A 144179-nucleotide genomic window follows, 5' to 3' on the forward strand; every position below is an offset into this window, starting at 1 on the left:
CGCTATGTCATCCAGATGTTACACCCCTTCCTCAGGGTGAATTTTGCAGCAGCCTTGGACTGTTATGCCAGAGTTTCAACCATTTGCCACTAAAGATGAAATTTAAAATCTGAAAGGGGAATTTACTACTTACATGAACATGCCTAACCCTGACAACATGAAACTGGATATGTTAGTTTTTTGGAACAGTCATCAACACACTTCCCACTTCAGCAAAGTGGCACAGCAAGCTTTGAGTGCATCCTCTCAATCTACTGACACAGAGTGCATATTTTCAAAGTTGGACTACCTCCAAGACAGCAAGAGACTCAATGTGAATGAGGATACTTCAAAAAAAAAAAAAATTGTGAGCATATGCAAACCACAATTTCAGGAAAAACTACTAGCTCTGAGACAAAAAATACCTTGGTACAAAAAAAAAGTTTCAATTATACTGTAGTAAAATGTGTAGATTATGGAAGTTTTTTGGGAGTTCTTTTTCCCCCCAATGTTTCTAATTTTTTTTTAAACTTGATTTCATCCCGGTTTTAATGTTTGGAAAATAAAATAAAAAAATTCTGGGAATGTGTGTGTTTAACAAATAAAAACTGAAAACATGGAACTAAATACACCGCACTGTTGCTTGCAGTAACAAAATCAAGGTTACTGAAGTTCCTTATCTATGATTCCATTACTCTATGGTAAAATAGTCACAAATCAGTAATTGATGTGGGAAAGAGTATGGGAAGCAAATTGACATTGGCTCTTCTGTGAACTGCTAACTTTGCTTAAAAGGTAACATTTGACTTGCACTTGGATGCCTGACCCAAGGCACTCTAGTGCTTTATAGAATTCATCTCAAGAGAGTTGAAATATCTGCTGTATCTTTGGAAAACAGAGATCTAACTGAGGTGGTCCACATTTTAATACAGCTGGGTCAGAAACAGTCTCCCTACATGGGGAGTGAAGTGGGTAGCTAAACCACAGCCAAATTTTCTATGTATTGTGTATAAGTATCATATCTGCTGCCTAATATTTGTTGTAAAGCACAATAATAGAGATCTGATGGGCAAACTCAACGACATAATATACCAGGGCCAAGTTCGGAATTGATGGAAACAGGTACAGCCACTGCACTGTCTTCGATGGAGTTGCACCCACTTACACTAGATCCAAATTTGACCAATTGCCTTAATGTTCTTGGACATGGACTACATATCCTGGCCCCAAAATGGTGCAGGCTCTATGTCTGACAGTATGGATCCTCACTGGCACACAATGCTTACCTTCCAAGATATTAAATTGAAACGAGAAACCTTATCTGTTACCTTATCTTCCTCCTCCTGAAAATTAACAAAGTGCTAGACAATAATAGTTGTGCAGTAGCTTTGGAGAAAAGACAGTTGAACCCACAAGATGACCTCAAAGGAAAATGAGGCTGCTCAGCACACTGTAGGATTACGCCCAAGTTGAAGAAAACAGTGAAGAGACATCTCCTCTCCCAGCTTCAGTATCAAAGCATGCATGCAGCAACTGTTCGGTCTTGCTTTGGAAGATTTTCATTCACCGATAAGTTATATCTCAGACATTTGAAAACATCTGTGTCACTCTTATCGCTGTTGACAGTTACATGCAGTTTAAAGTATTATAGAATCAAATAATGTATTTAAATACTGGTCTGATTCAGACATATTCAGCAGGATATTTGCTGTAGTATTGCACCGTTGGTTTTTAAGTAACTACATTATATTCAGCACAAAATTCTACATTATACCATAGAATCTCTCACTTCCATTAATCTAAGATAAAACTTCAGGAAATTTTTTTGTAAAAAATTGTTTATTCAAGTGTTTTATAAACTACTAGGCAAACAGTCACGAAAGCCTTTGTGCCATGAGTGTAAACTTATTTTAAAAAATTGTGTTAAAAACTAATACAGGAATTCCCATTAAGGTTTTAAAAAAGTTTGTTCACACATTGAAAGAAAATACATTAGCAACGTCTTCCAGCAGAATCCATCTTTAAAAAAGTAAAACTCTAGGTGCAGAACTGTTCTACAGTGTATCTTCTACAGTTTATTTTAAAATCACATGATTGCATATCATCATCTCTACTGTCTTTTAGAACTTGATCAAGAGTTTTTCTTAAACAGATGATATTCAATGATGTGTTACACACTGCCACAGGTACTACAATTATTATGAGTGCACACGCTGCATTTTACTTACAAAGCAAGATCTTTCCATATGCTGTGTCATACCATTCCTAGCCAATGCAGTCAATTCAGTTATTTACCTTTAAAATCATGTAAGTTTTCCAAGGAAAAATGCTAAAAATCCATAGCCCAAATTCTGCACTCACTCACACACTTGCTAGTCCATGGAATATAACCAAGTTTTGCTTACATGAGTGTGACAGTAATATTTGGTCCATGACTGTAAACATTCACAAAAGCCTACGGCAAACAGTGATGGATAGGTAGTCTATGTGCAATACAATTACTTCCATTAACATAGGGGGATGTTAAAGAGCATATCTTGGAGGCAAAATGAAAGGCTTGTTTGCATTTCTGTAAAGAAGTGTTCCTCGCTAGCTAAAGTTTACTCAATTAAAAGTAACTAGTTCCTATCCCAGAATGGAGTACAGCATCATTGTCTGGCTTCCTTTTGTTCTGACTCAGATAGAGGAGTATTCAGTTCATCAGCAGGTCCACAACAATATTTCATATGGCATTTTAAGAATCTGATCTAGTCTCCCCCTGACATACTACTGATGCTAATGAAGAGCTACTCATGCATATGAAGGAGAGAATAAATCCCAAGAGCCATACACGGACCTTGATCTGCGCACACAACTCTTACTGATGGTAACCAGAGATGTGTATCTACACTAAGGATTGTCTACAGCTTTAAGTGTCTAATTTCAATCTAGATGTTCTTTCTACATTACCACATATACCATACACATTTGAGAAGAATGATGGGTGAAAAATACCACACACTATTTAGAATACCATTTTCCCCATACCGTTTCGCTGCAAATCGTTCTATTTACACAGGAAGTCTGTGTTTAAAGGGCCTGGTCCTATGAGGAAACAAACATCCAACTCCCTAGCTACAGAGGAAGTTGAGGATGTTCAGTACATCACAGGATCACGTCCTAAATTGTTTCAAAGCAAGTAATCATGGATTTGTTTGTAATCTGACACAAGAACAGTTTCCCAGAATCTCTTCACTCTCTTGTCTTCCTTCTCTGTCCCAATTTCTGGGCCAGATCATGTCCCCATTGAAGTCAATGTGTATTTTGCCATCGACTTAATGGCAACAGGACCAGGCTCTGTCAAGCCACCACTGCAGTCTTCAAATATGTCTTGCTTGTCAAGAAAAAGATGATATTTATTGCCATCCACTCTGGGGTAGACTTGTCTGCAGTGAAAACGGTGTTCCTGGTGCAGAGGGATAGCTAGCAAAACCATCAGGCTGAGCTGGATAGTTCTCTAGAGCTGAAGCTGAATGTGCCTTCAAGAAAGAGAAAGCAAGCAGGTTAGGAAGGAACTTTAAAAAAAAAAAAAAAAAAAGCCATGCGGAGAACTATTTCTGTTCATGCTACAGGACTCTTAACAAGAGAAGTTTCAGAATAGCGTGTTGGGTGTGCTGCGGAGGAGGGAGACAGGGGCAGGAAGTATGACAGGGGTAGGAAGTATATCTAAGTGTAGGCGGTTCTTTAATTACATAGCAATTTCCCCCTGAAACAGAGAATCATAGAAATGAAGAGCAGAAAAGGACTTCAGGAGGTCATCTAGTTCAGCCCCCAGCACTCAGGCAGGTCCAAATAAACCTGACAGGTGTTTAAATAAACTGTTCTTAAAAACCTCCAATGATGGGGATTCTACAACGTCCCTTGGAAGCCTATTCCGGAGCTTAACAAAGCATATCATTAGAAAGTTTTTCCTAATCTAAATCTTCCTTGCTGCAGATTAAGCCATTGCTGTTCTACCTTCAGAGGACATGGAGAACAATTGAACCCCATCCTCTTTATAACAACTCTTAACATAATTTGAAGACTTTTCAGGTTCCTCTCTCAGTCTTCTTTTCTCAAGACTTAATATACAGATATTTTTCTTTTTTAGCCTTTCCTCAGAGGTCAGGTCCTTTTACCACTTTTCTTGATCTCTCCTAGATTCTCTTCAGTTTGTCCCTATCTTTCCTGCAGTGTGATACTCAGAACTGGACACAGTAGTCCAGCTAAGGCCTCATCAGTGCCAAATACAGTGGGACAATTGCCTCCTGTGTCTGACATAAGATATTCCTGTTAATAAACCCTAGAATGATATTAGTCCTTTTTGCAACTGAATCACATTGTTGATTTGTATTTAGTTTGGGATCCACTGTAATCCATAGATGCTTTTGTGCAGCACTACTGCCTGGCCAGTTATTTCCCATTTTGGAGTTGTGCATCTGACTTTTTTCTTCCTAAGTGTAGTACTTTGCACTTGTCTTTATCTTCTTGTTGATTTCAAGTCAATTTGTCAAGATTATTTTGAATTCTAATGTTGTCTTCCAAAGTCCTTGCCACCTCTACCGCAAATTTTATAAGCACACTCTCCACTCCATTATCCAAGTCATTAATGAAAATATTGAATAGTGCCAGATGCAGGACAGACCCCTGTGGGCCTGCCCCCCAGATATTTCTTCCAAATGTGACAGCAAACCATTGAGAACTACTTCTCTGAGTACAGTCTTTTACCCAGTTTTGCACCCACCTTACAGTAATTTCATCTAGACTGCATTTCCCTAGTTTGGTTATAAGAATGTCATGTGAGACTGTATGAAAAGCTTTAGTAAAATTAAGATACTATGTGTACCGCTTCCCCCATCCACTAGGCCAATAACCCTGTCAAAGAAGGAAATTAGGTTGGTTTGGAATAATATGTTCTTGACAAATTCATGCTGACTATTCCTTACAACCTATTATCCTCTAGGTGCTTAAAAAATGATTGTTTAATAATTTGTTCCAGTATCTTTCTATGTATCCAAGTTAAGCTGACTGGTCTATAATTTCCCCAGGTCCTCTTTGTTGTATATCTATGCTACAGCCACTACAGAACGCTAGGAAAGCGGTCTGATTCACAGAGACGGTAAAGAGGGGTGGTTTTCCAGATGGCTTCATTTGAGACTGAGGTTTTAAGAAGAGTTTCACTAATTTTCTAACATTAAGCCTTCCTTCACAACCTTATTGTATTTTTTACTAAGATCTATATTTAAATTATAATTTCAGTGATCAAAGCATGCAAACAAGAACAATGTCTTCCATTAGTACAATATATATGGGTATAATTTTAAAATCCTGTAGGTAATTTTTTGTTCCCTTATCATTTTCCAGCTGTAGATCTTAAAGACTTTACAAAGAAAATGGTTTCTCTGTCTGTAAAAACCAATGAAGCACAGATTAAGTGATTTGCCTAAAATCACAAAATTAGCAAAAAGAAAAGGAGTACTTGTGGCACCTTAGAGACTAACCAATTTATTTGAGCATGAGCTTTCGTGAGCTACAGCTCACTTCATCGGATGCATGCCGTGGAAACTGTAGCAGACTTTATATATACACAGAGAATATGAAAAAATACCTCCTCCCACCCCACTGTCCAGCTGGTAATAGCTTATCTAAAGTGATCATCAGGTGGGCCATTTCCAGCACAAATCCAGGTTTTCTCACCCTCTACCCCCCGACACAAATTCACTCTCCTGCTGGTGATAGCCCACCTGATGATCACTTTAGATAAGCTATTACCAGCTGGACAGTGGGGTGGGAGGAGGTATTTTTTCATATTCTCTGTGTATATATAAAGTCTGCTACAGTTTCCACGGCATGCATCCGATGAAGTGAGCTGTAGCTCACGAAAGCTCATGCTCAAATAAATTGGTTAGTCTCTAAGGTGCCACAAGTCCTCCTTTTCTTTTTGCGAATACAGACTAACACGGCTGTTACTCTGAAACCTGTCACAAAATTAGCGTGAACCCAGGTCTCCCAAGCATGTGGTCAGTGCACTATTAAGATACTACAAATTTTACACGTCAGATCTGTCCCCTTCTTTCCTCCTCCCCACTTTTACAATGCCACCCATAAGAAAGGTTTTAACATATCTATAGCCTTTAGAGAAAGTCAGCTGAAGCGCCACTGATGACAGTCCAGTCCCCCAAGAGCAACAGCTATCTTCAGACAACCGAATGTTGGATTATCAGAGTGTACTGCATCAGCCTCGTAGCCAATTCTTTAACGTAAGCTATGCTTTCTAAAAGCAAAGATTTGATATTGAACAATTAATGCTCAGTGGGGCCTTAAGGCAGTGCAATATCAAGAAATATGCAGCTTACCTGTAGTAGCGCTGATTGCGCTGCTGCACTATGCTGCAATTCCTGCAGGGAAGACTGTGCAGCACTTTGCGAAAATCCAGGTATACCAGGAAGAGATAAGAGTCCAGGGAAAACTGTATTTCCTGGGGTTTGCAGCCCAGAAGTCAGGCTGAAATAACCAAGACATGGCAGTTATTAGGAACACTTTCAACAATATTTTATCCTAGATTTCTTATCTCGCTAACAGCACCAGGGTTTCTAAACTTCAATTAACTAAGTTTCCCAAACAGCACACCTAAGCTGCATCCACACAATGTTTGCATGTATAAGCCAGGACACTGGTACATACATGCAACTTGAGCATGCAAGCCAGTATCTCGTGTGCAGTTACTGCTTGTGCATGAATATTCTGTAGGTGAAAATGTAGTGTTGGATATTTTTCTTGACACAGAAAAGGCTAGGATATTGTCTGCTATTACCTGAGTATGTAAATTGATACATATTTTAGACCCATTCTTGCAAAATCCTAGCATGTTGTAGGAGGTGCCAAGTACCCTCAACATAGAGCTGAAGACACTCATCACCTTGCAGGATTGGACCTTATAGAAACTGGAATCCTGGACACTAGTTGCAAAATATAGACTGGCCTCCTCATTTAAATTCTAAAGACAGATGGAAATCTACTGCTGAAGTAACCATTTAAAATATTAAAAGTACTTTGTAATTATGCCTGGAAATACCATCTATGTCTAAAGTAAATCAATGTTTTGCTGAGAAAGAAATGGTTTTGACCTCCTTCAGAAACAGAAACATACCCAGCCTGTGCAACAAGTGCAGAGTTGAAGTTTGAGCTAAAGGCCGAGGCAAACCCTGGCAGGACCGGAGCCGGAGATGGGGCTGTGGCAGCTGCCGGCAGCGGTGCAACTGCTGCTACTGCAGAAGATGCCTGGAGGCCAGGGAAAGAAGGGAGAGCTGGAGTGACAGTGGGTGTGTTAGAGACAGGGAAACCAGGGAAGGATGGGTTTGATGATCCCAGAGGCCCCTGGGTGACAGAAAATAGGGAGGGGACGGCACTGGACAAGTTAAGCGGAAAGGGTGAAGCAGAGACTGTTGCTGAAGCAGTGAGTCCTGAGAGAACAGCGGCTGTAGAATTCACATGAGAAGCAGACACAGATGAAGCAGTTGTAGATGGAGTGGCTAACAAAGACCCTGGGACAGTGACCGGTGGTGTAAGTGCTGGGTTACCAGTAAAAGCAAAGTTACTGGTCAGAGACGTGAAGGGAGGAAGTCCATTAAATACTGGGGCAACTGGAGCAGAGGAAGCATGTGGGGCAAGGGAAATAGAGGCAAGAGAAGTGGAGCTGTTTAAGGGAGCACTCAAAGAGGAGAGACCTGATAATGCTGGATTAAGGGAACTAGGTAAACTGACTGGCACTGAAGTTGCAGAGGTATATGCACGCCCAAGCGCTGACAATCCTAGCGTGCCATGAGATGGGCCAGCCGAATGAGAAGGGCCTTTGAAGGCTGAGAGAGTAGGGCTCATGGGTTCAGTTTTGACCAGAACTGGAATACCTGTGGCAACTGGGGCTGATGAAATCTGCTGCTCAGGATTAGTAGGGCTTGCACCATGCAAAAGCGCAACGGAGGCGCCACAGCTGACTGGTATAATAGATTGTGAAGTGGTTAATGGTGACTGCGTTGGCAATGTTGGGGGAGTGGGGCTAGGATTGGCTACAGAGGGAGATGGAAGACCCGGGAAAATGGCCAGGCCTGGCGTGGAAGAACGTTGTGGTGTAGGTGTGACAGACGGAGTATAACATTTGTTTACAGAGGAGGCAGGAGGCTCAGAGCTTTGATTAGCAAGAGCAGATAAAGAGGCAAGCTCACTCGTCACAGCAGAAGGTAAAGCATTGATTAATGAGGTATCATTTGATGTCAGAAATCCCTTTAACACAGACAGAATTGGATTAGGCAAGCTAAGTGGGCCAGAGATGCTAGTGGCAGGAGAGCTAGCAATTGCAGAGGGAATGGGACTAGATATCCCTTGAGGAGTGGGGGTCAAGGACAAAGGGAGGCCAGCAAAAACTGATGACAATGGAGTAGGATTATTAACTGAAGCAATTGAAGAGGTTGCAGAAAAAGGGAGGCCAGCAAATGGTGCAGAAGCAGATGCAAAAGCTTCATTAGAGGCAGGTGTGGCACATGGTGTAGAAGAACCTTGTGGAGCTGGCGTAGCAGCAGGGATAGAAGCCAGTCCAGAGAAAACTGCAGGAATAGGGATGGAGGTTGCACTATGAACAGATGTGACAGGAACACCAGGCAATGAAAGGGATTTGATGACAGATGGAGTCGGGGTTGATGGCTGAGATGTATGGATGGAAGAGGAGACCTGCCCTGGGAAAACAGGAAGCACAGGGGTAGACATGCTCATCCCAGAGATGACTGCAGTGGCAGGTGCTAATGGATGGCTTATCGCCTTGACAGGGGATGGGGTAGGAACTGGAGTAGCAGCAGGTGTTGAAGGATTAGAACCATGAGGAGTAAAGAGCTGATTCGCTTGTGCAGAAAAAGCTGCAAAGAAACAAAACTGGTAAGAATACTTGAAACCGACAGAAATGTTTCAGTTCAACACAAATGCATCTTATATAATTATAAAATATGATACACAAGCAGTAACATACATGTTTGTATATACACAATCTACATGGAAGGCTATGAAGATAAAATATAGAGGTATCTACATAGAAGTGATATATGCCATGCAGTATGCAGAAAGTAGACTACATGTATCTATGTGTCTCCCTTCAATAATTATCTATTACACGCACGAGCAATTATGTCTAACCCATTCTATGGCATTTACAACTTCTTCATGAGCTAGTGCAAGAGAGTTTAAATCTTCAAATTTGTTCTCTCTATGTAAGACAGGTAAACAGAAATTTCTGCCCCTAACATCTAGCAGCACCCATAATAGCATTCAGCACTGGTACAATTTCTGCTCTCCACATGAGCTCTATATGAGGGTCTACACTAATTCTAGAACAGGTAGAATGCCAGGATTTTACAGAAGTTTGTTGGAATCCAGTCCACAACTGCAGAGTACATAATTTTAGAAGAAGTTTGGTTATTTTATTTTATTGGTAGGTAGGCTTAATTCTTTCACTGTTTTTGATTCTGTATATCACAATCTGGACAGTAGAGGAAGCACACTATGAGATTCATGTGTGCTACAGGTGTACTAGCTAACCCTGAAACCTGCCCATAAAAACAAAGTCTTTAAAAACAGTTTGTTCCAACTGAGGATCAAATGTCCCATCTTCAAGTACCAATGCACTACAGTTAAAACCACAAAGTTCAGCTTATATCAACCCTACAAAGTGAACAAAGAGGGATGCTCTCTGGAGGAAAGCAGGAAGGCACACTACCAGATTAAATGAGAGAGAGGACACTAAGTCTAGGTCTGAAAGTTGGTGTCTCAGAGCTTATTATGGGTCTTGAAACTCTTACTAAATGTGAGTAGCCCCTTCACCTTCAATGTGGGCATTTCCATGAGTAAGAACTGTTTGACCTCAACACCCCAAAATTTGTGCTAAACTGTGTTTTAACTAATTTGGAGTGCTATGTAAATACTACATAAGGATTGAGCCCTTTAATTCTAGTCACTTCCATAGCATTTTTATAACACCTTGCTCTCCCTATAAATGCTATTGTGTTCTTTGTTCCCATTACTTTTAATTTAATTCCCTTGCTCCATTGTGGGTGAGAAATAAGGCATGTTGTAATCACTTTTATATTTTGTTTAGAAATTAACATTTTCTGTTTAACCATGAACAGAACACTGATCTAGGAGGCAAAACTTACGGCTTCTTTAACTCCATGTTATACCCTAAATTTACCTGTGCCCCCTTTATAACCTTAAGTGCTCCACCAGTGAAAACTCAGCCTTAAGATCTTAGGATACTGTTTAAACTGATATATGCAAATACTCTTAATATTTTGAAACTTAAACATCTTAGATATTTGCAAACAAAATGCAAAAAGTTTCACTTCTGTCCTCTTCTACAAAAAAACAGGATCTGTGCTCCACGTTCTGGACTCTCTTTCTACAACCTCCTCCTGAACTCCAAATTGAAGAATTAACTAGGCCTGTCAAGCGATCAAAAAAATTAATCGTATTTTATCACACTGTTAAACGATAATAGAATACCATTTATTTAAATATTTTGGATGTTTTCTACATTTTCAAATATATTAATTTCAATTACAGCACAGAATACAAAGTGTACAGTGCTCACTTTATATTTATTATACGTAATTGCACTGTAAAAAACAAAAGAAACAGTATTTTTCAATTCACCTAATACAAGTACTGTAGTGCAATCTCTTTATCATGAAAGTTGAACTTACAAATGTAGAATTATGTTACAAAAAACTGCATTCAAAAATAAAATAATGTAAAAGTTTAGAGCCTGCAAGTCCACTCAGTCCTACTTCTTGTTCAGCCAATCACTCAGACAAAAAAGTTTGTTTACATTTGCAGGAGATAATGCTGCCCGCTTCTTGTTTACAATGTCAGCTGAAAGTGAGAACAGGTGTTCTCCCAGCACTGTTGTAGCTGGCATCACAAGATATTTACGTGCCAGATGCGCTAAAGATTCATATGTCCCTTCATGCATTCTAGGGGACATGTGTCCGTGCTAATGATCGGTTCTGCTCACTTACAATCAGAAGCAGTGCGGACTGACACATGTTCACTTTCATTATCTGAGTCAGATGCCACCAGCAGAAGGTAGATTTTCTTTTTTGGTGGTTTGGGTTCTGTAGTTTCCACACTGGAGTGTTGCTCTTTTAAGAGTTCTGAAAGCATGCTCCACACCTCATCTCTCTCTGATTTTGGAAGGTACTTCAGATTCTTAAACCTTGGGTCCAGTGCTGTATCTATCTTTAGAAATCTCATGTTGGTACCTTCTTTGCATTTTGTGAGATCTGCAGTGAAAGTGTTCTTAAAATGAACATCATGTGCTGGTCATCATCTGAAACTACTATAACATGAAATATATGGCAGAATGCGAGTAAAACGGAGCAGAGGACATATAATTCTCCCCCAAGGAGTTCGGTCACAAATTTAATTAATGCATTATTTTTTTAATGAGCGTCATCAGCATGGAAGCATGTCCTCCGGAATGGTGGTCGAAGCATGAAGGGGCATACGAACGTTTAACATATCTGGCAAGTAAATACCTTGCAGTGCTGGCTACACAAGTGCCATGCAAATGCCTGTTCTCACTTTCCGGTGACACTGTAAATAAGAAGAGGGCAGCGTTATCTCCTGTAAATGTAAACAGACTTGTCTGTCTTAGCGATTGGCTGAACAAGAAGTAGGACTGAGCGGACTTGTAGGCTCTGAAGTTTTACATTGTTTTGTTTTTGAATGGTTATGTAACCCAAAAAAAAAAATCTACATATGTAAATTGCACTTTCACAACAACGAGATTGCACTACAGTACTTGTATGAGGTGAACTGAAAAGTACTATTTCTTTTGTTTATCATTTTTACAGTGCAAATATTTATAATAAAGAATAATATACACTTTAATTTCAATTACAACACAGAATACAATCTATATGAAAATGTAAAAAACATCCACAATAATTAATAAATTTCAATTGGTATTCTACTGTTTAACAGTGTAATTAATCGTGATTAATTTTTTTAATTGCAATTAATTTGTCTGAGTTAATCGCGTGAGTTAACTGCGATTAATCAACAGCCCTAGAATTAACTAATAACCACAGTTCTTGGCTCTGACCCATCAAAGTTGGTATCAGAGAAATCTAGATTCAAGAGAGCCAAGGACTGTTATTGGTACTCTGCTTTTTGATGAGGATGTTGTCCTTTTAATTGTATTGATTTACCTGTGTATCTATCATAAGCATATAACAAAGCGTATCTTTAAGTAGCAAAATTCCTGAGCAACTACACCTGGGTACAGGGGATGGAGACAAAACAGAGAGAAAACATTCTCCCATAATTTTTAATGTTAGCTCCTTTAACATGGCCATTTTACTTTGTTTTGGTTACTTGCTTATGTGCATAACAGAAGACAAAAAATTCAGCTTGAAAAAAGTTCAGGTTATTTTGTTTTTAGCTTCTGACACATAATAGGAATGGCACAAGTAGCAACTATGAAACCTTCCCCACATACTGGATTTAAACAAATTACAATCTGTGCACATATTGTGCTATCAGCAAAATGTGGCGGTTGTGCATTCAAATCTCCCACTGTGACTTACATACACAAAAATGCTACTTGATCAGGCCCCAAATTAGGCAAAAAGCAATTTTTTCAGCAACTGAAAAACAGTGGCTAGTAATGAATTTCAGTGCACTACATTTCTAAGAGTATTTTGTCTTCGTTGTTTGCTATATTATCTGGACGAATATGCACACAATTAAAAATACAAAGTACGAATGTTCATTCAGATTAAGTTAAAAATCTTGAGGTTTAAAAATAATTTATAATTTTCTGAAAGGAATGTTAAATTACATCAAAATACAGCAGATTTTCCCTGAAGAGCTGCTGCACTTTACCTTGATTTTGGGAAGGTTTTGCCTGATTGGAAAGGTCTTCGTTTTCTATGTAGAGAACAACAGTTATTTAAGGGCAGAACAACTTCAGAAATAAGTTATCCATTCTCACATTTAAAAAAATGCGTTTATGCCAGCATTTATACAGAAACACATGCTTTACCTGATCCCACTTGATTAGGAGTATATGGTGGAGGAGCTGGTAAGCTTGGTGCTAGGACACTGGCCATTGGAACTAGACCGGCGTTGTTGTAAGCACCTAAAAAAATGCAAAGACCACACATATGCGTCAAACAAAAGTCAATAAATACAAACAAATGGTTTAAGAGTGGACTAGTCTGTATCATTCTGTTACAAGGATACTTTCAAGGCTCTAAAATGTTCCCTTATTAGTTAAAGCAAAGCTACTTAACCCTACAGGCTGCATAGGATGAGAGGCATGTATTCCAATGTAAGTTTTAGTTAGGGCAGCTCTCTGATGGCTCATAAAAACAGTGTCAACGGGAGACTGAGATAAATGGATTTCTTGCTCTCTGAAGCAATCTGGAAGAGCAAAATTCTTGCCCCTTTCCATTCCATGCTATCTTGGGAAAATAGATGGGAGAAAGGAAGTGATAATGGTAGCATGACAAATGGGAATGAGGATATGGAGGTAGATATTACCATATCTGAGGTAGAAGCAAAACTCAAACAGCTTAATGGGACTAAATCGGGGGGGCCCATATAATCTTCATCCAAGAATATTAAAGGAATTGACACATGAAATTGCAAGCCCATTAGAAAGAATTTTTAATGAATCTGTAAACTCAGGGGTTGTATTGTATGACTGGAGAATTGCTAACATAGTTCCTATTTTTAAGAAAGGAAAAAAATGTGATCCGGGTAACTACAGGCCTGTTAGTTTGACATTTGTAGCGTGCAAGGTCTTGGAAAAAATTTTGAAGGAGAAAGTAGTTAAGGACATTGAGGTCAATGGTAAATGGGACAAAATACAACTTGGTTTTACAAAAGGTAGATTGTGCCAAACCAACCTGATCTCCTTCTTTGAGAAAGTAACAGATTTTTTAGACAAAGGAAACACAGTGGATCTAATTTACCTCAATTTCAGTAAGGCGTTTGAAACGGTGCCACACTGGGAATTATTAGTTAAATTGGAAAAGATGGGGATCAATATGAAAATTGATAGGTGGATAAGGAATTGGTTAAAGGGGAGACTACAGCGGGTCATACTGAAAGGTGAACTGTCAGGCTGGAGGGAGGTTTACCAGTGGAGTTCCTCAGGAATCGGTTTTGGGACCAATCTTATTTAATCTTTTTATCACTGACCTCAGCACAAAAAGTGGGAGTGTCCTAATAAAGTCTGCGGATGATACAAAGCTGGGAAGTATTGCCAATTTAGAGAAGGACCGGGATATCATACAGTAGGATCCGGATGACCTCGTCAACTGGAGTAAAAGGATGAAATTTAATAGTGAGAAGTGTAAGGTCATGCATTTAGGGATTAATAACAAGAATTTTAGTTATAAGCTGGGGACGCATCAATTAGAAGTAATGGAGGAGGAGAAGGACCTTGGAGTATTGGTTGACCACAGGATGACTATGAGCCACCAATGTGATATGGCCGTGAAAAAAGCTAATGTGGTCTTGAGATGCGTCAGGTGAGGTATTTCCAGTAGGGATAAGGAGGTGTTAGTACCGTTATACAAGGCACTGGGGAGACCTCATCTGGAATACTGTGTGCAGTTCTGGTCTCCCATGTTTATGGAGGATGAATTCAAACTGCAACAGGTACAGAGAAGGGCTACTAGGATGATCCGAGGAATAGAAAACCTTGTCTTATGAAAGGAGACTCAAGGAGCTTGGCTTGTTTAGCCTAACCAAAAGAAGGTTATGGGGAGATAGGATTGCTCTCTATAAATATATCAGAGGGATAAATACCAGAGATGGAGAGGAATTATTTAAGTTCAGTACCAATGTGGACACAAGAACAAATGGATATAAACTGGCCATCGGGAAGTTTAGACTTGAAATTAGACAAAGGTTTCTAACCATCAGAGGAGTGAAGTTCTGGAACAGCGTCCCATGGGAAGCAGTGGGGACAAAAGACCTATCTGACTTCAAGATTAAACTTGATAAGTTTATGGAGGAGAAGGTATGATGGGATAACATGATTTTGGCAATTAATTGATCTTTAACTATTCATGGTAAATTGGACCAATGGCCTGTGATGGAATGTTAGATGGGGTGGGATCTGAGTTACTACAGAGAATTCTTTCCTGGGTATCTGGCTGGTGAATCTTGCCCACACGCTCAGGGTTCAGCTGATCACCATATTTGGGGTCGGGAAGGAATTTTCCTCCAGGGCAGATTGGAAGAGGTCCTGGGGGTTTTTTGCCTTCCTGTGCAGCATGGGGCATGAGTCACTTGCTGAAGGATTCTCTGCACCTTGAAGTCTTTAAACCATGATTTGAGGACTTCAATAGCTCAGACATAGGTGAGAGGTTTATTGCAGGAGTGGGTGGGTGAGATTCGGTGGCCTGCATTGTGCAGGAGGTCAGACCAGATGATCATAATGGTCCCTTCTGACCTTAATATCTATGAATCTATGATACTAAATGTGTTGGATCATATTAAAGAAGTTCTGTATTAAAATCACAAATGAGTTTGATTCCCCAGAGTTTAAATTCCAGGGTATTACTAATTAAGAGGTCTCTTGGTTTTTGGTACTGTTTCTCTCCCTCTATGTGTGAAACTTGCAAGCTGCTAATTGTGTTAGTACATTCTAAGACAGAGTCTGTTCTCAAAGCAATTCACAGAGAGAGAGACTCAAAGCAATACTCTAACAACAGAAACAGCACCCAGAGACTCCCCACCCTTTTGTTGTATTAACCATGTGATTAAAATAGAGATAGAGGATGTATGTGGATGGATGCTTGGTGTGGATAATAACTGAATGATCAGGGAGGTGCCAGTCTAAGAATCCAGTGTCCATGGGCTGAAGAAGGCGTCAAGTGGAAATAACCAGAGGACCCCACCCGGAGGGCAGACTGGAATCCACCCAACAGCCTCAAGAATGGGAGAACCAAAGAACAAGATAACATCTTGGAGCCGTCAGGAATGTGCTATCTGCTGATTGATTCAGCAACAGCATGATGAAGCAATTCCCATAGACTGGCATAGGAAGAAATTCCTATAAAAATAGACTCTAAAAAGTGAGAACTTTGGGGTCTGATTCTGCAAACCAACTTCCAGGAGCATCAGATGAGCACCTGACAAGGCCCTGCTCCCTCCTCATGTCCAGGCCACCTGGCCAGTGGCTTGGCATCAGCAACTCTAAGGCTGGTAACTATGATAACAACCTTGCAGAACCTGTGTGTGTGGGTGTGTATGTGTGTGTGTTTGTATGAATGAATGTGTGAATAAATATGAGATTGAATGGAATGTTATAGCTATAACTAACTGCTTACTATGATTCTTTCTGTATTCACAATAAATGTGGTATTTTGCCTTTTCCCCTTTAATAAGATCCTGCTGGTTTTTATTTTATTGGTACAACAAATGCATATGTGGGTCACAGTATTTTTTGTTGTTGTTCCCATCCTAACAACTCCCACCCTAAGGCTGTTACAACCCTTGTTTTTGGCAAGGAGATTTACAAGAGAAAGAGTCCTTTCATGGTAAATGTCATACTTTGGAACTGTCGTCCTTCAGCATCTCTTTAAATGATAAGGTACTAAACTGGAATAGCAGGTGATCTTGATAGATTAGGTTTAGTAAATGTTTCCTATCATAAAAATAGCATCCTTATCTTCCTATAAGGTGTAGTAACTGGCACACACTGTTGTACTGTTTTAGTGCTGAGTTACTGTAGTGAAGAGGGACATCAGAGCTTATATGAAAAGATGTACCTACACCCCCACAAAGGGTGTTAAAAGCATATATGCAAATTCACATATATAAGATACAGACAGCACTATCAAAATCACTCAAAACATGGAAAGGAACTTATGAACATCAAGTAACTTCCGATATGCACACTTTTAATTCAAGTTTTCGAGGTTCCGTCATGCTACAGTATTAAAATTCCTTGCATGAAGGTTTATGGCAAAGATCTAAGGAGCAGTTTACATTCACTGAGGGGACAAACACTCCCCACCGATATATACCGAAACACCTTACACGTAAGTTTTGCTCATGACTTAAAAACAGTCAAGTGAAGGAAGGCTCAGTTCACTTTATTTACTAACTAATTACAATGCAGTTTCTTAATGCAGTGTAGCATTTGATGAAAGGAGCTTAAAGCAACTGAAATAAACTCACTTATGTTGACGATGTGGTCTTTGCCTTTAAGGATACATCTACACAGCCTGGGGCAGTGAGCCTCTGAGCTCAGGGTGACAGACTCAGGCTCACAGGGCTCATGCTACCATGCTACAAATAGCTTGTAGATGTCATGGCTTTGGCTGGAGCTCATGCTCCGAAGCCTAGAGAGGGAAGTGGGCTTCAGAGCCCAAGTTCCAGCTCAAGCAGCAACTTCAAAGTGGTCTACACAGCTATATTTAGTGGGGTAGCATGAGCCCAAGTCTGTTGACATGGGCTTGAAGGCTCCCTGCTGTAGGCTGCCACTGGCTTTGCAGACATACCCTAAAAGGGATAGCATATCTTTTTCATGGCCAGATTCAAAGAACACATCCAGCTTCCCAACAACAAACTCTGTATTGGCTTTTATGATACAGAAGTCAAATATTTATATTCAATTGAGTTCTAAGAACTCTGTAGCTATCGTCCTCATCTATTCTGGAATGCATGTCACCTCCAGTAATAAGAGATTCTACAATCAGAAAGGCGTTGACAGTTCTTTGAATGATGCAGAATCCGGAAAAGAAGCCCACACACTCATGGTATTGCCTCTACAGTGATAACAGGAGAAGTTAGAGCTAGGACCCAGAATACGCACAGGGAGCACAGCCAACTAAAAAGGTAACTATGGCCAGAAACGTATCACCACACTAGAACCTTTTTTAAAAAAAAATAAATAAATAGATCAAATAATAGGATCAAGCTAAAGCACAAAGAAGCCTTACTTGGTGCAATAGTTGCATGTGGCCGGCATGGTGGGATGGGGTACGGAACAGGCTTGTGTGGGTTGTATGTTGCTGGAGCCTATATTAAAAAAAAGTGAAAAAGCATTAAGTAATATGTTTCTCTGCCAAAAATTTTAGTATTTAGATGCTTAGATACTGTACAAATCATTGTTATTTATCCTGGGAAAGAGAATTTGCTGTATCAAATCATGTTGCTGATTCATTATGTTTGCTTCCCTGTCTCTAAAGCTGCCAATACTTGAATGCTTCTAAAGAAGGTGAAATACTTGTTGTAATAACATAATTGTGTAATATAGCAATAGGACAGGGGAAAAAAAGGAAAGTCTTTCCTGATCCATGAAGCTTTCATGCCCTGAAGCATTGGATTGTTTTCCTTCTCTTAATTTGCATAACCACAAATGCAATCTATGGCCATAAAATTATCCAGTCCTTAAAATAAAAAAAAAAAATATACAGCCACTAGATTGGGAAACACCTGGAAACAGAAGTACTAGTCATACATTTCTGCAACACTTCTCAACTCACATTGAAAACGTCAGATTCAGTTCTTTGCTGTCCATTTGTTCAAAAAAACAAAAAAAAACAACAAAAAACTTTTATTTTTAATCAGAAATTTAGTTGTGTTGCCATAGAATAAATTTCCTCAGTAAGCACCTTATTTCAGGAGTTGTGTATTAGATTTTGATGTGGAAAAGCCTCACAGATCATGAAACAAAGCCAGAAATGGCTGTTAAAACTTCTAGATCAGGTCATGATGAACAACGGGAACTGGCTTGGTTCCTCTTACTAGCCCAGTTGATATTTTTTCCTAGAATGCATGCATATTGTATCAAATGGAAGCCCCTGCAGAATTTCTCTCTTTATAGTGAATAAAAATATAGAAATACTGGGACACTGAATAGCATTCTTATTACAGTTAAGAAGCTTAAGTAAAGCCATCAATGCTTAATGACAAGAAAGTAGAGATGGGGCTTCTTCATACCCCCTTCAAGTCTCTCTATTTTCTAGTGATGTGACAGCATTTCATAAGACTTATGTATGTTTGTTTGTTTGTTTTTAAAGACGTACTGGTTTGGATGGTCCAAGTATACGGGCTGCAATTCCCTTCCCTTCATTAGTACATTCTTCAGTCTCCTTTTTGATAGGTGTTCCCTAAGACATTAAAAAACATCAGTTATTAAGCATTTATTTAGAAATAAATAGGAGAAAGCGGAGATAAAGGTTTTCACCTTACTCTTATTCTGAATAATATTCAAATTCACAGCTACTTTGATAGTCTCAGTCACACATTCCAAAATACAGAACTGTGTTCTGGATTTGTTGCATCATAATTAAGAAAGTTTCAGTTAGGCTGCATTATAACACTGGACTTTTGTACATAGAAGCATATTAAATCGTCACAGTTTTTGCTATACCTTGAATTCTGCATTCAATTCTGGGGTCCTTGCCACCAGAAAGATAAGCTACAAGGAGTTCACAGACTGCATTTAGCATAGGACATTTAAAACTGAATCAAGACTAGTAAACCTATTGCAGAGATCAATCCCATATTATGTCAAAAAGTTAATCACTCTACTAATAAGCCTTTTACACCTTTAGTTTCCATGATTCTGTATAGCATGTTTGTGGTACAAGATAAAAAATTTTCTATTTCTTGTATAAAAGAAATCTGAGTTCTTTTTAATTGTTCAGTATGAATGGTTACTGGGCAAATTATGACAAAAAGTTATTGTTTTTAATTCCACTCAGACCAAGATGTCCTCCTTTCGTTTGAATGAACAGCAGTTCAGGTATACTACAGTACATCCTAAATCAAAAGCACTTTGAAGAACTTAAGTAGACTTCACATACTGGGAAAATTCCATTTATCCGGCTTGGTTTCCCCTTGGGATAAGGGTTTCCAGGAATCATGCCACAGGAAGATATCATAGCATGAGGGGCTTTACAGCCTCCTTTGGAAGCCTGCATCATAACCAAAGAAAGTAGAATTAAAACGCTACAAATTCAGATAGTATTACATTATTTAGTGTCTGAAATTCAGCACTTTTACAAGGATATGAATTGTAATATGCAGCCTTCATTAATAATGAATATACCTACATGGACATCCAGATTCAAAGCTCTCCATAGCTTTGCTTACCCTGTGTATTAGTTCTTCTTTCCATCTACTCCTCCCCAATTCACTGTATGCCATATGCTCTATCCAGGCTCACCTTGTTTTGATGGCTCCTTTGGGCCCAATTCTACTCCTACTGAAGTCAATGGCAGTACTCAGAATGACTTTAAAGAAAGTAGGACTGTGACCCTAGTAATCTCCCACATTACCATGGCTTTTTTCCTACACAACCCTTATGTGTGAAAAAGTCTTCCTCTTCTCCAACAACCACCAGTGATTTGCTCTCCTCCTTCACAGACTCACTTCCTTCAGATTGTCAACAAATAGTTTGCATTAGCTATTAATTATATGGGCCCTGATCCTGCAGTGACCATATGGAGGGAAATAACACAATATCAGTGAACATCTTCTAATACCTGCTCAAGAATTCTCCTGCACCTTTTCTTCTCTGACATGTTAATCCTGAACAGGTCCTCAATAAGGCGGTAATTCTGAGCATCAACAATGTTGCTGCAAAGAAAATGGTTGAACAGTTACTGTCATTTCTTATACCTATCACACACTCATGATCAGGACCTAACAGCTGCAAGCCCATGCAATTGCACAGGCACAGTGGGGCGTGTGTGTAAAAAAGCAAAAATGGCTGAGAAGTGAAAATTGGATGGTAACAGATCACAAAACACAGTGATGGATCAACCTGGTGATATTCTGAACAAAAAGAGCTCTCGACCATGCTTATAGCTCAGGGGAGGGCAAACTTTGGCCTGAGGGCCACATCGGATTTCCAAAATTGTATGGAGGAGCGGTTAGAGGAGGCTGTCTCCCGCAAAAACAGCCAGGCGTGGCCCAGCCCCTCCCTCCTATCCGCTTCTCACCCCTGCCGGCTCCCCCGGGACTCCTGCCCCATCCAATGCCCCTGTCCCCCGACGGCCGCCCCGGGACTCCTACCCCATCCACCACCCCCTACTGCCTGCCCTCTCACCACCCCCGGACCCTCTACCCCTGACTGCCCCCTGCCGCCCCATCCAACACCCCCCTCTCATTCCTGACTTGCCCCCAGGGACCCCTGCCCCATGCAACCACCCCTTCTCTCTATCCCCTGACCGCCCTCGGAACCCCTGCCCCTGACTGCCCCCTGCGCCCCATCCAACCCCCCTCTCCTTCCTGACTGCCCTCCGGGACCCCTGCCCCATCCAACCCCTCTGACCGCCCTGCCCCCTATCGACACCCCCGGCCCCTGACCACCACCCCGAACTCCCCTGCCCTCTATCCACCCCCCCTGCCACCCAGTGCACCAGGTCAGGCCACAGCTCTGCAACTGTGCTGCCCGGCCGCCCAGAGCATTGCACCGGTGGCACGGTACTCTGAGACTGCGGGGGAGGGGCTGGGGACTAGCCCCCAGGCCAGGATCTCAGGGGCTGAGCAGGAGGGTCCCCTGGGCCGGATGCGGCCCGCAGGCCGTGGTTTGCCCACCTCTCTTGTAGCTGCTTCCACGACTTTACATTGACTACCTAGACATTTTAGGCTTCACAGTGATACACAGAGTGACATTCCTGGAATATTATATGCTAATCATTTTTGAATAGTGCATTATTTGTTCAAACAATTCTCAATAATATACTCAAGAAAATATAATTAATTAGTCTGTGCACAAACTATTATTAAACCTGTGTAGTACCTGATTTCTCCCTCTTACAGGTCAAGAAATGAACTCAACCTTACATATGCCACCAGTGCTTGTATCTTGAATAGGGTCTCTCAATTATTTGTAAATTAATACGATACACAGGAAAATACAAACTGGAACTTCGGAGTGGCCAAAACAGCCATGTTGAAAGGATGAGTAAACCCTGAGTTTATTGTCATAGTTCACATTAGCAGCTCTCACTCCAACTGACGAACAATTCATGTCACAGCAGCAAGGCTGCAGCTACCAGGCTTGGCACAGGCTCCTGCTCTCCACCATCTGGCGGCCTGGCAACACATTCCTCCAGGATCAAAGAAGCAGCAGCTCTTGGCAGTTACCTCCATGCTGTGGAGTGGTGGTGAAACACTCCAAATGTCACAAAATTTAAATAAAGAAATATAGCAAACAACTAACATTTCAAAGTGCAGCAGGCACTCCAATACCGGGGGTCACCGTTTTGCCTAACAGCCCTGGTAGCACCAGCCACACTGCTGTCACAGACGTTCCAGACTAGCAGCAGGGAGAGCTAATAGCAACGAACAACTACGATGATAGTTACTTTCCATTAAAATAGATTTCTTGATAGAGGAAAATGTGGTGTAAATGGGATCATCAGGGTACTGATCAAAGCTATCAGCCACACATAAGCACAATGGTGTAAAATAAAAGTGGATCAAGTTTAACTTTTTTCTGTTTTGTTAGTTTGTACAACAGCCATAACATGAACTTAGTACATTTTTTTATGGTGTTAATATTCCCTGTTTTAACAGCTGCTCATATCAAGAATTTACATATTATTAAGAAATGCTCAAATAGGCTTTAACACTATGAACCACAGTATAAGAGTCCCCAAATGTAGAGTAAAGACACCTGAATCCATAGGGTCTGTACCCTACATGGCTCTCTATACATCCAAAGTCTCCTACTTCTCTTTTGTTGACCATGTCCTGCAGCAGTGTGCTCTCCACCCACCTTTCACCCTGGCCCTCTAGGTCATTAGGCCCCTGCCCATCCCAACAAGCCACCTGAATAGGCTGAATACCATCCAGCTGGTCTGTCTCCGAACGGCACCCAGAAAACATCTGTACACATACTTCATACCATCCACTTCCTCGCCCTTATGTCCTGCCCCAACACCAAGTTCCAGGACCTGCTGACACCTGAGGAGGGTGAGGAACCTCGGTGGACCAGCCTGTACCCCACTCCGGTATCACGGGTTGCTGAGGATATTAGTTGATGGCTCCTCCATGGAGCCATAAGTACAGGCATGTATTTGGCATTATTTGACGAACTCCCAACACCTGTTCTTTTTGTGGTGAGAGGAAGACTCTGGCACGCATTTAACATAGAGTACATCAGGCTGTAGTCCCTCTTCCGGCTCCTCCAGAACCTCTTACTTCACTTTCCCTCTCACTTGTTTATCCTAGCACATCCTAGCCGCAGCGCCACAAAAAGTCACGAGACCTCCTCATCAACCTCCTCTTGGTACTGGCCAAGATGGCCAACCATCATACTAGGAGGAAGAAACTGGATGACAGGTGCTCTGCTACTGTGGGACCTATTTCTGGTTCCTTGTCCAATCATGTCCCCAGGCAGAGTTCCTCTGGATGGTGTCCACTGACTCCTCAGACACCTTTGAGGGGCAGAGTTCCTCTGGATGGTGTCCACTGACTCCTCAGACACCTTTGAGGAGCATAGGGAATTGTTGGGGGATTCTCTGCTTGGGTTCCTCCTCTGGATCCTTAACTTTGAACCTTTAAGTTTCACTCCTGTCTCTTTCTTAACCCCCATTTGTTGTCCTTAGTATTTAATTGTGGCCTGGGTTCAATGACCCCTTTCCTTTGGTTGAGGGAGCAAGCCTTTGGCTTTGAGTGGGCTTAGGCCTACCGTCTCCCAGCAACCACAGTAAGTACATGCCCAAGAAGTCCCTCCCCACTCTACACTGCTGTTTTTAGCAGTGTAGTATCCTGCTGCCAGAGTCTTTGCCGCAGCAGGAAACACTCAGGCAGCGGGGAGGCAGTGGGAAAAGGCTTTGGCAGGGGGAGCTGCTGGGGCATTTCCCTGCTGCTGCCCCCCTGCCAGAGCCTTTCACTGAAGCTTGTAGCTACACAGCGCCCTACATGCTGCTGCTAGTGAGATGCTGGGTAGACATAGCCTAAAAGGCTTTTGAATATATCATTATGTTTGCACAATTGTCAGTTTTCACTTGGGTAGCAGGGGCATTGCAGTTCAAGAGAGATGAACTTAGGAAGTTTTGGCAACACCTATCTCCATTATTACAAGCTACAGCTATTACTTTTTCCATTCATGAACACCAAATCATTTAAAAGCAAGTACATGTTTTGCCTTAATTGTCCAAAGTGGTTCCTCTGAAACTTTCCTTTGTCAACATATTCAGACATGAGTAAAAACAGTAACATCTCAATAGGTAAACACAACACATAAAAGAGATACTTACGAAGCTAAGAGTTCTAGAGCAACAAGCTTGTCTTTACTAAAGGTGAAGCAGTTAAGGATATTAACCACTTTTGATGCTGGAACAGCTACCATTTTCTGACAACAAAAGAAGGGAAAATAAAAAATAAGACAGTATACTTATTTTTAGTACCGTATGTAACTTTAAAATCTTCATTATCAGGAATTTCAACAAACAATTAATCATCTTACACTCTCTGGGGAACAGTATTCTTAAGTGCTAAATGCTGAATACATAACAGAACCCCAATTCTGGCAAACTGTATGCTACTGCAGAACGTTTACATTAATTAGTCATAATTACCAAGAACCAAATTATTCCCTGGGATATATGGTACAGAAAGAGTAAAATCAAGATACTCCCGATAGAAGCAGAGAGTAAGAGAAGCTACATAGCATGATGCCATCAGAAGAAAAAGAGGCGAAGAAGAAAGCACACAGATTATAAACTATGCCCATGCGATGGGAATATAGATGTGGTTATGGAAATTAAGGGCAGAGGAAACAGGCGGAGACAAGGATTGCTCCATGAAAACATACATGTTGTAAAGCCTTCATTGCCTTTAGTTGTGGTTCAGCCCAAGAAAAGTATCTCAGTAATTCAACAATCTGAAACAGAAAAACCTACAGTTCACCTCTTATATATACACATATGTTTTGCTGACAATGTTAAATATCTTTGCGGCCACTCTAGTCATTGAGTGTGGTGGCATTTTGCTAAGCACTGTGTGCATATATAGGTGATAGCTGATCAGGAATTATTACACAACAGTATCAGTCATTAGCCAGGATGGGCAGGGATGGTGTCCCAAGCCTCTGTTTGCCAGAAGCTAGGAATGGATGACAGGGAATGGATCATTTGATGATTACCTGTTCTGTTCATTCCCTCTGGGGCACCTGGCATTGGCCAGTGTCTGAAGACAGGATACCTGGCTAGATGGACCTTTGGTCTGACCCAGTATGGAGGTTCTTATCCAGTGTATTTTTTGTTTTATCTAATTCCTTAAAATCCCATCGGGTAGCAAGGTAGATTTTTAGGTAATTATTTAAAATAAACATATTTTATAGTCTTCTTTTCATATACACAAATACCTGATCAAATATCACACATGCTAGAGTATTATACACTTTTAAAAAAGAAGCCTTAGAGAAGATTATAATCATTTAGTTTAAAACAATAGCATCCAAATTTATACACACACACACACACACATATATACACACATACATACACACACACACACACAAAAACCCATAACATTATTTTACCTAGCACCAAAGTAACAGTCTTTATTTTCTAAGCTTATAAGTAAAGACAGGTTCAAAATATTCCATCATCATTAAGGTTCCGATTTCCATGATAATTAACTGTAGATATTTCCCTCTCACACGCTAAGAGCAAAAATCTGATCTCTATTAATTGGTAAAAATCTGGACCCCATTATTATGTTACTCCAGATTAAAACTGGCGTAACAAAGAATTTATCACAAATCTCCTAAATTAGTAGAAAGACAACTAGTGAAATCTGACCTGGCTGTGCATAGTAGGAGGAATTGTCTTTGTACATGAATGTATAGAGTGAATCCTGAATTTTAATTTTTCCATAAATACATAGCCATATGTTGAATATTGTTACCTGTTCACTAGAGAAGTATCCATGCACATATTCTATAGCTTTTAATTTGTATTCAGTCAACACAGCCTAAAAGACAAAGAAAGGCATTTAGTTGACAAAAGAACAATTAAAACATACCAGCTTCAGAACAAATGTATTCAAGAGAAAAACATATCTAATCTCACAAAAGTTTGCATCAATTACACTGAAATATTTCTACACCACAGAATATTCCTTGAACAATTATGTGAATATTTTCAAGTGGAGGGAGATTTAAAATAAATAAATAAATAAGATGAACTTCTTAATAAAAAGAAACTAACAAAGTAAAAGAGTTTACCATATCTCTGTTTAGGTTCAGACTGGAAGAATACCATAATGCTACTCCTTTCAAGCTTTAGATACACTGGCTTTAATATTGTCTCTCTAATGGCTCTTGAAACCAAGAGATGGCTGTTAATTACTTCAAACTGCAGCTTATATATATTCCTATTTAAGGCACTTAGTTGTATATCTTGCTTTAGTTACTTTTATGAAAAATCTAGACACACTCATTCTGGGCATTTCTTGGGGACAGGCTGCTAGAAATATAAAGGTGATGATAACTAAAATTATAGTCATGAAAGTTAGCTCTAGAAAATGAAGTGATTCTCCTGTCACACATGTTTAATACACACTTGTACAAAACATATGGAAGCAGAGTGGCACAGTGGTTAGGGAACTGGACTGGTACTTAGGAGATTGGTTCTATTCCACCTTCTGCCACTGATCTGCTGTAAGACCTTGGACAAATCACTTCATCCTTCTGTGCCTCTGTTTGGCCATCTATAAAAGGGGGATGATACTTACCTCCTTTATAAAATACTTTGAGATTCGCAGGTGAAAAATCACTACATAAGAGCAGTTATAATAATTAGGCCAGGTCTTGGGGTCACGTATGAGCAAAGGGTGCTCTAACTACTCCAAAGGTCCAAAACTAAAAACATATTCAGTGATCATCATTGCATGAGGGTGTCGCAACCTTAGGTAGACAATCCTGGGGCAAGTTATGCTATCTTTAGGGCCCGCACAAAGAAACTGCACTAGACTGACCCATTATTTCTATATTAGATATTTTTTGATACGATGATATCTGTTAGATGTCCAAGCTTACGGCCCGTAACAAGATCTTCAAACTAGAGGCAATATTATTTCAGTGCATTCCTACCTAGCAAACATAACTATTCTGTTGTGAAACTCAACAATCAAGTTGTTAAATCTAACTTAACCATAACAAAAATAATCACTCTGGTTTTATCCCCTCTAGAAGTCAAGGAAAAGGTAGAAAGGAAAAGAACTCTCTCTTTGTGTACAGTATGTAGCCTCCTTCCTCCCCCCCCCCCCCCCCCCACCAGCTCAGGCCTCTAGGGACTACAACATTAGTAAATGCTCTCTCTGTACCATACCACTCTAGTATGATCAAGCTATTTATAAACAAAATTCATCTCTACCCATAAAGTTGGGACTAAATAACGGCATTCTTACTGAACTCCTAAATTCCTATTCCTCTGCTTCCATTTAAAAAGTTATTTCCAGAAATCAAGACATCATCATAACATGTGGTATGTTTAGAGGAAGTGAAATGGGCTGCAGACCTTAGAATGATACCAGTATCTCTTTTTTGCTTGTTTGTTTGTTTGTTTTTAAAAGATTCTGGGAGATTCTTATTTACTGTGTCCAAATATCCAGGAAGATCGCATAAAATTTTAAGATATTACACATCTATACACTTCTGAAAAACCTTGTTTCAGAATTTTATTCAAAATACACAGTTCTGAACTTGCTCCCAGTACTTTGTTTTTATTTACAATAGAACCCACAATGTCCTAGGAGCTGTACAACCAGTCAAAAAAGGTCTGTGCTTGAAGGAGTTTAGTCTCGGGACAGAAACAGACTGGCAAGGAAAGAGAGGTCAGGGGAAAGGTCAGGAGTCACTGTAAGTAGCTCCGCAGAAGTGGTTCTTTCAAAGGGACCTAAATGAGGAGTTTAAAAGCCTTGTGGATGGTCATATGGATAGCGGGCTGTACGGAAGAAGGCAGAGAAATGGTTGTGTAATAAGACAAATGGGTCAACAAGGCTGAGAGCACTAGACGAGTGGAGATTGGCAACATGAAACTTGACAGAGAAGAAAAGTTATGTAGAGATTTACAGGAGGTGACAAGAAGCTTAATTTTAATGCAATAGCAGATGGGGGACCAGTGGAGGGATTCAAAGGAAAGAGTTATCTGATCAAATACATGTGTTCCAGAGTGCAGTGATGAGATTCTGAACCAAAAGGTTTGGCTGCAGGGATGGAAATTAATAGAACGGAATTTGAAGGTTCTGAGAAGGGGCGATCAACAGGTTATCTCAAGTGCTTATATACAAATGCACAAAGCCTTGGAAACAAGCAGGGAGAACTGGAGGTCCTGGTGATGTCAAGGAACTATGACGTGATCGGAATAACAGAGACTTGGTGGGATAACTCATATGACTGGAGTACTGTCATGGATGGTTATAAACTGTTCAGGAAGGACAGGCAGGGCAGAAAAGGTGGGGGAGTAGCACTGTATGTAAGGGAGCAGTATGACTGCTCAGAGCTCCGGTACGAAACTGCAGAAAAACCTGAGTGTCTCTGGATTAAGTTTAGAAGTGTGTGCAACAAGAGTGATGTAGTGGTGGGAGTCTGCTATAGACCACCGGACCAGGGGGATGAGGTGGATGAGGCTTTCTTCCGGCAGCTCACGGAAGCTACTAGATCGCATGCCCTGATTCTCATGGGTGACTTTACTTTTCCTGATATCTGCTGGGAGAGCAATACAGCGGTGCATAGACAATCCAGGAAGTTTTTGGAAAGCGTAGGGGACAATTTCCTGGCGCAAGTGCTAGAGGAGCCAACTGGGGGGGTGCTTTTCTTGACCTGCTGCTCACAAACCGGGTAGAATTAGTGGGGGAAGCAAAAGTGGATGGGAATCTGGGAGGCAGTGACCATGAGTTGGTTGAGTTCAGGATCCTGACGCAGGGAACAAAGGTAAGCAGCAGGATACAGACCCTGGACTTCAGGAAAGCAGACTTCGACTCCCTCAGGGAACGGATGGCCAGGATCCCCTGGGGGACTAACTTGAAGGGGAAAGGAGTCCAGGAGAGCTGGCTGTATTTCAAGGAATCCCTGTTGAGGTTACAGGGACAAACCATCCCGATGAGTCGAAAGAATAGTAAATATGGCAGGCGACCAACTTGGCTTAATGGTGAAATCCTAGCGGATCTTAAACATAAAAAAGAAGCTTACAAGAAGTGGAAGGTTGGACATATGACCAGGGAAAAGTATAAAAATATTGCTCGGGTATGTAGGAATGTTATCAGGAGGGCCAAATCGCACCTGGAGCTGCAGCTAGCCAGAGATGTCAAGAGTAACAAGAAGGGTTTCTTCAGGTATGTTGGCAACAAGAAGAAAGCCAAGGAATGTGTGGGCCCCTTACTGAATGAGGGAGGCAACCTAGTGACAGAGGATGTGGAAAAAGCTAATGTACTCAATGCTTTTTTTGCCTCTGTTTTCACTAACAAGGTCAGCTCCCAGACTGCTGCGCTGGGCATCACAAAATGCGGAAGAGATGGCCAGCCCTCTGTGGAGATAGAGGCGGTTAGGGACTATTTAGAAAAGCTGGACGTGCACAAGTCCATGGGGCCGGACGAGTTGCATCCGAGAGTGCTGAAGGAATTGGCGGCTGTGATTGCAGAGCCACTGGCCATTATCTTTGAAAACTCGTGGCGAACCGGGGAAGTCCCGGATGACTGGAAAAAGGCTAATGTAGTGCCAATCTTTAAAAAAGGGAAGAAGGAAGATCCTGGGAACTACAGGCCAGTCAGCCTCACCTCAGTCCCTGGAAAAATCATGGAGCAGGTCCTCAAAGAATCAATCCTGAAGCACTTGCATGAGAGGAAAGTGATCAGGAACAGCCAGCATGGATTCACCAAGGGAAGGTCATGCCTGACTAATCTAATCGCCTTTTATGATGAGATTACTGGTTCTGTGGATGAAGGGAAAGCAGTGGATGTATTGTTTCTTGACTTTAGCAAAGCTTTTGACACGGTCTCCCATAGTATTCTTGTCAGCAAGTTAAGGAAGTATGGGCTGGATGAATGCACTATAAGGTGGGTAGAAAGCTGGCTAAATTGTCGGGCTCAACGGGTAGTGATCAATGGCTCCATGTCTAGTTGGCAGCCGGTATCAAGTGGAGTGCCCCAAGGGTCGGTCCTGGGGCCGGTTTTATTCAATATCTTCATAAATGATCTGGAGGATGGTGTGGATTGCAATCTCAGCAAATTTGCGGATGATACTAAACTGGGAGGAGTGGTAGATACGCTGGAGGGGAGGGATAGGATACAGAAGGACCTAGACCAATTGGAAGATTGGGCCAAAAGGAATCTGATGAGGTTCAATAAGGATAAGTGCAGGGTCCTGCACTTAGGACGGAAGAACCCAATGCACAGCTACAGACTAGGGACCGAATGGCTAGGCAGCAGTTCTGCAGAAAAGGACCTAGGGGTGACAGTGGACGAGAAGCTGGATATGAGTCAGCAGTGTGCCCTTGTTGCCAAGAAGGCCAATGGCATTTTGGGATGTATAAGTAGGGGCATAGCGAGCAGATCGAGGGACGTGATCGTTCCCCTCTATTCGACATTGGTGAGGCCTCATCTGGAGTACTGTGTCCAGTTTTGGGCCCCACACTTCAAGAAGGATGTGGATAAATTGGAGAGAGTCCAGCGAAGGGCAACAAAAATGATTAGGGGACTGGAACACATGAGTTATGAGGAGAGGCTGAGGGAGCTGGGATTGTTTAGCCTGCAGAAGAGAAGAATGAGGGGGGATTTGATAGCTGCTTTCAACTCCCTGAAAGGGGGTTCCAAAGAGGATGGCTCTAGACTGTTCTCAATGGTAGCAGATGACAGAACGAGGAGTAATGGTCTCAAGTTGCAGTGGGGGAGGTTTAGATTGGATATTAGGAAAAACTTTTTCACTAAGAGGGTGGTGAAACACTGGAATGCGTTACCTAGGGAGGTGGTAGAATCTCCTTCCTTAGAGGTTTTTAAGGTCAGGCTTGACAAAGCCCTGGCTGGGATGATTTAACTGGGAATTGGTCCTGCTTTGAGCAGGGGGTTGGACTAGATGACCTTCTGGGGTCCCTTCCAACCCTGATATTCTATGATTCTATGATTCTATGAGAAGGCAGCAGCAGGAGGATTCGGATATGGCCTTAATATGCAAGAGAGCAAAAGAAGTCAAACAGTCACAAGATTATAGGCCTGAGAAATGGCGGGCATGTTGCTGATAGTCATGAAGAACTTCTGTTTTGGGCATATTCAATTGGAGACGACAAAACATCCAAGGAGAGATATATGACTGGAGAGAAGGAGTTAGTGGCAAAGCTATATCTACAAGTCATCAGCATAAAGATAATGTCTTGTGTCATGTGAGCCAATGACTAAGATCGCTTCTTTAAAAGGACTGAACAGTTTTATAAGGAACAATACATTAGTTTGTGTTTTCAGAGATTGCAGGTAAATGCTCAGGTATGTCTATACTACAAATTACTTCGGTATAATTTACATCACTCAGTGGTGTGAATAATCCACATCCCTGCCCGATATAAGTTATACCGACCTTAGCACTGGTGTGGACAGCGCTATGTCGGCAGGAGAACTTCTTCTGCCTACGTAGCTACTGCCTTTCACGGAAGCAGGAGTTATTAAGATGACCAGCTCAGAGTGTCTTCACCAGAAATGCTGCAACGGCGCAGCTGCACCACTGCAGCTGCTGTAGTGTAGACAGAGCCTCAGACACATAGCACAGTTGCTCGAGTTCTTTTCCAGTTAGAAATAAGATACTCAAGATATAGCTCAAGCATTAGATTGTTTCCTTAATTGGACCCCAGCACTTGGAAGCTGGCATTCTAAAGCCACAACTCTTTGGGGAAAAGAAAAAAAATATCAGTGATATTGTTTCAGCTTTAGACTAGCAGTCAATGCTGCACATTGGTAACTCCCCTTGAAAACAAAAGAAACTGAAAGGATATATTCAGGGAAAGAATTAAGTGATATTCATGCCAAAATAGCTTGCTGTTCAATTACAGATCACATTTTAAATTATTTATTTCCAGTTTCATAATAAAAGGATACAAGAATTATTTGTCACTGTGGTACAGACCTGGTCTTAAAATTTTTACACAAGTGGTTCTAGTCAGTCAATGGGCCTACTCATCAATAATTTACTAGAAAGGGACTTGGATTGTAGGTACAGTACTAACAAGAAAAAGTGGTAACCTTTCCTTCAGTCACATGTTTAGAGCGAAGTTGTTAACAGTCTGAGTAACAACAGCATGATAAAACTTGCATTTAAGGTATTTTAAGTTAGACCAAAAAGCAGTTGGTATCTCTAAAATATAACTCAGAAATCTGAACTTTATTTAATGGAAGGCTATGAAATTAATTCTGACAGAAAATTTTACGCTATTGTTACAAGTAGTAGAAGACACCTAAAACACTACAGGAAGCTGAGGTTTCCTTTAGTTCCATCCAGATAGAAAGAATAGTAAATATGGCAGGCGACCAGCTTGGCTTCACAGTGAAATCTTTGCTGATCTTAAACACAAAAAAGAGGCTTTCAAGAAGTGGAAGATTGGACAAATGACCAGGGATGAGTATATAAATATTGCTCGGGCATGTAGGAATGGAATCAGGAAGGCTAAATCACACCTGGAGTTGCAGCTAGCGAGGAATGTTAAGAGTAACAAGAAGGGTTTCTTCAGGTATGTTGGCAATAAGAAGAAAGCCAAGGAAAGTATGGGCCCCTTACTAAATGAGGGAGGCAACCTAGTGACAGAGGCTGTGGAAAAAGCTAGTGTACTCAATGCTTTTTTTTGCCTCTGTCTTCACGAACAAGGTCAGCTCCCAGACTACTGCACTGGGCAACACAGCATGGGGAGGAGGTGGCCAGCCCTCTGTGAAGGAAGAAGTGGTTCGGGACTATTTAGAAAAGCTGGATGTGTACAAGTCCATGGGGCCGGATGCGTTGCATCCGAGAGTGCTAAAGGAATTGGCGGATGTGGTTGCAGAGCCATTGGCCATTATCTTTGAAATCTCATGGCGATTGGGAGAAGTCCCGGAAGACTGGAAAAAGGCTAATGTAGTGCAAATCTTTAAAAAAGGGAAGAAGGAGGATCCTGGGAACTATAGGCTGGTCAGCCTCACCTCAGTCCCCGGAAAAATCATGGAGCATGTCCTCAAGGAATCAATTCTGAAGCACTTAGAGGAGAGGAAAGTGATCAGGAACAGTCAGCATGGATTCACCAAGGGAAAGTCATGCCTGACTAATCTAATTGCCTTCTATGATGAGATAACTAGTTCTGTGGATGAAGGGAAAGCAGTGGACGTGTTATTCCTCGACTTTAGCAAAGCTTTTGACACGGTCTCCCACAGTATTCTTGTCAGCAAGTTAAAGAAGTATGGGCTGGATGGATGCACTACAAGGTGGGTAGAAAGTTGGCTAGATTGTCGGGCTCAACGGGTAGTGATCAATGGCTCCATGTCTAGTTGGCAGCCGGTATCTAGCGGAGTGCCCCAAGGGTCGGTCCTGGGGCCAGTTTTGTTCAATATCTTTGTTAATGATCTGGAGGATGGTGTAGATTGCACCATCTGCAAGTTTGCAGATGACACTAAACTGGGAGGAGTGGCAGATACGCTGGAGGGTAGGGATAGGATACAGAGGGACCTAGACAAATTGGAGGATTGGGCCAAAAGAAATCTGCTGAGGTTCAACAAGGACAAGTGCAGAGTCCTGCACTCAGGATGGAAGAATCCAATGCACAGCTACAGACTAGGGACTGAATGGCTAGGCAGCAGTTCTGCAGAGAAGGACCTAGGGGTGACAGTGGACGAGAAGCTGGGTATGAGTCAACAGTGTGCCCTTGTTGCCAAGAAGGCCAATGACATTTTGGGGTGTATAAGTAGGGGCATTGCCAGCAGATCGAGGGACGTGATCGTTTCCCCTCTATTCGACATTGGTGAGGCCTCATCTGGAGTACTGTGTCCAGTTTTGGGCCCCACACTACAAGAAGGATGTGGATAAATTGGAGAGAGTCCAGCGAAGGGCAACAAAAATGATTAGGGGACTGGAACACATGAGTTATGAGGAGAGGCTGAGGGAACTGGGATTGTTTAGTCTACGGAAGAGAAGAACGAGGGGGGATTTGATAGCTGCTTTTAACTACCTGAAAGGTGGATCCAAAGAGGATGGATCTAGACTATTCTCAGTGATAGCAGATGTCAGGACAAGGAGTAATGGTCTCAAGTTGCAGTGGGGGAGGTTTAGGTTGGATATTAGGAAAAACTTTTTCACTAGGAGGGTGGTGAAACACTGGAATGCGTTACCTACGGAGGTGGTGGAATCCCTTTCCTTAGAAGCTTTTAAGGTCAGGCTTGACAAAGCCCTAGCTGGGATGATTTAGTTGGGATTGGTCCTGCTCTGGGCAGGGGGTTGGACTAGATGGCCTCCAGAGATCCCTTCCAACTCTGTTATTCTATGATTCTATGAGTTGCCATAAACCTTTTACATAATGAAAAGCAGAGAGAACATATTTTAAAAATAACAAAATAAAATTGCAAAAATTGACATGGGAATTCAGGGAGAGACACAGTATCTGAAACTACTTTCAATACATTTTTAAAGTTGACTAGATTTCAAGTTCACCCTGAATACTTAGTTTCTCTCTCATATACATATATACCACTTCACTATTTTTACAGTGCCTTCAATACTAGGATCTGAAATCACTTACAAATCATGAGTTAAGACTCACAAACATATCTAATGTTGGGAAGTGTTAATCCCATTTTACAGACTGGGAAATGGAGGCAAACAAGTTAAGCAATTCATTCATCATCACTGTCATTAGCTCTGCAGAACATTCCAGTAGAACATTTCAGGCTAGCGGTTTGTCAGACAAGAGAACGTTTAACCTACTTTTAAAGATTAGAGACCCAAATTTAATTTAACCAACCAGTAAGTTATTTTTAAAATTGCACTTTTTATGAATTTCTTCTTTTATCATTGATCAAAAGTATTTGCTGGGGAAGATTTAGCCTCATATCCATAATAAGTATTTAATGTCACTAGCACTCAGTAAAATTTTATTTTCAAAGTATTACATCCTCTAAAAGAATTATGGTTTCAAGATTAACAAAAATTTTTTAAAAAAATGCCAGTTTAGGCAGGGCCTTTGACTAATGGGATAACAAATTAATTCAATGTGTGATTAACTTTTAGGGGTGTTCTTTTAAGATACTGAATTAATTTTACTTGAAATCAAAAATTTTATTTAAACGTGGATGTTGCTGCCACTTTACAAACAACTCAATTCTAAACGGAACACCTATGATGTAAAAATGTATGTTAAAGAGAAAGTGTGGGAAACAGATCAAAATAAGATGTATTACAAATAAAGACAAATACATGTCAGTGTTAGTCAAATTCCACATGAAATAGTAGCAGTATTTAACTTTCCAACTATCTTCTATCCCATGAATTTTTAGCATAATACAACTTTATAAACATATTTCCTAAATCTGGTCAAGGAAGAAAATGATGCAAATTTAAAATATACCTAAGATAAATGGGTCATTTTGGTGTTCCTTAAATCTTCATCACATCTGGGATGAGAATACAAGCTTTAGAACTGGCTAGTCCATTTAAACAACTTAAAGTTAGCCAGTATCAAACATAAATGTTTTGATAGCGCATGATCCAGTTTAATATTAAAATGCCTGCCAGTTTTCTGAGCAAATGAAAAGTGTTCGAAAACTTGTTCATACATGATCAAAAGTCAGGGAGGGATTACGCATACTTTTTTTAAAAAGTACAAAATGCAAAATATAGCATTAATTTTGAAACCTTTATAATATGTTGAACTTCCCTAACACCTTTCATCTAAGAATCTCACGGTATTTTACAGACATGAACGAACTAAGTCTCATAGCATGCCTCGTTCCATGTAAAGACTGAGGAAACCTGAGGCTTCAAGAGACTGAGGGACTTGTCTACACTTACCGGGGAATCCACACATGGCAATCGATGCATCGGCGGTCGATTTAGCATGTCTAGTGAAGACCCGCTAAATTGACTGCAGATTGCTCTCCCGTCAACTCCTGTACCCCACCCGAACGAGAAGGGCAAGGGGAGTCGATGTGAGAGCATCTTCCATCGTGAGAGCATCTTCTGTCAACATAGCATAGTGTGGACCCCACGGTAAGTAGATCTAAGTACATCAACTTTAGCTATATGAATAACGTAGCTGAAATTTTGTAACTTAGATCGATCTCCCCCCGTAGCGTAGACAAGGCCTAAGTAACTAGATAGAGACTGCACAGGAACTCTAGAACAGCAAGAAAATTAAAGCAGGTCTGCTGTCTTTCACTCTCATGCCTTAACTATACAATGTAATATATGCTACTTACAAGTCCAGAACAAAATAATTTAGAACAGTGATTTTTAACCTGTGGTCCTCTGAGCTTGGGGGTCCGCTGACTATATCTAAGAGGTCCATGAAAAGTTGTCAACATGCATCCAATGAAGTGAGCTGTAGCTCAGGAAAGCTTATGCTCAAATAAATTGGTCAGTCTCTAAGGTGCCACAAGTCCTCCTTTTCTTTTTGCGGATACAGACTAAGGCTGGCGGCTACTCTGAAACTTACAACAGTGGTTTTCAACATGTGGTCCACAGACCCCTGGAGGTCTGCAGACTAAGATTTCCACCTCATTTGAAAATTTTTACAGGTCTGCAAATGAAGAAAGGTTGAAACCCACTTTTTAAAAAATCTATTATACATTTATATTTTTAACCTTTTATGAACTATTCAAGTTTCAACACAATCTCATGAGATGTAATCTCTCTGTCATGAGGAATGCAGATGGAAGCAAACATGCCGCACAAGATGAATCTCGACTAAATTTGGTTTACATTCAGCAAAAACTAGTAAGTCTTATCACCGTATCATTCTGCTCTTTGAAGAGCGGGCAATAATTTGACTTTTACTGCCTTTCAGAAGTAACAACAATTAAGGCAAACAGTGGTTAACTAACTGTACTCCAGCAAGGAGTTTTGCATTTACACAATTAAACCAAAAACGTAAAAAGATAAGTTACCTTTCTAATTTCATCAAGCACGGTCTCAAATGATTTCTTATCCATCTTTACTTGTTCATCCAATGCAGATTTTTATTTAAAGAAAAAATACATCCAGGCCAGACTCTTTACTGCAGAAGTGTCTTTTTTATTGTAGAAGCACGGGAAAGAGACACTTTACAGAGCTGAAAAAAATCCTTTGACACGCTCAATAAGAAAAAGGGTCAGGGCAGGGGATGCGACACTTTTGGGCAGGGGTGCGGATTTCAGTCACAATATAAATGCTTGGTCCAATGCACTGTTCAGCAGGAGACGGGGATTAACGCTCCCTGCCTCGGAACTGGCACACTGAAGGGGGGAAAAGAGTTACATGGTTTTGTGAGGACGGGGAGAGAAAGGGGACGAAGAAGAAACAGGGGGAGCAGGGGGCCGTAGAAAGGGGGGTGGGACGCGGGGCAGCGCCTGGCTCAGGTGCCGCCGGGGACACGGGGCGATAGGGCTGTGCAACTGCCTCAGCCTCTTGCCGCTCCCGTCAGCGCGCGGCCCTCAGGCCCGGCAGCCCCCGGGCTCCGCCGCTGCCCATCGCCCGCAAAGCTCCCCGGCTCTTTGTTACCAGCAGCAACAAAAGCCACGGCACTGCCGCGATGGGCGGGGGAGGCCGCCGGGGAAACGGCCCCGGCTCAGAACCTGGCACGGCCAACCCTCAGCCCGGGGCCGCCGCCGCCGCCGCCAGTGAGCTGTAGAGCGCCCTGCCCAAGCAATAACCACCAGCGACGAGGTTCCTCCTCGCCACTGGGGTCCACAAGATCCATGAATCGCACCCTGATGACATCATCAACCTGCGTCCATTGTGTCTCTCCGACGACCCCTCATGCGGCAGAAACCCCAACAGAAGTTGACTGAGCAGAATGCCTGAATCCGAGCGGAATGGTCTCTCGTCTCTCTCCTGCAGCGATCAGAACCCCAGCTACTGTGCTCCTAGCATCCTGCCGAAAGGACTGCTATCGAGTGTTTAAAAATTCCTGGATACCGGACATTGTTGTCCTGCGCTCAGGCACTCAAGCGGACAACCCCAAAGGCGAGCAACAGGGTATAAAAAATTGCGAGGGAGGCCTGACCGCACCGTCTCCGCGTCCGAAGTCACGTGACTGACACACGCCCAGGCGCCGCCTGTTGTCACGTGACAAAGCTGCAGTCCTCCAGGCAGGAACCGTGGCTCTGCCTGGAGCCTGCCATGGCATGCCCGGCTCGCGTACGCTGAGGGGGTGGGGCCTCGGCCTGACGTGCGCCGGCTCGGGGGCGGGCGAGGGCGAGCCCCGGCGGTGACGCTGTCCGGGCTGCATGAAGCGGCGCGGCAGGCCCGGCCTGGCGGTTGCCATGGGCAGCGCGGTAGCAGCGCTGCTGGTTTTCTCTTGCGCGCTCTCGGGATCCCAGGTGGGTCTGGGCAGGGGGCGCGGGCCGGGGCTCCGCTAGGCGCCGTGGAGAGCGCGGGGGGATCCGCCTACAAGCCCCGTGCCTGCTGGCTCCGTAGCGCCCCGCCGTGTCCTTCATCCCCACCCTGGGCCTGTCCCCGGCCCCACGCCCGGATCCAGGTGTCCAGGTACCTCGCTCGGGCAGGGGGAGGTGACTGCTGGAGGAAGGGGGAGCCGGCCCCTTCCTCTCTGTCTCTTCCCAAGCCAAACCCTCTCCCTCTCCCAAAGAGCTGAACTTGGGTCTCTGCTCCCAGATCCTTATTTCTGGTGCCTAGTTAACTTAGTCAAAGGGCAGCATTATTTAAAAATGTATCAGGGTAAGAGTCAGTTTTTAGAAATGTCATCAAATGAACATGATAAAAATGTAAAGTACTAATTACTGTACTAGTTATTCAGGTAAGAAGCTGGGTGTTGACTGGCTCTTTGTGACAAAATAAGCCTCAGGTCCCCTAGCAGGCATGTCCCTGCAACAGTCAGCCTGTTCTGAAGGAACTGGGGCACCCCACTCTCTGGTCCCAAAGCTTTGTTCCTGTGCAGTGTGCTGTCCCATAGCACCCCATCCCCCTTCCATAGTATAAATCAGGGGTCTCAAACACGCGGCAGCCCACAGAGTTATTTGCTGCGGCCCGCCAAGCTTCCTGTGCCCCCCCACCCGAGTTATTTCCTGCAGCCACCAAGCTCCCCTCCCCCGCCGCCTCCCCTCCCCCCCCCCACCCCCAGCGTGCTGCGTCCCCTCTCCTCTGCCTACCTGTAGGTGCTTCCCGCCACCAAACAGCTGTTTGGCGGCGCTTAGCGCTTTCCAGAAGAGAGGGGAGAAGAGGTGGGGCAGGGGCATGGATTTGGGGAAGGGGTTGGAATAGGGGCAGGGAGGGGGAAGAGTTGGGTTGGGGGCTTTGGGGAAGGGATTGGAATGGGGGTGGGGAAGGGGGCAGGGGATGTCAGTGATGTGGCCCTCGGGCCAATGTACTAGTCCTCATGTGGCCCTTGTGGTGATTCGAGTTTGAGATTCCAGCTGTAAATGGTGATGGAATAAGGAAGTGGGTTTGACTGGTTGTGCATGACAAATTGTTTCTCAGGTCACCCAAAATGACACATTGCCACAACTATCTGACTGTTTGGAAGGAACTATGCCATGCTGCCACTCACTAACCTGAAGCTTTGTTCTTGGATAGCATGCTGCCACTTGTTATGCCCCCACCCCATTTCCATATTGTAAATGGTGCTTGAATAGGGAACTGGATTTTGACTGGCTATAAGTGATAAAATAAATCTTTGGTCACCCTAAGTGACATGTCCTCACAACCATTAAGCTGTTCTAAGGTAGCTGAGACATGGAACTGCCTTACTTGAAACTTTTATGTTGCAAAAAATTGTGGCCCATTTCCCCCCCCCCCCACAATCTCTTGTGAAATGGGCCGCAATTTTTGCAGAGTTTCAAGAAAGATAGGTCTATGGGTCAGCTACATCAGAACAGCTTAATAGTTGTGGGGACATGTCACCAAAGACATATTTTATCACATACAGCCAGTCAAAGTCCAGTTCCCTGTTCAAGCATCATTTACAATGTGGAAGGAGGATAGAGGCATAAGAGATGGGTGTAGTTAGAGTTTGCTGTCAAAGTGAGGGGATGTATCTAGTGGGGTCCTGCTGGGGTCTAGCCTGGGTCTGGTACTAGTCAATAGTTTCAGTAATGACATAGCTAATGGAGTGAAGAGTATGCTTATACAATTTGCAGATGACACCAAAGTGGGAGGGGTTGCAAAGTTTTGGAGGAAAGAATAGAATTCAAAATGACCTTGACAAAGTCAAGAATTGGTTGGAAATCAGCAATATGAAATTCAATAAAGACAAGTTCAAAGTGTCACAGTTCATGGCAACTGCATTTGTATTCATCCTCCATGGTCCTATGAGGGAACCCACTCTAGGCTCCCGGTTCCTCAGATGTCACTTAGCTTGAGCAGAGACCCATATTTCTTTCCCTCCTAACCAGGGGTGCACAGCTCCCTAGCTACACTGTGAGATTTCCAGCAAGCCAAACTGCCTAATGAGGCCAGCATCTACACTTCACTTTCTCTTTGAAGGATATGAACAGTGTAATTGCCTTCATTTGCAAGTTACCATATAGCCCTTTATAAGCAAGCACATTTATTCTTAAGGTGAAAGTATCATAGAGAAAACATATTAAAACAACAAAAGAACCTACATGCATACTAATAAGCATACTATAGATCACCCTCAACTCCACCAAGGGCTCTGGTAGGAGACAGTCCTTCAAACTCCACAAAAGGGTTTTTCTGTGGTTACCAGTTCATAACAACTGCAGCTCAGAACCAGAATTGCTAGGAAAGGTCACTCTTTCCTTGATTAGATTCTGGGAACATGTAAGTAGTAGACAGTGAGCCCCTATGAAGAGCATAACTTCTAAAGTCTGTTTTTTTTTTGCAAAACCAGAGGGGGGAAATTTGCATTCCCCTACCCATAGCGATCCTCAGGAAAATCACTTGACACCACCCTAATTGTCCTCTTGTCTGGCCCGTTGTTCAGTATACTTCTCTGAAGTTATTAACACTTCCTGGGGTTTACATCCTATTTCTCCATTAGAGAAGTGAAGACAATCCTCGTCCACAATAATACATAACCGTTGCATTTAATGCAATGGGCTTGAAATATACTTAACCTTAATTCAGGAAGGTTTCCTAAGGATATTGCAGGAAATTGCCATATATGTCACACAAAGTATTATACATAGGAAGGAAAAATCAAACAGATAACTACAAACTGAGGAATAACTGGCTAGGTGGTAGTACTGCTGAAAATGATCTGGGGCTTTTAGTGGATCACAGATTGAATATGAGTCAGGCTACATTTTAGTCACGGGTATTTTTAGTAAAAGTCACAGGAACTAAACAAATATTCACGGCCTGTGAGCTGTCCATGACTTGACTAAAACTTGAGGGGGTGCTGCAGGTACTTGGGGGGGGCGGGGGAGGGCATTGCAGGTACTGGGGGGGCTTGTGGGGCTGGGGCAGGCTCCCTACCCAGCTCCTGAGCTCCATGTGCTGCCTCCACTCCGCCCCAAGCCCTGGTTCTACAGCTCCTATTGGCTGGGAACCGCGGCCAATGGGAGCTGCAGGGGTGGTGCCTGCTGTTAGAGGCAGCTCATGGAGCTAGGAGCTGAGGGAGGGGAGCCCCCCTCCAGGTGAACACCACCCCGCACCCCAGCCCTGAGCCCCACCACACCCAACTCCTGCTGCTGGGGGGCTGAGGTGGGAAGACTGCTCCAGCAGTAGCCGGTGCGCCTGGCTGCCCGAGCTGATCAGTCCAGAGGAGAAAAGCAAAAATGATAAAAAGTTTAGAAAACATGACCTAAAAGGAGAGATGGGCAAGTTTATTCTTGAGAAAAGAAGATTGAGGGGTCATGACAACAGTTTTGAAATATGTTAAAGGTTGTTATAAAGAGGACAGTGATCAATTGTTCGGCATGTCCACTTAGGTTAGGACAAGAAGTCATTGGCTTAATCTGCTACAAGGAAGATTTAGGTTAGGCATTAGTAAAAACTTTCTAACTGTCAAGATAGATAAACACTGGATTAGGCTTCCAGGGGAGGTTGCAGAATCCCCATCATTGGATGTTTTTAAGAACAGATTACCTAGACCATCCCTGCCAGGTGTGTGTTTATACTTGAGAATCTATGAAATCCTGTTACTGGCCGTTCTGCACACACACTTTTATCAAAGTTTCCCCTCCATGTGGATGTTTGGTGCAATAGGTGGTGGTGTCAGGATTACAGACCATAAAGCAGCAGACAGCACCAGATTATGCAGCAATTCTATGCAGAAGTTTATGAAGAAACTTCCCTTCTGTGCAAAACAGGGTCTGACCATACAGATCCTTAGGAATGCTTAAATATAGGTGTCACCAATAATCAGCACTAACAGCAGCAACCATTGCTCAATTAATAAAAATATTATAATAAATAGCAACATCTATACTTATTTTACAGTTTCAGAGTAAACATGAACAAATGCAATGGATTACGTCAGTTGAGTAGACATCATTTCATTAATGGTGAACCATGCATCTTATTCATTATTGTTAAGTCAGATCACAGAAAGATTCAAAAATTTTACCCTGGGGTATTTCCAGCATAGATTTCTATGTATGTTAGCAAGTAAGTTGAAAGACAACAGACGCATTTTGGTGGATGTGCTTCAGAGTAGTTACTTGTCTTTTTCAAATACCATTCATTGAATATTCAGACAAAAATGCAGTTCCCCTACTACAGAAAAATACGCCAACTGCCCTCTCTGTACTACCTTTTTATGTAACTTGAATATCGTATTAATATTTACAAGTGTTTCAGATATTGATTAGTTCAATAGAAGTCATCAATATTATTTGTATAAGCAGTAAAGTTAATGAAAATAAAGGTGGTGTCATCATATGTACAAAGTTGTTGGAATGACACACAACACTGGGGACCATTTTGTTTGTTTCTACAAATTTGGTCAAACTGAGGGCTGGCATTTCTATGATGGAATTTTGGAATTAAAAAGGAAAGGAGGTAGAGATATTCTACTTACAGATAGATTCTTGAAATTCCATTAAAATGTACCAGTGTACATTTGTATTATCTGAGTCTCACAGCCACACAAGACACAAACTGGTTCAACTAACACAGCTACAACTACATTACATATTCGTTTAAGTAGAATGTGAACACTCTAGTGTTCACTGTTGTCTGTATTTTAGAAGCCATCAGAAACCATTCAGAACAGCAGAATGCATTGATAGGCCTTTTATGTTTGCATGTAGCTCATAAACATGATTATTGGAAGGCAACTGTGCCCTTGAAGTGTCTTTTCTTTATTTTTTCTTGTGTAATGAGCAAAACACACAACTGTAATTGGCACAACTGTTTTTATGTATGTACCAGAATTTTAAAAAAATTGATACATTTTTCATCTAAAAACAAATCAAAGTTCCAATGGACTTCTTCATTTGTAACTATCATATAATTTCTATGACAACATTACAGACTGATTTGCAGCAAATTCATTGAATATTGGTTCTGTTGATTTTTACATGCAATATTGCGTATTGTATGTTAACTAACACAGAAAAAACACACACAAAAATTGGGCCAATATATCTGTCAGACCAGAAATAAAGGTTCACCTCTGGAAGGGGCAAATCCTCATTCTTCATAATGAAATAATGGTTGCAGGGACTTGTCACTTGGGATAACTCAATACGTATTTTGTCCCATACAGCCAGTCAAAAGCCAGCTCCTTAATCACTATGTACAATACAGAACTGGGGTTGGGGTGTGAAAAGTAGCAGTATATTCCTGAAGAACAAATCCTTGGGTTGGCAAGTGGCATAGAATCCTAGAACCACTGGGTTAAAAGGGACCACAAGGGTCATCTAGTCTAACACCTGGCATGTCTCAGCTACTTCAGAACAGTCTGACAGTTGTGGGGATATGTCACTTGGAGTGACCCAGATTGAATTATCTCACGTATAGTCTGTCAAAACCCAGATCCTTATTTAAGCCCTCTACAGTATGGAATGGGTGGGGAAGCATATAGCCCAAGAACAGACTTTGTGGTCGGCAAGGGGCATATTCCAGCCCCTTCAGAACATCCTGACAATCGCTGGGCCATGTCACCTGAAACGACCTGATGTTACACCAATAAAATAAAAACCAGCAGGATCTTATTAAAGAGGAAAAGGCAAAATACCACATTTATTGTGAATACAGAAAGAATCATAGTAAGCCGTTAGTTATAGCTATAACATTCCATTCAATCTCATATTTATTCACACATTCATTCATACAAACACACACACACAGGTTCTGCAAGGTTGTTATCATAGTTACCAGCCTTAGAGTTGCTCATGCCAAGCCACTGGCCAGGTGGCCTGGACATGAGGAGGGAGCAGGGCCTTGTCAGATGCTCATCTGATGCTCCTGGAAGTTGGTTTGCAGAATCAGACCCCAAAGTTCTCACTTTCTAGAGTCCATTTTTATAGGAATTTCTTCCTATGCCAGTCTATGGGAATTGCTTCATCATGCTGTTGCTGAATCAATCAGCAGATAGCACATTCCTGAGGGCTCCGTGCTGCCAGATGTTATCTTGTTCTTTGGTTCTCCCATTCTTGAGGCTGTTGGGTGGATTCCAGTCTGCCCTCCGGGGGTCCTCTGCTTATTTCCACTTGATGCCTTCCTCAGCTGATGGACACTGGATTCTTAGGCTGGCACCTCGCTGATCATTCAGTTATTATCCACACCAAGCATCCATCCACATACATCCTCTATCTCTATTTTAATCACAATTGTTAATACAACAAAATGGCGGGGAGTCTCTGGGTGCTGTTTCTGTTGTTACAGAGTATTGCTTTGAGTCTCTCTCTGTGAATTGCTTTGAGAACAGACTCTGTCTTAGAATGTATTAACGCAATTAGCAGCTTGCAGGTTTCACACACAGAGGGAGAGAAACAGTACCAAAAACCAAGAGACCTCATAATTAGTAATACCCTGGAATTTAAACTATGGGGAATCAAACTCATCTGTGATTTTAATACAGAACTTCTTTAATATGATCCAACACTGAGACGCATTTTGTCATATACAGGCAGTCAAATCCCTGCTCCTTATTCAAGCAGTGTGGAATGGGAGTAACATGTGGCAGCACATTGTGTAACAACAAAGCTTCAGGTTGGCGAGTGGGATGTCCCAGCTTCTTCAGAAGACTCTGATGATCACAGGGCCATGTCACTTGGGATAACCCGAGACACGTGTTGTCTTGTACAGCCAATCAAAATCCGATTCCCTATTCAATTTTCATATACAAAATGGAAGTGGGTTGGGGGTGTGGCATGTGGCAGCACATTACGCATAACCAAATCTTCAGATCGGTGAGTGGCATGGCCAATCTTCTTCAGAACAGCCTGATAGTCATAGGGAGGTGTGTCTCGGGTCACCTTAAATGACATTTTGTCATGTACATTTAGTCAAATCCCAATTTCCTTATTCAATCACCATTTATAAAATGGAAGTGGAGAGGAGGTATGACATTTTGTAGCATACTATGCAACAACAAAGTTTCGGGTCAGTGAGCTGGATTCCCAGCTCCTTAAGAACAGTCTGATGGTCACAGGGATGTGTCACTTCGGATGTCCCAAGACTCATTTATTCGCATACAGTCTGTCAAAACCCACCTGCTTATTCAAACTCTGTGTATGATATGGAAGTGTGGTAGGGGTGTGACATGTGGCCAGTATATTGCACAGAAACAAAACTTGGCTTGGGGAGTGTCTTGTCTCAGCTCCTTCAGAACAGTCATGTGGTTCAGAACAGAACATGTCACAGGGACATGTCACTTGGAGTGATCAAGACTTACTTTGTCACATGCTTGCAGTCAAAACCCAGCTCTCTGATTATTCACTTAATAAATAATTAAGGAATTAGTAATTCAAATTAATTAATTCACATTAATCTGATGACATTTCAAAAAATTTTTATCTTACATTTATATATTTTGTAAATAATTTTGGCCTTTGAATAAGGAGCTGGATACCATGAATGTGGAGCTGGTACCACAAATAAGGAACTGAGAATAACAAACCAAACTTCAGCCTTGTGTCTCTCCCTGACTCTCTTCCCTTGATTAAGAAAAAGAGTACCAGCTATATGACAGTAAAGGATGAGGAGTTAGAAAACATTTTCTCTCTCTATGTTCCCTCTACTATATTTTCTACCATGTGTCTGCAAGTCTAACTTTTATTGGGAGAATGCAATTCTATGGCTGCTTAATTTGGTAGAGTCCAGAGGGCCCTGATTGAAATGAATGGGACAAGTCACCCCATCAGAGCTATTGTTTCAGGCTCTCTCCAGATGCTGGTAGATGATGCAGATAGTTTATGCGTGGCTCACATTTGAGTTTTTATCCATGACTGTAAGGGCTAGAACATACATTTTATATAAAGTCAGATTTTGGCACACAGTTCTGTGGCGAGATAAATTCTGTAGCAAATCCCGTTGTCATGGAATCATGGAGCGTCCAGGGCCCTGCATATTTCTTGCTCTTTTTCTTGTCTTTACGCTTCTTGCCCTCTTGGTCTGTCTGTGGTCACAGGATTCTGGCTTTTATCCTCTTTTTTTCACTTCCCTGCTCATTCCTTCTCTCCCTCTGTTTCAGCCTATTCCTCTCTTTCCTCTTTGCCACATTCATTCTCTCTGTACTTTGTTTTCCCTCTTCTGTCCCCTCCTTAAACTAAGTCCCCCCCTCCCCCCTTTGCTCATTTGCCCTGCATAATCCGGCATTTTACCTTTGGAGAGAGGAGATGAGGTAAAGCATAGATGCCTTCCCAGTTCTGCCAGGATCAGTAGCCAGCTGCATATTGTGGCCAGGAGGCTGAGTTCCTTGCAGGGCTGCTAATCAAGTGTTTCTTTAAGAGTTTTGGCTCTCCTTGTGCGTAAGGAAAGGCTGAAGATCTCTATTGGAGGCTTCTGGCACGGTGGCAAAATGTGTTAGACCTGGTTGGATGTGGTCTTTGAAACGCACGTGTGCTCATCCTGTCTACTGTCACCCCCTTCATCTCCAGTGCCCACCTCTGTGTGTATGAATCCTTCCGTCTATGGTAACATTCTGGTTTTATGTGTAGAAGAGAGTGAGCATGATGTTGCCCTTCAGCAAAGACCATCAAGTGCATAAGGAGCCTACAATTAGAATAAGCCACTAGAGATCTTCTTTAGTTTAAGTTGTAGAGAGCTGTAGGGAGCTGAAGAACTAGGATTCCAGTCCTGGCTGTAGCAGGATAGAGTCATGATGAACTCTGTGGTTGTGGCAGCAGGAGTCTTGATATCCATTGGCTGCTTTGTGATGGAGCTGTCAACTACCTATTAACACACACAGGTGTTACGCACTAAAGGTCCCTTGATAATGGAAACTGCTTTGGGAAATTAAATCTAGCCACCATCCAGTTCACACAACCTCTTTAAACACAGGTGGTATGACTTGTTTCCATATTATCCAATTCAAAACTATATCATTGCTCAGGGTGCTTGGGGTGAATTGTCTTGAACATGATTCTGATCAACATGGTTTAGCCAGCACATCAGATACAGCTACTGGAAGGCTATTGTGGACACACCATCCAGAATTGTTACAAGAGCTTAGCAGTTTTAAAAAGTTTTTTAAAAGAGCTCAGCACATTTTGAGTGCCAAAAACTACACACCTGGGAAACAATTGTGTAATTTTGCGTCAGTAATTCTACAGCATCCCTGCACTCTATTTAGAGACAATCTCTTCTACAGCATCCTTGCACTCCATTTAGAGACAATCCCATGTCAGAATAATATTTGTTATTGAGTACACTTGATTTAATGTTTCAAGTGTGCTGATTCATTTGGCTCTAACAAAGAAGATTTACAAAGGCCCAAATAGCAGCTAGCTGGCGAACTTCCGTTGACTTTCAGTCCAAATTGGACACCCAACCACCATTTGTGTCTTTGAAAATCTCACCCTAATAATAACTAATAAAAAGGTGAAGAGTTATAGAAAGTGGAATCTCATGGAATTTAACTATTAATGGTTATTTACTTTTACATTTTTAAGGTATTAAGAGCAATTGCTTTTTACTCCCCTTGGAGGATAGAGCAACAGCTTTACAAGCTGGATGTAGGCTGGCCTAAACGTCCAGAATATTTCACTGGGCAAACATTTTGTGTTGCTGTTGACCCTCTTCATGATCTGGTCTATGTTGCACAAGTAAGTAATAGCACTGGAATTTTGTCCTTATTAGCATTATATTGTTTTTCTCCTCTGGAATTCCCATTTGCATTTATATTAAGATGATTATAACTGTTTATTGTATTAAATTCTAGATGTAAATTTGACTAGGTTATTAATAGTATACATTTCTTTAAAGTAGTTCTGGATATGAAGGGTCTTCCTGTGCATATTGGGCTTGTTGCTTTTATGTTTTTTACAGGCTTCAAATTTTAAAAAAATAGTTTTGAAATGGCAAGTGTCACAAGGAAAGATACAAATCAGTTAGCCTACAGCGTGGAAGCCTGCTAGGAGAATGGAGGCAACTGTAGATGTCACTTCTGCTGCTGTTCTTCACATCCCTGCCTCAACTAAGTAAACCTCAAAAGAAGGATGACCCAGTGGGCTGTGGGAGACCTGGGTTCAATTCCTGCACTGCCACAAACATCCTGTGTGAATTTGGGCAAGATACTTACAGGGATGTAAAAGATTAACCTGTAAGCATAGTCTTACCGGTTAAGCACCTTCACCATTAATCCGGCTGTCCCCAGCAGCTCCGCACCGGCCAGCCCAGTGGGCCCAGCTGCGCCACCTGGAGTGGCCCGAGCAGCACCGCCCACCCAGAGCAGGCCCAGATGCGGTGCCTGCCCGGAGCAGGGCCACCTGCCCGGAGTGGGCCCAGCTGAAGCACCCAGACGGAGCAGGGCCACCCGGACGGAGCAGGCCCAGCCACGCCGGCCAGATGGGCCCCAGCCACTTAAACGGTTAGCTGTTTAAACAACATTTTTTTAAAATGTTTAAACAACATTTTTTTAAATTGTTTAAACAGTTCACTTTTTTAATGGTATTTACATCCCTAGATACTTAGTCTCTCTCTGCCTCTCTTCCCTATCTGTAAAATGGGGATAATAATACTCACAGGAGTGTTGTGAGGATTAATAAATCAGAAACTGTGAGGTGCTCAGGTACTCCAGTGTTCGGGGGTGTCACAGGTCAGGGTAACTGCACCTGCATTCACGTCCATGTTCCATCAAAGGCACCCCTTCTAGGCTCCCAGCTCCTCAGCTGTTAACTCTCTTGGGGAGAGACCTAATCTCTGCCTCCTGACCAGGGGGCTTTCCAAGTTGCACAGTACCCTGGCTACACTCTGATATTCCCAGAAAGCCAGACTGCCTAAACAGGGCAAGCTTTCTCTCAAGGCAATTATGCACAACATAATTACCAGCAGTTGAAAGTTACCACAGAGCCCTTTATAAGCAAGCACATTTAATCTTTTGGTGAAAGTGCTACAGAGAAAACATATTAAAACAACAAAAGCACCTACATACAAACTAATAAGCTTATCAGAGATTACCTTCCAACTCCAGCCAGGGCTCTGGTAGGAGCCAGTCCTTCAAACCCCATTTCAGAAGCATTTAGAAATACATCCATGTCATTCCCAAAAGCCAGGAAGAAATTTGGAGTTGATGCCACTCACCAGGACAGGTACCTAGTGCCTGGCTCCACTTACCAGACTATGGTAAGTTACCAGACTATGGTGCAGTTTCTCTTTTTTGAGCTGATGTTATTGAACCTGGTCCTGCTGGCACAGTCTCTCCATCTTGACAATACTACTTCTTCTCCACGTGTTTGTTCTGACACTGGCACAGCTGGATTTCCAGAGGCATCCGATGAAGTGAGCTGTAGCTCACGAAAGCTCATGCTCAAATAAATTGGCTAGTCTCTAAGGTGCCACAAGTACTCCTTTTCTTTTTGCGGATACAGACTAACACGGCTGCTACTCTGAAACTAGTCTGAGCTAGTATATGCAAGCATCCCCACGAGGTGGTACCTCCTTGGGGGATTACAACTTGGCTGATTTTCCACTGTTTTTAGTTCCTGTAAGAACTGTGGTGGCCTTTCCCCCTGGAGTGGAACACAATAAAACATTCATTTAAACAGTGGACCCCGAAGATACACATGGGGTTGCAGTATTTGTCACATCTCTCTCATACAGAAGTTACATATAGTCCTGGCCCACAATAATAGACACATAAGACTTTCAGGGATATTGCAGGAAATTACCATATCTGTCACAGTGGCCACATCACTACCTAGGATGGATAGACAGAAAATCAGCCATCCCAAGCAACTGTTATAATAGAATTTTACTAACTGTACTAGTCTTGCCTACATGTTGGTATCTAGATTCTGGTTGAGACTCTCTGTTTTCAGCAATGCAAACAAAAGTGGTGAGATTTTTATTTATAAAACACAGCCATGGCACCTGAAATCCTGGACAATTAAGTACAATTAAAAATGTGTGTCCATCTTGGGAGACCTAGAGCATGATGTTTTTTTCAGAGATTGCGTGCAATCACAATTCAAAATGAAGACAATGAGAGCAGCAGTGGCTCAGCGCCTCTGAAAATCAGGCTTTAAGTGTCCCAAGATTAATGAACATTGTTGCAAACTTAACCTTTCTGTGTTTTTCCCCAGCTGTAAAATGGGGTTAGTACTTGCCCACATCACACAGGTTGTTGTGAGCATTATTAATTAATGTCTGTAAAGGTTTTTGACATGAAAATTATGAACATTTAAACAGAATTGTCAAAAGTGAGATTATTTGCTTGATAAGATCCTTTTTTCAATTGACTATTTTTGTACACCTTCAGAGAGGGGCTAATGTACCAAAGGTACTAGTGTTTTCAGATGAAGGATATTTCCTGCATGCATGGAATTCCACACTTGAAATGCCTCATGGTATCTTTGCAGTCAGCACCCCTACAGATACCTCAATATGGATCACAGATGTTGGAACTGGTATGTATAATGGGAACATGTTAAAAATATTGTGCCACAGAGAAAATAGGTTTTTTGCAGGTATCCCTTTGAACAGTAATTTTAATTGTTTGAATAAGATACCAAAAGAACATTAAGCCAGATTCATGCTCCCTGAGTCCTAACTGTGCACTGATCCAGTTCCCCAGTACAAGGTAGAGCAGTTTGAAGGCTCATGAGTTGTGCCATGTGCTCATTTGCCAGAGCTGATAATCTTGGCCAACATTTCCAGATCTTAGTCGAGAAACAGGGCCAGAAAAGCATGCATTTAAATGCATAATTTGTGTCCTCTATCCCATCCTGACAGCTCCAGTACTTTGCACATGTCCATTTGATGCCTTGTTAATCTGAAATCCTTCTCTTACTACAGAGTTTTCTTAGTTCAGTTTCATTCTTAAAGTGACAGTGGATTTTTATCTTGTTGTTACTGTGTTGATGTCAAAGAGCCATAGTTTTGCTGAGAAATGTCTATGCCTTTCCTTAATACAGGGGAGTATGGGCACACAGTTAAACAGTACAGTCCTTCTGGTAAACTTATTCAGGTCCTGGGCACTCAAGGTAAAGCTGGCTCAGGTTTAAATCCGCTGCAGTTTGATCAGCCAGCAGAAATATTTGTGGAACAAACAGGGGAGATCTACATTGTGGATGGAGATGGAGGGATGAACAACAGATTATTCAAACTGTCCACAGGTATGTGAAAAGAGAACGTACACAGGAGTTGACATCTGAAAATTTAGAGGCCTAATAATAGTTTTAAACATCAACATTGCTAACTGTGGGCCTGATCTTATGCCCATTAGAGTTAATTGACAGACTCCCCATTGATTTTGATGAGCTTTGAATCAGAGCCTATTTCACTGCTGATCATTTTAGCAAAAACACCCAGCTAATCAGCTAACTCCTTGATTGTCATGTTTTTAATACCTGTCACTGCTATTTTAACCCTTGCCTGTTTTCTCATTGTTTTTGTAAAGATTAAGGCCCTAGCTTCTGAGTAGTCCCAGTGACTTCAAGTAAAAAGAACAGGAGTACTTGTGGCACCTTAGAGGCTAACAAATTTATTAGAGCATAAGATTTCGTGGGCTACAGCCCACTTCATCAGATGCATAAAATGGAACATATAGTAAGAAGATATATATATATATATATATACATATAGAGAAGGTGGAAGTTGCCATACAAACTGTAAGAGGCTAATTAATTAAGATGAGCTACTATCAGCAGGAGAAAAAAAATTTGTAGTGATAATCAAGATGGCCCATTTAGACAAGGTGTGAGGATACTTAACATGGGGAAATAGATTCAATATGTGCAATATTTAATCTATTTCCCCATGTTAAGTATCCTCACACCTTCTTGTCAACTGTCTAAATGGGCCATCTTAATTATCACTACAAAATTTTTTTTCTCCTGCTGATAGTAGCTCATCTTAATTAATTAGCCTCTTACAGTTTGTATGGCAACTTCCACCTTCTCTATATGTATATATATATCTTCTTACTATATGTTCCATTCTATGCATCCGATGAAGTGAGCTGTAGCCCACCAAAGCTTATGCTGTAATAAATTTGTTAGTCTCTAACATGCCACAAGTACTCCTGTTCTTTTTGCGGAAACAAACCAACACGGCTGCTACTCTGAAACCAGTGACTTCACTGTGAATATTCATGTGCTTGAAATTAAGCATGTGTAAATGTTTGCAGAATTGGGACTGTATGAATTGGGGCTGTCACCAGTACAATTTATGAATTCTGATTGATACTGTGAAGGTGTATTTTGACAAACTGCTATATCATGAGTGTCTATATGTATTGGATTCACCATTGCTGAAGGGGCCTGTAGCAGGTACATACCAGATAGACACAGTAGGAGGTGCTTAGGACACAATGACTCTATTCAGGTGCAAACATCTGGGAACACTGGGTGAGCTGGGAACACTGGATGAGCTGCATCCTTAGAAAATCAGGCTAACTGACTCCTCTGAAGCGACAGGAGAAAGGCAGGGGCGGTGGACACAGAAACAAAACAGTGCTGGCCACAGTGTTTAAATAGGGGAACCCACAGGACTATAGGGCTGAGAGAAAGAGGAAGCATGGAACAGGAGACAGCAAGGTCACAAAAGCTGGGTAAGAGGGAGAGATCACCCAGCAGGTAGCAGCCTGCATGAGGCAGGGGACACCCTGCCCGCCTAGATATCATGGTCCATAAGGACTCCCAAGGGAAGGATGAGATGGTAAAGGGCATGCATTGTAACTTTTATTGTTTTGAATGATCTATACTATCCTGTGCTTGCTTTACATGATTAAGTGTAAAGGAGCATTAATGTGTTAAGTGTGCAAAGTGTCTGAGTGTGTATCGACTGCTTCACAACTGCTGCATGTCCTTGAAAGAGTTAAACTGTGCACCAGAAGTTTCACACTTTGGTGTGGAGTTCTGGGAGAGGGATGTGTTTGAGTAACTGGTGTATCTCAGAGGGCAGCGCTGGTCCTGGGCAGGTGGGCTGAGGAGCTCCATTTCCAAGAAGGATAGCAGACTGAGAGTCAGTGCCCAGGAAATGTGCCAGAGAGGCTAACGGAGGAAACAGTGCTGCAGCCTACTGGGGCTTCAGAAGCTTAACACCCTCCTCCCCTCTCCCTGGGACCCAGAGGAGCAGAGGCTTGGATTCCCCCTCAGAGCAGTCCAACTGGTGGCCAGGAGGGGGTGCTTGCTAGGATCTGTGTCAGAGGTCTACAATGAGCTTTAACCCTGTAGTTTCTCATGTAGGTCATACTTCTGTTATTCATGCATCTTGAAAATGTCTTTTTATTTTTAAAGAAACCAACACATCGTCATGACCATGAACTTATTTTTTGGCAAAATTAGACTTTTGTATATTGCCAGTTATAGTCTTCCATTTTGTATTATTGTGAGCAGTAGATAGATAAATCTTAGCAATATATTTTATTATAGTTTATTTTGGGTGAAAAATTTCTTTGCCTCTCTAGCATGACCAGGAGAGAGATTTTTCCCTTTTCTGTCTCTGCTTGATATTGCAGCTTTCTTTTTAACATACACAGACACCAAATGGATTAATAATGAAAAACAAATATATCCTGCATGGAAAAATTAGTGAGACACAAATGTAAATAGAATTGTCTCCTTATGAATAGTAAAGTTTGAAATTAGGAATAACAAGTCTAATCCTGTTCCCATTGAAGTCATTGGGACTATCCCCTGGACTTCAAGAAGAGGAAGATTGTGTTTTAAATCCCTTTAAAGTCCTGTCTTATAAAAATGACTTGTATTTCTGTTGCTAAGAATCATTTAAAAGGAAATAAGGTCAAACATATTTCACTCATTCATACTACATAATACACGTGAAAACTACTTTTTCATTATTTATTATGATTTCTACTGTTAGATTTCAAGGAAATATGGCTGCGTGGGGAAAATGGTACAGGTGTTGGTCAGTTCAAGATTCCTCACAGTGTCACAGTGGATTCTGTTGGACGGGTAAAGAATTAAAACTGTTTTTCAATGTTTTAGAGACAACTTTTATGCCTTCTCCGGTATATGTCTACATGTGTTTTTGGTACTTAATGTCCTTTGCCAAAAAAAAAAAAAAGACAACCTAAAAAGTGCCATTCTTTCATCTTTGATTATTGAGATCTGGCCTACTGCGTACAATTTTAATCATGGGAGCAGTCATGTGTAACTTTTTCACATTGAAAACTTTTTCTTGACGTGGCTGGGAGGGTAAGAGGGAGTCTTGACAATTTGACATAATCTCTTCACATACATATATACACGGACATCCTACAGTCCCCAGGAGGAGGCTGCTACTCCTACAGACCTTTAAAGGATTTGCACTGCAAGGGGGCAGGAAGAAGGAAGTTCCCCTAATATGCTGCCACCCCACCCTGTTCCTGTGCATTTTATGGGATCTGCAAGGTGGGAGCATTGACTCTGAGGACCTTTGGTGTTGTCGCTCCAAAGCTCCTTCAGAGACTCTTAGGACAATTTTAAAAACTAAGGAAATTCCCTGACATATAACTCAGTTAAGGTTCTATCTAAGTTATAACTCATCACAGTGCCTCAGAGGTTGAGTACACATTGTGACACTTCCCAGGTAAACACAGGGTTATGTGGCACCTCACTACCACCTGCCCTTAGTGTGAGAAAGCTTTGTCTTGGATTGCTGTGGGTCAGCTCTCCAACCTTACTAGCCATAGGCAACACAAGTAATCCCCTTTAGGCCTCGCAGGCTCTGCTGTCCCTCTACAGGTTAACAATAGGCACACTGGAACTTTTGAGCTCTCCAAGCGTCTCCCTGGAGTGTCCAGACTTTTGTCCACAGCACACTCGCAGTATTCACCAAATCGCTGCTTCCAAAGAAACTACAAGTCACCATAACAGTTTAACTTCAGATCACCACTCTGCTTAACTCGCAGCACTTAAATTTGTTTATAGTGAAATCAGGTATAAATATATTTAACAAAACATAGAGATTCAAGTAATAGCAAGTGGAAATATTGGAAACAAATGATTATATGTAAAATAAAATCATAATATGCATTCTGGAGCCTAGATTTAATTGACAAGAAACCCTCTTGTCTAGTGGGATAGGATACTGCTTGCCCAAACTCCTTGCAGCACTTTACAGCTAGGGCGGCTGTGACCCTTCTTTCATAAGACATGCATGCTGTCAGTTTGCCTCCGAGATGAAGGATTCAGTGTGTCTCTTAGCACTCCAAGATATACCAGACCAATTCTTTGTCTTTATTCATAAACAGGACACACCCCTGCTCTTTGTTTCTTCCTGTACATTTCCTCTTCTGTATATTTCTCAATCTCTCAATTTGTACTTGGCTCAGTATGCAAATAGGCATACAGTGTGTGGCATACAATACACCAATTGCCAGACAGGGAAATAGGTATCAGTTACCTCCTGTGTGAAAGAAATATCTTTGAGGTATGTCAGTCCTGGTGACCTGCCTTAACTCCAAGTCCATAAGAACATAATTTTTAGTATATGTTAGGGAATCCCTGTAAAAACATGCTTGACCAGTTGGCACCAGTCAGTGTGTCCCTGAATCGCACACAGTCTTACAGAAATGCTTTAATTTCTCAAATAAACGACTTTAAAAATGTAAACTTTTATTTTTAAAATTCAAAGTATGGAAATTCACAGGTAAGGTACCCAAACTGTCACCTACCTCTGCCCCTGCAGCAATAATCTGAGAAAGCTAAAATGTTTGATGGACATGATTGTCTATAACAAAACAGTTTCATCCTGTCAGCGATCGCAATAATGGGATGCCTTAATGTAATGTACAGTGTTATTACAACCCATTCACAATCCACAGAAAAAAGCCTACTCCACATATTTCTGATTAGACAAGGGGCATACTGAAGATAACCAATCCCCAGAATTCTGTGTGCCAGCCAGTTTTCGAAGTGTCATTGCACAGATATGTATTTACATATGCAAACCTCCTAGACTCTGCTCATGAAATTATATAATGTAGCTGAAAAAAAAGAGCAATTATTAGTTTGGTGACATGATACTTAGCATCGGATAAGTGTATGTATATGAGCACTGAAAAACCTGTGTTCTGTGGTGAACATTTCTGTCTTGCAACCACAAAAGAGGGGAGCATAAGACACTGGCATCTCTACTGCGGCAGAGTAAAGTAGTTTGTGTATCTTACCTCTGATTTTCGATATATAGTTTAAATTCATTGTAAGGATTTTTTTTTTTTTTTGAGAGGGAGTTTGAGAATTAATACCTGGTTAGTCAACTTTGTAAAATAAAAGCAGAGCCAAATTCATTCCCGATGTACCCTCTTTTCTTCACTATATTTGGCCCATTATGTGTAAGGAACTGATGCTTTTTGGTGTAGCTATTTATAGCAGTATATATACTGTATAGCTGTATTATAGCTGTATTTACTGTGTACAATAGGTGTGGGTTGCTGACCGAGGAAACAAACGAATCCAGGTTTTCGATAAAGTCACAGGGGAATGGCTGGGGTCCTGGAGTAGTTGTTTTGTAGAAGATGGTCCCTCTTCTGTCAGGTACTGTAACTATGTATTTCCACACAAACATTTCAAAGGAAACAGAATGCTACTTTTTCTCCAGTAAGATTCCACATTACTTTAAGTTGATAGCAAATGCTTGACATCAGACTCTGGAATTAGCGAGTGGAATTGCTATGGAATTATGTCCTGACTCCTGATCCTGCAATAGGATCTGTAAAGGTGAATCCTTGCAATCACATGACTTCATAAGATCTGCCTATGTGGATCAGACTGGTGGATTGGGACTTTCATTTTAATTTAAAGTTGTGAGTTTCATAGACATTGGGGAACACAATTAGGAGCTTGATATTGCCCCCCTTACTCAGATGTGTAAAGGCTACAGGCACAGGCCCTAACTTCCATTGTGTAAATTCCTATTCATTTGCTGTTACACCAAAATCTGTGGCTCCAAGGAGCAGCAGCAGCACGTAGAGCAAGTCCTGTATGCTTGCTCTGTACACTCTACAGCACTGTAAGATTGAGAACGTTAGAATCGTTTTCATTTGATTTGAGAACTTCAGCAGCTGGATGTTAAGTGACTGACACATGGGCTATACATGAGAGTACCCTAAACCTCAGATTTGAAGCCCAAATCAGAAAGTTAGAAAACTGATTGCCTACTCTGCACATGAACACTGTTTGCTCACCTAGATATGGATAATAATTTTTAAAGCACATAGTATAGCAGTGTTAATATGAATTGTTCTAATGAATGTTCATTCTAATTATTTTCTTTATTTTTAGATTAACTACCAATGAGGAATATCTAATTGTAGCTCAGCTGAGTATTAACAGAGTGACTGTCTTGGCAGCACCACCAATAGGATCCATTGGAGAGTGCCATGTGGTAAACACAATCCAGCTAGCTGATGAGGTTAAACCACACCTTGTGGATGTAAATGTGAAGACTGGAGCAATTTATGTTGCAGAAATTGGTGCACAACAAGTACAAAAATATGTACCCTTAAACTAGTGGTTTTCTTTGGTTCATTCAGCACAAGCCATTTCTTCTGGATTACAAGACCCGTGCTGGATTTCCTTACATTCATTGCAGACTGTGCTTCCACTCATAAGCACAGCATGTTGCACCACTAGAATGCATAAAAAAAACTGCTTTGTGACCTGCTCTCACTTTTATTTTCTGTGTCAAACTCAGGGAGCTATTTTCTCTTGATCTGTCATCATTTGTTTTTACTGGCATGTTTTGTGTGTTTTGTTTCATTTTTGTTAGTTGTTGGGATTTGGAGAATTGGAGAACATTAGTTCCATTTTACCATGTTTTACCCTGCTTTTAACTTCAGGGTAGTTTTTCCCCTTGTCTCTTGATAAATCATAAGACATTAGGTTTGTAATTATTCTGCTTGTCTAGGCATAATTTCCATTGTTAATCAATATACACACTCTACCTCCAGTGTCCAGGGTAAATCTTGTGACTTCTTTGCCTAGCCAGTGCACTCTGTTACCTCCTAAGGTCCTAGCTGGCAGAGAGAAATGTCTACATATTTAATTTTCTAGAAGCCTTGTCCACTTGAGGCCCTGGACTCTAGCTTAATATTGCTTCAGGTTTCCTTGGCTTTCTATGCTAACATTGTCCAACTCAGAACAAAAAGATGCAGCATATCATAGTCTCCTTGGCTTCAGTGAGACCTTTGATACTTATAGCCAGTGCTGAGGCTTTAGCATCTCTGACATCTACCTTAGGTAATCATTGGTACCGCTGTTGACATCAGAGGCATCAGTTCTTTACTGATTTAAGCTAACTCCATATAAAGCACTTTAAATGAAATTAAGCGTGTCTTCACAATGAGGTGACACAGATTTTTAACTAACTGAGTTTCTAAATTGATTTAGTTAAATGGGTACAAGTTTTATGTGTAGCAAGGCCTCAAAGTAGAGTGTATTGAAGTTTAGCACATCTGAGCTCCGTGAGGCACATACTCGGGATTTACTAGGAGACTTTTAATCAGCCTTAGGCCTGATAACATGCTTTCGCCCTCTTAATCTTGTTGAAACTCAGACACATCATCTACAGCAATATTTGGCTTTTGGATTATTGTTTTTTGAGACCAGTCTGATCTTTTATTCTGTCTTCAGATTTTCAAGGACATTATTTCAATATTAAGCTGTGACTTTCCACTTCTTTTTGAGGGACTTCTGCTAATACATCAGCAGCTGATCTCTCTTTAGCACAGAACTTGCAAACTTCTTTGTGACTGTTCCAGAGTCATTGTCTTTATAGTTCTTCTCCAGGAAGTATTCACCATCATGGATGTCCCAGCAGTTTAATGTGTTATTGCTTAGTTCAATACCAGGTTCACTGAAATTGAGGTATGCTCAGTTTAGCCTTGAAGACCTTTCTTGCTACGGTGTCTAGATCCTTATGTAACATGTTACAGCAACAGTTTATGTGAATCATCAAGGAAGAGTCAGATTTGGTTGCCATGTCTGGACATTATTGCTGCTTTGAAACCAGGCAATCCTGAACAAAGAGGACTTTGTATAGATGGTTGTGAGACTGAAAAAGACACTGTACTGGCAGATACCTTCAGATTGGCAGCTCAAGAAGCCTTCCAAGTGATGTAGATAATGAAGTTTTGCATGTGCCTTAGAGACCTCTGTGTCTTTGAGACTTGTCACTCAGACATCAATTTTTTAAAACCCTTTTTGGCTGACTTTTTCTGCCCCCCTCATCCTTGGAATCAGTGGGAGCTAGGTGCCTAAGTGCCTTTGAGAATCTGGGCCAAAGTGTGTGTGTTCATTTTATAGGTGCTTGTGGTATGAACAGATGTCACCTGGTGATTAGTAGGATGCTATCAAACTCCTTTTCACTGCTATACTTGTGACCTAGTTCAAGAGGTCACTGATAAGTGCTTGGAATTGATTTATTACAAATAATTGAGCAAAATTACATTTTAGCATAATCTGGCAAAAAGTAAGTTAGGTTTTCACAATGGAGGACCTTATGACTTAGTTTGAAAGTGCTCCTCATTTCTGTAGTCTGGTGCGATGACTTTGGCTGCATGGGATTTTTTAATCTGGGGGAAAATGGGAAAAATCAGACTGGCAAACTTGAACTGTTCATCTAAATGACAATGTTTTGTATAAAAAAAAATTTTAAACACATTTTTCCTGATTTGCACACTGCTTAGTAAAATTACTTACTTGGAAGCTAAAATTCTGTGTCCCTTTTCTCTTCCTACCTCACCACACTTGTTACTCTCTCTCTCTCTGTATGACATTGATAGTAAATTGAAAATGGATGCATAAATCTTAATTATTACAGTTTATCATATGGTTCCCTCAGAGTAATTACTAATATGTGATGATTGAGTTACATAAACCTTGATATGAAAACAACAATATAATCATTTCTAGCTACCCAGAGTCTTTTATAGAGGATTAGACTAATTCTTTAAAAAAATCCAGACAGTAAATTAAGATTTTAAATCCCTCATTGATATCAGAGATCAAATTGTTCAGCTTGTCAAAAAGAAGATCAAGAGGTGACTTGATTACAATGTATAAAGAACCTTCATGGGGAGAAAATACCAGATACTACAGGGCTCTAATCTAGAAGAAAAGAGCATAACAAGAACTAATGGCTGGAAGTTAAAGCCAGACAAATATAAAATTAGAAATAAGGCACACATTTTTAATAGTGAGGGGATGAATCATTGAAACAAACTACCAAGGGAAATTGTGGATTCTCTATCTCTTGATGGCTTCAAATCAAGATTGGATGATTTCTGGAACACAAGTTACTGGGTTCAATACAGGATTAACTGGGTGAAATCCAAGACCTATGTTTATACAGGAGGTCACAGTACATCTAATGGTCCTTACTGGCCTTAAAATCTAGTGACTGAATTTGACTACAACAATCTGCCTTAAAACTCTATCAAGGTGAGGAACACTATGTTTCTTTCTGGTTGGGTGAGTAATACATCAGAAGGGTATTTTTAATTGATTATTTTCAATATAAGTGTGAGCAAGCAGGTGAATTTTAATAACGGTTTTGTGAAGCTGGACTTCCTACACTATGAGGAGGATGGATGGGTGGCTGTTTGTTCTGAGTTAATGTAACCTATCTTACTTTTCTTGTGTGTATCAGTAGTACCAATCTTTCAAACAAACAATTTCTGTAGTGCCAGAGGCGGTAGTTCTTCCTCAAAATGAGGTTTATTTATGTAATTTACTTTCTGAATTGTGTGCCAGCAATTTGTTACCAGTATCTTTAAATACCATTATTGATATCTTTTCAGCCATGCAAACCATTTTGGGTGAAAGCGAGGCTGTTCAGATTTTTTTTTTCTTTTCATTAGAGTGGGAAACTATATCGTGCACTTGCAGAAAACAGCAGGGTGGTGCTGGTGCATTTCTTCCTCCATGCCTTAAGAAAAATTGACCACATTTTGTCAAAGACAAAGGATTTGCTTGGTGACATTTTCCATTGTTCAGTATAACCAGGCTATACAAAAAAAGTTAATTTCATTGCTGGTAGAAAAATGCAGAAAAGTTTTCATGGTTTTTTTTGTTTGTTTTGTTTTGTTTTTTTGAAACTTCAGGCTTTGGCCAGCTGACATCAGTTTTCCTTAGTGTGTGCACCTTCCTCAAACCTTAATGGAAAGTACAGGCACTTTCATGCACGTGTTTTCATCCTGTGGGAAATCTACTGTGCAGCCAGTATTTACACAGTGTAGAGGGGCCTTGGTAATGACCCCATGGGAAGAGCAAACTCTTGGATGACTATATGAATGTGGTGAGAATTATTATTTATTATTTGTATTATAATAGAGCTAAGTTCTGTATGCAAAATCAGTAACCACGCTGTGCTAACTACTAAGAGACACCTATGCTAGAAAGCCTTGTAAGACACTTTGAAACATGTTACTGTCTAGGCTGCTGCAAAGCAAGTATACTCCCAATTTCTGGTGACAAGTTAACAGCATTTAAATATGTTACGACACTGCAACATGACATTGGTTAATAACATTGTATAACAATTGTACCCGTTTATCCTGTTAACAATCCCTGAGCCAGGGATAACTCCGAAGATTTTTTTGTTTTTTGTTTTGTTAAAGTTGATTTAGAAATAAAACAAGTTGAACTATTTCAGTCTGAAAAATAGCTACTAAACTGTTCATTGGTTTGTCTAAATCATGTTCAAATCACACATTATCAGTGATTAGTACTGTGGAAAATCCCCTTGCAGCAGAGTGGATGGAGCTTCTGTAAAAGAAGTAAAAAAAGTGATTGTTATCCTCTCTGATACATTATCAAGGAATTAAGTAACCTGAGCAAACAGGTAAACCCATAGAAGTTTACATCTGAAACAAATGTGTAAATATGGGTTAGAGAGTCAAGGTGGGTGAGGTAATATATTTTATTGGACCAACTTCTGCTGGTGAAAGAGTCACGCTTTCAGGCTTACGCAGAGCTTGAAGAAAAGATTTTAAAATGTTATTAAAGCTAATGTTAGAATTATATAATACAGAGGTTAAGGAAAGACTCTGTACAGCTGGGTATAGTGCTTAGATTATCCGCAAATACAAAGTTTGTTTTAAAAGTCATAAGATACATATAGTACAGAATCTGAAACAACCCAAATTTAGGTGAATAAATTTAACAATACTGTTTAGATATTAGCATCCAAGTATTTGGGTATATCACTCATGAAAAGTTATACAGAGAAATGGTTGTAGAAAGCAAATATAGGAATGAATGTAGACTGAGTGAATCATCAGTGATTGAGAATTTAGGATAGGTTGTCCCTTAGAAAATACAGTCCATCAGGGAAATATGTCTGTTATTACTTCAACACCTTGTCCCTCTAATATCCTGGGACCAACACCGCAACAGCAACACTGCAAACAGGTACATTTTGGCAGTTACTGAAATTGCTTATATGAAACACAAGAGGGCACCAAAACTCTGTTATTGATGGCTGGCATCTTCAATGTACAAAGCAGCACAAACAACAAATCACATCCGAAAGTCAACAGTAATCAATTGTTCTTTATTTTCTCTTTTCAAACCAGATAATTCAGTTACAACTGATTGTGTATTGTTAAAGGTTTTTATGGTCATTTTTATTTGTTTCCGTTACATTTTCTAGTTGAACGAAATCCTTTCAGTAATCTCATGTCCGTATATCTGAACTGATTCTTCTCTTCTTATACCAGAGATTTCAATGGAGTTTGTTGCTTTAGAAGTGACATATGTAAAACCAAAAAAGATCACTGTTATTCCAAAAACTGTGTCCACGTGAATTACTGGTATAACTGTAGCAGTATGATAATGCTGGAATAATGCTAGCAAATTTTCCCGTAAAGGCAAGCTTTAAGTGAAGTCAGAACTAAGCTTGCTGATTCTGATTCATCAGTCCTCATTCTACCACCTGTAATCTGTTGTTGAGTAATAACTCACTCCATGAGAATTCCCATTGTGATCAATGGGGTTACTTCTGGAGTAAGCTTGTCAGAATCAGGCCTTACGTCAGCAGCATTATGTTATCATATTTGGGGATTGGTCCTGCTTTGAGCAGGGGGTTGGACTAGATGACCTCCTGAGGTCCCTTCCAACCCTGATATTCTATGATTCTATCCACAATAACACACTGCATAAAGAGTTTGCATAACTGGGTTGTTTATGATAAGTGGTTGAAAGAACCTGAGACTTGCAGTGTTCAGCATAAAACAACTTGTAATGTGCTACTGCTTATAGGAAACGTGAAATGGTGATAATTGTAATTATTAATTCACACATAGCACAGTTTGTCACAATGCTGAACACTAAGTAACACCCATGCAGCTAGGTATAAATAATAAACAGTCATAGAAGAGCTAGGCAGTTTTTTTTTCCAGCAAATAGTAAATTTGATGAAAAATGCATTATTCAGAGCACCAAAACTATTCACAAATTCAGGTTAAATTCGGCAAATAGTTTAAGTGCAAAAAAAAACAAAAAAAAAACAAAAAAAACCCCCCACCCTGAAAACAATTTTTGGAAGTGTCTAAATGAACCATTTTGACACTTTGTTTCAAACTGACATTTTCAAAATTAAATGTTTAATTTGAACTGACTCTCGAAATGTTTTGGCCAGAATGAATGTTTTTGATTTTTCATTTCATCAAGAAAAACTGAAAAATACAGTTCCAGGCCAAATTGTACCAGTTCTTTTTGCTGTTGTTTTGTGCCTCTGAACTAAAGCTATAAATCCTAGATTCTAAGTCATAGATTTATAGATTCTAGGGCCAGAAGGAACCATTATGACTTTCTAGTCTGACCTCCTGCATATTACACCCCACAGACCCTCACCCAGAAGTTTCTGATCAAGCCCATAAGTTCTGTGTGAGCTATTGCTCAGTTTTTTAGAAATACATCCAATCTTTAAGACCTTCAAGTAACCTCACTCACTAGATAAACTGTTCCAATAATTAAGTACCCTCACTGTTAAAAAATTGCACTTTATTTCTGACGAAGTTTGTCTCGTTTCAGATTCCAGCCACAGTTTTGCCTTTTTCTGCTAGATTGAGCTATCTATCAGGAATTTCTTCTCCCTGTATTTGCAGACTATGATCAAGTCACTTCTTAATCTTTTCTTGGATAAACTAAATACACTGAGAATAAGGCAGGTTTTCCAGACAGTGAATCATTTTTGTAGCTCCTTTTTTAACCCTTTTCAGTTTTTGAGCATCCTTTTTGAAGTGTGGATTCTAGAACAGGACACAGTATTCCGGTAATGGCCTCTGTGAAAGGGTGAACTCACCATTAGAGCACCTCCTCGTGACTGGGCATGGCGGCTCTCTCCCCATGTGGCATCCCCCTGTCAACAGGTGCTCTGCTTCTCCGGTGGTCCACCTCTTCCTGTCATTTGGTCCTCTGGTCTCCAGCTGACAGTGATCTGGCAACTGTCCAGTTCCTCTAGGGTTAAGCTGTAAAAAACATTTTTCTTTCTGCATGTGGGCAATCCAAAAATTGCTGAGCAGAATCATGCCATATTTTCTGCAACCCAGAGTCACAGTTAGGCTGAGACAAACATGAGGAACTCCAGCCACAGGCTAAGTTCTGTGGATAGTTAGAAGCATTTGAAAAAATCTAGGATTTAAAAGGAAAGTGCTTCCTTCAAACATATTCAGGATCCCTAGGTAGCAACTGCTGCTACCGGCCCCACTGACTTATCTTCACGTGGCTGGGGTGTGTCCATAGTAGCCATATGTGTGCTACTAGATACATATATGCTTGTGTCTATGATCAGCTGACACATAGATCAATTTCAATATTCATGTTAGTGTGCTTGGCTTATAAGCAAGTATAGATGGTAACCATGTACATCTTTTCTGTAATAAAGTGAGAGAGACACACAATAGGAATAAAGAACAGGAGTACTTGTGGCACCTTAGAGACTAACAAATGTATTAGAGCATAAGCTTTCATGGGCTACAGCCCACTTCATCAGATACATAGAATGGAACATATAGTACAGAGAAGGTGGAAGTTGAAACTGTAAGAGGCTAATTAATTAAGATGATCTGTTATCAGCAGGAGAAAAAAAACTTTTGTAGTGATAATCAAGATGGCCCATTTAGACAGTTGACAAGAAGGTGTGAGGATACTTAGCATAGGGAAATAAATTCAATATGTGTAATGACCCAGCCACTCCCAGTCTCTATTCAAACCCAAGTTAATGGTATCTAGTTTGCATATTAATTCAAGCTCAGCAGTTTTTCATTGGAGTCTGTTTTTGAAGCTTTTCTTTTGCAAAATTGCCACCCTTAAGTCTTTTACTGAGTGACCAGAGACGTTGAAGTGTTCTCCTACCGGTTTTTGATGTTATGATTCCTGATGTCAGATTTGTGTCCATTTATTCTTTTGTGTAGAGACTGTCCGGTTTGGCCAATGTACATGGCAGGGGGACATTGGTGGCACACGATGGCATATATCACATTGGTAGATGTGCAGGTGAATGAGCCCCTGATGGCATGGCTAATGTGATTCGCTCCTATGATGGTGTCACTTGAAAAAATATGTGGACAGAGTTGGCATCGGGCTTTGTTGCAAGGATAGGTTCCTGGGTTAGTGTTTTTGGTGTGTGGTTGCTGGAGAGCATTTGCTTCAGGTTGGGGGACTGTCTGTAAGTGAGGACTGGTCTGTCTCCCAAGATCTGTGAGAGTGAGGGATCATTTTTCAGGATAGGTTGTAAATCTTTGATGATGCTCTGGAGAGGTTTTAGTTGGGGGCTGAAGGTGACAGCTAGTGGCGTTCTGTTATTTTCTTTGTTGGGCCTGTCCTGTAGTAGGTGACTTCTGGGTACTCTTCTGGCTCTGTCAGTCTGTTTTTTCACTTCAGCAGGTGGGTATTATAGTTTTAAGAATGCTTGACAGAGATCTTGTAGGTGTTTGTCTCTGTCTGAGGGATTGGAGCAAATGTGGTTGTATCTTAGAGCTTGGCTGTAGACAATGGATCATGTGGTGTGTCCTGGATGGAAGCTGGAGGCATGTAGGTAACTATAGCGGTCAGTAGGTTTCCGGTATAGGGTGGTGTTTATGTGACCATCGCTCATTTGCACAATAGTGTCCAGGAAATGGACCACTTATGTGGATTGGTCTAGGCTGAGGTTGATGGTGGGATGGAAATTGTTGAAATCATGGTGGAATTCCTCAAAGACTTCTTTTCCATGGGTCCAGATGATGAAGATGTCATCAATGTAGCGCAAGTAGAGTAGGAGCGTTAGGGTACAAGAGCTAAGGAAGCGTTGTTCTAAGTCAGCCATAAAAATGTTGGCCTACTGTGGGGCCATGCGGGTACCCATAGCAGTGCCACTGACTTGAAGGTATACATTGTCCCGAAATGTGAAATAATTGTGGGTGAGGACAAAGTCACAAAGGTCAGCCACCAGGTTTGCCATGACATTATCAGGGATACTGTTCCTGACGACTTGTAGTCCATCTTTGTGTGGAATGTTGGTGTAGAGGCCTTCTACATCCATAGTGGCCAGGATGGTTTCTGGAAGATCACTGATGGATTGTAGTTTCCTCAGAAAGTCAGTGGTGTCTCGAAGATAGCAAGGAGTGCTGGTAGCATAGGGCCTGAGGAGAGAGTCCACATAGCCAGACAATCCTGCTGTTAGGGTGCCAATGCCTGAGATGATGGGGCATCCAGGATTTCCAGGTTTATGCATCTTGGGTAGCAAATAGAATACCCCTGGTTGGGGTTCTAGGCATGTAATATTTCACCAACATATAATTCTCGTAAAAGGAATATTTCTTTAATAAGTATTTTTAAAGGGATAGGTTGGAGGTGTGGTTCTACTCTACATATTTTGCAATGACAATTCTGCTGTAAGGTCTGCAGTGTCTAATCCCCAGTATTATTTGATACCCTGTCAAAATTAAGACACAGGGAATTGCTGTGAGAGCAGGGATTATGCTGCACCTAAGGGCTGGCATACAACACTGCAGGGCTGTCGCTTTCTCAGGATACATCTACACTGTAATAAAAAACCTGCAGCATTGAGTCTCAGAGTCCAGGTCAATTGACTGAGGCTCACAGGGCTAAAAATTGCAGTGTAGATGTTCAGGCTTGGGCTGGAGCCCAGGCTTTGAGACCCACCCCCTTCACAGGGTCTTGTAGCCCGCGGGCTCCAGACTGAGCCCAAACATCTACACTGCAATTTTTAGCCCCGCAACCAGAGTTATCTAAGCCGGGCCAGGCATGACTGTGCCACATGTCTTTTATTGCAGTGTAGATGTACCCTCAGTGGGGCTTGTGACAGATGATGCTATCAGATTAAAGTAGCTTTGGATCATCAAAAAAACAGGTAAGAAGCTGGAGGAACGTAAACAGTTGGAGAACATTTTTAAGAAGCCACATTTTAATTAATTTGAAAAACACCACATAGTTTATTCTATTCTTATGTAGATACATGGCCCAGCAGATAGAATCATAGAAGATTAGGGTTGGCAGACACCTCAGGAGGTCATCTAGTCCAATCCCCTGCTCAAAGCAGGACCAGCGTGAATAAAAATAAACATGATACTTTCTGTTGGGTCAGATCATTTCCTCATTATAAAATGGGGAGAACAAAGTGAGTGATCTGAATAGTGTGGCTATGAAATTCTGACATGAGAGAGAGAGAATTTTTTGTACATTTCCATACCAATTTTCAGACACAGCTAATGGGGTGATTGAGTAGATCATGGGATGAATAGTAGATTTCAAAGCCTTTCACCTCTCAGTCTGTGGTTGTAATTCAGATAGGTAGTCATTTCCACCTCACAGCAGTGTAATGGCTTTTGTGAAAGAAGTTTCAGCCTAGTTCCTAAGAGATAGACATTCATATCACAAAAACCACCACAACTGGCAGCCTTGGTGACATTCTCACTAGAGAGGACACCTGCAGAACAATCTTGGATACTGAACTATCCTAGAAATAATCCTTTCAGACCAGGATAGAACACACAGGCCCTGATGAGTACTACATTTATTCTAAGAAAAGGAGAAAGTGTTCAGAAGAGAGGAATCAGTAATGGGATAAATAAATTGTTGGATTTTAGATATATCATAATTCCTTGGTTTTTTTATTATTTTGTTGTTGCATTAGAATAGTGTGGATTCCAGTTAGTTCGGGAGAGAGTGGAGTAGTAGTAAATATTATACTATGGTATTGCCCTAAGGTCCTAGTAGAGATTGAGGTTACCCACTGTACTGGGTGCTGTACAATCATAGAAAACAAACAATGTTTTCCCTGAAAGGTTTACATTCTAAAGACAGAACAGTGTGAGTACCCAAGAACTCCCATTACACAAGTCTAACAGACATCATTACTTGCTATATTAAGGTTTTAGCCGACTTTATGGAGTCTTCATCTCTCTTCTTTTGGTTATGGGATGTGCTGCTTGAGATAGGGAAGGGGTAGTACTTACATGGTGGAAAAGCTTTATCAAAAGAGCAACACTTGCAGCCTGACCAAAAGGTCAAAAGACTCCAGATTATTATTATTTCCTTATTAATTATTTGTTGAGCTTCAAACGTGCTTGGCACTGTGTAACACATACACAAAAATGCTTGGTCGAAAGAGTTTACTGTCTAAAATATAGGCACAGAGAAGATGGGAAACACTGGAAAAAATCAAGAGATGGGGAACCCTGAAAAACATTTAAAATGGTTTATTTTTTAAGAATTCACTTGTGGGCCTTGTGGAATGGGTTTTTCTTTTCTTTTTTTTTTTTCCCTTGTGTGTTTATATATGCACTCAAGTAAAAAGCATTCAAAATATAATTAGACCTACAGTGCAATGTAATGGAGGCATGAGACCATAAGACAGACTGGAAACATACCCTTTCTCTAGGTCATGCTTCATATAAGCTGAGTCAAATTAAATGTGACCAACAATGCATGCATTCAGAGCTTTAGATGGGTGCTCTTCCTATGTTAGCAGTTTCAAATCTGAAACACAGATTAGATTCCAAATCAAATGTGGCAGTTGGTGATATGTAACTAAGTACAAATACACAGACTGACTTGGCATTTGATCAATTTTCTGTTTCTAGATCTCGTTTCCTCTGTAAGAAAGATCGGAAAAGGCAAAACAGGATATATTTCATGAAGCGTAATACTTAAAATGGGCTAAATTCTGAATGGTTGAGTGTTCAAAAACGCTGCTGCTGCTGCTTTAAGCCTAGCTAAGAATTTATTAGCCTTTAATATAGATAATCAAACACACAGAAGGATAAAATTAAAATTGTCTACTTAAAAATCACAGGCCAAGTTAAATCGTTTTGGTTCATTGTTGTTATGGGGTCAGTACAGTTTGGCTGCTGGATTTGGTTGAGTTCCATGATGTGTATTTTAAGTAAGTGGGAGGCTTTCCGGTGCCCGGGGTAAATGCTCTGTTCTCTCTTTTTATGCAGTGAAAGGAAAATTAAAACCTGGCCTTGATTCCCCACAGCTGGGGACCCCAGTTGGGCTCCACAACCTGGTTGAGTTTTGCAGCTGCAGAGCAATGGGCATCCCTGTTCTGCAGCAACCGTACTGAAGCGCAGAGGCTGCCAGCCCCATCACCTGCCTCTGGAGCTGAAGTTCGTTAAGTATCTCACATATACACACACTGCCAAATGAAACAGCCTTGGTTGAAGACCTTCCCCCCGGCAACTTCCCCAAGCTAAAAAAAAAAAAAAAATGCTGGGAACAGTGCAGACCCTCGGAAGCCACTGGTTCCAGTTCCATTCAGGCATCGGTTGTGTTAGGTTGTAGAGTGAGCCCCCCAGTCCTGGTCCTCCCATGTCTCTCCTTCGTGTAGGCAGGGCTATTGGAGGTACTGCTAACCCAGGGCAGTAGTAGCCTCCAGGGTCCCTAGGAAAGGAAAACAGAGGAATGAGGACTTGTGGGGAACCTGTTGTCTGATTTCCACATTTCATTGTGTGGCTCTGTAGGTCATGGCTATCCAGTGATTGAGCCTTCTGCCCTCCTAGCCTAACCATCCTCCCAGGACTGAACAGGCCAGCGTGGCCCTCCCTCAATGGCTTCACTGTTTCACCCCATGTTGAATCATGTTTGTAACACCACCTCCAAAATGTACTCCATCCCAGTACTCTTCAGTTGGATTCTCTCTTTGCAACTGCCCCCCTCGCTCTCCTCACCCACACATTTGTAAAAAGGAAGCACATTTTCTGTACACCCTGCTAGTTGCACAGCAATCTTCATTCTGGCATTTCCTAATCTTTGAATGCTCAACTTTTCAACCTTATCACTGTTCTTTTACCATGGTTTTGTGTGTGTGTAAGAGTATATGTGATCTGACAATGTCCTGTTAATCATCTCATTCAGTTTGCAGCACACAGTAGCTTTGGTGGTCAAGTCCTGTTTCTCCCTGAAAGTAATTGTATCACAACAGTGTAGCTGAGCAGTACAAAGAGGGCTTGAGGTAAAGTTTCTCCTTTTTATCTGGGCTTTCTTTGTAATTGTTCTCAAACCAAATTGCAACTATATTTTGTATCGTTTGCAATCTACATCTTTAAACAGAAAGAGTCTTTGTTCAAGGACAGGTTTTAGAGTAACAGCCGTGTTAGTCTGTATTCGCAAAAAGAAAAGGAGTACTTGTGGCACCTTAGAGACTAACCAATTTATTTGAGCATAAGCATCCGATGAAGTGAGCTGTGACTCACGAAAGCTTATGCTCAAATAAATTGGTTAGTCTCTAAGGTGCCACAAGTACTCCTTTTCTTTTTGTTCAAGAACTCAGGAATCTATGATTACTTTGTACCATATTTCAGCAAATACATTCATGGTGTTTAAAGTACACTCAATTACTCAATTTAATTGCTTTTGTAATATGCTGAATCTTTTGACCCACCACATATGTTGGTTTGAAATTAGTTGATTTTATACAAAATCATAACTTTGTCTTCCCAGTTCTTTCTGCCCCCATATATGCAGAGCGTGTTGGAGTATATCTGGCAGTTTTCTAGAAACTTATGTATGAAAGATGCTTAATAAGTACAGTGAAATGAATACCAGAGGGGAAAAAGCCTTCCACAAATATTCTGATTTTAAAATGAATTCACTGTGATAGTGTCCAGTGTTTTGAGTTCACTTTCCACATGTATTTTGGAAATGAGTTTACTGGCAGGAATGTTAATTGAAACAGAAAACATTAAGCAAATAATTCCCTTCGCCCAGCTATGATAAGAATTTTCCCCATTCCCATGCTGCTGCTGCTTCACTGGTACTATATTGTTATTAGTTTGTATTAAGATAACACTTAAGTTGCTTTCATCCTCATGAACTTTTGCATGTTTAAAAACGTTTCTTCTGAGCTGTTCTCTGAGCTCAGGTGAGCAGAACTGGGTTCTGGTTTGTCTCCTTAGCATTTGATTTCCCCCTATACATTCAGTTTTATGAGTGATGTTACTTTGTTAAAAGTTGCAAATCAAATTCCTTCTAATTTAGAAGAGAATGATCTAGTAGTTGGTTCATTGCATTGTGGTAGAATAAATCAGTAGACACACAGCCTAACTGGGATTGCATTGAAGGTGCGAAGGCAATCACATTTTAAATTTGGGAGGCGGGGAGGGTGGAGGTGATGATTATACTGCTAAAGAAAATGAAAAACAGATGGCACTTGCCAGAGCCAGACATAGTGCAATTATGCACACTACAAGCATTATCACCTAGCATCTATGCAAATTGAAGCTGCCTGCAACACCTCTGTTATTCAAATCATAGGTCCCTCTGAGTAGGCTGTAGTGAAGTTTGAATTTCATTAAAGCGTGTGATTACAATGTTTTTTGTATGAATAAGATGAAGTTGTGACTTGGGCCAAATAAGCCCAGCTGTTACGCACACCAGACCCTGCAGAGTCTCTCTTCATGGGGTGGGGATAGCATGCCCAAGCCTTGCTGTTTCTGCTGGAGGTTCAGGATTTCATATGCACTAATCCTGGAAAAGTTGTAGAAGAGAAGAGCTAGGATCTAGGGAGAATAAAGTGGGGATTTTTTTAACTCCATTGAAATATATGGTGTGATGCTGTGTATATTTATATTACGGTTGTTACCACTGTTACACAGTTTCTATAAGTCTTGTACAAAGTATATCATGTAAGGTATCAATGGAAAAGTTATGATTTGCTAAGTTTGATTATCCTGTTTATATGCATGTATCATCTTTGTATCTGATGTTATGGATCACCTTTGTATCTGATGTTATGAATATTGGCTATGTACTTGTATCTTAAACATGTGTTGTATTGGGTGATACCCCCCAGATAGATTTACATCAGAGCTACATCAGATACATCAGAGCTAGACAGCAATGTGCTGATGGCCATTAAGGACACTCAGCTCTCACAAAGGGCCACTGAAGAAACTCATCCTGCCCAATAGGCCTTCCTGCAGCTGCCTCAGACAGCAGGGCACCAATGGCCACCCCTGTGATTCAGCAAAGCATATAAAGACATGTGATGAGGACATGTGATCTAAAACTCCATCTTTTACCAGTAGCTTTCTGTGCTTATGTGACCCTAGCCTCCATGTTAGGCCAGTAACTTTCTATACACGGGCTGTGGGCTTTGTTTGGGACAGTAAATTTCCGTGCACATGGCAGAGGGTATGAAAGACCCCTGAGATATCTCCATTTTGCTTTTTTCCTGCTCCTAATTCTCTGGACTGTGGATTTACAACTAAAAGGAGTATATTGAACTATGGACTGAGAACCTTCCAATCTTTTTGAAGTTACCAGAGAGACTTTTGCAAGCCAGCCATCTATTCCCTCACCGGTACAAACCTGATATATGGTCTTTGCAATCATTTGTATATATATGATCTATTAACTATTTATAACTCTCTTCTTTTATTAATAAATCTTTAGTTAGTTTACTAAGGATTGGCTGACCGCGTGATATTTGGGTAAGATCTGAGATACATATTGACCTGGAGGTAAGTGTCTGATCCTTTGGGATTAGTAGAACCCCACATATGGTGAATTGGGTTTTCAGTAACCTCTCACTATATTAGACCTTTTTGTCTGGATGGGAGTCAACAGTGGGACTGTCTAAAGGGGACTGTGTTTGGCTTCTGATTAACCAGTGTAGTATTTGCAGAAGCTCTTTTGATACTGGCTTGGTGAATCTAATTATAGAATAAAATACCAATTTTGGGGGATTGTCTACCCTGATTCTTATAGTCTGCCCTGTGTGTGGCATTATCAGTGTGGTCCATCCCAGACACCCAGTCACACATGGGACCCAGCGAACTTTGTGGAAGAACAAAGTAAGAAAATGGCATATATATATTGCTAAAAGTGGATGGACTGTGTCCCAAAAACATAGCATATATGGGTTCTACAAAACCAAAGCATCATGAACTCCTTTCCCTCACTGGCATACCCTGATGAAGAGCATGGTCACACATACTGTGAAACTTAGGGTAAGACGGGACCCCACAAGAAGGCACAATTATGCTAGTAGAAATTTTGCCTGGATCACTCTTCGTGTGCAGTACCTGAGTAGTGTAAGGTGCTTGACTATGATGCTGAAGGTTGTGGCTTTGTGTCTTGCTTCATCTCACACTGGAAGGCCACCTTCAGTTCACCCTGCTGCAGAATGGGTACCTGATCTGTCAGGTTAGAGCAGTCAAAGGCATCAGACTCGAAGGTGGCCACATTGCTCCCTTGTGTACCAGTAGCTGTGAAACTGGTGCACCTTAACCACATCAGCCTGATGAGCCACAGGCTTGGGGGGAATTTTTTAGTGGGGAGCAGTGTGGCCTCGCTCCTGGTTCTTTATATGGAGGAAAAGGGGAGAGAGATGGCAAAATGGCCCAGGCACCACTAGTTATTTTTTAAACTATTTTTGAAGTGAGGCATGCGGTGTTCCCTGAACCACCATTCTTTTAAAGGGGAAGAGGCGCAGAGTGGTCCAGGTGAAGGAAGAGGAGGAGCTGGAAGACTGAAGTAGCAACTGAGGAACTGTGCAAAGATGGGGGAAAGATGGAGAGGAAGAATTGACTGATTTATTTGGGAAAGGGAAGCAAAATTGGTTGCTGGGGGGTGGCTGTTTTTTTTTTGGCAGGAACAGAGTTATCTGATTCGTTTGGAGGAATAGATATAATGAGAAATCAGTGGAGAGATATTTTATTTGTGGAGGACCAGACCTGATTTATTCAGAGGAGACATGGACAATCTTCGTTAGATCTGGGTGGTTTCTCCTGGTTCTGAACCCAATGGGATTCAGCTTCCTGCTCCTCTGAAGAGACCTGAAGGGGGAAATGGCTGTTTCTGATGCCTCACTCCTCCTACCCCCTAGAGGAGTGGCCATCTAACACAACCAGGAGGCAAAAGGGGAAAATAGCCATCCAACCACAGGAGGCAGAGAATGGAGGGTCAGGCCCCTGGATCCCTCCCCCACAATGACAACAGTGCTAACAAGCAGGAATCTGGTGTGTAGGAGGAGGGGTGGCAGATGGACTGGTTGCAGGGAGTACTGGGCCAGCACTGTTTATATTGCCGAACTCTGCTGAACTTTTTGGAACTTGGCCTAATGTCTGTGGTTCCACTAGAACCCAGAAACTACTCTGGTTTTAGGTTTAAGTGGAATCTTTTGCATTGCCTTAGTTAAGACTCACATGGTTTCTTACACTTGAATGGCCTCAGACAGATTGGAAATGAGACCTTCAAATGTACTTTGATTCCAAGTTTGCTCTGGTGAAAGGAGAAATATTTTCAGTGAAGGACTAAATTATTACTGGTGAAATCCCAGCTGCACTGAAGTCGATGGCAAAATTCCCATGAACTACAATGGAGCTAGTATTTCATACTATGCCAGTTAATTTCATTTGATTAGTGTAATTAAGATGACTGCATTGCCCAGAGACCCAATCACAATCAGGTCCTGCTGCGCTAGCTGTTTTAACAAACACAGTGGTCGATATAATTCCTGCACTAAGGAGTTATTAACACTTGAAGTGAGTTGTTTCTGCTGCTGCAGAATGTCTGCAGTTTGCAAGATGCAGAGGTGAACTGCATATAACAGTTGGTTATATATAGATAACATATAAAGTTAGCAAAAAGAAAAGGAGTACTTGTGGCACCTTAGAGACTAACCAATTTATTTGAGCATAAGCTTTCGTGAGCTACAGCTCACTTCATCGGAAGCTCACGAAAGCTTATGCTCAAATAAATTGGTTAGTCTCTAAGGTGCCACAAGTACTCCTTTTCTTTTTGCGAATACAGACTAACACGGCTGTTACTCTGAAACCTGTCATATAAAGTTAGTGCTATCAGTCAAGTTTCCTTCCAACATTAAAACAGATTCCCCAAACAGAAGGTGAGCCATTCCCCTAATCCTTTTTATATTGTTAAAAGAAAAGTAAAAGGACTTGCTGATGTACAGACTTGCATATTCCCATATTATCATCACACAAAGATTCCAGAGGACTGGAAAAGGGCAAATATAGTGCCAATCTATAAAAAGGGGAATGAGGACAACCTGGGGAATTACAGACCAGTCAGCTTAATTTCTGTACCCGGAAAGATAATGGAGCAAATAATTAAGCAATCAATTTGCAAACACCTAGAAGATAATAAGGTGATAAATAACAGTCAGCATGGATTTGTCAAGAATAAATCATGTCAAAGCAACCTGATATCTTTCTTTGACAGGGAAACAAGCCTTGTAGGTAGGGGTATATCTTGACTTTAGTAAAGCTTTTGATACTGTCTCACATGACTCTCTCATAAACAAACTAGGGAAATACAATCTAGATGGAGCTACTGTAACATGGGTGCATAACTGGTTAGAAAACCCTTTCTGGAGAATAGTTATCAGTAGTTCACAGTCAAGCTGGAAGGGCATAACGCATAGGGTCCTGCAGGGGTCAGTTCTGGGTCTGGTTCTGTTCAATATCTTCATCAATGATTTAGATAATAGCATAGAGATTACACTTATAAAGTTTGCAGATGATACCATGCTGGGCGGGGTTGCAAGTGCTTTGGAGAATAGGATTAAAATTCAAAATGATCTGGACAAACTGGAGTAATGGTCTGAAGTAAATAGGATGAAATTCAATAAAGACAAATGCAAAGTACTCCACTTAGGAAGGAACAATCAATTACACACATACAAAATGGGCAATGACTGCCTAGGAAGGAGTACTGCAGAAAGAGATCTGGGGGTCATAGTGGATCACAAGCTAAATATGAGTCAATAGTGTAACACTGTTGCAAAAAAAGCAAACATCATTCTGGGATGTATTAGTAGGAGTGTTGTAAGCAAGACACAAGAAGTAATTCTTCAGCTCTACTCCGTGCTAATTAGGCCTCAGCTGGAGTATTGTGTTCAGTTCTGGGCACCACATTTCAGGAAAGATGTGGACAAACTGGAGAAAGTCCAGAGAAGAGAAACAATAATGATTAAAGTTCTAGAAAACATGACCTATGAGGGAAGGTTGAAAAAATTGGGTTTGTTTTAGTCTGGAGAAGAGAAGACTGAGAGGGGACATGATAACAGTTTTCAAGTACATAAAAGGTTGTTACAAGTAGGAGAGAGAAAAAATGTTCACTTTAACCTCTGAGGATAGGACAAGAAGCAATGGGCTTAAATTGCAGCAAGGACGGTTTAGGTTGGACATTAGGAAAAACTTCTTAAATGTCAGGGTGGTTAAGCACTGGAATTAATTGCCCAGGGAGGTTGTGGAATCTCCATCACTGGAGATTTTTAGAAGCAGGTTAGACAAACACCTGTCAGGGATGGTTTAGATAATACTTAGTCCTGCCTTGAGTGCAGGGGACTGGACTAGATGACCTTCCAGTCCTATGGTTCTGTGATTTACCATAATAATTGTTTTTTGTTCCATTTTGTTTCAGTGAAATGGATGGAGTATTGTAACAGCTATTGTATATACTGTATTCCTCTTTTATTCGGTAGATCCAGAAATGTCCCTGGATCAGTTTAGCTGTAAACGAACAATAATGGGTGGCATGTCTCTTTTCATTTAGAGACACATTGTTTAATCTTTAAAATCAGCATATGCCTGTTGGCAGCATTAAGAAGACAAATTTATTCCTAGGAAAGTGTTCATGGGATGTTAACTATAGGATAACAGCATGGTGCAGCAGAGTTCAAGTTTGGTCCTCTCTACACTGTAATTCGCACTGTTCGGCGAACCTGAGAACTTTGGTACAGTTAATCTTGGTCTTGTAGTGTAAATGGGACTGAACAATGTATTAATGATGTTCCCAGTTGTAAATGTTCTCCCATACAACAGCTCTGCAAAAGCCCAAGGTTAAAACAGTTTGGTCAATTACATTGCAAATCTGAACTCAATTTCAGCTAGTTTGTGGGATGACCATGTTGCAGTACAGAAGAGGAGATCTTTGGGCCTAGATGGCTTATCTAAAATCCTATGAATGCAGTCACCTGATTGATCTATCAGTTACTTTCTTAATAAAGTAAAGCTATGTAAATAAATGGTAGAGTGATTGATACTAAGAGTGGTTTCAGTCAGACATGGTATAGGTTGGTTTCAGAGTGGTAGCTGTGTTAGTCTGTATCAGCAAAAAGAACGAAGAGTACTTGTGGCACCTTAGAGACTAACAAATTTCTTTGAGCATAAGCTTTCGTGGGCTAAAACCCACTTCATCAGATGCATGCAGTGGAAAATACAGTAGGGATATATATATATATATATACACACACACATATATATATATACACAGAGAACATGAAAAAATGGGTGTTGCTGTACACACTATAATGAGAATGATCAATTAAGGTGAGCTATTATCAGCAGGAAAAAAAACCCTTTTGTAGTGATAATCAGGATGGCCCATTTCCAACAGTTGACAAGAAGGTGTGAGTAACAGTTGAGGGGGGAGGGAGAATAAGCATGGGGAAATAGTTTTACTTTGTGTAATGACCCATCCACTCCCAGTCTTTATTCAAGCCTAATTTAATGGTGTCCAGTTTGCAAATTAATTCCAATTCAGCAGTCTCTTGTTGGAGTCTGTTTCTGTAGTTTTTTTGTTGTAATATTGCGACTTTTAGGTCTGTAATGGAGTGACCAGGGAGACTGAAGTGTTCTCTGACTAGTTTTTGAATGTTATAATTCTTGACGTCTGATTTGTGTCCATTTATTCTTTTACGTAGAGACTGTCCAGTTTGGCCAATGTACATGGCAGAGGGGCATTGGTGGCACATGATGGCATATATCACATTGTTAGATGTGCAGGTGAACGAGCCTCTGATAGTGTGGCTGATGTGATTAGGCCCTGTGATGGTGTCCCGTGAATAGATATGTGGACACTGTTGGTAACAGGCTTTGTTGCAAGGATGGTTATATGGTTTTCAGCTCTTTATATTCTCCCATGGAGACGAGGGCAACCCCTTTTTATTTGTGACCTAAAATGCAATTTGAACTTGGATCTCTCTAGTACACAAAGGCAGTGCACCATCTGGTCCCTTGTCACTAATATATGCTTGTCCTATGACAGAGAGCACAGAAACTGCAGGCAGTATGATACAACTATCAATAGTTTATTAAGGCTGAAACTGGAGCTGGTCAAGACATCATTTTCCCATCCTGTGAATATTTTCAAGAGTTCAACATTTTTCCCCTCTCTGAAATGGGGGGGGAGGGCGGAGTTGAAATCTGAAAAATATTTGTGAACCAAAAAACCAATTTGTTTTTGTTTGGGTCAATCAAAATGTTTCATTTGGATAATTTCAAAACTTTCATTTTTATTTTGACCTTTCTTTTTTTAACCTTTTTTTGGGCTAATTAATTTACATTTTGAAGCAAAATTGTTTTGAACTGGAAAGTGGAAATTTTTTATTTTAAATACTTTGAAAGCAGACACTTCAACGATTTGAAATTTCTCAGAAAAAATTTCAGGTTGGGAAATTCATCAAAACGGACCCTGTTTCCGAGACAGTTTTGGTTTCAGCAGATCAGCATTTTTCAACAACAAAAAAGTTGTCAAAAAATTCCCAACTGTGTTGAAACTACGATTGGCTTCAGTGGGATTGGGCCCATAATCTGTTATCATTCTGTCTGTTTATGGATCCAATTAATATTATAATTCATGTAAAATTAATAGGTCTCAAATTACAGTTAAAAACTGTCTTCTAAGAGAGGTTTCAGAGTAACAGCCGTGTTAGTCTGTATTCGCAAAAAGAAAAGGAGTACTTGTGACACCTTAGAGACTAACCAATTTATTTGAGCATGAGCTTTCGTGAGCTACAGCTCACTTCATCGGATGCATACCGTGGAAAAGTCTGCTGCAGTTTCCACGGTATGTATCCGATGAAGTGAGCTGTAGCTCACGAAAGCTCATGCTCAAATAAATTGGTTAGTCTCTAAGGTGCCACAAGTCCTCCTTTTCTTTTTGTCTTCTAAGATGTTTCTCAAACTCAAAACTTGGGTGAATTATGTGCCTTTCCCTTCCTGGAAACTCCAAAACTCACACCTATAGAAGCTGTGTTGAAAAGGGCATGCTCTGATGAAGTACCAAGCTGCCTGACCCTGTTAGCAGCTGATACTAGTAATTTATGACCAAATTTTCAAAACGGTTTCACCCTGGCCTCAAATTTGGGCCTGTAATTTTGCGCACACTAGTTTTTGAGATTACAGCTTATGGCACACAAATGTTTGCTCCCACAAAAATGAGGTAGTACAGCTGCAAATGGCATTTTTTCAAGGAAACTGGGCAGCTAGACATCTAATTACCTGATCTGCATGCAAAAGAGCGGCTTGCATTCACAGCTCTGAGATTTGGCGCAAACAACTCTGTGCGCCCAAAATCTTGCAGGTGTGAATGTGTTGGGTCGCCCTCAAAGTTATATAAGTATGATAGTATTATAATTATGTACTAGTAGAAATAAAGATAGACAAAAGAGTTTATAGGTATCGTAAAAAGGTATGAACATCAGTTCCATGCTGTTGAATTTCACTCTGTAACAAATGCAAGGCCAAAGTGCTAATTATTTCAGGCCGGTACAGGACAAAGAGTCTGTGCTGGAAAGTGATAAGAACTTTGAGAAAACAATGCTGTTCTTTGAAACAACACCCGGATGCTCTTTCCCTGCGGGGGTCCCTTGTCATGCCTATGTAAATCTTGGTATCCGAAGAGGGAAAAACAGATAGTGGGATAAAACTTGTTAAATGAATCAAGAGCCATAGATTACGTTGTTAAGTAAAAGAAAGACTGATGCGTGCATGGAATTGAGAGCCTGAAGCAGGGAAATAATTGGTTAGTAAATGGTGCCAGCCTAATCCTAAGAATTTCAACCTTGGTATCGATGGGCCGAAGAATATGCAAAGTGAAGATAACCGGAGGGCGAACTGGAATCCACCCAAAATGCATCAAGGAAGAACAAGAAGATAACACCTAGCCATCATGGAGCCATCATGGATGTACCACCTCCTGATTGAGCTGATTGCTGGTCATCTCAATTGTAAATTCAGCATGATGAAGCAACTTCCATAGACTTGTATTGAACCAGAGACCTATAAAAATTGGGTCCAGGGACTGTGTTCTTTGAGTCTGATTTTACGATCACCCTCCAGGAGCATCGGATGCGCATCTGACAACTACTCGGCTCCACTCTCGTGTCCAGGCCACGTGGCCAGTGACTTGGCACGAGCAACGTCTAGGCTGGTAACTATAACAACCTTTTTTGGGCATAGCCTTTTTTGGGCATAGGTGGCTGCTGGACTAGCCAGGAGTATGCTGGGGTGCCTGGGGACCAGTGAGGGGGTGATAGTTGGCTGCTGGGATCCAGCAGGGGAAGCAGCGAGAGGGGAAGGGGAGGTGCCAACTTGCAGTCTATTCACAAGGCACCATGTGGCTGCAAGGCACAACCACAGGCAAATGCCTGGTGCCTTCACACAGCTGAGCAGGAGGCATGAGAATCTAGCTGGGCTGCAGGAATGTGTGATAGGGCAGCCAGATGAGTCCAAGACTCAGGCTGACTTGTAATTTAGACTACATGCCCATGCAGGGAATGTGGCAGTCACCACTTTTACAAGACTATGATAACTTTTGTACAAAGTATGCCTTGTGAGGGATCATCTGAAAAGTCATTATCTGCTGAATATTATTATCCCATTGAAATATGTGTAACAACACTATAGGTGAAGTTATAAGACTGTATGATTTTTATTGAATATGTTGTAATTCTGGGTAACACCCACAAACCAGTTTTTCAGAAACAAAGACACACTGGCCCCAGTCAGGTGTTAAAGGGCTATCAGCTGCTTACGTGGCCATTCTCCAGCCGGGGAAAGAGCTAAACAAGAAATTTACGTTTCATCACAGGGATGGTTCAAACCTCAGGTCTACAAGAGACTGTGTGTCACCTGCACCCTAGCTGCTGGTAATCCTCAAAGAAGAGAGTGATATAAGAGTGAGAGGCAGTGGCCGCCATCTCACATCTCCCCTCATGACAACAGTGAAGACCTGGAGGACACTGAATTAAGGGGGATTGGTCCCAGGCTGAAAGGGGACCCAGCCTGTGAAATGTACTGTAGCATGTGGTGAGGAGAACCTTCGCTTTGAATTCTGTTAGTTTGTTAAGTTAGCCATTAGCTTGCATTTTACTCTTTTCTTTTGTAACCAAGCCCACCTTTTGTGCGTCACCACTTGTAATCACTTAAAATCTCTTTCTGTAGTTAATAAACTTATCTTATTGTGTTATCTATACCAATGTGTGTTTGTATTAAAGTGCATGGGAAGCTCCATTTGGGATAACAAGGCTGGTGCATTATCATTTTCCCTTGATGAAATAATGGACTTTCCATGAGCTTGTACAGTTCAGAGGGGTACTGAGGAGTAAAAGACACACATTTCTGAGGAACAAGGCTAGGACTAGGGATTTGCTGGAGTTGTTCTGTATGTAATTCATGAGTGGCTAGCCATGGCATTCATGTATTGAGCTGGAAGTGATTTTACATGCTGGGGGCTGTGTATGAACTGGCCAGCAAAGCAGTGTAAAAAGGCACCCCAGGCTTGAGAATTAAGGGGACACAGCTGTTCAACAGTCCAGATTGTACCCTGTGGGATGTCACAGGGAGTGAGAGGAACTAAACCTCCTAGAGGCTACCTGGACCTTAAGTCCAGGTGTGTAGGAGTAAGAAGGTGCTGCCTGTGTTTACCTGCCCCCCAACCCTGAGCAGACTGGCAGGGAGCAGGCAATGCTTCAGCTCCACACACACCCCTACTTCCCCAGGCAGTGCAGCTGAGCAACCCAGGAGGTGTCACAATTTGCTGCCGGTGTACTCCAGAGCAAGGAAGAAGCAGGGCAGGAATTTTATATCTCTGAGTTAAGATGCCTTTTAAGGTTACTCCTGGGGAGCACAGTTTATGCCCCACCTCTTGTTCGGGGCTCTGTCTAAAATCACAATCTCACTATTAGTTAGGAAATACTACCAGGAAACTCTGAATTGCCATTGCAATACAATCATTAGTGTTGTTCACTTTTTAATGGGATTTGCACACTACATAATAAAAACCCCTTTCTTTTGGATGAAGGCTGCCCCTTCCTCTGCTCTTCAGCAGAACAGCTGGGAAATTGCCCAGCAAGAAGAGGAGGAGGTGCCAGGGATGCCTCACTTCGCATGACAGTGATCAGTGACGTTAGTTGACATGTAATAGCAATGACATTATTTATTTATCAACCTGCCATCATTAATCTCCATTCTGGCACCATCTTCTCCCTCCCCCTTATGGCTTAAAACACAAAAAAGATGTTATTTTTACTTTTACTTTTGAAAAGCAAGTTTATTTACAAGAAAGCAGACCACACAAAATAAGCAAATGGATTATCTGAATTCCCTCCCAATAACGTTTTCCCTTTGAGCCATTTTCTCTTTCCCCTTTTACTCCTGTCAACTCCCTTCCCCTTGGCCCTTACGTGGTTATCATTGTTTATCTGTCTTATTTAGGGCCAGATTCTGCCACCCTTAATCATAAGGAATAAATTGCCCAGGGAGGTTGTGGAATCTCCATCATTGGGGATTTTTAAGAGCAGGTTAGACAAACACCTGTCAGGGATGGTCTAGATAATACTTAGTCCTGCCATGAGTGCAGGGGATTGGACTAGATGACCTCTCAAGGTCCCTTCCAGTTCTATGATTCTATAGAAGAGGCTGACTGGCTGGACAGATAACTGTCAATAAAAGTAACAGAATGTAGCACAAACTCCTCAGGCCAAGGACTTTGTCTTTTCATTTATCTGTACAGTGCCATGCACACAAATAGGGCTACTGAATGTAGATGATAATTTTACCACTGGTATTCAACTAGCCCCAGTTTATTATGAAATTCAGTGTGTACTGTTTTGATTTTTTTGCTTGTGTAAAGAGATTATACTAAATGCCAGACTGCAAATCCACAGAAGAACATGTTGTGACATCACAGAATCTTTGTGGTCTAAGATAATTATGTAGCTGGCATTCTTGTAAAATGACAGCTGATTCTGGCACTGCAAGCCTCCGTTAGAAATGTGTGTTGTGCCTGAAGTTTGTCATCTGAAATCTAGTGTTAATTAATACAATGATCCATTATTTATTTAGATTCAAACAAAGATGTTCTAGGAGGTCCTGGCATAATTAATTAAACAATAAATACAATTAAATTAAATCTTAGCAGCATTAAAATCATCAGGTCCACTTGCCCTCTTCATCATCTAGGAAGCATCCCCCAGCGTCCTCCAAAAACCCTCTCAAAAGATGTCTTTTGTAGAAAGTCACCAAATTCAGGCTATTTTGCATCAAGGTGGGGAGCTAGTTCCAGAGTCCTGGGGCCTCTGCCAGCTGTCCCCCCTCTTTCATGACAAGGAGGATCCACTGGGATCTGCTAACCGTAGCTGTGGCAGCATGGCACAGGTAGGTAGGCCAGTAGCAGGCCATTTAGGCCTTTATAGGTCACAACTAACACCTTAAACTCCACTCAGAGACCAGTGGGCTGCCAGAGCAGATCCCAGAGCACTGGTGTCATGTGCTCCCCAGGTGATGCTCTGCTTAGGTGAGCTATTATGCTCTTCACCAGCTTCCGTCTCCCAATGGGTTTAAGGTGTAGCCCCATGTACAGGATATTGCAAAAGTCTAATCTTTGGTAACAAGTGGGAAGGAAGGAAAGAACAGCCTCCTACCTGGAAGCAGATGGTAAAGAGCTGACTGGGTTCATGAATGAAGAAGAAAGTTATAACCAGGATAGGCTTTTACAAAACTAAAATAAATGGCTGTATATGATTTGAAATAGGAAGTGATGAAAATATTTTATTTCTTCCTCTACAACAGCTCTGTACTCCATCCATTCACTGCCTTCTCCTTTTCTTCAGCATGAATAGAGAGGCTCAGCCCTCCAGCAGCTTGCAGAATCAGTGCCGGTGTCATTCATCCCTTCAAGATTGCTTTACTCCACCTTACCTGCTCCTTTCATGCCTGGCTACATCTCTTCCTGTTCCTCACACAGCTCCTTTTCCTTTCACTCCTCTGCAGGGGCCAATCCCACAAGCCCTCTGCAGGTAAAACTCACTTTTAGCTATGTGTCATCTTCCATGCACTCCCCAGCCTCCAACTCCTGATGTGCCAAGAATCCCTCCTCTCTTCCTTGGAGTCATTTTTCAAAACCCATTTTATCCCTGAAGCTTTGCAGCTGCAAAGACCACACATGAGTCTGTATTTGTCTATCTGGTGCCTGTCCATATTGTTTTCTACAGTAGTGGACTTGTCATGTGATTGGCACACTGCCTATAGAACATGATGCATACATTAATAATTTTTAATGTGTTAACTGGAGAGAACATTGGTCATTATTTATTTGTATTATAGTAATGTCTACCGGTCCTATTTGAGATCGGGTCCATTTTATTAGGTGCTGTACAAAGTAATACAATCCCTCCCCTGAAGAGCTTTTTAGTCTAAGTAGACAGACAGAGCAAGGGATTATTATTACCCTCATTTTACAGATGGGGAACTGAAACACAGAGATTAAGGATACAATTTTCAAATGGCCCTAAGTCCCATTTTCAAAAGTGAGTTAGGCACATAGGGACAGATTTTTAGAAGTATTTAGGATGAATATAGGAGCCTCGTGGGATTTTCAAAAGCAGCTAAACAGGGTAGATGCCTAAATACTTTTGTAAACCTGGCCATTAGCAGCCTAATCTCATTGAAAGTTGATGGGCGTTAGGACCCCAAGTCATCTTTAACCATAGGACTTAGGCGTTGCAGTGCTGAGCAGATCAACACCTTAGAACCTTTAGGAATCTGGGCCTTAAGCACTTTTGAAAATTCTACCCTAAGTGACTCAGCCAAGGTCACACAGATTCTGTGGCAGACCTGGGAGTGCAGGAAAGGTTATCAGAATCTAGCCCTTAGTGTTTCTTAAAAGAAGCAGCTGAATATAAATAGTGAGCACTACTGGCCCAATTCTGCCACCCTGTCAAGGGGTCCACTCACCGCTGCACCTCCTCTTGACAATTGTGGGCATTAGCTCCCTCCAGGTGCTGCACCCCCCTCTAGCAGTCTCTCCACCCATCTTCTTCTATCACCCTGTGGCCCCTCTTGCTCCAGCTTCCTGTTCATGACTTGGCCCTTTCACCAGATCCCTATAATCCTCCCTTTCCAGGGTATCAAAGTCTTCCAAGGCAAACTGTCCCAGGCAGCCTGCTCTCTTCTCTTCACCACTTCCCCAGTGGCTGGTAGGAGATTCTAAGCCTGTCCTCAACTCTTTGTTCCAACTCACAAGCCCTCTCATCAGCAGCAAGGCTTGCCCTACCCCATACTTGGCTGCCTTTCCCCTGAGCCTTTCCTACCTTTCTGACTCTCCCCTCCATCTGGGTTTGCCTGCCTAAACTCCCACCTCCTAGGGAGTAACTAGGCTACCTACCTCTAGGCCCAAACACACCTCCCTTCTCCTAGAAGTGACTTCAGACTACCTCCCAGCAACCCCATTCTACTCGCTGCTCCTGGGCTTTACACAGGCCCCTCCTGTTCCTGTCCAGCTGAGCCTCATTTAATCAATCCCTGCTCTCTGGTTGCTCCTCCTGGTGCAGCCTGGGAAATTAATTGGCCCACCTGGCCACTTTAACCCCTTCAAGTCTTGTGTGGGTTGGACACCCCATCACACACCCTTATGCTGAGCAGTATCTTACTTCGGGAGTACTCCTACTTTTTCAGTAGGACTAGTCCCAGAGCAAAGATGGCAGAATCCCAGCCCACTGGTTACAAATATCTATAGATTTTAAGGCTAGAAGGGACAATCAGATCATCTAGTCTGACTTCCTGTATATCACAAGCCATATCTCGGTGTTCCAATAAGGTTATGTTGGGAATAGCCCAATAAACATTAAACTGTAGAGCAACTAGGCTGTTAAAGCTGGCATGTATGATGAAAGATTAAATCAGGTATCAGGTACCACTATCCAAGGGAGAGAAGTGAAATAGCTTGTAGTAGATTTGATGAAATTATTGATGTGTATAATTAAATCATGTACATATGTATTGTACGTTTCAGCAAGCTCCTTTTTAAGTTGCTTACCTCTTGAAAGACACCTATAGCTACAGTCTTTTCACAGGTAAATGAGATTTAGATATCTTAGTAGGTAGAGCAGACACAGCAGCTGCAGGTTTAATTAAACGTTTGCCTAACCACGTAAAAAGACAGTGAAATATCTTCATAGCATCTGGCAGTTTAACCATCCTCTTGTCATCCTTTAATTAGCATGCTGGTGAATTTAATAGAAGACTGGTCTAATGTAGTACCAGATGGTCCTTTCTGACTGACAAGAGGAGTGAAAATTTCTGTCATGTTTACTTCAAAGGTAATGCCAGAGTCAAAAAGATCCCTCCTGGAACATGAAAGGTCGTGTTTAGTGTCCTCAGAAAGCAGTCAGGTTTGAATCTTGTGAAGTGACAGAAATCTGATTCATGAACTTCCCACTGACAGTTTTCTATCGCTTTCCTTGTTTACGCCTCATATTATATAAAGATCTCAGCTATCCTGCTAGGTTTGTAGGAAAGCTTCATGTAAATGAATGTTGCATCCTGCAGTTCTGTGGGGGGAGAAGAGAGAAGCCAGTTGTACTGTATGCAGAGCCTGCAGAGTCAAACCCTGGCATCTTCACTATAGTTTTAAGTTAATCCAAACACTACACAGATGATTCTTAGCTATTGCAAGCGTCATTCTTTAGAGAAATAAACATTGTGATTAGGGAACGAGTGAAATGACAAGGGCCGTAAACTGGGGGATATCCAAAGAGTAGACAATTGAAAGATAGTGGTTTTTATTGTTGATGGTTGATAAATGAAGATGACTTATGTAGCCAGTGGAGATTTCAATGAACTTTAGTATGATTCTGGAGTTTATAATGGTCTTCAATAGAATTAGTAGTCATACAGCACCAGCCTTATTGTCAATGGAAGTTTTACAACAAAGGACCCTTGGGAGACGGTATCACTGTATGCTGGATAAAATTCTGAGAACTGATGTAGCCTGGCAGACCAAAGAACTTTGCCTAGCAGGCACCAATCATCTCCAAGTTGGGCTCTAGCTAACGTTTCCACCAAACATTATTGAGTGCTAAGACACCAGTAACTGATATTCTTTCTTACTGTTTTCTTACACATGTTTTTTTCTTAAATAACCTTTGACTGACCTATGTTTCAATGAATCTGTTTTCTAAAAATGACTCTATAAACTTGTAGTAGATTGTTGCCTCGGGTTATTGGCGTGACTAATTCTGTACCGATGTCTGTAACTTTTCCTCTGCAAAAACCAAGTGTTCTTATTGTGAAGCTCACTCAAAGAAAGTGTATGCAAACTGATGGAGACCGCTGCCAGTCTCTGTGGTACACTATCTCCATACAATTAATCTTTCCCAAGAGATGGCAAGAGAGCTTCCTCATTTTTTTTAAACCCTCCTTTCTAAACTTTAGTGTTTCTGGGCTCTCTGTGTGTGTGTGTGTTTCCCCTACTATTCTTCCCACAAGGATGTTGACCTTAACTAAACTGTCGTAACTGTTACTAATTGGTTCAAACATGATTACTTTGTGTCACCATGCCTCCCTGGGTCACAACTGAGAATATCAAATTCAGGACAAATTGCTGAGAAATAGGGCAGACACCCCCCAAAACTGGTGGTTATTCTCCCATAAGATATACCAAACCAGCAACAAAAGTAAACTTCTGTTTCATCACACTGGCTAACAAGAAGTCAGAAAAGCAGTTTCCTTAGGTATTCCAGTCCTCGTATTACCACCAAAAACACTAGACTTAAAGATTAGTGGTTCTTTAAAACCAATTTTGTCAAATAAAAGGTTCTTCTGATCCAAAAAGGACCAGCCACACACCCAGATCAATATACAACTCAGCTCTTACCCAATAATCATGCTGCTGCCAATCCTTTAATATCTAAAAAGAAGAAAAAGGAAAAGAAAAAGAAAGAAAGGTGAGAGTTAAAACTGGTTAAAGAATCAAATGCATACAAGGAATGCAAAGTTCTTGGACCAGGCTTGTAGCAGTGATGGAATAAACTGCTGGCTTGTCAAGTCTTTGGTTGCTTCTAAATCATTGGAAGGTCCTCAGTCCCTTGGTTAAAATGCTCCCATTAGTACAAGTTCATAGTTCAGAGGTTTGAGCAGGAAAGAGGCCAAATGGAGATGTTTCCAGGGCCTTTCATAGCTTCTGCCATGTGGAGGGAAAACCATTGTTTCAAACAAAGCCCTCAGCATAGCTAGTAGAAAATTACAGTTAACAAGATGGTGTTTGGAGTCACATGGGTAAGTCACATGTCCATGCATGATTTCACTTAGTCACAGCAGGAAAGTCCATTAAGTGTCGATGGATGTCTTCCATTGTGAGTTAAACGTTCTTTAATGGGCCATTCAACTTGGATAGTTCCTTCATAATGTGCTGGCTAAATACCTTGTGGGTGCTACCCAGGAACAAACACTTGAAATCCAGGCATAGAGTCAATACACATAACTTCAAATACAAAAATGATACATGCATACAAATAGCAAAATCATATTCAGCAAATCATAACCTTTCCATAGACACCTTACTTGACATAATTTGTACAAGATTTGTTGCAATTATATAACAGTGATAGCAACAATGATCGACATGGTCATATTTTAATCAGATAACATCACACTTTGTGAACCAACTCTTGTGTGTTACTTCAGTCAAGAATACCTTCTCCTCCTAAAGGGACACCCCAAGGCTGATGGCCAAAAATTTCAAAATTGCCCTTAGTCTTTGGTGCCTCCATTTTTGTGTGCCCAGAGCCTGATTTGCAGAGTTGCTGAGCACTCAGTTCTCCTACTGAAGTGTGGGTGCTCAACAGTTTTGATAATCCAGCCTTTAGGAGGCATCTGAAGTTGAGCACCCAAAGTTAGTGGTCACTTTTGAAATTTGAGTCTCAGCTTCGTAAAAATATCAGAAACTAAGAGAGGCTTAGGCAGGGGTTCAAAGGCAGAAGGATTTATTACCACTAGAGAACACTTTCCTTCAGAACATGGAATGAAACCCAGGTGTCCTGAGTCTCTATATTCCTTTGCTGTCAGCAAGTAGATGTGAAACCCACTGGCAAAGTGTGTGTCTCATCCACCTCTAGTGTCTGAGACACACACAGAGGATAACAGCCCTCTACTGCTCCCATGTACTCAGCACAAGTGTTACAGGTCTAAAGGTCCAAACCCTGCTGATGACCCAAGTTGAGGGTCAGTATGATTTCATATGATGGAATCTCTGTGTGATACTGCACCCCATATTCTTCACAGTGATATTATTATGATATGATTATAGCTAAGGCTACAATTTAGTCAGGGGTATTTTTAGTAGAAGTCATGGACAGGTCACGGACAATAAACAAAAATTCACAACCCTCTGCCTTGTCCATAACTTATACTCCTGACTAAATCTTGGGGGCAGGTGGGAGGGTGCTTCTGAGGAAGTGCTCCCTCGGGGCTGCTGCTGGGGGGAAAAGCTGGGGGCCGCTGCTGCTGAGGGGGAGCATCCCGGGGCCAGGGGCACCAGCTGCCATGGACCGCCAACAGTAACTGCTCTGGCCGCCTGGTGACCGCCAGCAGTGGCTGCTCTGGTTGCCCCAGGGACCACTGCTTGGGCAGTCCTGGGGCCAACTGTCTGGGGCTGCCTGAGCAGTGGCCAGTGTGGTTGGCCCCAGAGCTGCTCCAGCAGCAGCCAGTGTGGCTGGTGGTGGGACCGTTTGAGTGGCTGGCTGCAGAGCCATTAGGTAAAACAATAGAATCAAAGACTATCAGGGGTGGAAGGGCCCTCAGGAGGTCATCTAGTCCAACCCCCTGCTCAAAGCAGGACCCATCCCCAACTAAATCATCCCAGCCAGGGCTTTGTCAAGCCTGACCTTAAAAACCTCTAAGGAAGGAGATTCCACCACCTCCCTAGGTAACCCATTCCAGTGCTTCACCACCCTCCTAGTGAAATAATGTTTCCTAATATCCTAGACCTTCCCCACTGCAACTTGAGACCATTGCTCCTTGTTCTGTCATCTGCTACCACTGAGAACAGTCTAGATGCATCCTCTTTGGAACCCCTTTCAGATAATTGAATTCAGCTATCAAATCCCCCCTCATTGTTCAATTCTGCAGACTAAATAATCCCAGTTCCCTCAGCCTCTCCTCATAAGTCATGTGATCCAGCCCCCTAATCATTTTTGTTGCCCTCCGCTAGACTCTTTCCAATTTTTCCACATCCTTCTTATAGTGTGGGGCCCAAAACTGGACACAGTACTCCAGATGAGGCCTCACCAATGCCAAATAGAGGGGAATGATCACGTCCCTCAATCTGCTGGCACTGCTCTTACTTATACAGCCCAAAATGCCGTTAGTCTTCTTGGCAACATGGGCATACTGTTGACTCATATCCAGGCCATAAGAGAAACTAGTTATCTCCCACTTGGTGAGCCTTCCTGAGAACCCTCCAGATAGCCTGTAAGTAATGGCAGCTATGACTCTCCAAGGACATGTGACCAGGCCACATGATTCTGGACTCCATCTTGGGATGTCAGTGTTTTTCCACAAACTGAGTTTGGGACAAAGAGTTCCCGCCATATGCTAAAACTATATAAGGCACGGAGTGATATCATCAGTTGTTCTTCACGCCCCACTCAAGAAGATTCCTGGAACATTTGAGGAACAAAGACTGAACTAGGGGAAGTGCTGGACCCAGGATAAAGGGACTTCTAACCTGTCTATGAAAGACCTGGGGATTCCAACGTGTAGAGGAAATGCAGCTTGCCCCTAAAGAATCTGCAGCCTGCTTGTCTCATCAGCCAGGGTGAGAATTTGCTAATTCATATCCTATCTTTCTAGTATCTTAGTTTGCCTTTTTGTTTAGTTACTAGGTAATCTGCTTTGATCTGTTTGCTATCACTTATAATCACTTACAATCTATATTTTGTAGTTAATAAACTTGTTTTTTGAGTGAAGTGTCTGGAAATCTTAGCTCAAGGGGCAGGGGCTGTTGCATATTCCTCTCCACATTGAGGGGGAGGCAAACTGAATAATAAGTTCATACTGGTTGGGGATTGGACCAGGGCAGGATGGTACAACCCTGGGGTCCTAGGTTGGGAAGCTGGTGGTTATTCTGGCTGTAGCCTTTCTACTGTTGGTTCATGCAGTGGCTAGTCAGAGAGCCTGCATGTTACTGCAGCTGGGTGTGTCCCTACCTGTGTGAATGCTGGTGGAAGTGTAAGACCGAGAGCATGTCTGCAGCTGGTCACAGCAGCACAGTGTGAGAGGGAGCCCAGGCTGGTGGGTCAGAGGGCTCAGTGGTACACCAGTTCCAGGTGGCACCCTGTGGGGAGCCCGTAACACTCTGTTATTTCAGAGGGGGGTTCATTAGGAAATTACATCCCAAAAACTACATCAAAAGACTGTTAATGTTGCAAAGTCAAACACTCAAGAATTGGGAAATGCCAGAATTCAGGTTGCGTATGCAACCATAATTTGTCATCCTTGTGCATATGGATTATGATGCTGTCATCATGGTGTGAATCCAGAATAATTCCATTTTCTTTTGTGGAGTTACTCCACATTCACACCAGTGTTACTTAGGGCAGAATTTGGCATTTTCTCTAATTTGGCACATTAGCGTACAGAATGCTAAAGAACTGGTTGTGACTCTTCAGGGTGAAAGTGTTGTGCACATTGGATCCCTTTGAGACGTTGTCCAAAATTTTCTATAGCTTCTGATTTTGTGTCCCTCATTTTGTGTGTGCCCAATTTGAGACACCGTGGCCCAGGCCCTCAAAGATATGTAGATGCCTAAGTCATATTGATTTCAACTGGAGTAAGGCACCTAAATAGCTGTTGAGATTCCGGGCGCCAAGCAGTGGGGCCTGCCATGCCTATAGTACTCAACAAGGCTTCCGGGGTGATATGTTGTGCTGAAGATGCTCTGGCCGGCTTCAGTATTCACGAGTGTCCCAGCTACGTTTTTTAGTTTTGATTCACACGTTCTCCTTGCCCGAAAGCAAATGAAGAGGACTTTGTTTTTCTTGTTCTGTTTTTGCTTACAAGACCATAACAGTTCTTAACTAACTATAACAAGACTGAATTGCTTAAGCCCTCTCTGGTGATTCTAGACACATGTTTAGCTCCCTATAACTTTACAATCCTAGAATTGCCTTGGAAGAAGGACAATATACCATCAATAAAAATTAGAAACTAGGCACATCTACCAAAGGGGTATCTGCCACCATGTGCCCGCAATGCCCCTCTGCCATGTACATTGGCCAAACCGGACAGTCTCTACGCAAAAGCATCAATGGACACAAATCTGACATCAGGAATCATAACATTCAAAAACCAGTTGGAAAACACTTCAATCTGGTCATTCAATAACAGACCTAAAAGTGTTGTGCACATTGGATCCCTTTGAGACTATGTCCAAAATTTTCTATAACTTCTGATTTTGTGTACCTCATTTTGTGTGGCAATTCTTCAACAAAAAAACTTCAGAAACAGACTCCAATGTGAAACTGCAGAACTGGAATTAATTTGCAAACTGGACACCATCAGATTAGGCCTGAATAAAGACTGGGAGTGGTTGGGTCATTACAAAACCTAAACCTAATTTCCCCAATACTAATTTCCCCCTACTGTTACCCACACCTTCTTGTCAACTGTTTGAAATGCACCACTCTCATTACCACTGCAAAAGTTATTTTTCCTCCCTTGGTATCCTGCTGTCGGCTGAATTGTCTCATTAGACTGACCTCACACTTGGTAAGGCAAATCACATCTTTTCATGTATTTGTACCTGCTCCTGTATTTTCCACTCCATGCATCTGATGAAGTGGGTTCTAGCCCACGAAAGCTTATGCCCAAATAAATTTGTTAGTCTCTAAAGTGCCACAAGGACTCCTCGTTGGTTTTGCTGATACAGACTAAAATGGCTACCACTCTGAAACCTATGTACAAGAATTAAGCTTCTCCTTGTATTGACTTCTAGACCTTGTTTTGTTAAACATTAGTATAGAATGTAGAATATACTATTAAGGTATACTAGTTTATAATACTACTTTCTTCTTACATACTTTTTACTTTCATTAGAGGATCTCAAGCCCCCCACTTCACCCTACCTCCATCCCCTGCGCACACATGCCACTAAGGAAAACAAGGAGTATATCTTGTAGCTATAAATTCACATACCACCACCATGCAGGCATCTCTGGTATGGAATGTGGTATGCATGGCAGCTGTTTACCCCTGCATGCAGTTCAAGAAGAAAGTGATGAAGACACGACAATGGGGAGTCTAAGTAGGCCAACTGGGCTAAATCATCCCCTCCCTCTCTGTGGCCAGCAGGGAAGAAAAGCATGTGCTCCCATTTGGCTCGTGTGGAAGTGGAGTGCAGTATGTATGGGGAACAGGAGGGGGCCCACTCTGCCATCTGTGTGTGTGTTTTTACAAATTCTTTTCCACTCAACAGGACAAGAAATCCAAACTGAAACCCTTCTTGGGCAGGTGGGGTGATTTAAGGATGGGATGATGTGGTTGAATGCTAGATAGGGCCTTGATCTTGTACCACTGAAGTCAATGGGAGTTATTCTACTGATTTCAATGGAAGCTGTATTAGGCCCTATATGGTTACTGGCAACATCATGCTGCACTTTTAGGAGTCTGAAGAGCTGGAGATTGGGGAGGCCTTCGGGAAATGCACTGCAGTAGTCAAAGGGAGAGGAGGTAAAGGCATAATGAGGATTTTCAGCAGAGGTGGAGTCAAGGCAGTGTGCAGAACACTGACAATGTGGCAGAAGTTGTGACCAGCTGGTTTATAGACAGGAGAGGCATGAAGAGAAGGAAAGTTCAGGGTTAATGATGATAACACTGAGGGCGGTGAAGGCAAATGGAAGATCTGAATTAAACTATAATTTGCCAAAACTTTCTTGGGGAAAAAATTGTTAGTTCAAAAATGTGGAATAGAAAATAGGTACCATTTCCCAGCCAGCTCTACTCTTCTGCATGTTGGCAGACTTCAACATACAGCCTCACAGTGGAGCTGCTTTTGGTTGGCTGGGAGCAGGCATGGACAGAGTAAGCTGGGGGAAGAAGCTAGGAGACAGGGGTAGGGCCAAGGAACAGCTGTGCAATCATGGACCTGTCTCCCTATCCTTCCTACCCAACACACTCTCATATTTTCCTGTTTCTGTAGTGGACCACAGCATTCTGGTCATGGTGCTCTCTACTGGATCCTTGGATCCAAACTTTGTGGGTCCAAGGACCCTCTCCCAGCCTGGGATTGGATCTATGGATCAATAGATCCAGCATTAATCTACTCCTGGTGGGCATCCCATAGATTATTCTAAGGGCCTAGTCAGGCATCTACTTCCAAGCACATTACTGATACTGTACAAATAATCAGTAATAATAATGATCTCCCACGCCATTATACAGAGTACATTAAAATAATCAGAAATATCGAGTTAGCATTTGGAATATCTCCCACAAACTCAGACAAGGCTTTTCCAGGGCAAAACAAACCACTCAGAGATTCTGGGCCAACACAGCTGCTCTACTTTATTGCCTTAAGCTGATTATTTCTGTGGTTGGTAATAGGATCTCCCATATTTAGTTTAATTTGCAAAACTAGGATCAAAATCTAGGATCCTTGGGATGGAAGTTGCCGTAAAAATAAATTATTAAAACATTGGTGGGGCATGCAGGATTTCAGTCTCTGTGTGATTGTAGTTACGGGTTTGGTTTTTCAGAGAGATTTGAAGAATTTCAACTACTGTTTTTGAACATCTGTGTCTCAGTCCAATTTAATTAATAATTCCATAAACTCTCTTGTAGAAAACATTAATAAAATAGATTGGCTTTATTTCTACTCTGTGTAGCTGGCAAAGACAATACAATTCTGATACGTCAGGGAATACTCTGAATATAATACTTACCTAATTCATTTCCTATAGATGTAAACATTCCATTCCTTTCCACTTCATCTCACCTGCGCTGTGACAATATAGAATGGCACACATTCCCCTGGTAGTGAATAGCTCAATTTCATAGTGCACTGAAATACATACAAGCAATTAATCCGCTGTAAGGTTTTTATTTTCGAGTCTTCACACTCATTGTTTGCTTGACAAATTTTCAAACTGATTTGGAAAAATAAAACCAACAGGCAGTTGGATTTATTCTCCAGGCTTCAGATGTTTGATTTCTTATTTAGTTATTAACTCAGAATAATAAAAAGATGCTGTGGTGCTGTGCAAGTCGCACAAGCCATAGGGGTCTACTCCCTCAGGAAGTCACAAAAAGAAACCACTCTGCTGGCTGTAATATAGCTCACCTAGGTGAGCCAAAATGAGACATATCAAACTACTTTGATCATTTTATTAGCTGTCAAGCTCCCTCCAAAGCTAGGACTATAAGCTATAATAAACTGTATTACTTTCAAATGTCGTATTTAATGTGTGCTCCTTCAGATCCCTGATAGCATCTGAGTGCTGATTGTGTAGTTTAACTCTGGCAGCCTTGCAGGTGAGTTTATTAGTACATGTGCACTCTCGTTTCTCTAAAGCTTTGATCCTATGATTTAATTGCATAACGGGTATCCGCAAAGCAAAGGCATCACAAGCATTCATCTGCCTTTTCCTGAACGTGCCTACCCCAGAAGTCATGCTGCAGTGTAGATTTGAGTAAGTAATGTGTGCCCATAAAAAACATACTGTAATTCACAAGGCTATCAACTCTTTGTTGTGAAACAAAAATATCTGCCAAGAGAGTTTTATTTTTACTTGTAATAACACCACAAATAGACAGGAGAGGGACAAATCCATCATTTAAAGGGACGTTTTTATGCAACATGCACCCTATTGGAGTACTAAGGCATTGTAGACTATATCTAGTTACTAATTAGAAAGAGGTGTCATAAATCAGCTAATAATCTGGGAACTGTCTCCTTCTTTAGACAGGGAGTTTTATACCCATTAGTAAAGTAGTCACCACAGTATTTGACTACATTGTTCAACAGCTCCAGATATGACTTATTATTCATACAGGTAACTTGTTGTTGTTGTCAGGTGATAAAATGGTTTATTAGACCTTAGGTCAATCCTGAAGTTTGATACTTGATCAAAACTCCCACTGAAGAAAATGCCGTATTGTCACCCCAAAAAAGTTAAAAAAAATGAGTCAGGCTCCCAAAAATTAGGGAATTTTAATAAAAGAATATATTTTGGGTTCTTTTATTTGCCTTCTGGTTTTTGAGCCTTTAGGATACATTCCAGTTATGTTTTCTTACTTTTCTTGACAGCCAACAGGGTGGCATACTTCTGTATTCATACATAAAAACTGAGAATCTCAGCTGTTCACCTAACACCAGGAGATGGGGCTTTGAGAAAAAACAAACAAATACCATTTATCAGGAGAATTTTGATAAAATAGCGAAAGTTGGCACTGCTGAAAATGAGACTTTTGTTTAGTAAAATCTGAATAAGGACATAGAGAGTTGGCCCTGTATTTGCAGTTGTATAAAAGTTAGATCTGGTCAGAAAATGTTTGTTTATCTTCTCTACAGAAAATTTTGAATTTTCAGCAAGAAATCAAAACCTGAAATATTTTGACTAAAATTCAAAGTATGTCGATTCCTAAATGCCACTGTGGTATTTCAAGGGACTTGTCATTCAGGTGCCTTATGATCCCACTCTTCTCTATAGGTCAGGTTTCCTTGTCAAACTACAGTTCCCATGATGCACCACAGTCTCCCCTCTTGGTGAGAAATGGTTCATCATGATCCCACTGCCACTGTGCATCATGGGAAATGAAGTCTGGCTGGGGAGTCCAGCCCCTAGAGAATAGGAACAAGCAGGAAGTGAACTACAAATCCCACAAGGCATGGGCATGGCATAACCAAATGGCAATTTGTGTATTTTAACTGAAAAAAAATCAAAAATATTTCAGTTTTTAGGCATTTGGCTTTTCAACAAAAAAAATCAAAGTTTTCTTCAGGAAGCAGACACTTCTTGTGAAAAGTGTCATTTAGTCAAAATCCCAATTTTCTATCCAAAAACAGTTTTAACAGACAATTTTCAAATACCCCTAATAAAAGTGCATGATATCCATAGGCCAAATCCTGATCTCCATACTCACTTTTCACTGAGTTCTCTGCTTAGGCAAATTTCTGTTGATTTCAATTTTTATTATTCAGTGACTTCAGTGGTAGTTTGTCTGAATAAGGATAGAGTAAATACTGGGTAATGACTTGAGGATTTGTCCCTATGTTAATGGCTGGGGAAAAGGGTTGCCAACTGATTCAAGGTAAACAATCGTATTTTCGGACAATATGTACAACCAAGGTTCTGACAAACGGTGTTCATTAAAAAACTCAGGCATTCTGAGTAGGCATGTGAGTCCTAGTCAAATTCCAGTTTAGTTAATTATAGGCTGCTTAAATTCCCCCTAGAGTTTCAAATGGATCTAGTATTCTCCCTTACTTCCTGGTGGGTAGTGTTGTGTGCTACGTTGTTGTGTTTTACTTCATAGGTGACACTTTGGGATTTTTTTAGATGAAAGGTGCTATGTAAATGTAAGATATATTAATATTAATAAATACATTTCATTGTCATCTGATAATCACAAAGTACTTACCTACTGGGGTGCTTTATGTGAAAGTAATTTTTGAGCATGCAGCTCTCATTGAAGTCAATGTGAATTGCATGTGCATATCTTAGGGCAGAAGATAGCTAAATACATGTACTAACTTTCCAGTTAGAATCACTGCACCATACTCATATGTTGTCCATCTTTGGCTAATGAAGGGGCAGTGGCCATTTTGGCCTGGGACTGGCCTATCTGACTGATCACCTCTCTCCCCAGGCCATACTGCCATGGGCTGCAGTCAGCAGAGGGGTTCAGATTGGATACCCCTTGTTGTAATAGCCTGAATATTCATGACTTTCTGGGCATGCTACACAAGCCTTTTGTTTGATAGGATTTGAGGGGAAGGATGAGGACATGTTCCTGGCTATAGTTTGTGGGTGAGAAGAGTTTTTGGAGTTTAATTTTTAGTGTCTGCAGTGCTGGCTGAGGCAAATTGTTACCTCTGTTTGATTATTGTCGGCTGGTGGAGTTAAATTGTATTTGCTGCTGCTGAGTGATTATCACAAGTTAAATTAATGTAAGGCTACTCAGAGACTTGTATGGTTTTAATGTCGTACATACAGAAATAAAATGAATACATACCATTTTAGTTCTGCTGGACACTGCCAGCCCTGGCAAGTACCATTCTGAGTTAGTGCACTGTTAAATTAACCTCCCAGTGGATGACTAAAAAAAATAAAATAAATCCATTTATTCATAGTAACTCTTTATATGCCATGTCTTTTCAAAGTTAACTCCCATTATAATCAAATCTATGTAACAGTGTGACATGAAGCATCTGTCTATTCAATATGGGAGTGCGCTAAAGAGAGCGAACAGGGCTATTCGTCTTTAGAATTGAGTGAATATTTCTTTGGGAATAAAGAAATATTTATTATACACATTGCACCTATTTCTGTTCACAAGCTAATCACTAGCTGATTGCAATTTTCTTGACTTCATTGTCTTTTCAAAAGTATTCAGTAAATAGGGGCTTGTGTACAAGAGAAAGAGCATGGGTTTCAGTGGTGTGATTTTAAAGCAATTTAGTTAAACTGTCGGAAAAGTCTGTGTGAACATTTATTTTGATTTAAACCAAGCTTATTATGAACATAGGAACTGCCATGCTTGATCAGACCCCAGTCCATCTAGTCCAGTATCCTGTAGCTGACAGTGGTCAGTGCCAGATGCTTCAGAGAAAAGAACTCCAAAGTAGGAAGATGTGGGATAATCTCCTCCTTCCACATATCCCACATTTTATCCTGATCTATAGTAGTTAGAGATTGGCATAAACCCTGAAGAACTTTGGTTTAGCTTAAATTGATTATAAACTGGTTTAAACAAAACTGAAATAAGCTGCCCCTAAACTGAAATGACTGTCTACATGGGTTTTTTCTCTTGATTAACTATATTGGTTTAAAATTAGAGTTCAAATTAATCTGGTGCAATTTTCCCTAATTCTTGGGTTTGTGGATTGTTGTGACTAGTTTGTTGAAAGTATTTAATGTTTGAAATTTGAGATGTGTTGGTTACCTTTGATTGGACACCTAGGGCCAGACATTGTTTCAGCGATTCAAGCTTTTGGTTTATAGTTTTGTTTACATGTCAGAAATTCACTTCCATAAGAATCTTATAGACATTAAAAACACATGAACATTCCTTCTCCTAACCTCATTTGCTAGAATATTGACTGAAAGCAAATCCTAAAGAGGCACAAAAAGAATCAAACTGAATTTGCTATTTTGTTGGTATGAATATGCACAGAACGCTGTTTGAAGTCACTCAACTCTTATTTGTCCCTTGACGTTGTCTCCTTTGGTTTTCATCAGCAGCAGTTCAGCTTCCTACTGAGTATCAGATGTACAGAGTTAACTTAGAAAATGGGACTGTTCAGTCACATAAAAGGAAGTTTGACATGCTGAGTGGGGTGCACTTTGGTTCGTCCTGCCAAATTCTGCGTATTGTGCCACAGACAAAATAAATAAATACTTCACTTCAGTTAGAAGAGAAAATAGCAGTTGTACAGTCATTTGCTTCATTTACTCCCAGCTAAGAACAATGGTGTAGATGCAGTGTTGGACAAAGAGACCTTTCATCACACTTTCCTCTCTTGAAGTCTCTCTCAGTGTGTTTATACAAATGTCTATGAATTGATAAAAAGGAATTTTTTACCTATTTTTCTCACAAAAACATTTGCTAGCCCCTAATATTAGTTTGTACTCCCAGGAATTTTAGGAAAAATGCTCTGGAAATGTTTCTGAGCACAAGAGAGAAAAGCACTTCTTGTAATTCTAGAACTTGATCAGAAATAATGAAAAACAAAGGCCTGTTCCCTGTGCATACATACAGCTGGGGCTATCCTATTTCTGTTGGGGCAAAGAGGAGAGCAATTAGCCATACAAGGGCCCAGAATGTACTGTTATTGTTTTATGGATCTAAAACAGTCGCTCTGAAAAGAATGCATTTAAATAATGAGTAGCTCCAAAAATGAGACTCAAGAGAATTCCTGAATCTTCCCAGAGTGGCCGTAAGGAAAGGATTCTTGCTCTAAGAACTCAGGAATAGTTTTCATATCAAGTTTAATAGACTGCCAATAATTGTTAGAATGGTTTTAGCAGTTTATTATTATTACATGTATTATGGTAGTGACTAGGGGCCTGAATCAAAGACCAGGGCCACCGCTGTGTTAGGTGTTGGAACACTGAAATGGATGGTTGCTGCCCAAAGTCTCTAACTATGATGCTGGCCTTGTTTAGTCATTTATGCCACTACATTTGGTGTAAAACAAGCCCTGATTAGAGAGGGAACATTTTATACCCACTTTCTACAGGCATAAATGACTACACAAGATGAAGTGCAATGGAGAATTGGGCCCATCAAAACTGGTGGTGCTCAGGGTTCTTCCTGCAAGGTCTGAGTAGATGTGTGCCATGGAGTGGGGCTCTGACAGTAACTGTGCACACCTGTTTGCACAGTTCAGACCAGCCTCAGGCTCAGCTTAGCATGCCAAGTGCTTCAAGATATATGATGTGGTACAGATATGGACATACAGCATATTGATCTCTAGGCCAAGTGATGGACTACCTGTTAACGTGCGTCAATGTAAAACTAGACTGTAGAGGGCATTCTCCGCCACAGAGTACAGGAGCAATACCATTCTAACAGGGAGACGGATGTGTAGCCTTTTATTCTATTTAATGTTAATTATTCTCCAGTGGTCAGGTTTCAGAGTAACAGCCGTGTTAGTCTGTATTCGCAAAAAGAAAAGGAGTACTTGTGGCACCTTAGAGACTAACCAATTTATTTGAGCATGAGCTTTCGTGAGCTACAGCTCACTTCATCAGATGTATGCCGTGGAAACTGCAGCAGACTTTATATATACACAGAGAATATGAAAAAATACCTCCTCCCACCCCATTGTCCATCTGGTAATAGCTTATCTAAAGTGATCATCAGGTGGGCCATTTCCAGCACAAATCCAGGTTTTCTCACCCTCCACCCTCCCACACAAATTCACTCTCCTGCTGGTGATAGCCCATCCAAAGTGACAACTCTTTACACAATGTGCATGATAATCAAGTTGGGCCATTTCCTGCACAAATCCAGGTTCTCTCACCCCCTCACCCCCCTCCCAAAAACCACACACACAAACTCAGTATCCTGCTGGTAATAGCTCATCCAAAGTGACCATTCTCCCTACAATGTGCATGATAATCAAGGTGGGCCATTTCCAGCACAAATCCAGGTTTTCTCACATCCCCCCCACCCCCATACACACACAAACTCACTCTCCTGCTGGTAATAGCTCATCCAAACTGACCACTCTCCAAGTTTAAATCCAAGTTAAACCAGAACATCTGGGGGGGGGGGTAGGAAAAACAAGAGGAAATAGGCTACCCTGCATAATGACTTAGCCACTCCCAGTCTCTATTTAAGCCTAAATTAATAGTATCCAATTTGCAAATGAATTCCAATTCAGCAGTTTCTCGCTGAGTCTGGATTTGAAGTTTTTTTGTTTTAAGATAGCGACCTTCATGTCTGTGATTGCGTGACCAGAGAGATTGAAGTGTTCTCCGACTGGTTTATGAATGTTATAATTCTTGACATCTTATTTGTGTCCATTTATTCTTTTACGTAGAGACTGTCCAGTTTGACCAATGTACATGGCAGAGGGGCATTGCTGGCACATGATGGCATATATCACATTGGTGGATATGCAGGTATACGAGCCTCTGATAGTGTGGCTGATGTTATTAGGCCCTGTGATGGTGTCCCCTGAATAGATATGTGGGCACAATTGGCAACGGGCTTTGTTGCAAGGATAAGTTCCTGGGTTAGTGGTTCTGTTGTGTGGTATGTGGTTGTTGGTGAGTATTTGCTTCAGGTTGCGGGGCTGTCTGTAGGCAAGGACTGGCCTGTCTCCCAAGATTTGTGAGAGTGTTGGGTCATCCTTTAGGATAGGTTGTAGATCCGGCTACAGTCTCAAATTCAACAGAGTTATCTCTGTTTGTTCTGGATCTAGAGCCCATAGGAACACATGAAACCATAAACAAACAACACACAATTTCAAGAGCGTCTATCTTTTAGCAGTTTTATTAAAGTTACCAACAAAGTTATAAACAAAGTTACAGCATATACAATTCCTAAAGATAAGTACAATGTACCAGTTACACCTACAGATAGACTCACATCCTCCTAGATGGTGTTAGAGTCTGCTGGCCCTCTCATGGATTGATCATCAATATGGGAGTAGTTCCTGCTGGGGTTTCCCATAGGAAGCTCAATTTTCCTGCTTTGTGTCAGTATAATAATGCCTGCATCTGTAATTTTCACTCCATGCATCCGAAGAAGTGGCTTCTAGCTCACAAAAGCTTATGCCCAAGTAAATCTGTTAGTCTTTAAGGTGCCACCGGACTCCTTGTTGTTTTTGTGGATACAGACTAGCACAGCTACCCCCTGATACTTTTCTTATACTGTGATTTTGTCTATACCTACATTCTGTGTATGTATATGAAAGTGTCAACCCTCTCTTTCTTATTGGTCTGTGTCCTCTAGAAACACAAGGGACCCCAAATTCTATAGGCTGTGTAGGTTCTCATTAATATTGATGTACCACCTTTATCTAGCGGTTAAGGCACGTGTTGGAGACAAAATTTGTTATTAAAGCATTTTATAATTTAAATTTAATCCTCCCAGCTATACTTTCACAATATAGAATCATAGAATCATAGAATATCAGGGTTGGAAGGGACCCCAGAAGGTCATCTAGTCCAACCCCCTGCTCAAAGCAGGACCAATTCCCAGTTAAATCATCCCAGCCAGGGCTTTGTCAAGCCTGACCTTAAAAACCTCTAAGGAAGGAGATTCTACCACCTCCCTAGGTAACGCATTCCAGTGTTTCACCACCCTCTTAGTGAAAAAGTTTTTCCTAATATCCAATCTAAACCTCCCCCACTGCAACTTGAGACCATTACTCCTCGTTCTGTCATCTGCTACCATTGAGAACAGTCTAGAGCCATCCTCTTTGGAACCCCCTTTCAGGTAGTTGAAAGCAGCTTTCAAATCCCCCCTCATTCTTCTCTTCTGCAGGCTAAACAATCCCAGCTCCCTCAGCCTCTCCTCATAACTCATGTGTTCCAGTCCCCTAATCATTTTTGTTGCCCTTCGCTGGACTCTCTCCAATTTATCCACATCCTTCTTGAAGTGTGGGGCCCAAAACTGGACACAGTACTCCAGATGAGGCCTCACCAATGTCGAATAGAGGGGAACGATCACGTCCCTCGATCTGCTCGCTATGCCCCTACTTATACATCCCAAAATGCCATTGGCCTTCTTGGCAACAAGGGCACACTGCTGACTCATATCCAGCTTCTCATCCACTGTCACCCCTAAGTCCTTTTCCGCAGAACTGCTGCCTAGCCATTCGGTCCCTAGTCTGTAGCTGTGCATTGGGTTCTTCCGTCCTAAGTGCAGGACCCTGCACTTATCCTTATTGAACCTCATCAGATTTCTTTTGGCCCAATCCTCCAATTTGTCTAGGTCCTTCTGTATCCTATCCCTCCCCTCCAGCGTATCTACCACTCCTCCCAGGTTAGTATCATCCGCAAATTTGCTGAGAGTGCAATCCACACCATCCTCCAGATCATTTATGAAGATATTGAACAAAACCGGCCCCAGGACCGACCCTTGGGGCACTCCACTTGATACCGGCTGCCAACTAGACATGGAGCCATTGATCACTACCCGTTGAGCCCGACAATCTAGCCAGCTTTCTACCCACCTTATAGTGCATTCATCCAGCCCATACTTCCTTAACTTGCTGACAAGAATACTGTGGGAGACCGTGTCAAAAGCTTTGCTAAAGTCAAGAAACAATACATCCACTGCTTTCCCCTCATCCACAGAACCAGTAATCTCATCATAAAAGACGATTAGATTAGTCAGGCATGACCTTCCCTTGGTGAATCCATGCTGGCTGTTCCTGATCACTTTCCTCTCATGCAAGTGCTTCAGGATTGATTCTTTGAGGACCTGCTCCATGATTTTTCCAGGGACTGAGGTGAGGCTGACTGGCCTGTAGTTCCCAGGATCCTCCTTCTTCCCTTTTTTAAAGATTGGCACTACATTAGCCTTTTTCCAGTCATCCGGGACTTCCCCCGTTCGCCACGAGTTTTCAAAGATAATGGCCAATGGCTCTGCAATCACAGCCGCCAATTCCTTCAGCACTCTCGGATGCAACTCGTCCGGCCCAATGGACTTGTGCACGTCCAGCTTTTCTAAATAGTCCCTAACCACCTCTATCTCCACAGAGGGCTGGCCATCTCTTCCCCATTTTGTGATGCCCAGCGCAGCAGTCTGGGAGCTGACCTTGTTAGTGAAAACAGAGGCAAAAAAAGCATTGAGTACATTAGCTTTTTCCACATCCTCTGTCACTAGGTTGCCTCCCTCATTCAGTAAGGGGCCCACACATTCCTTGGCTTTCTTCTTGTTGCCAACATACCTGAAGAAACCCTTCTTGTTACTCTTGACATCTCTGGCTAGCTGCAGCTCCAGGTGCAATTTGGCCCTCCTGATATCATTCCTACATGCCCAAGCAATATTTTTATACTCTTCCCTGGTCATATGTCCAACCTTCCACTTCTTGTAAGCTTCTTTTTTATGTTTAAGATCCGCTAGGATTTCACCATTAAGCCAAGCTGGTCGCCTGCCATATTTACTATTCTTTCGACTCATCGGGATGGTTTGTCCCTGTAACCTCAACAGGGATTCCTTGAAATACAGCCAGCTCTCCTGGACTCCTTTCCCCTTCAAGTTAGTTCCCCAGGGGATCCTGGCCATCTGTTCCCTGAGGGAGTCGAAGTCTGCTTTCCTGAAGTCCAGGGTCCGTATCCTGCTGCTTACCTTTCTTCCCTGCGTCAGGATCCTGAACTCAACCAACTCATGGTCACTGCCTCCCAGATTCCCATCCACTTTTGCTTCCCCCACTAATTCTACCCGGTTTGTGAGCAGTAGGTCAAGAAAAGCGCCCCCCCTAGTTGGCTCCTCTAGCACTTGCGCCAGTTTTACCAGTTGGAACGTCTTTTCCCATAATCTCTCGGGTTATTTCTCAGTTATTGACTTACTCCATCATTTCTTGCCTCCAAGGCCTAAAATAGCTAAGCTAAAGTCTTGCAAGCCTCAGCCCACAGTTTCTTGCATTTCAGCTTGTCTTACTTATGTCTACTACATAGTTCCTCTAAATACTGATCAATCTTACACTCTTATAATCCTACAAATCAACTCTAGTTAACATACAAGGAATATATATGGTATAACATATTGATTAATCATAACATCACACAATAAATGGATACTAAACTAAAATCATTGGCTACACAAGTGATCTAAACGCAGTGCTGTACGTGAAAGGATTGCTGGGGACTTCGAGGAACCTGTGGTTAAATTTATGCTATCACTATTATATATATAGCAGTTGCAACAATAGGTAAACATTACAAAATGTTTTCTGTTGTAAACCCCTAATATATTCAGTATAATTTTCAGAAACAAAATATGAACCCAGCAAATGCGCTATTCAGCCCCTGGGATGGTAGATTATTGAATAGCAAACTCTCTGATCAAATGACTAAAGGAAGTAAGTGCCATCAGTCTCTTATCTAGTCCTCCTCAGCCAGAAGGAGAGTGATTGTGACAGCGGGATCTTTAAAAGAGCAAGTTAAAGAAGAGCGAGAAGACTCCAGAGGCTCCAGTTGAGGCCTCCTCTCTACTGAAAAGTCAAAAAGAGTTGTACAGCTAATGGCCACCTGCTGCATCTCTAAATTTAGTTTCACAAAGGAGTATACGTGTGTCTGCTGGTGCTTGTGTTCATAGTTCTTTTCCTCAAACAGAATCAGTCTTGGTAATGTCTAATGTGTTCTTTGTAATCACTTTAAGACATACCAGAAAAGACCCTTTATACATAGCCTCTGAGCTCCTATGCAATGTAATTGACTTTTTATATTGAACTGTCCATGCAAACAGTGCAGAACTAGAGGTAAAAACATGCCCATTAAATAAGTATCTGCCCCCAAAAGGTTTGCACTCAAGGTTCAGTGTGTGAATGTGTAAGGAGGGAGGGATAGCTCAGTGGTTTGAGCATTGGCCTTCTAAACCCAGGGTTGTGAGTTCAATCCTTGAGCGGGCCATTTAGGGATCTGGGGCAAAAATTGGGGATTGGTCCTGCCGGGGGGTTGGACTAGATGACCTCCTAAGGTCCATTCCAATTCTATGAACCCAAATTATGCAATGAGTACAAAGCAAATCATGACATAGGTTGCTTGTCAAGACTTGACTTCTGTTGTAATAATTGCCCCAACAAATTTACCCTAATTGTGAGCTCAACTGCAAAAAAATGAGTGAAAGTTCATCAAATGTCACAATAACCTATAACAATAAATGTTGATGGGAAAAGGTGCCAAAGGGAGACAGAAAAAGTGAATTAGTCCAGACCAAGAGGCCCACTGATATAACTCATGCCTGGTAAACAAGAGGTGTGTGGGACCAGAAATCAGTGAATCAAAATTGGTGTGTTGGAAATCATTTCTAACTGGTGGACAAAATAATGTAGGGATGGGCTCTTCCACCCATCACTCCCTTTTGGGCTCCTTAAAAGAAAAGATTTGGAAGGAAAATTAGAGGAGGACAGATGCAGGTGCTGGCTAACTAAAAGATGGGAGAACAGGAAGGTGCAAGCTTCACCATTATGGCTGCCAACTCATCACTTCCTGGGTCCCCAGGATCTACTGTAACACTGTTGGGTCTTCGTTGTCCTGATCCTGAGAGATGTCCTGACAGTGGCGGCTCTAACAATTTTGCCGCCCCAAGCAGTCGCCGCCGAATTGCCGCCGCCGCAACAACGGCGGAGCTGCCGCCAAATTGCCGCAGCAGGACACGGACTGCCGACCCAAGCACCTGCTTCAAAAGCTGGAACCGGCCCTGTGTCCTGAGCAGACTGGGCCAGAGAGAGGGACCAGGATGACATAGCCTTCTTCACCGGCTTGAGCTAAATTCTGACCGCCACCTTGGGTACCTGCTGTTCCTCCCTCTGCCCCTCCGCCTCCACCCCGGTGCGTCCTTTCCCTTCCCCACCTTATTTCTTCTCTTTCTTTCCCCTTCTGTCTAATAAAAGCCTGGCGTAACCAGCCAAGACCGTATGTTTTGCAACACTGATGTAAGCCTGTGACCAGAGAGACAACTAAAAGCAATGTTCTAAACAGCCCGATGCTGCTACAAGTCTGCCAGGTCTTGGAGTGGCTGACACAACTCTGTACTGTGCCAGTGTTCTTCCAGCAGCGAGGTTGCAAGCGAGTGTCAACATCAGAGACAGAAGCTGCATTTTCTATATTTCCTGTTCTTTTCTTTCCTCTCCTGTGTGCATTTGTTTTGTTTTGTCTTCTAAGAGATGGCATTGGACTTTAACAATAACAGCAATAACAACAGCTTCAGCTCATCTCAGCTAACTTATCTCTTCCTCCCAAGGACAGTTACCACCATCTTTAGTACCATCTAAAAGGCTGCCAAATAGAGGGGGTGGGGGTTCTCTAAAAACTGTCCACACCTGAAGGGAAAGGGAACAAGGGATGTTGTTAAATGTAATCTTTAATAAAAGATTTATTGAAAAGTGCTTTTATGATGCTTGCCATGATATGAAGCTGAAGTCTCTGTACAGCAAACCCCAAATGTTGTTTAACACCTGTTTAATTTGGGACAACGACAGGGTCATGTTGACACCTTTGACTCTTTGGGCCCATTTAGTTCATCAAAATTAAGACAACAGTTCTCAAGGCGAGGGAGGGGTTTGGTGCACATCAATTAAGAGGTGGCTCCAAATGTGTTGGGTGATGGGGAAGAAGGCACAGAGCCTGAAAGGGCGAAGGAGACAGGGGACTTTTAGAGGGGCATGGGCATTGCATAGGAAGGGAGGGAGAAGCAGGAGGAGATGAGGATGGATATGTAGGGATGGATGTAGCTGGGAAAAGTTTTGAAGGTGAACAATTTGTACTTAATACAGATGAGGGAAATCAGTGCTGAGATTCAAGAAAGGGAGAGAGCTGGTCAGATGGCATGGGAAGATATGCTCTTACTCTGCATTATTTTACCATTCTGAATTTAAAAGAACAATGCATAACACTGGGTTTGAAAAGTCTTTTAGTGATTAACTTAACCCAGGGACTCACCTGCAAGTGACCAATTTCTGAACCTCATTTATCAGATGCTCAGCTCACACAGGGATGGGGTCAGATATGCTGCAGAGAGAACTATATACCAGTCAGGCACAGGATGTGGAGGAGAGAAAGAAATGAACAGCTCATGGATGTTATAATGGGATACAGACCCTTTCACTTCTAGGCAATTGATCTGGAGTAGTCAAAAGTTATTACTATGTGATGGCTGGTTGGCGGCCCAGGTGAAACGAGCTGGGGAAGGTGGGTCTCAGTCCAGTTCTTAGAGGACTCGTGTCTGTATCATAAAAACTACATCTTAATTGGCACCAACTGACAACACTGTAGCTGGGCTTAGCAGAGGGGTCAAGGACTGTAAGGCCACAGAAGAGGCTGAATTATCTTCTTCCCCGTAGCATGGCTCTTTCCTGTTTAAGGATAAGGCGTGTTGGTGGAGTGGCTGGAGAATCTTGCACTCCCTGGGCTGCACTTGTTTATTTAAATGAAATGGGCTCTGTTCTCCAGTGTCCAAGCTCCAGAGTATGGCTTGGATAAGGCTTTTGGACTCTGTGGCAACCCAACCCTGTTGTGAGTTAGAGCTAACTAGGGGGTTCCTTCCTCACCTCAGCACACCTCCTCCCTCCCCTGATGTGGCTTTTATGCCAGGGACAAGCAGCTGCTGGGACAGCACCAGTTCCCCCAGGGGTGCTGGTACAATTTGTATAGTGGGGGTGCTGAGAGCCCTTGAACCAAATTGTAAACCCTGTATACGATGGAAACCACTTCAAGACAGGGGGTGTGGCAGCAACCCCAGCACCAGCAACAGTGAGTTTCCGTTCACTAGGGGAATCCTTTGCTGTCTGTTCATGGCCAGAACTGGCCCAGACCCTTCAGTCCCTGACACTGGCAATCCAGCTCTGTTCACAAGTGTAACCCTTCTGCCCGTCAGAGTTGGCAGCAACAAGGGCCGGGTTCAATATCTAGGGGTTCCATTCCAATAACACAATGCAAACCGGCTCGAGCCCCCACCCAGTGACCTGGGACAAATATATACCACCCCCGCTGGGCGCCTCCAAGAGGCAATGCTTCCCCTCTCGCAAGCACATAGTCTGAGTGTAGCAAAAGTCTTTTAATAACAGAGAGAAACAATGCGGCATTATGTTGGGGAAACACCACCAACAGGATTCATAACACAATCCATGAGCAAAAAAAACCCACCCCAGGCAAATTGGGGCATGCCCTTTTCCCTTTGGTTCTTGAGTCCAGCAACCCCAAATCACCCAAAGTCCCAAAAGTCCAATGCCCCAAAAGTCTCTGTCCCTGGTCAGGGCAGCCCCAGAGTTCGAAAGTTTATCTGCGGAGCTTTACCTCCCAACCTGGGTGGAAATGGGACAGGGGTAAGAGGCACCTTACATGATCTGAAGCTGACCGCCCCATAGCTCCATAGCGGCGCTCCACTCCGCCAGCCGCCCCACAAACTCCTTCGCTCAGCTGCGCTCCGCTCCGCCAGCCGCCCCACAAACTCCTTCACTCAGCTCCACGGCCCACAAGCAGCTCCTGCCATCCACACACTGCGCCGCGTCGAACTGCTTCACCAGCCGTCCCACAAACTGCTCCACAATATATCTTCAGGCTCCCCCACTACTTAACACAACACTCAGTGATTTCAGCTCTTAGGTGAATTCAGCTTATAATAGGGGAGCCCCAGTGCTGGTGCACTGTCAGCCCAAAGTGAGCTCAGCAGCCTATAACTAGACTTCTAATGAAATCAAAATTAGCTCTGATATTCCACACTGGAGAGAGGAGGAAGTGCAATTAGCATGTAAGGCCCTCACCAAGGGGCCCATGCCACCAAGTATTAATACTTGTCCCCAGCCTCTCTCCATTCACACAGTTTTGGAACCCATGACCCTTGCCTAGCGAGTGCTACTTAGTTGATGGTGAATCCCTCCATCATAACAAAAGGCCACGTGCAGTTCCAAGCACAGTTCCCATAATCAGGGTAATAACAATTTATTCTTCCTGCCCCAATAACAGAGACACTGGGGATCCCACAGCAGCCAAAGTGACCATTTGGGCAGCTATGGTCTCATTCTAGGCGTGGTGGGTGTGCCTATGCAAATGAGATCGGCCCCTGAAGTTCTTTTCCACAACTTGCCACACCTCACCACCAGATGTCAGGGTGGAGCTCATCCTGACACTGCTTACACAAGCATTCACCACCACCCTTTTTTCAAAAAAGTGTTTTAAAAAGTGCTTACGTAGATGCTGTGGAAGCTTACAGACTACAGCTTACAGGTAGGAAACTATACCTGCTACCAAGAGCAGCCTTGGCAGATAAGCAACTTCTAGATGTTTTTAGTTACATTCAGGCAGGATGGCCCAAGTATTTAAGACCACGGCAAGAGACTGCTTTGCTGTATGCCAACAGTTAAGTGAGTTCAATGGACTAGTGATTAAAGGTGATTGCATTGTCATCTCAAGTGCTTTGAGAGGAGAAATTCTAGACCTCATCTGTGAAGGACATCAAGGACGAAATGCTGTGAACAGGCCAATCAGTGTAGTGACCTGGGATCAGCAAGGACATGAATAATAAAGTATCTTCATAAAAAGAACAAGAGTACTTGTGGCACCTTAGAGACTAACAAATTTATTAGAGCATAAGCTTTCGTGGGCTACAGCCCACTTCATCGGATGCATTCTATGTCCATTCTATGCATCTGATGAAGTGAGCTGTAGCTCACAAAAGCTTATGCTCTAATAAATTTGTTAGTCTCTAAGGTGCCACAAGTACTCCTTTTCTTTTTGCAGATACAGACTAACATGGCTGCTACTCTGAAAAAAGTATCTTCATGTGAACATTGCAGAACTATCAGACCAACACAATGCAAAGAGTCTCTAAGAATACCACCTCTACCTGGCAGACCCTGGAAGAGGCTAGCAGCAGAGTTATGCGAATTCAGAGGACACCATTACCTCGCTGTGGGTTATTCTAGATATATTGAAATAATATGTTTCAAAGATACAACGTGTTGCAGTGTTGTCAAGAAATTAGAGCACTTTTGCCAGTTTTGGTATTCCGAAACAACTACTGACAGGCAACAGCCCACAATTCACCCCAACTGAATTTATGTCATTCCAAACTAAATATGATTTTGAACACATCGTTAGCAGTCTGCATTACCCAGAAGTGGACAGAGAGGCTGAGTGGCCTGTACAGACAGCCAAGAAAATACTAAAGTAGGAAGATACATTCTTTGCTGTTCTGAGCTACAGATGAACACTGTAAGTAGCTACCAGCTATAACCCAACTCAGCTCCTTCTGAGAAGGCAAATCAGGACTTCTGTTCCAACTCCTGTTCCAAATCAGGACTTCTGTTCCAATCAGAATCTTGTCCCAGAATGACCAGCCATGAGGAGAATGGCCAAATAAGATCAAAAAGTAAAAAAGCTTATAACTGACGTCTCTCACAATTTCCTGATCTGGCACTTGGTGATCATGTCTATGTCAAACTGGGTGGAGGAAAGGGTTTCAGAACTCCAGGTGTTGTAAAGACAAAGATTGCATTGCCCAGATCATACTATTGAGGCAGACTGTGGAGAGTTCAACAGAAATCATCAACATCTTCCGTTCACTCCAGAGACTGATCAATCAGCTGAGCAACTCCACAGACTGCAGATACAGACCCAGGAGAAGAAGATTCACCTGTTCCAAACTCACCAGAGACAGCCATAGCAAATAAAAGGCAGCCTAGTCACCAACATGTTACTCATTCTGGCCATATAGTTAAAAAAAGAACAGTGTGATTTAGGGATGAGTAACAAGATAGTTGGGGGCAGGGGGAATTGTTTTAAAATTGTTAAAATGCAGAAGAAGAAAGATTAAAAGGGGGAGATGTGATAGAAAGCTTAAATTGCATTATAACATTTAGGCCAGGTCTACACTACAGACCTATATCAGTATAACTAGATTGCTCAAGGGTGTGAAAAATCCACACACTCTCCCCCACTCTGAATGATGTAGTTATACCAACCTAACCCCACCATGTAGACAGCCCTGTGTCAATGGGAAAGCTGCTCCCGCCAACATAGCTATTGCCTCTGGGGGAGGTGGATTAACTACGCTGACGGGAGAAGAATTCCCGTTGGCGTGATAGTGACTTCACTAGAGCTGTACAGCGGCACAGCTGTGCTGCAGTACATGAAGACAAGCCCTGAATCACTAGCTGGCATTGGGAGAATACCCCGGCACATCCTTACCGAATGCTGGAGGCGGTTTACATTCTTTTTTTTCTTCTTCTTTTTAAACAATAAAGTCGTTGCCTCTGTCTCTGTGTGACTAGGTCAAAGAATGTCACCAAAATGCCCACCAGTGTCTCACAGACACTTTACCTCTTTCCTGAAACCAGAGCAAAAGCGGTAAGCTGGACAAATGCTTCCAACAGTGCTTCTTCTTATTGTTGGCTTCTGGTTACTGGGAGTGTGATTATGGCTTGGTTGGGTGTGTTGATGGGCTGAGACAACATCCGGTCAAGTGTCACGGGATGGACAGACAAGTTTTTCCACAATACACCATGAACCAAGGCCTAGAGCAGTACAGCTGGGGAGGGTGCTAGGAAGCCTGGGATATACTGAGCTATGAATCAGAAGGTTTGACTCAGGTCTTACTGCAGTATGGACAAGTCAGCATGGTTGTGAGACCTGGGACCAGAAACTGTAAACCCGGGTTCACTATGCAGTGTAGATGCAATAGCATGGGCTTGGAAACACTGAGTCTGCAGACTCGGTTTCCCCAGACGTAGGTTTTCAATGCCATGTAGACATACCCTTGGAGACCTGGTATTACCGTGCCTCAGTGGGTCACAGCTGAGAATACCAAATTCAGGACAGACTGCTAAGAAAAAGATTGGACTCATCCCAAACTGGTGGTTATTCTATCACTAAATTATACCAAGACAATAGCAAAAGTAAACTTCTGTCTTCCCACACTGGTTAACAAGAAGTCAAAAATGCAGTCTCCTTAGGCATTCCAGCCATTGGCTCACACCCAGACACTAGACTTTATGATGAGTGGTTACCAAAAACTAATTTAATCAGATAGAAGTTCCTTCTAATCCCAACGGATCCACCATTTAGCCAGGTCAATATATAATTCAGCTCTTACCAGTAATCATGCTGATGCCTATCCTTTAGTAACTAAAAACTAAAGGTTTAATAATAAAAGAAAAGATGAGAGTTATAAATGGCTAATCATATACTTACAAGTGATTACAAAGCTCTTAGATTTGTAGCAGTGGTGGAATAAACTGCCAGCTTTCCAAAGTCTTTCTGGAATCACCCAAACAGACTGGGAGTCATCGGTCCTTGTTTAGAGCTTCCTTGTTAGAAATCCAGTGCAGAGAAATGAAGCAGTAAATGAAGACAAATTGAGATGTTTTAGTAGCCTTTTTATATCCTGCGCCATGCACATGGAAATTTACTTCCCCAAACAAAGCCCACAGCCCATGTTTGTGGAAAGTTAGTGGGTCAAGATGGAGTCCAGGGTCACATGAGCATATCACATGTCCTTACATGACTTGCTGACTCACGGAGGTGGCCATTGGCCCTTCGGAGTCAGAGGCATCCGCAGGAAGACCTGCTGGGAAGTAGGAGTTTCTCCTGTGAGCCCACTACTCCAGTGAAGTGTCCTTAATGGGCCATCAACACTTCGCTGTCTAGCCTTGATGTAAATCTTATCTGGTGGGTGTTACCCAGGCATACAACACATGTATAAGATACAGGTACAGAGCCAATATTCATCACTTTAGATAAAAGATGATACATGGATGTAACCAGGATAATCATATTTGATAGATTGTAACTTTTCCATTGACACCCTACATACTACACTTTGTATAAGAGTTATTGCAATTGTATAATAGTGGTAGCAGCAATGATACAAATGGTCATTTTCAATCGTAAAGCATCACTCCCCCAATGCAAAATTGATGCAGGAAGAGGTGCCCCAGACACTGCTGAATGCATCCTAGGAACTTCCCATTCTTGGTCTTGTATTATTACGGCTTCTAACTCAATATTAGGAGTACCAGTGTATAACAGAAATGGTTCGTCAAAATCATGTCTGATTAAAGCAGATTTTTTCTTTGTAAAGTCCATTATGGAAGTAACAATGTCACTGAATTCCTTTACAAACCCATCGTCATATTTGGTCAGACCACTAGTGGAATTGGACCTGCTATTGCAGCATAATCCCTGCATGTTTCCTGTGATCTTGCCAGGAGCTAATGTAAATAGCTAAGTGATCCCCACAAGCTCAGGCAAATGTTTAGAACCCATCTAACATCAACTTAATGTAGATATTAATGTTCTTCATAGCGTAAGTATCTTGGCATGTAGCCATGAAAACAAAGTGGTGGCATGCTTCAGTTTCCCTTTTCATACAGCAGACCAGGTTTGTAATGGCTTCTCTGCTGTGAAAAGTTCTAAGGTTGTTTACAGGCACTTGCTGTGAAACATTAGTATCCTCAGGCTTTTTAACATAAAGTGAGTTCTAATTCAGTAAAACAGCATTACCATATGGGTTTCTAGCACCAAGTGTGTTCTCATGTACCATTCCTAACATGTTCAAGGGTTTTTCCAAAAGGTGGTATACATTGTACTTTCTTACAGGATGTAACATTAGGATTAGCACTGGTATCAATATTAACATTAAATCTATCACAATTGGGTGAGATTGGAGCTGGTGGGGGTGGATCTCTGACAACTGTTCGTTATTTTGCAAAGATCTGTAACTCTCCGGTGCTTTCTGGAAAGTAAAAGTGACCATGATTCAAGAATTCCCTTGCTGAGCTTGTATTCCTTGCTTGTCTGACACATTGTCCCTGAAGAAGTTAATCAAGAAGCTTGGAGTTACCCACAGCAATGTGGAACACTGAGGAATTAACTATTATTAATATTAAGAGAACGCTTTATTAGTTTCTATAATAAAACTCTTGTAAATAAGACCTTACATATTTAGTAGTGTGTTACCCGGGTACGAATGGAAAAAAATAAGTTGAACATTTCTAGACCAATAGGGCTGTAAATTCTGTACAATGCTAACTCACAGTACAAGTGGGATACTTTTTTCCGAAGTTGACATCACAGCAAAAGTTTCCAAAAACTCAAATGATATATAGTGATACAAAAAGATAACTAATAGCGACTGACTAGGTATCAATAGCAGCAACAGACTTTCCAGCTTCCACAGTCATCTGAACAAAATTATACACAGACTTTCAGCTCACTCTTCCTTCCAAAAAGAGGTGCAGGGAAAACCCAGAAAAAAACAGCAAATTCCGTTTCCAACATGGTACCTGGTGCCTTTTATTAGCTTCTCAATCATTGTCTGGAAGAAAACATTATTAAAAACAGCTCTGGTAATAAGCAACTTGGGCCGCAGGAGGGCTAAGGCAGCTGGGCTGCAGAGTCCCACATCCCAAGGAAGGGTGACAGACTTGTGGCCTGCCCCTGGAAGTGTGCCTTAAAGACCCTGAGCTAGGAAGTGACCAGGCTGTGCCCAGACCTGGTTGGCAGAGGAGTATAGGAGAGCTGCTCCCACCAACATAGCTACGCCTCTCGGGAGGTGGTTATATTATGCTGATGGGAGAGCTCGCTCCCGTCGGCGTAGAGAGTCTTCACCAGACGTGCTACAGATATCAGCTGTAGCGCTTCCAGTGTAGACTAGCCCTTACTTTCGCTCTGCTTTCACCTGGATTTGGAATGAGGCACTTGGAATGACTGTATCTGAGAACCTGAATTCTCTGTGGAGTCCAAAAGAGAAAGCTGAAGCATAAGACCAAAAGGAAATTAGATGTTTAGCCGCGGCTGGCAGTGCCAGCCATGACTGCATATTGGATTTCCAGTACTAATGCCAATGTTTAGTGAGACTGAGACTGCCATACTATTTAACATGAAATAAACAGAGCTGGTGCTTTCGAATTCGATCAAACTAGGGTGAACAGAGAGTATTTGGCATTTCCCATTATAGCAGATGGCAGTAAATTCCTCTCTATCCTGCCCACGGTTCAAATCTTATGGTATGTCTACACTACGAAATTAGGTCGAATTTATAGAAGTCGGTTTTTTTGAAATCGGTTTTATATATTCGAGTGTGTGTGTCCCCACAGAAAATGCTCTAAGTGCATTAAGTGCATTAACTCGGCGGAGTGCTTCCACAGTACCGAGGCAAGCGTCGACTTCTGGAGCGTTGCACTGTGGGTAGCTATCCCACAGTTTCCGCAGTCTCCGCTGCCCATTGGAATTCTGGGTTGATATCCCAATGCCTGATGGGGCTAAAACATTGTCGCGGGTGGTTCTGGGTACATATCGTCAGGACCCCGTTCCCACCCTCCCTCCCCCCGTGAAAGCAAGGGCAGACAATCATTTCGCGCCTTTTTTGTCTGCTGCCAGCCAAAGATGTAAAGGATAGATGGAGTGGGTCAGAACAAGAAATAGACCAGATTTCTTTTGGACTCATTTTCCTCCTCCCCTGTCTAGATCACACTGCAGTCAGTCACAGAGAAGGCGCAGCGAGGTTAATCTAGCCATGTATCAATCAGAGGCCAGGCTAACCTCCTTGTTCCAATAACAACGATAACTTTGGTGCACCATTTCTTATTGGAACCCTCCGTGCAGTCCTGCCTGAAATACTCCTTGATGTACAGGCACACCCTTTGTTGATTTTAGCTCCCTGAAGCCAACCCTGTAAGCCGTGTCGTCAGTCGCCCCTCCCTCCGTCAGAGCAACGGCAGACAATCGTTCCGCGCCTTCTTTCTGTGCGGACGCCATACCAAGGCAAGCATGGAGGCCGCTGAGCTCATTTTGGCAATTAGGAGCACATCAACCACCACACGCATTATCCAGCAGTATATGCAGCACCAGAACATGGCAACGCGATACCGGGCGAGGAGGCGACGTCAGCGCGGTCCCGTGAGTGATCAGGACATGGACACAGATTTCTCTGAAAGCATGGGCCCTGCCAATGCATGCATCATGGTGCTAATGGGGCAGGTTCATGCTGTGGAACGCCGATTCTGGGCTCGGGAAACAAGCACAGACTGGTGGGACCGCATAGTGTTGCAAGTCTGGGACGATTCCCAGTGGCTGCGAAACTTTCGCATGCGGAAGGGCACTTTCATGGAACTTTGTGACTTGCTTTCCCCTGCCCTGAAGCGCATGAATACCAGGATGAGAGCAGCCCTCACAGTTGAGAAGCGAGTGGCGATAGCCCTGTGGAAGCTTGCAACGCCAGACAGCTACCGGTCAGTTGGGAATCAATTTGGAGTGGGCAAATCTACTGTGGGGGCTGCTGTGATGCAAGTAGCTCACGCAATCAAAGATCTGCTGATATCAAGGGTAGTGACCCTGGGAAATGTGCAGGTCATAGTGGATGGCTTTGCTGCAATGGGATTCCCTAACTGTGGTGGGGCTATAGACGGAACCCATATCCCTATCTTGGCACCAGAGCACCAAGCCGGCGAGTACATAAACCGCAAGGGGTACTTTTCGATAGTGCTGCAAGCTCTGGTGGATCACAAGGGACGTTTCACCAACATCAACGTGGGATGGCCGGGAAAGGTGCATGACGCTCGCATCTTCAGGAACTCTGGTCTGTTTCAAAAGCTGCAGGAAGGGACTTTCTTCCCAGACCAGAAAATAACTGTTGGGGATGTTGAAATGCCTATATGTATCCTTGGGGACCCAGCCTACCCCTTAATGCCATGGCTCATGAAGCCGTACACAGGCAGCCTGGACAGTGGTCAGGAGCTGTTCAACTACAGGCTGAGCAAGTGCAGAATGGTGGTAGAATGTGCATTTGGACGTTTAAAGGCGCGCTGGCGCAGTTTACTGACTCGCTTAGACCTCAGCGAAACCAATATTCCCACTGTTATTACTGCTTGCTGTGTGCTCCACAATATCTGTGAGAGTAAGGGGGAGACGTTTATGGCGGGGTGGGAGATTGAGGCAAATCGCCTGGCTGCTGGTTACGCGCAGCCAGACACCAGGGCGGTTAGAAGAGCTCAGGAGGGCGCGGTACGCATCAGAGAAGCTTTGAAAACCAGTTTCATGACTGGCCAGGCTACAGTGTGAAAGTTCTGTTTGTTTCTCCTTGATGAAACCCCCCGCCCCTTGGTTCACTCTACTTCCCTGTAAGCTAACCACCCTCCCCTCCTCCCTTTAATCACCGCTTGCAGAGGCAATAAAGTCATTGCTGCTTCACAGTCATGCATTCGTTATTCACTCATCACACAAATAGGGAGATGACTACCAAGGTATCCCAGGAGGGGTGGTGGAGGAGGGAAGGAAAATGCCACACAGCACTTTAAGCACAGCACTTTAAAAGTTTACAACTTTAAAATTTATTGAATGACAGCCTTCTTTTTTTTGGGCAATCCTCTGTTGTGGAGTGGCTGGTTGGCCGGAGGCCCCCCCACCGCGTTCTTGGGCGTCTGGGTGTGGAGGCTATGGAACTTGGGGAGGAGGGCGGTTGGTTACAGAGGGGCAGCAGTGGCAGTCTGTGCTCCAGCTGCCTTTGCTGCAGCTCAACCATACACTGGAGCATTCTGGTTTGGTCCTGCAGCAGCCTCAGCATTGAATCCTGCCTCCTCTCATCACGCTGCCGCCACATTTGAGCTTCAGCCCTGTCTTCAGCCCGCCACTTACTCTCTTCAGCCCTCCACCTCTCCTCCCGGGCATTTTGTGCTTTCCTGCACTCTGACATTATTTGCCTCCACGCATTCGTCTGTGCTCTGTCAGTGTGGGAGGACAGCATTAGCTCGGAGAACATTTCATCTCGAGTGCGTTTTTTTTTCTTTCTAAGCTTCACTAGCCTCTGGGAAGGAGAAGATCCTGTGATCATTGAAACACATCCAGCTGGTGGAGAAAAAAAAAGGGACAGCGGTATTTAAAAAGACACATTTTATAAAACAGTGGCTACACTCTTTCAGGGTAAACCTTGCTGTTAACATTACATACATAGCACATGTGCTTTCGTTACAAGGTCGCATTTTGCCTCCTCCCACCGCGTGACTACACCCTCAACCCTCCCCCCTCCCCGTGGCTAACAGCGGGGAACATTTCTGTTCAGCCACAGGCAAACAGCCCAGCAGGAATGGGCTATACTGAGTGTCCCTGAAGAAAAGCACCCTATTTCAACCAGGTGACCATGAATTATATCTCACTCTCCTGAGGATAACACAGAGAGAGAAAGAACGGATTTTGGTTGAATGCCAGCAAACATACACTGCAATGCTTTGTTCTACAGTGATTCCCGAGTATGTGTTACTGGCCTGGAGTGATAAAGTGTCCTACCATGAAGGATGAAATAAGGCTGCCCTCCCCAGAAACCTTTTGCAAAGGCTTTAGGACTACATCTAGGAGAACCGCAAATGCCAGGGCAAAGTAATCCTTTCACATGCTTGCTTTTAAACCATGTATAGCATTTTAAAAGGTACACTCACCAGAGGTCCCTTCTCCGCCTGCTGGATCCAGGAGGCAGCCTTGGGTGGGTTCGGGGGGTACTGGCTCCAGGTCTAGGGTGAGAAACAGTTCCTGGCTGTCGGGAAAACCGGTTTCTCCGCTTGCTTGCTGTGAGCTATCTACAACCTCCTCCTCCTCATCATCTTCTTCGTCCCCAAAACCTGCTTCCGTATTGCCTCCATCTCCATTGAAGGAGTCAAACAACACGGCTGGGGTAGTGGTGGCTGAACCCCCTAAAATGGCATGCAGCTCATCATAGAAGCGGCATGTTTGGGGCTCTGACCCAGAGCGGCTGTTCGCCTCTCTGGTTTTCTGGTAGGCTTGCCTCAGCTCCTTCAGTTTCACGCAGCACTGCTTCGGGTCCCTGTTATGGCCTCTGTCCTTCATGCCCTGGGAGATTTTCACAAAGGTTTTGGCATTTCGAAAACTGGAACGGAGTTCTGATAGCATGGATTCCTCTCCCCAAACAGCGATCAGATCCCGTACCTCCCGTTCGGTCCATGCTGGAGCTCTTTTGCGATTCTGGGACTCCATCATGGTCACCTGTGCTGATGAGCTCTGCATGGTCACCTGCAGCTTGCCACGCTGGCCAAACAGGAAATGAGATTCAAAAGTTCGCGGTTCTTTTCCTGTCTACCTGGCCAGTGCATCTGAGTTGAGAGTGCTGTCCAGAGCGGTCAGAATGGAGCACTCTGGGATAGCTCCCGGAGGCCAATACCATCGAATTGTGTCCACAGTACCCCAAATTCGAGCTGGGAACGTCGATTTAAGCGCTAATCCACTTGTCAGGGGTGGAGTAAGGAAATCGATTTTAAGAGCCCTTTAAGTCGAAATAAAGGGCTTCACTGTGTGGACGGGTGCAGGTTTAAATCGATTTAACGTTGCTAAATTCGACCTAAAGTCCTAGTGTAGACCAGGGCTTAGAACACATGTAACACCATATCCAGAATGCATTTCATAGGTCACCAATGACTGCAAGTATGTTTCACTGGAGATGATGTCCAATTCACTAGGCTGCAAAGCAGCTGTGCTGCTATTAAAAAAAAAACGTGCAGATTTAGCATTCCCTTTGTACAAACAGACTCCTTCCTCTTCACATTGGGAAGAGCCTTGGACTTGGTGAGTACTATAGAGAAAGTATTTCCACCTCAATCTGTCTGCACTAGACAGTGAATTCTGAATACATATGAGAGATTTTTGTTCCTCAAGCACTATAAAATTTGATACTGGGTTGCTTGTGGTCTCATTTATATGAGTGTAAAACCAGAGTAAATTCATGTGTTTCATGTTAGAGTAACTCCAGATTTGCACCTGTATAAGTGGGAACAGAATTTGGCCTCTCTTTTCAGACTTTCATAGACAGTTATTAAACCATCTTTTCACTGAACTATTCATATTTATTTAGTTTAACTTTACCTCTGAGCCAGTCCCAGCCCTGTCAACTCACCTCCTATTCCCCCCTCCCACAGAGAAGGAATGTGACAACTCTCTTCCCATTCTGGTTTGCCTCTTTGTCCCTTCCCCATGCTGTCTTCAGTAGTACAGCCCTTAAAGGTACAGTCCCCAATACCTCACCCCGGACTCACAGGGGAGATTGTCTTCCCCACTGTTCACTTCTCAAGCTCATACAGGAGAAGAATGTATTCGTGGTTCCTCTCACTTGTCATTCAGGAAGGACAAGATGGCCTCACCAATCCAGCCCCCACCTCTGGCTGTCAGAGGACAGAAGGAGTTTGGGGTGCAATATACATGTTTTAAAACAGCATATAACCAGTAAAATATTGCCATAAAAAGAGGAGTAAATTTACACATAAGTAAATTCAGACTTACAACCATAGCCAGGGGAGACACTGGATGTCAAGATTCTCCCCTTCTCAACTTTCCCTGCTCCTCTGTAGGGAGGAGGAAGAGGATGCCAGGCTGCTCCTTTCACAGAAGGAGGGGATATTTGGATGCCCAAACTGGCATTTTGATATGTTGTAGTAAAATTTTATCTAGACATTTTTGAAGTTATTCATGTGCACAAGTGTCTCCAATTTCGGGCCTTAGAGCGAATATATTTGGTCTGCATCCAGCTTTTGGGGATGTTTGCATCTGGAGCTTCAGTTCAGGACCATTTCTAACAGTAATGACTTTTTTTTGCCACCATGTTGTACCATATCACTTGCTATCCAGTAGGACGCCTCACATTTTATTACCACTTTCCAGACATCTCCATTGTATTAGATGTGTGGAGGGAGTTTATATTATTAGTTCCATTACACTGGTAAATCATGAGAAACCTGCCCTATCAAAGTGAGAACATATCCAAAGGTGATCAACAGAACAAAAGACATAGGCCTCATCTTCACTAGAATTTCAGCTGCTGGTATACCTGCACCAACAGAAACCCTCAGGGAAGTGTGGGGGGCACACTCATTCTTGAAGCACCTCTCCATGGCCTGGCATAATTCACCAAGACCCTCAACTCCAGCACTTCCTGCTAGTTGGCTGCCTCTGGCTCCATGTCTTCTGTGGCTCAGCCCTCTACCCAAGACACAAACTTCAAACCACTTCTGGGGTATTGTAAACAAGTCAAAATACACTTGATTATTTATTCTGACCCCTTAAGCCACTGAAATCTTCTCCTTCTACTTGCAAAACCCTGGGGATTCCCCTGCAGAGCCTACACTGCCCCTGTAGTGTTCTGCCCCCCCATCCCCATATCTGCCTGTTACCCTAACAGGCTTCTCTTGGCCAGAGATACCTGTCACCACTCCAGTCTCTCCCTCAACTGAGCTCCTTAAGTCTACTTATTATGCCTTAGCTCTGGCCCCTCTGGCCGGGAGCCAATGAGCAACTCACCTACCCAGGAGCAGAGTATGACTAATTAGGGTTGTAGGTGTTGGGGGTTAGACACAATTTCCAACAGTGTAGCTCTCCTTAGTTTCAAATTGGAGTAAACTGTGCTGGTTTAAATCACACTGCACCATTATAAATCATGTTTATGGTTGGTATCTGCACAAGTGCAGCTATACCACGATCCAATATAGATGAAACCATAGCTTTGCTCCGCCTGCCTCATTAGCTTGATCTGGCTTTAAATATCTCCCCTGACAATCACTGGTAAATAACCATAAGTGTGAATTCACTCATATCTTTATGGCAATGCTTGGCTTGCTATATGTCATTTTAAAATTGCTTATGCTCCAAACTGTTCTTGCAACAACTGGCCATGGAGGGAATATGGTCCATCCTTGCATCGTCTATTTGTTTACAGATACATTTTTACATAGTACAGATTTACATTACAAAAATAAATATTTTACTGTAAAAATTATCACCAGCAGTTGATTGTATCTAATGGATCATTTTTTGTATTTTAGCTTTTTGAGCTATAATTTTTATCACAGATTTTATATCGCAATTACATACCCCTCCCCCCGGGCCTGAGAAAATGATGTCTTTGTTCTATTCACAACAGCAGGTTAGATTAGTTTAACCCCTTCTGTGCTGGTCACCCACTGCACCTGCCATGCTGCTGTGATTCTAGGCACATCTCTTTGAACTTCAGTGGAATGGCAGGACATTCTGTAACACAGCAGGTGCATTCCGCTTACACATACCTGGAGCATTAGACAGCAGTAATGCCGTTAATCTGCTTTCCTCAGATTGCATTGGCTGCATGCAGGCACCAGTTTGTGGGGGATAAAAATATCAACATTTTTTTCCAGCAGTGGAATTTTTTAAATAAGCCAAATTGTTGGCTTCACTTGTGGCTCTAGAATAGCCACTTGGCCAGCCCCGTGGTGAAGGTTATGGGGTCAATGTGAGGGCTGTCATGCCGATATCCATGTGATTTGCCTTTGGCTTACCTTGGAATTATTCTTTAAGCTTGGGTTAAACTGATTAAATGTAAATTGATTAAAATTAAGATTAAATTGTAGCCTTGTTTTACTATAACCCCCCCACACCCATTTTATGGACTCTCATTGGCATGTTTTAGATGTACTGAGCTTTTATAGAAGTTCATTATATTTCCTGGCCAAAGCTAGATAAGTAAATGGCGGTGACAGTTTAAGAAGTTTGTCGTTCACCATATCTTGTACTCTCTCTCTGGCCTATAATATTCACATGAGTGGTTCAAAGAAGCTGGAATCTGGCTGCATTTGCCAAGCTAAGAAGTCCTCTGGCAGAGGCTATTCTCAGCTAGCTCCTGTGCCAATCATCTCCCCACCCAATGAGAAGGGAATGACGGGGTGAAGTTGAGTACCACTGCACTAACTTTCAGGTGGTATATGGTCTTTTAGGGGATCATAGTCAGCTGTCATAAATCATGGCAGGGTAGCTTGAAAATCAGGGAGCCATAATTCATAGATTCATAGATATTTAGGTCAGAAGGGACCATTATGATCATCTAGTCTGACCTGCACAACGCAGGCCACAGAATTTCACCCACCACTCCTGCAAAAAACCTCATACCTATATCTGTGCTATTGAAGTCCTCAAATCATAGTTTAAAGACTTCAAGGAGCAGAGAATCCTCCAGCAAGTGACCCATGCCTCATGCTACAGAGGAAGGCGAAAAACCTCCAGGGCCTCTTCCAATCTGCCCTGGAGGAAAATTCCTTCCCAACCCCAAATATGGCGATCAGCTAAACCCTGAGCATATGAGCAAGATTCACCAGCCAGATACTACAGAAAATTCTTTCCTGGGTAACTCGGATCCCACCCCATCTAATATCCCATCACAGGCCATTGGGCCTATTTACCATGAATATTTAATTACCAAAACCATGTTATCCCATCATACCATCTCCTCCATAAACTTATCGAGTTTAATCTTAAAGCCAGATAGATCTTTTGCCCCCACTGCTTCCCTTGGAAGGCTATTCCAAAACTTCACTCCTCTGATGGTTAGAAACCTTCATCTAATTTCTAGTCTAAATTTCCTGGTGGCCAGTTTATATCCATTTGTTCTTGTGTCCACACTGGTACTGAGCTTAAATAATTCCTCTCCCTCTCCGGTATTTATCCCTCTGATACATTTATAGAGAGCAATCATATCTCCCCTCAACCTTCTTTTAGTTAGGCTAAACAAGCCAAGCTCCTTGAGTCTCCTTTCATAAGACAAGTTTTCCATTCCTCGGATCATCCTAGTAGCCCTTCTCTGTACCTGTTCCAGTTTGAATTCATCCTTCTTAAACATGGGAGACCAGAACTGCACACAGTATTCCAGGTGAGGTCTCACCACTGCCTTGTATAACGGTACTAAAACCTCCTTATCCCTACTGGAAATACCTCTCCTGATGCATCCCAAGGCCGCATTAGCTTTTCTTACAGCCATATCACATTGGCAGCTCATAGTCATCCTATGATTAACCAATACTCCAAGGTCCTTTTCCTCCTCCGTTACTTCTAATTGATGCGGCCCTAGCTTATAAGTAAAATTCTTGTTATTAATCCCTAAATGCATGACCTTACACTTCTCACTGTTAAATTTCATCCTATTACTATTACTCCAGTTTACAAGGTCATCCAGATCCTCCTGTAGGATATCCCTGTCCTTTTCTAAATTGGCAATACCTCCCAGCTTTGTATCATCCGCAAACTTTATTAGCACACTCCCACTTTTTGTGCCAAGGTCAGTAATGAAAAGATTAAATAAGATTGGTCCCAAAACCGATCCTTGAGGAACTCCACTGGTAACCTCCCTCCAGCCTGACAGTTCACCTTTCAGTAGGACCCATTGTAGTCTCCCCTTTAACCAATTCCTTATCCACCTTTCAATTTTTCTATTGATCCCCATCTTATCCAATTTAACTAATAATTCCCCATGTGGCATGGTATCAAATGCCTTACTAAAATCTAGGTAAATTAGATCCACTGCGTTTCCTTTGTCTAAAAAATCTGTTACTTTCTCAAAGAAGGAGATCAGGTTGGTTTGGCATGATCTACCTTTTGTAAAACCATGTTGTATTTTGTCCCATTTACCATTGACTTCAATGTCCTTAACTACCTTCTCCTTCAAAATTTTTTCCAATACCTTGCAGACTACAGATGTCAAACTAACAGGCCTATAATTACCCGGATCACTTTTTTTTCCTTTTTTAAAAACAGGAACTATGTTAGCAATTCTCCAATCATACGGTACAACCCCTGAGTTTACAGATTCATTAAAAATTCTTGCTAATGGGCTTGCAATTTCATGTGCCAATTCCTTTAATATTCTTGGATGAAGATTATCTGGGCCCCCCGATTTAGTCCCATTAAGCTGTTTGAGTTTCGCTTCTACCTCAAATATGGTAATGTCTACCTCCATATCCTCATTCCCATTTGTCATGCTACCATTATCCCTAAGATCCTCTTTAGTCTTATTAAAGACTGAGGCAAAGTATTTGTTTAGATATTGGGCCATGCCTAGATTATCCTTGACCTCCACTCCATCCTCAGTGTTTAGCGGTCCCACTTCTTCTTTCTTTTTTTCTTCTTATTATTTATATGGCTATAGAACCTTTTACTATTGGTTTTAATTCCCTTTGCAAGGTCCAACTCTACTTGACTTTTAGCCTGTCTTACTTTATCCCTACATGTTCTGACCTCAATAAGGTAGCTTTCCTTGCTGATCCCTCCCTTCTTCCACTCCCTGTATGCTTTCTGCTTTTTCTTAATCACCTCTCTGAGATGCTTGCTCATCCAGCTTGGTCAACAACTCCTGCCTATGAAGTTTTTCCCCTTTCTTGGGACGCAGGCTTCCGATAGCTTCTGCAGCTTTGATTTAAAATAATCCCAGGCCTCCTCTACCTTTAGATCTATAAATTCTTCAGTCCAATCCACTTTCCTAACTAATTTCCTTAATTTTTGAAAGTCAGCCCTTTTGAAATCAAAAACCCTAGTTGCAGGTTTATTTTTGTTAATCCTTCCGTTCAGTTTGAACTGAATTAGCTCATGATCACTTGAGCCAAGACTATCCCCTAAAACCATTTCTTCTATGAGCTCCTCACTACTGAGCAAAACCAAATCTAAAATGGCATCCCCTCTAGTCAGTTCAGCAACTACTTGCTGAAGGAATCCATCAGCTATCGCATCTAGGAAAATCTGAGCTCTATTATTATTACTAGCACTCGTCCTCCAGTCTATATCTGGGAAGTTAAAGTCTCCCATGATCACACAGTTTCCATCAGTATTTACTTTATTAAAAACATTAAAAAGGGCTCTATCCATATCAGATCCCGGCAGTCTATAGCACACCCCAAGCACTATCCCAGGGGAGGCTCTAATAGTTTTCTTCCCCAATGTAATTTTTGCCCAGACGGACTCAGTCATATCCATTTCATTGCTTCTTATTTCTTTACATTCTACCTCATCATTGATATACAATGCTACTCCACCACCTTTACCTTTATTTCGGTCTTTCCTTTCCAAACAGCACATACCCTTCAATACCTGTAGTCCAGTCATGACTACTATTCCACCACTCCCTGATTTTTTCCTTTCTTCTGTGCCAAGCAGATCTTGATGCAAGAAAGAATAGGTACCTATTTCTTGATATGTCTCTTGAAAAGTAGATGTTCATTACAGGAGTGAGGAGAAAAACTCTGTTGTTCTCTCCACCTAAGTGTTTCTTGTTTTTATGAGCTGGCTAAACCAATTCAATTTCTGTGCATCACATCCAAATCTTTGTCATAAATCAAAAGGGCTCCCTCCAATCTGTGAGCCTGTGAAAATAACAGAATTGTAGTCCATTCATTTAAATGATGGACTGCTGATGAGTGTTCTAGGTACAGGAGTACGTACCACTTGTGCAGCTCAGTGAGCAAGGCTCATGCTGGAAGAACACATTTGCTTCAGTGCTTAAAGTTCTTATTGTACCCTAACATTCCATCGCTTTGGAACATTAATTAGTCCTGGGGGAATTCTGTGCCACTGCGCAATGCAGAATTTTGCAGAAATTAATGTGTGCGCAGAATTTCCTTTCCCCCACAGAAATAGGATGCAGTGCTGCTCGCCACCACTAGGGGGCCACTGGACTCAGCAGAGGCCAGCTTGCACATAGAAGAGACTGCGGAGTGGGAGGGAGAGGGAGCTAGAGGGTTTCTGGAAGCTGCAGTTCCCAGCATGCCCTAAGGGAAGGAGAGGGCGACGCTCAGGAAACTCTGTGCAAGCCTGGGACTGAGCATCAGGCTGTTTCTCCCTCTGGATCCCTGGGCTCAGGGGGAGGGTTCCTGGGCTGGGGGGGGGACCTGCAGCTGAGCTCGGGGAGGGTGCGCAGATATCTGGACTGCGGGGGGCACGGTTGGGCTCTGGTGAGGAGGGGGTTTGGGTGTATTGGCTGGGGGGGTCCTGCAGGTAGGCTCAGGGTGGGGTTTGTTGGTGTCTGGTCCGCTGGCTCGGCTCTGGAGTGGGGAAGGGGGTAGATAAACGGGAACTGGGTTGTCATAGGAGTTTCTTTAACTCTCTACCCTCGGGTGACTTTTTGTGTGTGTCTGTATGGTTATAGACATACTTACTGACAGGTATTTTGAAATAAATTACCAAAATAATTGAAACTGGTGTGATTATGTGGTGTTATTTTGACAAATAAAATTTGCAGAATTTTTGATTTTTTGGCGCAGAATTCCCCCAGGAGTAATTAATGGGGTAACAGCAAGAGAGGTACTTGCAAGGGAAGACCAGCACTGAAGGAATTAACAGGCTCCTACTCCACCTGTTATCCATATATTACCCAAACACATATACGGTGTCCAAGAGGATCAGTAATTCATAGTCCTGAAAATGCAGAGAAGAGGCGACCTTTGTCCTATTGCCCATTTCAATCATTGTCATAAGCATAGATGGTAATTGTGCCAGTTTGTATCCTTGTTATAGTTCTTGTGAAGAGATGAGATTTGTGCATTGCTATTCCATTTTCTCGTTGCAAGCTTTGTCTGAAGGATGAGGCATAATGGTAATGCTCGGTATAGACTATGAAAGGTTATAAACTTTGGATAGGCTTATAAACAGGCTCCATTCAACTTTGTAAATAGTCTGTATTTTGATTGGTTGGCCACTCGAGCCTTTCTTCACCGGTTGTTTTAGGCTATAAATAGGCAGAAGGGGATGCGGGTGGAGGAGAAAGAATGGTATGGTCAATGAATCAAATTATAAAACATTGAGAAGGTCAAAGTTGTAGAGTTTACTACCGTCATCATCTTTCAGAGAATATATGAGGCATAAAAATTCTGATCCTACACCATATTCTTGTGACAAAGATTATAATGAGAACAAGATATGGCACAAAATGAATCTCTTCTAATGACACTGATGATAATGAGCGCAAGAACAAGGTGCAAACATAACCCCTTTGGGTAATAATATTAAAATAAGTATTTGACGGTTCTCTTCAGAGGAGGGGGCAGAGGCATCACATGAGAGATAGCAGTGTAATCAGGCTCATTATTGATTTCATTCTGGGAAGATAATCACACAATAAAATGTCTATTGCTAATCACTGTTGCTAGATGTTAGATGGATTTGTAATCTGGGCTGTAATTTGTCCCATCGTCGTGGTAAAACTTCTATTGACAGCTGGTTAAGGCTCCTGTATAGAATCCAAGAAAAGCAGAGTATAAAGTTCACCTGTGAATCCATAATACTGAGGGGTTCCCACTTATTATCACTTCAGAGTTACTGATTATGGCATGCAAGCTGCTGGGTTTATAGCTTGTGTCTATAATCTTCCTGAGGTACAGGGTCAGAATTCAGGGACCTCAAGGAGCCCTGTGTCTCATTTATCTTAAAGGCAAAGAATCACAGAAATCAGAAATTGAAGAAAATGTTTTGAAAGAACATTTCTTTGAAAAGAAATTGAGGAAAGCAGATGTAGTATAATCATTAGGAACCTGTGCAGCATTATTCGCTGCAACAGAACCAACTCTGCATAAGGAATACTGGGAGGGCTTCTTTGTGAACCCATTTCCAGAGGTTTGTGAAGGATGGGCTTGTGTTTCGTGCGAAAATCAAGGACTTAGTTGAAATTAAACTGCCTGGCCCTGGCAGAAGCAGCAGAAATTGCAAAGGGCTCTAACATCTCCCCCTAAAATCAAATCAAGTTGTTTTGCATCACCAGCGACTAATCAAATTTTCGTTTATTTTATGACAAAATCTTCTCTGACTTGGCTTGAAGGTTAAACTATTATTTGCCTTTCTGGCAAAAATGACTGCCTTTGAACTATCTGAATACAACTGATAGCTTGCAAACCTTATTCACCCTCATAAAATCTGATCAAACTATGTCTTGCACCAGCGGATGCTTCTGCTAGGTTTGCAAGGCACTAGAATTTGCTATGCAGCCTGCTCTGGGTTGGCTGGAAAATTAAACAACTGCTTGCCTCACTGGCAAAGATAATGATCTTTGAATTTATCAGAGAACTAACTAACAGACAACACATTCAAAGGGAGGATCAGCAATGCACCTCTTTCAGGCCCCAACCTTTTCTCCCAACGTATTATTTGTGTGGCTGACATTGACTGGGCTCATTTCTTCTCTTCTGGCTGACAGCTCAGTTCTGTCCTTCCATTTAACCCCTACTTCTAGCTCCACCTATCCTGGGGCAACTCGGTTCCCTTTTGTTCACTCAGGCAGGACCACCCTCCTCTGTGGCAGGTCAATGCTGCTGCATTTGATGTCACACAGCCTGCCCCCACACCCTGTTGTCCATGTCCAATGAGCAAGAAACGAGACACTCTCACTTGGCTTCTGGGCCACTGGATTTTTCCCAGTTGCCTGGGACTGTCACTTTCCTGGAGTCTGACATTAATTGTCTCTGTGTATGGCTCCAAGATTATATAGGATATTTGTTGCTGTAATACATTGCCCACTACCATCCCTAAGTCTTTTTTGGCATTCTGTTTTTCAGGTTTGCTCTCCAGTCAGTATGTGTGTCAGTTTATTTCCACTTGGGTGTAGAAGACTGTATTTTTCCATTTATTTTCTGCCTACATTTCTAGCCATTCATTGTAATTCCCTTTGTATTATGATGCATGCAGGCACATGTAATTTATACAGTATTGCTAGGCCAATTTTTTGTCCCCCGTCAGGCATGGTTTATTTGTGTGAGCACAGTACTGGGAGCCAGGCATTCTTAAGTTATGTCCCAGCTCTGATAATTATATCAACTATGGCTTTGACAAGTTATTTAAGTTCTCAAAAAGAAAAGGAGTACTTGTGGCACCTTAGAGACTAACAAATTTATTTGAGCATAAGCTTTCGTGAGCTACAGCTCATTTCATCGGATGCATTCAGTGGAAAATACAGTGGGGAGATTTATATACACAGAGAACATGAAACAATGGGTGTTACCATACACACTGTAAGGAGAGTGATCACTTAAGATGAGCTAATACCAGCAGGAGAGCGGGGAGGGGGGGTGGAGGGGAAAGAAAACCTTTTGTAGTGATAATCAAGGTGGGCCATTTCCAGCAGTTGACAAGAACGTCTGAGGAACAGTGGGGGTGGGGGTGGGATAAACATGGGGAAATAATTTTACTTTGTGTAATGACCCATCCACTCCCAGTCTCTATTCAAGCCTAAGTTAATTGTATCCAGTTTGCAAATTAATTCCAATTCAGCAGTCTCTCGTTGGAATCTGTTTTTGAAATCTTTTTGTTGTAATATCGCAACTTTCATGTCTATAATCGAGTGACCAGAGAGATTGAAGTGTTCTCCCGACTGGTTTATGAATGTTATAATTCTTGACATCTGATTTGTGTCCATTTATTCTTTTACGTAGAGACTGTTCACTTTGACCAATGTACATGGCAGAGGGGCATTGCTGGCACATGATGGCATATATCACACTGGTAGATGTGCAGGTGAACAAGCCTCTGATGGTCTGGCTGATGTGATTAGGCCCTATGATGGTGTCCCCCGAATAGATATGTGGACACAGTTGGCAACGGCCTTTGTTGCAAGGATAGTTTCCTGGGTTAGTGGTTCTGTTGTGTGGTGTGTGGTTGCTGGTGAGTATTTGCTTCAGGTCGGGGGGCTGTCTGTAAGCAAGGACTGGCCTGTCTCCCAAGATCTGTGAGAGTGATGGGTCATCCTTCAGAATAGGTTGTAGGTCCTTGATGATGCGTTGGAGAGGTTTTAGTTGGGGGCTGAAGGTGATGGCTAGTGGCGTTCTGTTATTTTCTTTGTTGGGCCTGTCCTGTAGTAGGTGACTTCTGGGTACCCTTCTGGCTCTGTCAATCTGTTTCTTCACTTCAGCAGGTGGTTATTGTAGTTGTAAGAATGCTCGATAGAGTTCTTATAGGTCTCTTGTAGGTCCCCTTCCCCCTCCCCCCCCCCGCTCTCCTGCTGGTATTAGCTCATCTTAAGTGATCACTCTCCTTACAGTGTGTATGGTAACACCCATTGTTTCATGTTCTCTGTGTATATAAATCTCCCCACTGTATTTTCCACTGAATGCATCCGATGAAGTGAGCTGGAGCTTACGAAAGCTTGTGCTCAAATAAATTTGTTAGTCTCTAAGGTGCCACAAGTCCTCCTTTTCTTTTTGCGAATACAGACTAACACGGCTGCTACTCTGAAACCTATTTAAGTTCTCTACTTCATCTGTAAAACAAATGTAATGCCGTGCCTCTGGCTGGGTCATCATCAGTGGGGACTGAACCTGGGACCCCTGGACTTCAAAGCATCTCTACTGTTTGAGCTAAAAGATGCAGCTCTATTAGTTGTGCCTAGAGTAGGTTCATCAGACTCTTCGTGTGGCCCAGCTATCACTAAATTCGATCAGTCTGACATTATATGGGCACGGGCTACATAAAAATATTTGACACTTATGTGCCTTGCAGGGATATTGTGGAGCTCAATGAGTTATTGTTTGTAAAGTGTTTTGAAGAGGAAAAGTGCTACATATTGTGATTGTCCTTACAGTGCCAACATTTACGCACAATTGTGGTATCTGAGATACCATGGTTATTTTCTAGTATATGGCAAAGCTGTACTCTCTCAGACACCACCGTAGGTAAATACTGATTATTTGACGGCAACCAGTAAAGAGTCTGTGCTAAATGTTATCATCAGTGTTGATTTTCTTTCTGTGCCTGCATTATTGGAATTGTCCCCCATCTTTTCCTAGACACTCAGGAACTCATGTCACACTTTGAGTGAGAGGAACATGTGGCTGCTGTGAGCACCTCCTGCTGCCAACCAGTTTCAGGTTAGTACTACCAAGATGTGCTTGATATCCTGGATGGCAAGGTGAGTGAGTTTTGTCCATAAACATTGCCAGAGGTACAGACAACCACTGTCTGCATGTTTGCTTTTGGCTAGAAGAAAGATCTGCAGCCACCACAGTTTACTGATGTATTCAATGTGCGAGAACGCACACAGTTAATTTGCTTGTCACATGGACCTATACAGTGTCTTACACAGGCATATACCCTGGAGAGCAGTTACTAGGAATATGTGAATATCCAGAAACTGTGTTGTGCCTAACTCTGGCACTTAGATGGCTTCCATTACTGTAGTATCTGAGCATTCACAATATTATATATTCCCCCTCCCCCGCCCCAAAGAAAAACCACTGTGAGGTGGAGAAGTGCTATTTTCTCCATTTTACAACTGGGGACCTGAAACACAGAGAGACTAAATGACTCATCCAAGGTCACACAAGAAGTCTGTGGCAATACACAAGATGAAGCCCTCATCTCCCAAGTTCCAGCCTGGCACCCTAAGTACTGCACCCATTTATTGAGAGGTATGGACTCACTGAGCCAAATTCTTCTTTACTTAACCAGCACTGACTCATTGACATCAGTTGGTTGCTTCATAACAGTGAGTGCAAAATTTGGCCCATTGGCTTTATTCACTGACCATGTACAGGAATTTTAATGGCTAACCTTCCATATTATTCCACACAAAAAACTATACTCAGAGAACATTCAAAGGACATGGTTGGTTAGCCCTTTGGGGCAGGGACAATCTTTTGGTTATATGATTATACAGCATTTAGCACAATGAGGCCTCTAGCCATTACCACAGTACAAATAATAATGATAACAATAAGCATTCAAGAGTGAGGAAATGCCAAAGTTAAGGCTACACACATTGGTGATGATGGACACAACTAAGTTCTGTCTCATCTACTGGGTTTATTGTTGTCGTATCTAAGTACTGTCTGTGGATTAAAAACATACTAGGCCTGATTCTCTGGGCTACTTTGCTCCCTTTACACCACTCTGGAGGTGCAAATGGAGTGAAAGCAGCTAGATCTCCTCTCCTGGGGATTTCCCAGCATGCCCTAGTGGGCATAGAGTCACAATACAAGCTGGAAAAGGTTGGGAAGGGGGGCATGGCCAGACCATGCTGTGCTCCAGCAATCCCAGAATAGTAGACTTGTTTTGAAGACCTTTTCTAGAAGCCATACATTAGAGCATCTTGAGGGTTGTTCTAATCTATGCTGGGGCTCTTACAATTGGTCAGAGAATCAGAAAGCTGTAACTAGCTCCCTTATCCCCCTTCCTTTTCTTTGGTGCCAGACCTTTCTTCTGAGCATAATAAAAAGTCTTGGCTTTGTTCTGGTGTTTGAGTTAATTGTCTAGAATAGGGGGTAATAGATACGCTGGGGTAGTCTGAATGCATCCAAGCAAAAATTCAGAGCGAATGAGAATTATAGGCTCCTGTGGCTATATAACACACATTTATTGAAATGTGATTTGTAGTCAGGGAGCATGGGTATTTTTAAGGCAAGTTTATTGCTGCAGGTAATAGAAAGGTCATAAATCTGCTGCTTGTTGACGCTCTTCAACAATAAGACCATAAGCAATTGCTACTGAGAGTGTTTCACTGACCATATGAAATCTAGGTCTTAAACAAATGCCATAAAACCAGAGCCTCCCAATTCAATGGGTGCACTATACTAAACTGCTGTGGGGGCAGCGACCACCTTCAGCAACACGCTCCACCCTGGCAACCCTAATCCTAGCCTGGTGTGGAGAGGAGGCACTAGAGAAAGCAGGAGTTGGAGAGTGAGCCCACCCTGCACTCATCCCACAATGATGGCTCCTGTCCTATGGTGCTGGGCCCAGCTCCTCACTCTGGGCATGTAACCGGTGCACAGGGTCACGGCATCACTCAGGTTTGGCGTGGCCACCCTCTGTCATGACACAACATCCAGTGGGAAGCTGGGCCCAGCGCCACGGGACAGGAGCCTCCACTGCAGGATGAGTGCAGGGAAGGCTCGCTCTCTAGCCCCACCCTTTCCCCCAGGTCCTCCCCTCCACACAAGGCTGGGAGAAGCGTATGTTCGCCTGTTTTGCACCTGCAGTTTCATGATTTCTGTGGGTGCAACTGAACCCATGAACCCACACTGGACTAAAACTCAAGTTTCACACAGATTCTGACCATTACTTAGAAAGAATTTACATCTCTAGCGCTTCTTTTGCTTATTTCTACATTCACCAGTCTCCCTTTCATGTAATACTCATAAATAGGACCCTACCAAATTCACAGTGTTGTAATTGTAGGGGTCCTGACCCAAAAAGGAATAGGGGAGGTCACAAGGTTATTGTAGGGGATGTCGCAGTACTGCTACCCTTACTTCTGCGCTGCCTTCAGAGCTGGGCAGCTAGAGAGCAGCGGCTGCTGGCCAGAAGCCCAGCTCTGAAGGCAGAGCAGCTGCCAGAGTGGCGCAGAAGGAAGGATGGCACGGTATGGTATTGCCACCCCTACTTCTGTGCTGCTGCGTGTAGATGTGGGTGCCTTGCCAGCAGCTGCTGCTCTCTGGCTGCCCAGCTTTGAAGGCAGCACAGAAGTACGGGTGGCAATACCATGACTCCCCTCCCCCCAAAATAACCTTGCAACCCCCCTGCAACTCCCTTTTGGGCCAGGACCCCCAATTTGAGAAATGCTGATCTCCCCCATGAAATCTGTACAGTATAGGGTAAAACCACACAAGACCAGATTTCACAGGGGGAGGCCACATTTCACGGTCTGCAATGCATTTTTCCTGGCCGCGAATTTGGTAGCACCCTACTCATAAAAGCCTCAAAAGTGTGCAAAAGGGTGCATAAGTTGCCCATTACTGCCATAGAAAAGAGGTTTGGGCCAGATTGTGATACTCTCTGAAAATATGCTTTTGAGGTTAGCCCCAGAGTAATTAAAGATACCTGTTCTATGAAAGGGAACCTAAACTATCTTAGACTAAGCAAAGCTGCAATATGGAACAGCAAGGTTTTGGGGGTTTTTTCCACTGGCAATGAGAGAAAGCAGTAATTGCACTGAACATTTGCAGACCAGCTGCTAGTGTCCCCCATGTTAAAAGAGAGATAAGTGAACATTAATTTCTGGTGGACCATGGTCATCATACATACTGACCCATATTGTCTCACTGTTCCCTTGTACTCCTCTGTCTGTCTGAATCCATCTGTTGTGTCTTGTTTTATGACTTAAATAGTAAGCTCCCTGGGGCAGGGACCATCTTTTTGTTCTGTGTTTGTACAGCGCCCCAGAAGGTAAAACACAATGATTAAGTTATTAGATCTGCAGCCTACTATTTTCCTTTGATTCGTTAGAAAAATTAAAACCTTTAGATGGTGGGGGGGGCCGCAAAAGGGGACGATATACAATAGCTCCGCTTTTATTTTTGTGGCAGTCATCTTCCTGCTTTTCTTTTGTCTGTGGCAGCCTCCATGCTGGCGTGTCTGCTCATAATGACTCTGTACCTTCTCCTGTAGTGTTCTGTATGCACACTGCCAGAATCCATCTTCAAGGCCACTACTCTGTCCTTCAAAACTGCATCTCAAAATCGACCTTGATATACCCATGGTTGACTGCCTAATGATCATGGCAAAGCAGGTGGCCTCTGACAGATCCATTAAAATCTTCTGTTCACTTATTTGTAAATTTAAAAAAACAGAAGGCTGTAAATTATGAACACAGTTAATCTATGCAGCCCTGTGTTCCTGGTGTTCTTATTACTGTCCCCCTCGTCATTCCCTTCTCCCCACCCTCTCTCCTTCTGTTCTTCATCCACTTGTCAGATCTTATCCTTAGTTAGACTGTAAGCTCTATGGCTCAGGGACCATCTTTTATATATATATGTGTGTGTGTGTACATGCCCAGCACAACAGGACCCTGATCAAGACCTCTGGGTGCTACTGTAATAAACATAATACATAATAACAACAACAACTAGAGGTGATTGGAAAATGGTCACGCTATTGTGCAAAAAATAATCATAATTTTTGTTCCCTAGGTTCTGAAAAGGAAGGAGTTTTCATTTATTCAGCATAGTCCCTGAAATTATTTTTCAATCAAAAATGTTCAATTTTAAAACTGTTCAGGTCTATTGTTTGGGATGAGGGAGGGTGGGGAGTTATTTTTCCCTCCATTACTTTCTCTTTGTTCTTCCCCATTTTTTTCCTCCTCCTCTTTTTCCTTTCCCCACTTTGTCACTATAAAGAGCTGTGGGGGAGAAGTGGGGAAGGAAGGAAAATTGGAATACCAACTTTTTTTTGGTTTCAGGTTTTGTCTAAAAAAATGGAAAATACTGAAAAATGCAAACATTTTTATTTTAAAAAAAAGACAACTTTTCAAAGAAAAACATCTACTCAGGGCTGGATTAACTCTCCTGTGGGCCTGGGGCTATTAGATTTTGTGGGGCCCCTGGGGGTTTGGCTCAGGGCTGGGGCAGGGGACTGGGGTGCAGCTCCAGCTGAGGGGTGGGCTCTGGGGTGGGGCCAGGGATGGGACAGGGGGTTGGGGTGCAGCATGAGGTTTGGGGTGTGGGCTCTGAGTGGGAGTTTGGGTGCAGGAGGGGTCTCAGTGTTGAGACAGGGGGTTGGGGTGCAGGGTGCAGGCTCCAGTCAGGAGGCGTTTACCTCGGGCGGCTCCTGGGCGGTGGCGCAACAGGGATAAGGAAGGATCCCTGCCTGCGCTGGCTCCGTGCTGCTTTGCTCCCCGAGGTGGTCGGCACGTCCAGCCCTTAGACAGAGGGGCCAGGCCGCTCTGAGTGGTGCACGCTGCCTGTGCCCACAGGCGCAGCTCCCATTGGCCACAGTACCTGACCAATGGGAGCTGTGGAGCCAGCGCTGGGGGTGGGGGGCAATGTACAGAGATTCCCTGAACACCCCTCACCTAGGGGCCAGAGGGGCACATAGGCAAGCCGGCACTCATGGCTCCAGCCCCATGGGGGGCACCAAGGCTCAGGGACCAGTGTCCGGCCCACAGCGTTGAGACTTACTGTGGGCCGGATGAAAAGAAGCAGCGGGCCACATCGGGCCTGCGGGACGCCCCTTAGCCTGAGGTCCTGGGCTGCAGCAATCTGGCCTGTGCATCTACTACTGCACTTGCCCTCCCTTACACACACACACACACACACACACTTGCCCTCCCTTACACACACACACACACCTAATTAATGCCTCCGTTCTGTGCACAGCATAGATGCCAATACAGAGCCAGGATTTTAGATAATCATTGTTAGCACATATACTTCATGACATTGTCCTGCCTCAGAAATTCTCACAGCTACACCAAGGCCCATGGGAGTATACACATCCTTTCCTTGTTTCATTGGAGTCTCCTCCAACAAGAAACCCAATCTTTTCTTTTTCAGTTCCTTAGAAGTAACAAAGAGGCCCTTATCTTCAATTCCAACTTGGCAAGTTCCAGAGTGAGACAAAAATCCTTATCTAAAAAACATACTTGTATTTTGCTTGTAATACTTTTATTGGTATGAATTTGTTATATTGTGGGTCATGCCTAGAGAACCCAGTCAGGGGTTGGGGCTGCATTGTGCACTGTACACACACATATAACAAAGAGCTTGTTTCCTTTTAAACCTTTCTAATATTGACTGGATGCTCACGAAAGGGGACGAAGAGAGAGCAATGGAGAATGAAGTCTTCTGTTCATCTATAGACAAGGTACTGTACGAGCAACAGCTGTGTAAGATTTTCCCTTCTTGCTCCACCACTCAATCCTCAAAGTGGGGGCTTGTACTAGGTTTCTGGATCCCTGTGTGAAGTCAGATGTGCAGGCCCAAAGGTAGACTTCCATATTAGGGCTGTTGATAAATAGCAGTTAACTCACGCGATTAACTCAAAAAATTAATGGCAATTAAAAAATGAATCACAATTAATCACACTTTTAACTGCACTGTTAAACAGTAGAATACCAATTTAAATTTATTAAATATTTTTGGATTTTTTCTACATTTTCAAATATATTTATTTCAGTTACAACACAGAATACAAAGTGTGCACTGCTCACTTTATATTATTATTTTTATTACAAATATTTGCACTGTAAAAGTGATAGAAGAAATAGTATTTTTCAATTCACCTCATACAAGTTCTGTAGTGCAATCTCTTTATCGTGAAAGCGCACCTTACAAATGTAGATTTTTTTTGTTACATAACTGCACACAAAGGTTTAACAATCTGAAGTGCCGTCCAAAATCTAAGAGTGATGATATGTGGAGGATGCTTTCAGAAATCTTAAAAGAGAGCAACATTCTGATTTGGAAACTACAGATCCCAAACCACCAAAAAAGAAAATCAACCTTCTGCTGGTGGCATCTGGCTCAGATGATGAAAATGAACATGCATCAGTCCTCACTGCTTTGGATGGTTATCAAGCAGAACCCGTCATCAGCATGGACACATGTCTTCTGGGATGGTGGTTGAAGCATCAAGGGACACATGAATCTTTAGTACATCTGGCATCTAAATATCTTGCAACGCTGGCTACAACAGTGTCATGCGAATACCTGTTCTCACTTTCAGGTGAAGTTGTGAACAAGAAGCAGGCAGCATTATCTCCTTTAAATGTAAACAAACTTGTTTGTCTCAGCGATTGGCTGAGGATTGAGTGGACTTGCAGGCTCTAAAGTTTTATATTGTTTTATTTCTGAATGCAGTTATTTTTTGTACGTAATTCTACATTTGTAAGTTCAACCTTCATGATAAAGAGATTGCACTTCAGTACTTGTATGAGGTGAATTGAAAAATGCTATTTCTTTTGTTTATCACTTTTACAGTGCAAATATTTGTAATCAAAATAATAATATAAAGTGAGCACTGTACACTTTGTATTCTGTGTTGTAACTGAAATAAATATATTTGAAAATGTAGAAAACATCAAAAAATGTTTAAATAAATGGTATTCTATTATTAACAGTGTGATTAATCACACGATTAATAGCAATACATTTTTTTAATCACACGATTAATTAAATTTTTTAATCGCTTGACAGCCCTAATTGATACCAAGGTTTTGTTTTCTCATGGGTAATGGAAGGCACTTAATCCCCCACATAGCATATGCCAGTGCCTCATGCAGAGACGCTACCATTTCTAGAACACAAACGTAAGCAATGTGCATATTGTGACAAAGTTCCTCCTCTACCTTGGTGGGTCCTGCGCTTATTGGCGGATTTTGCTTGCCTCAGAGATTCACAGTAGCCCTCAGTTTGGCCACTTTCGTGGCTCAAATCTGCCATTCACTCAGATAACCTCATCACCGGCCAGCATGGGGAAAAGGAAAGAGAACAATCCACGCAGTCTCTGCTGGTGGGTCAGGGGACAGGCCTGGGACCTTCCCCTCTGGTGGGACCCACAGTCCAAGTCAACTCCTCCTGTATCCAGTAGGGAGTTGGGGGGAACCCGGGAAGGCCCTCTACTCCAGGTTCCAGCCAAGGGCCCTGTGGATCACAGCTGTCTATAGTGTTTTGTGTAACACCTGTGTGACAGCTACAACTCCCTGGGCTACTTCCCCATGGCCTTAATTAATTAGCCTTAATTAATTCTAGTAGCTTCCCAATTGGCTACAGGTGTCCTAATTAGCCTGCCTGCCTTAATTAGTTCTAGAAAGTTCCTGAGTGTTCTGGAATAGTATCTGTTATTTTATCCAGGGAAAAGGGACCTGCTTAACCTGGAACTAATGTATCTATCTTGGACCACTCTTTTGTAGCCATTTGGCCTGACCCTGTCACTATATATATATGGCAGGGGAGGGGGGTGAAATCCTGGCCCCAATGTAGTCAATGGGAAAACTCCCATTGACACCAATTTACCATTGACTTCAATGGAACCAGGATTTCATCCCTTGTGCATCTATTCACACGCGTGTGTATCTCTCAGAATATTTTAAAATGTAATTTTACGTACTCTAAACTCTCTCGCCTCTTTTTTCAAGACCCTGTGCATTCTAAGCCTTCCCTTCCCCAGCACTTCCCTTCAGAGTGCGCTTCCTACTTACTAACTGATCACTTTGTAGATACTTCTTAAGTGTCATTCTCCTTTCCTGCTGCTCTCTGTTAAAGAGAGTACCTGGGCATGGGTGGCGAGTTCTATGGTCCCGTGATGCCCGGGCACCAGGAATATTCCTGTCCTAGGGGCCCAGCTCCAGCAAAGTTTCCTGCTTCCCCCAGCCCCATCTGCCGCCCCCCCCAGACAATTTAAAACAGCCCGGGGGCTCCTGCCGCCACCCAGCAGTGCAGCGGGGCTGAGCAGCTTCCTGCGTGCTCGTTCCACGTGGCTGCCGGCAGGTCCTTGCTGCCCCCGCCCCAAACACCCCTGCGGCCAATGGGAAGCTGCAGGGGCAGTGCTTGGAGACAGCAGCATGAGGAGACCCCCCCTGGCCTGCCCCTCCTAGGAGCCACTGCCGGAGGGGGTGCCCCAGGTGAGCATCGAACCCCCCCAGCATCCATTTCGAGAGGCTGCACCCCACCCCCTCCTGCACCCTGCACCCCCCTAACTCCCTCTTGCACTCCCACCTCTCCTCTGCACCTACTTGTCCACAAACTCCCTCCCAGAGCCTACACACCCACCCCCTCTTGCACCCCCGCCCCCTGCCCAGAGCCTGCACCCAGCACCCAAACTCGTTCCCAGAGCCTGCACTCCAGACCCCCTCCCTCATCCCCACCCAAACCTCACTCCTTCTGCACCCAAATTCCCTTCCAGAGCCTGCACCCCTCCTGTACCCCAATCTCCTGCCCCAGCCCAGAGCCTGTACCCAAACTCCATCCCAGAGCCCGCATCCCAGACCCCGTCCCCCACCAAACTCCCTCCCAGAGCCCGACCCCTCACACCCCCTGCACCCAAACTCCCTCCCAGAGCCTGACCTCTCCCCCCTTCTGCACCCAAACTCCCTCTCAGAGCCTGTATCCCCACCCCCTCGTGCACGCCAATCACCTGAACCCCAGACCCCCCCCACCCAAACTGCCTCCCAGAGCCTTAGGCAGGTATGTAGGAGAAGTTTGGGGGGTGGGGTTCTGGATGTTCTGGGCACCACCAAAATTTCTACAAACCTGCCGCCCCTGTACCTGGGAACATTGTCTCCATGACAAAGGACAGGCTTGGGTTCTCTTCTTGGCCTCCACCCCTCACTCTTTCTTTTAGTCTGTGCTGTACTGCTGCTTCCAACCCTCACATTCCCCCCCCCCCCACCCCCGTGTTGGCAATGTCTTTCATTCCCAACAGGAGCTGCCCTGTTTCCCACTCCATCTTATCAGGAGACTTTGGGAACACAGACAGGCTAACAAAATAGACTTCTGGCCAAACTCTCTGCCATTTGAAATCGATGGAACAGAACCAATTTACATTGGAAGAGAATATGGCCCTGTTGGCCATCGGGCCTCAAAAAACCAGGACCCAACCGGCTGAAAGGATGGGGGACAATGACACCTCCTCCCACATGCTACAGAAAAAGATCACAGAAGTAGCTTTGTGAAGCTCTGTCTGTCTCTTGTGACCAGTTCTCCATGGAGTGGGGAGCAGGGTTACAGCTCTTCTTTTAGGGATCCCTACTCAGAATGATCAAGTGGTGAGTGCTCCTGCCTTCTGCATCAAACTCCTAACATTGGGGCAATATTGTGGAGTGGTAAACAACAAAGGATTCTGCAGAGAAATTAAAAACCCAGTCATACCAGTCAATTCTCTCCAATTGTCTATCACTTTCTCTTCATTTTCCAGTCCCTAAGATTGCTCGTTTACATTCTTTTCTTAATCTTCTAGCCAATTTAGCTCCCAGTTATACTAAGTAGCTTTTAAGTGAAAAATGAAAACTTTGATCTAGCCCCAATTTACTGCTTTCAAAGAAATGTAACATGATTTATTTATA

General features: G+C 42.5%; 2 protein-coding genes across 4 annotated transcripts; one reads left to right on the forward strand and one right to left on the reverse strand.

Moving 5' to 3' along the window:
• Positions 1-1896: 1896 nt before the first annotated feature.
• On the reverse strand, positions 1897-37910 carry PROSER1 (proline and serine rich 1). Its single transcript, XM_084618992.1, has 13 exons — positions 37135-37910; positions 25942-26007; positions 24845-24913; positions 24288-24382; positions 20559-20652; positions 19878-19988; positions 19095-19178; positions 18006-18084; positions 13085-13180; positions 12925-12969; positions 7148-8903; positions 6354-6501; positions 1897-3497 (listed from the first exon to the last, which is right to left on the reverse strand). The coding sequence occupies exons 1-13, from the start codon at positions 37177-37179 to the stop codon at positions 3375-3377; spliced, it is 2811 nt and encodes a 936-aa protein (XP_084475118.1). The 5' UTR covers positions 37180-37910; the 3' UTR covers positions 1897-3374.
• Positions 37911-38328: 418 nt separating this feature from the next.
• NHLRC3 (NHL repeat containing 3) lies at positions 38329-73575 on the forward strand. 3 transcript variants are annotated; one of them, XR_014710212.1, is made up of 8 exons: positions 38329-38547; positions 48211-48363; positions 51018-51165; positions 51673-51873; positions 54584-54675; positions 57128-57240; positions 57988-62002; positions 70155-73575. XR_014710212.1 is itself a non-coding variant. In XM_084619017.1 (7 exons), the coding sequence occupies exons 1-7, from the start codon at positions 38455-38457 to the stop codon at positions 58214-58216; spliced, it is 1029 nt and encodes a 342-aa protein (XP_084475143.1). In that variant the 5' UTR covers positions 38329-38454; the 3' UTR covers positions 58217-62353. The 3 variants fall into 3 exon arrangements, 1 of the variants encoding a protein (XP_084475143.1); XR_014710213.1 differs by lacking the exon at positions 70155-73575 and having other exon boundaries at positions 57988-61146; positions 61809-62350; XM_084619017.1 differs by lacking the exon at positions 70155-73575 and having other exon boundaries at positions 57988-62353.
• Positions 73576-144179: the final 70604 nt, after the last annotated feature.

This window comes from Lepidochelys olivacea, assembly GCF_965140295.1.
Source record: "Lepidochelys olivacea isolate rLepOli2 genome assembly, chromosome: 1".
Classification (NCBI taxonomy): domain Eukaryota; kingdom Metazoa; phylum Chordata; order Testudines; family Cheloniidae; genus Lepidochelys; species Lepidochelys olivacea.

What these genes read in the sequence shown, in the direction of transcription:
- PROSER1 (XM_084618992.1), bottom strand. Translation starts at nt 37,179, where the DNA reads ATGGATAAGAAATCATTTGAGACCGTGCTTGATGAAATTAGAAAG. An exon ending in GATACTTCTCTAGTGAACAG is followed by an intron (nt 24,914 to 25,941) that starts GTAACAATATTC and finishes TTTCTGTTTCAG; the next exon opens with ATTGTTGAATTACTGAGATA. An exon ending in TCCTAATCAAGTGGGATCAG is followed by an intron (nt 12,970 to 13,084) that starts GTAAAGCATGTG and finishes TTCTCTACATAG; the next exon opens with AAAACGAAGACCTTTCCAAT.
- NHLRC3 (XM_084619017.1), top strand. Translation starts at nt 38,455, where the DNA reads ATGAAGCGGCGCGGCAGGCCCGGCCTGGCGGTTGCCATGGGCAGCGCG. An exon ending in GATCACAGATGTTGGAACTG is followed by an intron (nt 51,166 to 51,672) that starts GTATGTATAATG and finishes TCCTTAATACAG; the next exon opens with GGGAGTATGGGCACACAGTT. An exon ending in GATGGTCCCTCTTCTGTCAG is followed by an intron (nt 57,241 to 57,987) that starts GTACTGTAACTA and finishes CTTTATTTTTAG; the next exon opens with ATTAACTACCAATGAGGAAT.